The sequence below is a fragment of the Ceratotherium simum genome, chromosome 1 (assembly GCF_057802395.1).
Source record: "Ceratotherium simum simum isolate JZ-2026a chromosome 1, ASM5780239v1, whole genome shotgun sequence".
NCBI classification, from domain to species: Eukaryota; Metazoa; Chordata; class Mammalia; order Perissodactyla; family Rhinocerotidae; genus Ceratotherium; species Ceratotherium simum.
Genome location: NC_141900.1, coordinates 78,649,388 through 78,793,566, shown reverse-complemented (window position 1 = coordinate 78,793,566; position 144,179 = coordinate 78,649,388). Strand labels below are relative to the sequence as shown.

At 37.8% G+C, this 144,179-nt stretch overlaps 2 protein-coding genes across 4 annotated transcripts; one reads left to right on the top strand and one right to left on the bottom strand.

Moving 5' to 3' along the window:
* The first annotated feature begins 23,679 nt into the window (after positions 1–23,679).
* Positions 23,680–88,077, top strand: TSPAN12 (tetraspanin 12). Of its 3 annotated transcripts, none has more exons than XM_004418764.3 (8): positions 23,680–23,893; positions 24,835–24,970; positions 37,920–38,002; positions 39,046–39,181; positions 59,721–59,795; positions 63,808–63,915; positions 68,253–68,396; positions 86,470–88,077. In XM_004418764.3, exons 2-8 carry the CDS (start codon positions 24,905–24,907, stop codon positions 86,773–86,775), a joined length of 918 nt encoding a protein of 305 aa, XP_004418821.1. In that variant the 5' UTR covers positions 23,680–23,893; positions 24,835–24,904; the 3' UTR covers positions 86,776–88,077. The 3 variants fall into 3 exon arrangements, with proteins under 3 accessions (XP_004418821.1, XP_087286205.1, XP_087286198.1); XM_087430079.1 differs by lacking the exon at positions 23,680–23,893 and adding an exon at positions 24,483–24,634; XM_087430072.1 differs by lacking the exon at positions 23,680–23,893 and adding an exon at positions 24,655–24,673.
* A 34,067-nt stretch (positions 88,078–122,144) lies between these two features.
* On the bottom strand, positions 122,145–143,393 carry KCND2 (A-type voltage-gated potassium channel KCND2). Its single transcript, XM_087434178.1, has 6 exons — positions 143,261–143,393; positions 136,579–136,648; positions 133,226–133,388; positions 124,403–124,498; positions 122,614–122,706; positions 122,145–122,150 (listed from the first exon to the last, which is right to left on the bottom strand). Exons 1-6 carry the CDS (start codon positions 143,391–143,393, stop codon positions 122,145–122,147), a joined length of 561 nt encoding a protein of 186 aa, XP_087290304.1.
* Between the last annotated feature and the right edge of the window lie 786 nt (positions 143,394–144,179).

Genomic DNA, 144,179 nt, shown 5'->3' with positions numbered 1-144,179 from the left:
CCAGAAATGCCGTGTTACTCCACTCACATTTCATTGGCCAAAGCAAGTTACAGCACCATGAGTAATCTCAATGGGGAAGAGAATGCAGTTTCTTCATATGCCCCAAGGCATGAGAGCCAGAAATTCTGGTTAACAGCATTCATGTCTATCACAAAAGGGGATTTCCTACTTTGAAGATGAGGAATCTGAGATTCAGAGACATTAACAACTTAGGCAAAATACCCTGTTCCTGTATGGTGTACTGGAATGCAATATTCCTAAATCTATATTCTTTCCACTGTATCACCTCGGTTCACATATATTCACTTTCCCATTTATATTAATGTAACACACAGAACAAACATATTTTTCATCAAATCAATGTAGAAGTGAGCATTATAAGTTATTTCATAGCCAGATAAACACAGAGGGGTGTGTCAATTATTGTAAAAACTACTGACATCATAATCATGTACTTTGGAATGAGTTGTGCTTATTGGTTAATATTGAGATAAAGTATTTTCAATTTTGCAGTGTAGGTATATTTTTTATTTGCTTTGTTTTTTGTTTTCTAAAGGATTTTAGCAGTCCTGTGTCCTGAAGAAACCTGTGCTGTGCACTTACAGCATAGTAAAATCCATGGCATGCAGTTCAAAGAAAGTGCACCAATTAGGCTAAGAACATTTTCCAGATTCAAGGAAGCCTTCTTCGCATTTGAGCATGGTCTATGGATCAGTGAAGATAGTAGTTCAAAGGGACTAGTCAGTTTAGTAAAATAAGTACCTTGGTTACCCATTAAATTTGCCTCTGTAAATAAAGTACAGTGAGTTTCCCTTTGATCTTATGAAGATAGTTCAGCATGCTATACATAGCACAGAGATGAAAGGAGATGGGGCTGCTTAAAATGAAATATGCCACTGAGTGATATAAAGCTTTCAAACTCTTCTGAGCAGAAGCAGAAGTAATCTTGTAAGTAATATCCTTGCTTTGCCATAATTTCGTAGGGCATTTGGCATTAATTTCAGGTTATTTTTGATTAATATGAATAAACAATGGGCACAGCAGGGAAAATGTTATAAGACATTAGGCATAAACAGGATCAATGATTTATGATAGGCTGCGTTTCCATTTCTCGGAAATTACACCTAGCTTTCCTATTATTTCATCAAAAATCAGTTGTCAATCTCTCTGGCCAGCACATTAAATTTTTTAAATTAATAAAAATGCCTCTACAGCCTTACATTTTATCTTCCTCTGGCTGGTTGGCATGACTTGTCTTATTATTGGTAGAGGATGGTGCATTAAAAAACAGAAAATAGGAAAAGTTAGATTATTATATTTGCCATTTTAATGACACATTTCTAACTTCTGGTAGAATTCTTCTGGTGTACTTGCCTCCTCAAATGTCAGCTTTTAGCCTAGTTTTTAACAAATCCAGGCCAAGGTTTTCGCTAATATTTAGCTTATATTCTGAGAGCTGGCATTTTAATAGAGGTTTTGAACGCAAAGCAATGAATCCCTGTGGGGCAATTTTCAACACACCTAATAGATGGGGTGTAAGAAGTGGCCTGAAGAGTGTGCAACAACTGGCTCCCACTGGCATTCTTGTCACCTCTTTGGGAAGCTGACCCTGGTTGAGGGATGTACATAATATGTACAATAATTCCTACTTATGATTTATGGCAATCTGATTTTATTGTCTTTTTAAAAGTTTGTTGAAGAAAGAAACCTTATTTTTTTTAATTCCTAAACTATCTATAATGTTTAGGCTTTCAGTATTTGCATGACTGTGTTTTTCTTTGACAATTAAAAAAAGTACCTATTTTCAACTAAGTCATTATCATAATGTTTTTCAGTTTTAGTTTAGAAGTTATTTTGAATAAATTAAAATTATGTTAATATTTGACAATGTGTTTTGAATATTAAAATGTTTCTATATATTTTTTGAAAATTAGAGGAAAATTATATATAGATAAATACAGAATTATCAGAGTTATTTTCTGTATCTACAAGCCATATATGGTAGGCAGAATGATGGCCACCCAAAGATGCCCCTGGTCTAATTCCTGGAACCTGTGACCACATTACCTTACATGGATAAAGCAACTTTGAGGATATGATTACTCTTAAGGACTTTGAGATGAGAAGATTATCCTGGCTTATCCAGGTAGGCCCAACCTTCACAAGAATCCTTACAAGAACCTTTCAGACTGAGGACAGAATGAGAGGGAAAATAGTTAGAGAGATGAAAGGGGGCCATAAGCCAACCAGTAGGGATGGCCTTTAGAAACTGAAAAAGGCAAAAAAAATGGCTCATCCCCTAGAGCCTCAAGAAAAGAATACAACTCTGCCAATATCTTGATTTCAACCTAGTGAGACCCATGTTGGACTTCTGAGCTTCAGAATTGTAAGATAATAAATCTGTGCTGTTTTATGTCACTTAGTTTGAGGTAATTTGTTATAGCAGCAATAGAAAAATAACACAGATTTTGGTACCAGGAGTGAGGTTTGAACCCATGCAGCATACAATATACCAGGTATTATCTTTTCTTTAACTAAAGAAAAATAAATGTTTAGGATTACAATTTAATAATAACAAATTTGAAAAAAAAAGCTACATATACAATTCCATTTAATAACTTTTTGTGTGCAGGAGTTATGTTTCTTTTTGCTTCACAGTGAAAATAGCTTTATTGGTTTTTCTTTTTTTTTTTTTTTGTGAGGAAAATCAGCCCTGAGCTAACATCCATGCTAATCCTCTTCTTTTCGCTGAGGAAGACCGGCTCTGAGCTAACATCTATTGCCAATCCTCCTCCCTTTTTTTCCCCAAAGCCCCAGTAGATAGTTGTACATCATAGTGTACATCCTTCTGGTTGCTGTATGTGGTACACGGCCTCAGCATGGCCGGAGAAGCGGTGCGTTGGTGCGCGCCCAGGATCCCAGCCTGGGCCGCCAGTAGCAGAGCATATGCACTTAACCGCTAAGCCACGGGGCCGGCCCTGGTTTTTCTAATTATAACATAAGAACAACACAGAAAAATAAACAAACAAACACAAACAAACCAAAAACCATCTGAAATCTTACCACCCTGAGAGATTGTCCCTTAACATTTTGATGATTGTCATTTCACATAACTCTATCTTTATACATACTCACACATGCAGGAAGTTTTTCATAAATGGAATGATTACACTTGTGATTTTTATCTTGGATAAATTATTTTTTCTTCTGAAATGTATTATTCATATATAAAAATATTAAACCCTATAACTAATGTATATATAATAGTAACAAACACCTGTGTACCCAGCACTCAGATTAAGGAATATAACATTTAACAGTACTTAGAAAGTCCTCTGTGCCTCTTCCCATTGCATTTCCCCTTCTCTTCTTCTAGGAGTAACCACTGTTTGGACTTTGGAATTTTATATTAATCTTCTCTTGCTTAAAAAATAATAGATTCAGCAGCTGTATCAGTGACAATGTCAACTCATCTTATTCAATGGAGAAATATTATCAAGCGCACTTAATTGCATAGCTAAAGTTGTGCCTCTAATTTAGCCTTCGCTGGTAAGGCAGCTGACATTTTGAGCTCCATTTGTATTTGCCTTTTAGTTGGTACCAAACTTTCGGGGTAGAAAAGATACTACCTATTAGGCTCCTCAAAACCCTGGTGGATATATCAGTTGTCTTGTCCCGATGTCATTAATTATCCAAATCATATATTTAATTCCTCTTGTTCTGAGTCCATACTTACCAAGCAGCCTTCAGATAGTAACTCGCCTCTTTACGAGGCTCGTTTATAGGAAAATAATGCATGCAGCAGAAGATTTTAAGTACCTGGCTTCCAGTTCTATTTCTCCTTGTAAATTAATATGGGGGCTTTTTGTTTTGATACGGTACTTTTGCGAGGCTGGTTAAGGTGCATCAGCGCTTAAGAGACGAGCCTCTCGATAGAATGACCTTGGAAGTTGTGAGCAAAAACAGTCAAAACTCCAAGACATTTCAGTATTCAATCCAATATGGTTTTAATAGTAGGAAGAGTGGGGTGGTTTGATTAACATGAGAAAATGCAGGGTTGACTTACATTCAAATGTCATCACACCTGTATGTGAATACATTTACTGGTCTTAAGAATGAAGGAAAGCAAAATCCAATTAAGGGGTATGGCTACCTGGGTGGGAGTTATAGACTCTAACCTGACTTGAAAGCTAGATGATGATGTGATGCACTTCTAATGGATATGAGCCACATGAAGTTTTCTTCTTTAACTTTAAGTCCTTATTATAGTCTATTATAACCTACAAGGTTCAGTATGTTCCATCCCTGTCACAGACAGGATCCAATCTTACCCCAGGACTAGCCTCAGGTTATTGAGAAATTGAGAAGGCAGCTGCAAAAATTATATGAGGATATAACCCCTAAAATTTTGTGAGATGGTATATTTCCTTTGTGGAAAAGAATTTTTCATATCTGGGAAGATTTAGAATTAATTGTAGAAATGTTTAAGAGAACCAAAATGTAATATTAATATTTTTACATTAATTAATGTGTGCATACTTGCTATATTAAGTATCTGCAAGCTATAAGAGACTTTAACCTGTTAGAATAACAGGTCAACCTTGTAACACCATTTTAAAATGTCTAATTAAGAATTGATTTAGAATTGTGTGTCTAGACTGATTATAATTAACTTTTTATTTAGTATGTGAAGATTTAAGAAAACTCAAAACTATTTTTAAAGTTTCATTTATTAATTTGATAAGTATTGCTAAATACTTGAGAAAGTTTGTTAGATAACTTATGTATGGATAGAAAGAAATTGAGTATATTAAATGTATTCATGGAGTTTAAAATGTTAAAAGGAGTTTAATTAACAAAGTTTATAACTGCTTCCAGAAAATAATTAAAGGCCACCTTTAAAGTGACTGTGAAAATTTGCTAGCTTTATACATGGGATAAAAAGGTTTATAAAATGAACTGAAAACTGTAAAGAAGAACTAACCTTCTTTTACTTATAACTGTAATAAATTAAATATTTTAAAAACTAACAATCTATTAATGATTTTTTTCCCACATAAAAACCAGTCTGGAGAAACTCAAACTCTCATTTAATAGGAATCACTTTTAGTATCAGACACAAATCAAACTTCTGATATCAAAATTTGAGGCCAGTGTTTGGATTAGGCCGTAGTGTATTCATCAGAGAACGCTAACATAGGACGGCCCTTTGGGAGACAGGCAAATGACCGTTAATATACTGCATCCTGACCCTATTATTGGCAATTCCCTTCCTTTTTTTTGGAACTTTTACAGCTTTTTTAGTGCTTTATTAAAATAAGTTATTTCCTTAAAGTACTGAACATTTAAAATACAACATATCATTCAGAATAAAGCACAGACTTGGAGTAATCACAGGATCTTATGGTTCTCAAGCAAGTCAGCTCCGGTAATAATGAAGACAAGTTTGAAATTATAATAATAGAATTTACCTAACTTCCTAGATTTTTCATGAGTTTGCACTTCAAAAGAGCTTTTGCCCTTCTCTAGGTCCTATTGTGATGCATGAATAGATATCAATGGCAAGAGGGTTTGGAACCAGACAGATCTTGGTTTGAATTACAGTTCAGCTTACACTAGTTCTGAGACCTTGGGCAAGATATTTAACCTCTTAGTTTTCTCATCTGTAAATTGGGGATGATAATACCTACTTTATAAGGTTGTTGTAAAGCTTAGAGATGTTATATAAAAAGAGTTGGTACACAACTGGCCCTCAATGAATAAAATATGATTCTTACGGGTATTGTGAAAACAAGGGTATGTGTTGTTGGGTGAGAAAGGGTTAAAATCTGCAGTGGGTTGAGTATGTGTTTGTATGAAGGACCAGCTGCCTTGACAATATGCTGCTGCAGTGAATCATGGCTGGCTGCCAAACAGAGGCTCCCAAAACCCTTGTGCAATGTTAGGCGATGATCTGCATAGTGTAAATGATACCCCGCAAGAACTCTAACCTCAGACTTCATGGGGTTGAAGTTTTGGCCCCATACGGTCTCCTAGAGATCACATATCCTATAACCCATTGGAGTGAGAAAAATCCCTATGCCCAACAATTGTCCATATAGATTTAGGGCAGCCTACTTAATTCCTTAAGGTCTCCTTCATTCACTAGCCACATGCGCTGGTGTTAGTTTTGTTCATATAGCCAGTGGATACTTTTTTTCCCCCTTTGATTATTCAATGCAAAATATCAGACTTGTGGAAACTGTAAAAAAGATTTTCTTCTACACACTGTTGTGGTGAATCAAATTCTGAAAGTGACATTTTATATCAGTCTCCAACACTAAACAACATTAAAAGAATTAAATAGAATGTTCTAGAATTTAGAGAAAGAAAGAGAAAAGATGTTGACAATATGACAGTATTTGGATACAAAAAAAGTGAGGTGTTTTTTTAGAGAGCTACATAAAAGGGGAAAGATCTCCCCAATTGACAGCCTTACTGAAATTCACTATTTTTCAATGAAGTCTTTGTTACATTTGAAGACACTTTTTAAATGGAATAACAAATACAAAGATGGGATCTAATGTGTAACAGAAGAAAACTGACGACCAATTCCATGAAGTAAAGAACATGGAAATCAAATACTTTACCATCATCCCAAACACACTTTATTGATATCTTCTGTTTGGTATGCTAAAAGTTAAAATTTTCCAGTTGATGAACTGTTCCATTGAACTCTTCCCAATTTGGTCTAGAGGAAACTGAATCTTTTAGGCATTAAAATATATGTTGATTGACTAACTTTAAATTGACTTCAAGGGTTAGTTACACTATTTATCTTGGTGTAGATTTGATTGGGTAAAACTATTACTTTTTTTTTTTTTGTGAGGTAGATCAGCCCTATGCTAACATCTGCCAAGCCTCCTCTTTTTTTTTTTTTTTTTTGCTGAGGAAGACTGGCCCTGGGCTAACATCAATGCCCATCTTCTTCCACTTTATATGGGACGCCACCACAGCATGGCTTGCCAGGCGGTGCGTAGGTGCACGCCCAAGATCTGAACCGGCGAACCCCGGGCCACTGCAGTGGAGCGTGCGCACTTAACCACTTGTGCCACTGGCCGGCCCCAAACTATTACTTTTTATCATATTATTTTAGAGAAGTTAATTTTTTAATTTGAAAAATATCTTTACCGAAGCCTATAGAATGTTTTTAGACACCAAGGAGATGAATGATAGAGACTGCTCTTAAGGAGCTTACAGTCTAGTGGAGAATATAGGCTGACAAATAGTTATAATACACAATTTACGTATCAAAAGAGGTTACATGGGGTGTTTTGAGAACATCAGTGAGGGGCACTTAATTCAGCCTGGGGCTGTCAAAGAGTACAGTTAGGCCTACTGTGTTGAAAATGCCAGCGAGTCATCAGTTGAAGCTGGATGTATGGTGTTTCAGTTTTGGAGCCTTTACTAGCTGTAGATGGAACTCTAGGGACTACTCACATTTATGAAAAAATTGAATGCCTTTGAAAAGCATTTCTCACTCGTGTGTAAATGGTGTGCTATTCCTTATGGTTAATTTCAAGTGTACATGGAAATGTAGTTTAACTATAATATTACTTAGGGTGGCTTGGGAATTAACAAAAGAAGACTTCTGATGATAACTTTGGTCAGGAAAATAGAGGAAGCAAAGTCTTAGAAGATTATAATTTCTAATCTCAGTTGCAAAGAACCTTTTGGCTAATCCCTATAACACAATCTATAATTAATAAAATCAATTAAGTTATTAAAATAATGAAAGTAATGAAAATTTGGTTATAAAACTAAAATAAAAGGGTCAAATATTTCAGTTTAACTTAGTTTAATTAAATACGTATTTTAGTTATATTCAGACCAATTTAAAGCTTTATTGTGATTTTCTGATTATAACTGGTATAAGTTTTTAGTAGAAAATTTGGAAAAATGCAGAAAGAAAATTATGGAGAAGAAAATAAACTTACTCATAATTTCACCTCTCTCTTACACCCTCAACAATAATCTCTTCACATTTTGATGTTTTCTACAATATACGTGTGCATGTGTGAGTTTTCTGTTCCATTTTAATTTTGGAGAGATGAAAAATATTCCTCTGGTCACTATTCCTATAAATATAGAGTAGCAGTATAGTTGAGTAAAAAGAACTCAAAATTTGAACTAGCCAGGTCCATTTCGTAATTATATGGAGTGGGGTAAATGGTTGAACCTCTGAGCTGGTTCACCTGGCTTAAAATTCCAGCTTTCTCCTTTATTGCCATGTAAAGGACCAATTTATTTATTATCAGGAACTTTGGTTTCCTCACCTGTAATAACAGGACAATAATTCCCATTACTTTTTTATGGAGAATGGATCAAGGGGAGCAAATATCAATGTTGCAAAGGCTGAGGAAGTAGTCCAGTTGAGAGACTGCCGTTGTCTTAACTAGATTAGTGGCAAGGGAGACAGAATGAGATATGGATAAGAGGTATATTTTGCAGTAGAATTGATAGAACTTTCCATTAGAGTGAATAAAGTGTAGAGATAAGAGAAAAAGATGAATCAAGGATAAAATCTAGGTTTCTGGTTGAAAAATGAATGAATGGTGATTCCACTTACTACTTATTGAGAAGTGATGTGGTGTTCCATTGCTGAGAGTTCCATTTTGCACACATGAATCTTGAAATACCCTGTAGCTGGTTGGATACTAGAATCTGGAGTTCCCAATAGAGGGAGCCTGGGCTAGAGATGTACTTATAGGAGTCGTCAAGATATAAACGTAATTTAAAGCTTGAGAATTAACTGAGACTGTGTAAAGGAAGGGAGAGACTGTGGAGGAAAAGAAAAGGAAGAATAATAGCTAGAAGGGACAGAATGGCTCAGGAAATGCAGCTGCTCCCCATTGCATCAGCTCCCAGTGCCCTGCAGGGAGAAAGAGCTCTTGAAATTAATCCCACTGTCTCTTTCCCAGTTAATTTGGCGGAGTAGGGAGGGGACAGTAAAGACATATATGAAAGCCTTAAATAGAAGCAGCTGCTGACTCTTCTGGGTAGTAATTTGATGAGTATTTATTTGGCTTCAATGGAATAATTTTGTTGAGTAGATGAAACAGTTTAAAATATTCTTTTGCTGACTATATATACTTTTATATCTTACCAATTTTTTTTTTCAGTGGCATAGGTAGATTTACAGAACTGCATTTCCAGGTAGAATTGAGATGTTTTTAGGGTATTAAAAAACTTAGATATGTCATATGTTCAGTTTGAGTTAGTCCAATGAGCAAATATTACTGTTAAAATTTTAAAGCCCTATAAACCTGTTAATGATGAATGATCATTTCTATTTGTGCTTTCCACATTGTTATTAAATAAAATTAAATTAAATTATATTGGCAATTTACACATATTCTGTCTGTGAAGGTAAGTGATTTTTTGGTTAATATTTAATGGAAAGCAGTAATTTATAAGCCAATAAGAGTTTTAAAAAGATTATTTTATGAACTAAGAAACTTTTCTTCATTCTCCTTATTCAGCCTGTAAGTTTGGGGACTTTTTTTTTTTGCCTTTCTTTCTTTCTGTTTTTTTTCCTAAGGAATGAAAGAGATGAAAATCTAAAGCATCCCTGTTATGGTCTGCACTGAAGTTACTAAGTTAAAAAACAAGTTCAGCAAGTTTTAAAGAAAAGACCTGTTAGTTAAGTAGAAGGCAAATATTTTTATTAGTGCTGAATGGAAAAGGGAAAGTTTCACGTGACACATCAGTGTTCAATCACTTCTTACCCAAAGGCCTTTTAACTCAGAGAAGAGAGAGAAAATAAAATAACGAATTTGAGATGAGAAGAGTTCACATCAGCAAAATAGTTTTTTTTCTTATAAAATGCAGCAAGAAGAGATGGTGCTATTTTATTCAGCACCTTTGTACTTTTTCATGTAAAATAGAAACTCATACAATTATTTTGGATATGTTTTTGAGTAGGATGGAACAATTAAGGAAAAAAACTAAAAAGAAGATGCTAAATGTAGTAAGGAAGATTGGGAAAGGAGGTACGTTCTTGTAGCCCACCCCACAGTGTGCATGTGGTGGAGATCAAAAAGGCTTTTCATCTCTTGAGCATCATCTCACATCTAGATGGTGCCCTGAAGGCTTTATTTACCTCCGGGAAGAGACGTCATGTCTGCATGTGCTGGAACTGAAACAGGCTTTTGGGATGAGCCTCTGGAGCAGAGAGAGATTTCTCTTCACAGTGGTCCTAGTCCTGTGGAACTCTATCTGAAAAGGGGAGAGTAAAGGTGTTCCGTTTTAGACCCTTGAATGTAATTATTAGTGAGGAGAGTTGATTTCTGTTAATTGTGGTACCTTCAACCCAACTCCAAAGGAAGCTTGTCCCAGGAAGCTAAATCAAGAACTCACATGAAAAATTTGTACAGGAAAACATTGGGGTCTCAAAGCACTCTGATCATGAACCTATTAAAAGAACTGTTATACTCGCTGGAAGAGGACCAGCTCACCCTCCACATGCACATCCTTCCTGTTCAGCCTGGGGAGGAGCGGACAAGACCGTGGGAAGAAAGAAGCATAATGACAATGCAGTGACGCTACGATTTGCCTGCATCACCAGGAGCAACAGGCTACTGAAATGGATCAACAGTGGCAACGGAAGTTGAGTCACTGTATTGGCACTTGCGTCTATAGAACAAAGTTCTAATGATGTCCAGAGACTGGGTGAGAGAGGCCAGATCTTGTTGAAGGAAAGAAGAGTATAAAATCTTGCAGTTTAAAAACAAGCCAAAAACTATGCTTATTATATCACCCCTTCCCCCTGCAAACAAATTCTGTCATGTTGGTGAAAACTGGCAGCATGTATTCCATTCAGAGATTTACTTAAAATATTTAATATCATGAGGGTCCAGACAACAACAAATTAGAATAAATGTTCCAAAACCTTGGAAGAGGTCCTGGAGGGCACGTGTTGCCCCAACCTTAATGCTTTATTTTCTAGGTGCAAAGATTGTGGGAGAGGGGACCAGGTGGCTGGGGAGTCAAGGGCTCAGAGGAGCAGCTCTTTACCAAGTGGTTCAGAAGCACTTAATATTTTAATGACTAGTATGGCCGTATCAATGCTTGCCAGATGAATATAAACTCTGATGAAATTAGATGACAGTTCCCACTCTTTTGAAAACTTGAATCAATGGTGTGCAGCTTATTTTTTTTATGTTTTAGTTGAATCAATGAATCTAAGCATTCTTTCTTGATAATTCATCAAGTATTTATTTTACTAAACATTAATTTTGATGATAGAAAGGATTTTAGAACTACTTATTTTGAAGCTTTCTTGATACTTCAGATCTTTAATCAAAATTGAATTATTATTGGGGCCGGCCCCGTGGCTTAGCGGTTAAGTGCGCGCGCTCCGCTGCTGGGCGGCCCGGGTTCGGATCCCGGGTGCACACGGACGCACCGCTTCTCCCGCCATGCTGAGGCTGCGTCCCACATACAGCAACTAGAAGGATGTGCAGCTATGACAAACAACTATCTACTGGGGCTTTGGGGGAAAAGTAAATAAATAAATAAAATTAAAAAAAAAAATTGAATTATTATCAAACAGCTTTTATAGGTCCAAATCAAGATTTCATTCATGTATTGAAACAACATTTTACTGTATACATGCATTTGAACTGTCTCCGAACCATTACACATAAAGATTTTAAAAGAACTCATTTAGCATAGCCTTTCCAAGCATGGTTTTTAGAAAAGTAATCAGAATAGCAAATAAACCTTGCCAATCAAAATTACAAAAAATTGCTAATAGGAAAGATTGTTTTTTGTTTTGTTTTATTTTTGCCGTTGATGCAAACAGGAAAAAACTGACTTGGATACAACCCAGTTCTGCCCGCATGTCTAAATGGAGTGGATGTCCTGACCATCCAAAAGAGAGTATGCACCCTAACTTGCTTTTCAGCACCAAAGTGGTTCATTCCTACCCTCCTATGAGCCCTGTGTTGAATAAGGGCCAATTTCCACAGGACACCAAGAACTTGTGATCCTGAGAAACAGACTGACTCTTTCACTACAATGGGTGGCCCAGAGTTTCCTTGGTTATAGAAGGAAAGGAAAAAAATTATTAGGGAACTTGGAGAATTTTCTGTTTTGGAGAATTATAGGCAGAATTTAGTCCTCTATTCATGTGCTTTTTCCCAGAAAAAGAAGGATGATTTAAAAAAAAATCTGCTGCCAGGCACATAGATAGATAGGTAGACAGACAAATAGATAGATAATTTTTGTCATTGTTGTTGAGGAAGATTCGCCCTGAGCTAACATCTATGCCAGTCTTCCTCTATTTTGTTTGTGGGTCGTCACAGCATGGCTGCTGACGAGTGGTGTATGTCCTCACCTGGGAACTGAACCCGGGCCTCTGAAGTGGAGCATGCCAAACTTAACCGCTAGGCCATGGGGCTGACCCCCAGATAATTTTTTTAAATTAGGCTTAGATCACCAATGAGTGATATGAGTGCAAAACAATCTTTGTGTTCATGCTTCTCTCCAGTTCAGCCATCTCATTGACTCTTCCTTCTCTGATTCCTCCTTCCTTCTTCTGTATTTCAATCTCCTCTTCTCTCTTCCTTCTTTCCCCCCTCCTCCCCTCCTATGCCCTCCTGTCTCCTCTCCTCCCCTTCCCTCCTCTGTCCTCCCTTCTCTTCTCTTCTTTCCTCTTTCAGTATCTCTTCTTCTCCCGGCTCTCCCTCCCTTGGTCCCTTCCCTCCTTCATTACCTTTTTGCTCTAACTCCAGTCACATGATGCTTCTTTAATCCTTTCCCTCTTCTTTTAATGCTTCAGCACAAATAACCAAGCACAATTTTGGAAATTTGGGAGAGCTTTGTGGGGATAGGAGATAAGGGTGTATAAGAAAGATTTTATGATGTAGCTATTGTAAAAGGTTTAAAGTAGGAAAATATTCAGCTTTTCTATAGTTATGATCATTAGAACAAAATATATAAAAGGGGTACAGATTAAACTAAATGTGCCTTAGTGCTGCTAACTAATTAAACTAAGTGAATGCTCATGATTTGTTTTATCATTTTTACATTAAGGAAATTTCTCAAATGGAGGATAATTACAGCAAAAGCCTAATTAGATACTAACAGACCAAAGTCTTCTGTTCTGATGCATTAATGATTTCTTTTGTGTTATAATAGTTGTATTCATCAGGGCGTGTTAAGTGTTTCTTGTTCAGTATTCATGCAGAGAATGCATAGTGCAAAGTGGGGACTGTGACTTAAGAATGAGCCAGTTATTGAAATGAGTTTGATATTTCTAGTCCAATTCATTTCAGTTTTATTTTCTGCTTTGCAAAAATTTCTAAAACACTTGGCACTACTGTCAGTTTTAGCAGAAAACATATCTTTTGAAAATCACACTTTTCCCTCTTTCTATTCAACTGAGAATCTCAAATGTGCTTGTACTGAGCTATTATTGATTACTGGTATACTACTTATTTTGTGATGGCTGTCAAGTCATAAAAATCATACAATATTGTCATTTTTATCTTGTAAATGAAAGGATAATCAGTTAAATGCATCACAATTTACTGTCTTGAATCTGAATGAACAGAGGAAATTGGTAGCTACCAATTAGCACAGATTAATAAAGTACAATTATGACTTCTATGAATGTCCAATGTACAAAAATTACAAAACTAAGTGTGAATGTGAATGCATAACATAATTGCATGTTTTAATCACAGCCATCTTCAAACATGAAAGATAAAAGAAAAATAAGAAATAAAGCAAATTTAACACTTGTAATGCCTAGATACACCTGGAGGAGACCTGAGTATTTGATTTATGTAACACAAGGGCCATTTCTAAAGCTGTCTTAGAAAGAAGAGATTGTTTTTTGCTTTTTAAACCGTAGATAATCTGTAAACTAATATTGTAAACCTAACTTGGAACCTAAACAATTGAGATGTGATTTGTCATAACAATATCAAAACACAGAACAACTGCTACCAATAGAATTGAAGGACATTCCCGGTATCAGCACTTAGTGTTTAGAGTTAAGAAAAGGGTGTTAGGTCCTGAATATTTTGCCTCTAAAAAACTTACTATGGGTAGTAGTTTTTGTCAAAACTAGAAAGGACAGAATTTTAAATATTTGATCGAATTGCTCAAAACTGGAACTATAATATTAAAGTTAAAGAAGTTAATAGAATGTTAGGGATAAAAAAACCTTTTCTTGTCCCTCCAGTTGAAGAGCCATTAAACAGCTCTAGGTTTCCTGGCTCAGGAGAAATCTGGATTAGAAATTCAGATTTCTGGCTTCCCAGTTCACAGGTCATTTCACTCACTGTGTAGGCTTGAAGTAGCTCAGATACAAATTTAGAGTTGGAAATACTATGATCTGCTAAAAGTAAAATTTTCTTTAAATATTTTCTGAGTTTTTTTTTTTTTCGAAAGGTTAATTTAGTAATACTTTCATGACCAGAGGCCACTGATCTTAGAACTTCACCTAGAGCATAGATGAGTAAAAACACACACACACACACACCATCCTTACATTAAATTCTTATGCAAAAACAGACATCACAAAATCCTTACACTAAAGCTCCTGGATTTTTCTAGACTCTCATTAGAGGGTATTTCCTCTGACTTTGTGTTCCGTTCTATCATGTTGGTTCTCCTGATTTTCTGCCCAGAGTAGATGAGAAGATTTGTTCCTTTGCTTTTGACAGGAAAGAGAGCAGGGTATAGGGATGGGAGGAGCTATGTAGCTTGTTGCAAGCACACTATGAGCAAAAATACCAAACCAATAAACAAAACCAGCGGGGTTGGGGGGCTGATAATGCAGAACATCAAGAAAATTCCAAGCGACTTGTCAAATATTTTACAATTATATTACATGTCTGTAAGTCATAGGCCCAATAATACTTTTTACATATATATATATACGTGTGTATATATGTATATATATAGATGTTGTTGTTATTACATAAAATGCATTTATATATATAAATATAAAATGTCTGTTGGGTCTAGAACATATAGAAATGTTAGGTTCTTTTTTTATAATTTATATCTGTTTTTTGATATTATCTATATGATGTGATTGCCATCATACCTTCCTCTACTCCTTTAGTAATACTTCCTTTTGTGCTGTGACCATATTTATGATGGCTACTTTGAAATCTTTCTCTGTTGGATCCAACATCTGGTCACTGTCACAGGCAGTTTCTGTTGTCGGCTTTTTTTCTGGCGTATGAACCATACTTTCGTGTTTCTTTTCAGGCCTCAAAACGTTTTGTTGGAAACTAGACATTTTGGATAATATATTGTAGTAACTCCAGGTACTGGTCACCCCCTCCTCCTTTGGGGCTTGTTATTGTTATTTGCTTGTTTATTTGTTTAGTGATTGGCTGGATTATTTTAGTGAAGTCTATGTCCCCCCATGGTGTTAAGCCTCTAATGTTACTCTTCAGGAAGGCACAGCTTTGGGTATGCCACAGCCGTACTGGGGTGACAGCAGTCCTGGTAGGGCTCTCTTCTGTTCTTTCCCTGACCACAGCCAACTGGTAAACTCCACTGATTACCCGCTGATTCTTGTGTTGTTCTCAACAATGCCCTTGGGTATGTATTCCTCCACAAACTGATCCAATCAAAATGTGTCTTCTTGGAAGGAATAGTTTCTGAGGTCAGTATTTGACATTTGTTCTGATCCCAGCATGACTCTTCCCAGCTGTCTTAATCCTAGGTTCTCTTCTGAAAGCTAGTCTGTAGTCTAGGCTGTATCTTCATTAGATCCACAAATCTCTTCTCAGTTGCCTTGCACTAGGATTTCTATCAGGGAGAAAATTTTGTGAAGGCTGAGACCTCTAGGGCACAGTTTGAAAGAAGACTATAAAACAAAAAAGATAGCTATGTTGTCTGCATGAGAAGTTACCAGGAATTTGGGTTTGGAGTATAAGCAGTGAGAGAAGAAGCAAGAAGAGGGAAGTCAGTCAACATGGAAACTTTAGGGAAAGACAACCAGGAAGAAATAAGTAGGACTAGAGCAGCCACAGGAGTTCTAATACTTGTTTTTGAGTTGTGTGTGGAGCTGCTACAGAAATCCCTTCAGATTCTCTGAGGCTTCAGTCAAAGGCAGCTACGAATGTGGGCTTGTGCTGGCGATACATTGAGAGGGCAGGAATCTTTTCTTGAAGGCTATGGCCCTTCAGAGAAAAGAATAGCATACACGAGATGACAAGATGATCCACAAATTGATTCAGAACTCTGCAAGAAGTCTTTCTCCTTGTTTCTCATCCCTAGAATCCCCAGAGAGATTGCAAGGGGAAAACAAGTTTACCCAATGCTTGTGGAAAAAAGGCTCAGCCTATTCTATTTAAACCTCAAAGGACAGTGTGACCCCAGCTAAATTTAGGCCACTCGCGTATTGCATAATACTCATTACCACTTTAGGAGGTAGGCATACAGATAAGGAAACTGAGGCTTACGGAGGTGAGGTCATTTGCTCATTATCACATTACTAGTAAGTGATGAAGCCAGTATTCAAATCCAGTTCTGACTTCAAAACCCCTGCTGTTGTTTGTTATGTTATTCTTCTGCTCACGTCAAAACCCTTCAGTGGTTGCCATCGCCTCTGAATAAAGCGCAAACTCCTCAGCCCATCATTTAAGATCTTCCTTCATCTGGAAACCATAAAATTTTCTAATCTTAACATTATGACTTTTAAAACTGGGGACTAGAGGAATTTCTCTGGGGCTGTGGTTCTTGTTCTTGAAGCTTGCTTTTCTACAGACCTGCATTCGTCTCCCTGGACCAGCCTCACCAACTGGGCCTTTACAGAGAGTGACTAAATCACCTTGACATGGAGGAGGCCTCACCTTCTTTGTGAACCTTTTTATGTTTTTTGCTGCCCAACTCCTGTGCCACTGAGTTCTGTCCATCTGCCAGGGCACCTGCCTGCTACCATTTGCTGGGCCTCTCTGATGCTGCCATCTGTCTTCCTGCTGAGATTTCCACCTCGGACTTGCCAACACATTCCCCTCATTCTTGGTTCTGCTCCACTGCCTGAATTTACAGCGCCTTTTGATGGGTCTTCACTCGAGTTCCAGTCACACCCTAATTGATTGGTCTAGTTTTTAGGTTCTGGCCATCCTTGCCTGCTCCCATAACTGAATGAGGCATGTTTGTGAAACTTTGGATATGTAGCAAATGTGATAAGTTCACGGGATAGTTGGCAATACTGGCCTGAATCAAGTGAAGGTTGTGGAAGAGAGGGAAGGTGGGAAATGATTTATAATGTCATTAGTATACGTGCACGTTGGGGACAATAAAAGAAAGAAAAGATCAAGAAAGAGAGTAAACCTAAGTAACGTTAAGTTTTTTGCTGCTCAGTTTTTATGTCTGATCTCAGGAATGGCTGTTGGGATCTAGTTAGTTAAGTTAACATATGGCCAGCCTTGCACCCCAAGCTGGCTGCCGCCACATTTTAGACTACCTTCCCCCCTGACGTGAGAACCAGTTCATCTCTGCATTGGCAGACTTGGAAAGATTCCTCTCTGCAACCTATTGCTAAGGTGATGCTGACTCATAAGACACCATCGATATAAAACTCACACCAGAAAACATATTTAATTCCTACTAGTCATTTTGAAAAATATATATAAGTTTTCTAAATCAAACGTGTTACATCCCACGTCTATTCTCTAGTCAGTTACAGTGAGTGATAACACTGATAAAGCTATGAAATGTATTAAAATAACAGAAATGTTTGTAAGTTATTAAAACTAACAGTATGAGTTATATATGGATATCTTATGTCCCTGACATGATATCTCTTCCTTTATTACTGTGAATAGTAATCATTTAATACTGCTTTCTGAGAAAGAATACTAACAATACAAAGATTGTAAAATATAACGGCAATTGTTAGTTCTTTGCAATGAAAAAAATGTGAGATCATCAATAAAAGAAAACAAGGACACTAGCTTTTTTCCTTATCCATCAATCATTTATGTATTCACACTATGAAATATGAAATGAAAATTCATAACATCTCTAGTTTGCCATACATGGTTATGGCTAATACACATGCATACAAATAATAACATAGGAATAGAAAGTCTAAGTTGCAATGATAAAACTTTTGTAAAGGCTGAATTATAATTAAAAACATCGCAATTGTTTTTGCTACATAAAATGGGTGGTTTCTACCTGGTAGGATGAGGACACTTGTGAGTTTGGACTAGATAACTGAAAATAATTTTAAAATTAAATATTTTTATCTAGTGTAAATAAATAAATGTTTTATTAACGCAGTGTTGGAGTAACCTGAAAGTTTTAAAACACAGCAAGTGAATTGAGGGAGCAGCAGCAGAAGACAAATGTCTAATATTCATGGTAACCACGTGTTTATCTTTCTCCTAGTTGCTGTATTGTAAGCATGACAGGAAGCTGATGTAGTGGTATAATGGAATAATTCCTGAGGGATCTTTCTAAGAAAAGTAGAGTTTGGCAGCTGTTTGTAAATGGAGCCTGTATTCCTTCCTTTTCTTTACAGTTTGTTTCAAAGAACTGTAAAGACTTCTTACAAAGGGAAAGAGTTCTTAAGTTTTATAAGTTTCACTTTGTGAAGAGGAAGTATGCTAAGAGAGTTATAAATTCTTTGAGAGTCAAAATTATGTTAGAACTTTTGGTATCTCCCGGTACAGTTCTGAGTTTGTAGTAACAATTCAATAAATATTTATTAAATAGAATTGGATTATTTGTACCAATGTCAGCTGGTGAAACGAGTTCAAATCTCTGAACTTTGTCCAGAGGCTGGGTTTGGATAAACTTTAAGAGGAAAATCGTCTAAGGGCTTTTATGAGGCTGCTGATTTGGGCAATCCTTTAATCAATAGTACCGTGTACAAAGGCAAATGTGGGTACAGGATATAAGCTTATGTCATGGGATGGAAACGATGGGATTCGAGTTTTCTTAGCGTCTTTTGCTGTTGCCAGTAGGTTCTTACTTCAGTGGTTCTCTCAGCATAAGGGCCTTCGCTGAGTAGAGCTGCAGAAATAGCTGGCTGAAAGCTGAGTTGTTTTAGCAGTGAATAGGAGAAAGGATGGTAGCATCCATTCCTTTCTCCACCCCTCAGTTCAAATGAGATCTGACTGTGTTCAGTTATTTACCCTCCTCTGTTTGGCCATGTGTTTCAGAAAAGAGCTACCCCAGGCACAGGGAATGCATCCTGATTGTTTTACACCAGTCACAGCAGACCCATCCTCCTTGCCAATAATTGGTGCACACGTGAGAACCTGATGGGGTTCTAGCTAATTAATCATAGGGGATAACCTGCTGCAAAACTTCTCAGAGAGGTTTCCTTGATTCTAGGAGAGATCCATAGGAGGAAATAGTTTCTTCCTCCTCTAGAAGACGTTATAACTGTATGCAATGCCTGCATTTGCACAGCCATCTTGAGATCGTGAGAAGAGGTAGCCCAAGGACATTAGCTGACACATTGTGTATATCAGAAGAGTAACGTAGAAAAAGATCTGATTCCCTGATGCCATTGGATGAATTGCTATTTTTGGACTTACTGTTATGTGAAATAACATATTTACTTATATCTTTATTGCTGTGGCACTTGGAGTTGAATCTTCTAGTTTGCACAGAGTTGCCAGAATTAGCAAATAAAAATCTAGGATGTGCACTTAACATTTGAATTTCAGACAATAAATAACTTTTTAATATATGTATGTCCAATGCAATATTTGTCCCATGCTATTCGGGACATCCTTATAATACCAAAAAATTATTTGCTGTTTATCTGAAATTCAAATCTAACTGGGCATTCTGTGTTTTATTTGCCAATGCTAAGCTTGTTGTTGAGAGAAGTCTACCTAATTTGGTCATAAAAGGCTGTCTCAGGTCCTATTAGGTATACTCTTTCAGAAATGAAAGGTGGAGGCCGGCTCACTGGTGCAAGAGGTTAAGTGTGCACGCTCCGCTGCCGCGGCCCGGGGTTCACTGGTTCGGATCCCGGGCATGCACCGACGCACTGCTTGTCAAGCCATGCTGTGGCGGTGTCCCATATAAATTAGAGGAAGATGGGCACCGATGTTAGCTCAGGGCCAATCTTCCTCAGCAAAAAGAGGAGGATTGGCATCAGATGTTAGCTCAGTGCTGATCTTCCCCACAAAAAAAAAAAAAGAAAAGAAATAAAAGGTGAAAGTAGGGCCGGCCCCGTGGCTTAGCGGTTAAGTGCGTGCGCTCTGCTGCTGGCGGCCCGGGTTCGGATCCCGGGCGTGCACCAACGCACTGCTTCTCCAGCCATGCTGAGGCTGCGTCCCACATACAGCAACTAGAAGGATGTGCAACTATGACATACAACTATCTACTGGGGCTTTGGGGGAAAAATAAATAAATAAAATTATTAAAAAAAAAAAAAGGTGAAAGTAGATTTACCAGTCATAGTTTCAGTATACATATTTGAAATTCAGCTTCATATTCTCAAGAACTAACAAAAAATGCCTAGAATATTTTTCTTCCTGAGGCTTGTCAATGAATCTACACCTAGATTTGAAATATTATTGTAAGGCAGATTAACACTGGAAAGAGTCAGACAGATCTTAGAATCTCAGTTTCTTTACTTACTGCCTGTATGGTCCTGGAGAAAGCAACTATCTGAGTCTCAGTATCTTGCTGTGTAGTCATGAGGAATTAATAAGATACATTATGAGAAGGTCCTATTATGTCAGGCACATATGACTTGCTCAAAACATATTAGGTCTCTTTCCTGTATTGATCGTGAAGAACTATCTTAAGTGTATTACAAGGGTATTATACTAAGAAGAAAAAGAAACTCATTCCTCTTACCAAATACCTATGCTGCTCCTTCTCTCTGCACAACTTGAGCGGAATGAGTGGAGTAAGACATGGACAAATGAGTTGCCTTGTGGAGTGAGGAACTTGTATTACCTTACTGCAGAGCTAGCTAGGTTTTACTCCTGATTCTGGGACTGACACATACTGATTGCTTGTAAATAGTAGCTGTTACTATTTTCTAAACTGAAAAGAGTAGTTTTGCTTTTTCTTGGAGGATAGGGACCCATCTTATTCTCAGTATCTTCCACATGTGACACGATAGGTGCTACACACAAAAAGTACTTAATGAAGCCTACACGGCCATAGAATTGGGTTCCTATCTCATGGGCAGTGAATAAACCATATAACCTTCCTGACGTGTTATTATACATTCAAATTGTCATGTCCATTTTGGGATTTTTCTATCCTACCTTTGTGCACAAAAAAGTTATTCTCACAGAGAAAAATATAGAGCCCATAGAATGACAGCTGTGATGTCAAGTCTTGTAGGGCTTCTGTAATCCTGGAGAAGAGAAGAACTGGAGAGGAAGGGAGCAGCAGCTGCCCTCATGGAGTTGAAGGGCTGTCAGACGGGAGAAGGATCGCTCTGCTGTGGACTCCAAAAGGCAGAACCAGAGTTGAGGGGTAGAAATTACAGAGAGGTATGGTTAGGTGTAAGCAATCAGAACTATCTAGTACTGCAGTGCCTCAAATGTGGTAAGGTCTCTACTGAAATGCTGATTCACACACTCTGATGACCACTCATTAGGAATATTATGGCAGTAACTACAGCTCCGTTTTGGTCTTAACTTGTAAAATGGGGATACTGATCCCAATTTATCAACTCACAGATGTGGGATTTGATCCAGCTAAACCTGAAGAGACTCCTTTGCTCGTTTTCAGTCATCCATAAAATGCTGGTTGCAGTGGTTTTCAAACTTTGCTGCAGATTAGAATTACCTTGCAAACTTTGAAAAATCTGGATGCCCAGGCCATATCTGCAGAGATTCCAATTTATTTGGTGGGGTACTGCCTGAGCATTAGGATCCTTTGTACAGAAAACTCCCTAAGTGATTCTAATGTACAGCAATGTTGAGAATCACTGAACTAGAGTACTAGAGAGCATGATGCTGGATTTTAGTTTGGAATCTGATTTAACTAGATATGTAACGTTGAGCAACTCCTTTAACTTCTCTCGCTTCCATATTCCTTATTTACTAAAAAGAAAGGGGGCATACATATTTCTAAAGCACCTTCCTTTAAAATTTTATTATTCTAGAGCCCTTAAAGATTTATGATTAAAAGGCGCTTAACTGCTTGCTAGCAGTAGAAGAGGATCTCTGTTCAGAGACATGGGAATTATTTGCACTGTTTTTGTCAGTTTTAGTGGCAATCATAGACTCCCCTCAATGTGGAAAGGTCTCTTTCACTCCGAGGAATGTACCACACCACAAGCAATCAGATGGCTGGCTGTTTTGGCAGTCCTCTGCTTAGAACTGGTGTACATTGTAATTTGAGCAGAAAGTGATTGAGGATAAGTGGGTTTCTTTGCTCTTCTCCATGATTCCAGAAGGTACTTTGTTGCCAGAGTTAGAGTCATCTGATGGACGACTGGACATGTTTCTTGGTGTTTTGTGTGGATGGCTATCTTTGTGCTCTTTTGGGCTTGCTGCCTTGTGTATGGCTTAGTGACTTACTTACCAAGAATTTTCCTACTTGAACCCAGAACACTCAGGTTGTTTTTTGGTCTTCATTTTACTGCTACCCAAATGAGAGTGTGTGTCTCATTGTCACTCTGGTCATGCAGCAACTGACCCTAGACAGGTGGTGATGGACATGGACTCCCATTTTCTTTTCTCCCACAAGGAAATTTAAAGAGAACTCCCATTAGATTTTCTCAAAGATGTTGCTTGTATTTCAGGTAATTCATATTTATTAGTGAGGTTTTATCTGCCACACAGTGCGCACAAAAGTATCATAACAATGTGGACTCTCATGAGGCATAAAACATCAAAATTTTATATGGAAAATATGAGCCAGTGATTTTTAAGTGTGAAACTTCTTACTTCCAAGGGAAGGTAATTTTGGAAGGATAGTCTCCTATTATTACTTTAATACTTCCTGAATTTTTAGTTTTAAAAATATTCAAAACCCCTATGTACACAGTTCAACGTAAATCACTCAGTTAAAACTCAAATCTTATTGGGAGAAAGTTTTGGAAACTTTGGATCGCTTGTGAAAGAGTTAAAAATGTTCTTCCTATTCTGGACGTCAGATCTGGACACATCTACTCTGGTGATGACTTAAATGCTATTAGTGCATTATGGAAGTGGGTAGGAACTGTTTTTTTTAAACCAGGGAGGGCAACAAAGCAATAAGAAGGTTCATAGGGCACCATGTTAGTGACAAATCACAGGAGGTGGTTCCAGAAAGGTTTTGAAAACTAGTTTCTCATTGCAGGAATTGGGTTGGGCCACTCCTTCGCCCCCCTTCTCAAACACAAATATTTTCATATAATAAAAGCCTGTTTCCCCATGGTTATAACCCAGCCTCCCCTCCACCGACACCACCATTTTACAGGGGTTTACTGCGCGGACTTTTCCAAAGTCCCTACGCTTTATGTCTTTCTGGACCTTGTAGAGGTGAGGCGTCCCTCCGTGGGCTCAAGCCTGGCGAGGGGACAAGCAACACCCATTAGGATCCAACCCCGGCAGCCGGCGGCCCGAGCATGCGCTGAGAGTTTGTGCAGCTGGCCCTGGCTGCTGCCGCTGCCTCGTCCGGACTTGGCGAGGACTTGGGAGGGACAGCGGCGCTGGGAGGTGGCTTAGCAGAGACTTTCCAGCAACTGCTGCCCAGGGCTCTTTTTTTTTTTTTTTTTCTTTTTCCCAGGAGGCGGCGACGGCGGCGGCGGGGGGAGAGGAAGAGAAGGAAGCGTCTCCAGTTTGAGTCTATGCAGCCCTTCGGCTCTCCGGGAGGAGCGTCCCTGCCCCGATGAGCCCCCGCCGTGCGTCCCCGACTGTCCCCCGGCGGGATTGGGGCACGGAGCCCAGCGCCGACGGTGAGTGGCCGCGCGTCTCTCGTCTTTCCTGCCCGCTGTCCCGCCAGCCCGCCGGCGGCTGCCCTGGGCGCTGTGTGCTAAACTACTTAGAGGCTGGCTTTGGAGCTCCCCGCCGCCGGCGCTTCCCCCCGCGCCCTGCCGGGGGCGCGCGGCCGCGGTGGCGGGGCCGGTGACCGCGCTCGGCTTTGTGCTCCTCCGGCAGCTCGGAGCGCGAGGTCGCCGCAGCGGCGGGGGCCGGGGGAGGGGGACGTGAATGACTAACCCGGCGTCTGCACAGCTGCACCGGCCCTAATTCCCCTGCGCCCCGCCCCGCCCCCCCGCCCCAGGCTAATCCATCATTCCCGGGCCGAAACATCATTTCTCACGTTCTCCCAAAGAAACCCTAGTCGCCGGGCGGAATCCCAGCTCAGCGCTGCGCCCCCTCCAGTGCCCCGCGCTCAACTCGAGCTGCGGGATGGGGTGAGGGGTGCAGAGTTAGGGGGCCCAGGAACTGTCCTAATGAGAGCGACACTCGCACGCTCGGACTCGCCGGCGGCGCCTGTGACGTCCGAGGGGTAGTGTGGTTTCTAACCTTCAGGACAGTTCTGAGCAGAGCTGTCCCCAAGGAGAGGCATGGACTGAGGGAGGTTTTAAAGAGCGTCTCATCAGAATGCAGAGGACACCGCCGCGTGTCCCCTGAGAACCGGAATTTACTGTGTGCCTTCATTCATCCGGGGAGTCAGTCTTTTCTTTTGCCAGCAGGTGTTATCCGAAGCCGGTTTGGAACTTTTGAGAGTTTAGGTTACTGTTATAGCTTTAACCAATGATTTCGATGAAGCGATGTCTCGAATGAACTAGGCTTTGGATCAGACCCTGGATCCAGCTGAGGGCTGGCACAGGAGGGATGGGCTGGGGGTGGGGAGCGCGGTCGTAAATCCCCTGTTCTCCCCCGCCCCTTCTAGATCGCTGCTGCTTTGCCCGTGGGGGTAGGATGTGGTGAAAGGATGGGGCTTCTCCCTCCCGGGGCTCACAATGGCCAGAGAAGACTCTGTGAAGTGCCTGCGCTGCCTGCTCTACGCGCTCAATCTGCTCTTTTGGGTAAGTCAAACAGTTGCACTGCACCAACAGGTGGGGACGGCTGGACTCGGTTTCCGACAGCCACCGCATAATACGCCAAAGGGCATGGCTAAGCATTAATTAATTACATAGGATCACGTCCTCTATTTCTCAGAGAAGTAAATTTTGACCTTAAAATGCCTTTGATCTAGCTCAAGTTCCATTTGTAATTAGAAAAAAGAAATCCACCCCTGGATACTAGTGGCAGTAAAATTAGACTTGAAGTTACTCTAGGGATATAAATAAATGCACGTGCTTGTGCTTGTAGATAAGAAAATTATGACATACTACTTAGGGAACTGCTTGTTTTCAGGAATTTCAGATAACTGTGTGAGCCATAAATTGTTTCCTTACATCATCCTAGCCTATAAAATCTGATTGGGGCAAGCAGCCTCGCCATGTTTTTGTAGGAATTCATACCTAGATATCCTATCAGAAGACTGGGTACATTTTTCTAGGAGATTCCAAACAGTCTGAAAAGGTGGTTTCATGTAAGTATTTTTAAGTTGGCAAAGTTTTAAGGAATTTTGTTATGCTTTTGGAAAATCCCATAACCATTTAAGGAAATAAAATACATAAAATTTAACAAGCTCATGGAAATCTTTATGCCCTATGAGTTAGTGACTTTTTATGCTTTGCACCCAGGCATAAATTTTCATTAAGTGTTATTAATAATCACATTATTCTCATAAACTTATGAGGAAAATATAAAAATTAAAACTTTGAATTGCTTCAGGAAGCTGTCATGCTTAAGCAGACAATTTTTTTTCCAATTTTGTGTTCTATTAATAATTTATATTCAAAATGTTCTGTTAGAAAATTTAATACATAATTTATTTGGCTGACTGGCTGGCATTAACTAGCCTTTTTTATAGGCTGTTACATGTGGTCTCTGGAGGATCATACTTTGGTTGAATTACTCCTTATGGATGGCTCTATTTTAAGGTGACAAATTAAGGTTTGCTTCAGTGAGTAATCTGAAAGATATCTAAACTGGCAGCATTTTTTTCTCAACATCAAAATTAAAGTGTCGAGTAATTATAGTCACCACTTGGAAATGTAAAATCACTAGTTGATCTTATTGCAGTTTTTAATTCTAAAAATGTACATTTTTAAGTGGGTCATTAAATTACCCGCTTAGCTATAAAGTATTAAGATTTCAAACTTTGTTTCTTTAAAATGTATAATTAGCACTCCTATTTACTTAGTTTTTCACTTTTCTACTTTATGCATTTTAATTATAGAATCATCACATTTTTATAACTAAAAGGGGATTTAAAGATGACCTGGTTGAACTTCCGTACTTTGTGGATGAGAAGACTAAGTGTAGGTTAGTGACTTGCCAGACAGTAAAGAGCCCAATGATGACAGTGCCAGGAGCAGAACTCCGCTTCCTTGTCCCTAAATAGTGACTTTACATGGACGATTACTGAGTTCTGGACCTCGGAATTACTAGGATTTGTTGTTGCTGTCCAGCAAAGGATAATGCTTTGGAAAATTTCTTAATAATGTATATTATGAATTATTATAGGGGGGGAAATAACCCTAAATCATTTAACAAAAATCCTGCTCCTCTGAGTAATGAAATATGCTTAAAAACACCTGTTCCTCAAACTCTTCCAGGGCTCTTTGTGTCTCCAAAGAATGTAAAGTGTTATTTCTTTGTTGTTATCCTGTACTTCAGCATACTCACTTTCTGTGTGCGTGTTCTCATTTGTTTATTTAGTGAGATTGCTTCCCTCTTTCTCCAGCCCTCCTCTGCTCCCGCTAGCACATCCCCTCTAACAAAATAATCCATGCGAGGGGCTGGCCCAGTGGCGCAAGTGGTTAAGTGTGCGTGCTCCGCTGCGGCAGCCCAGGGTTCGCAGGTTCGGATCCCGGGCACGCACGGACGCACCGCTTGTTAAGCCATGCTGTGGCGGCGTCCCATATAAAGTAGAGGAAGATGGGCATGGATGTTAGCTCAGGGCCAGTCTTCCTCAAGGAAAAAGGGGAGGATTGGCATCAGATGTTAGCTCAGGGCTAGTCCTCCTCACAAAAAAAAAAAAAAAATCCATGTGAACCACCTAGTATGTGAACCCTCTGTATTTTTCTTTATTTCATACAAAGATATATTTACCCACACCTGTGCACATACACCCATTCATGTACATTCATAGGCACACTCAAAATATTTTTTGTTAAATTGTTTTTCTCATTGGGTTAGAGTCGCAGGAGTGGGATTGCTGCGTCAGAGGATATGTAACGACAACAGGAACAGAATAGCTAACATTTATGGAGTTCTTCTTATGTTTGCCAGGTGCATTTGGTGCCCCAGTTTCCTAGTCTGTAAAATAGGAGTGATAGTTCCTATTTTTTAGAGTTGCTGTGAGAATTAGAGTTAATGAATATAAAGCACTTGAACGGTGGCACTTAAGAAGTGCTATCTATGTAGCAGTAGCAGCAACAGTAGTACGTAGTAGTACTTGGAGCTGTTATTACTACTACTACCATAGTGATGCTCAAATAGATTACCAGGAGGTGGATTGCTGAGTCAAAGGAATCTTTGTAGTAGTAATAGTAGTAATTGTTATTGTTGTGATTGATATTGCTACTACCTCTACCACTGCTATGCTTCTTTGACCCAGCAATCTTGTCCTGGGACTCTGTCCCCTAGAAATAAAAGCACCAATACACCCCATCCTATGTACACAAATATTTGCTGCCATGTTGTTGGTTTTATGGCACTTTTTAATTTTTGCCAATCTGAAAGGTTTAAAGTATTATCTCACTGTTACTTTATTTTTTACTTCCTCCACCACCATTGGACATGAGCATCATTTTATATATTTTCAAATATATAATTTCTTTTCAGAATTCATGTTCATTAAATATTTCATATTTAGGGCCGGCCCCGTGGTTTAGCGGTTAAGTGCGCGCGCTCCGCTACTGGCAACCCGGGTTCGGATCCTGGGTGCACACCGACGCACTGCTTCTCCAGCCATGCTGAGGCCGCGTCCCACATACAGCAACTAGAAGGATGTGCAGCTATGACATACAACTATCTACTGGGGCATATTTACCATTCAGATTTGCCCTCTTCTTTGTCAATTTCATTTATCTGTTGCTATATAATATATAAACAAATTTTTATACGTTATTTTTAATAGAATTTTTTTCTAGAATTTTATATATTCTCTTATATTCTTCTGTTCTTTTAAAGCACCTACCTTTCTTGTCTTAGTTAAGGTTCCTTTTTCCATATGTGCTTTAACATTGTTTTACACAATTAAGAATATCTGTCAGGGGCCGACCCCGTGGCATAGCAAATAAAAGTTCCTGTGCTCTGCTTCGGTGACCCGGGATTTGCGGGTTTGAATCCCAGGCGCGGACCTGTGCACTGCTTACCAAGCCATGCTGTGGCGGGGTCCCATATAAAGTAGAGGAAGATGGGCACAGGTGTTAGCCCAGGACCGGTCTTCCTCAGCAAAAAGAGGAGGATTGGCATCGGATGTTAGCTCAGAGCTAATCTTCCTCACACACACAAATATATATATATATATCTGTCGGGATTTCTTTTGGAATTGCATGCAATGTACATGCTAACTTTGGGAAAATTGGCATTTTTCTTTCAATGTTGAAGCAACGTTTGCAGATCTTATATTTCCTTGCTGAGTCAGAAGCAGTTTTCAGCCTTGTGCTGTGCACATGCCTGGGCATCCTTACGCTGCCGTCTCAAATTCTCCTAAAAGCTCTTGAAAATAGTGGAGTTTTTTTAGGTAAAGAGAAGTTACTCAGAGAAGTTCAGTAACTTGCTGGTAAGTAGCAGAACAGGGCTTCAAAGTCCATTTTTTTTTTCCCCAAGTCTGGTAGAAGTTGTACTACTGGAAAGGGTGGTGAATTTATTTGTGGAGAAGTAAACATCCTCAGTAGGAAGGCATGAGCTGTCCACCTGCTCATTCCAGGTCCTCTAGAGCAGTGCTTCACGAGCCTCCACGTGTCCAGGAATCACCTGGGCGTCTTGTGCAAGTGCAGCCTCTGATTCAATATGTCTAGAGTTGGGCCTGAGAGTCTGCATTTCTGAAAAGTTCTTCTGTGATGCTGATGCTGCTGGTCTGAGTGCTGCACCGTGAGGAGCAAGGCTTTAGTCCTTCCTTTTTGTTCTCACTGGAATTAGGAGCAGAACAAACCAGTGTGGCATATGAACCTCACTTCTTAAACCAGACTTCACATCCTGAGTGTGGAGAGAGAGATTGTTCTTGTCTCTGGTTTTGCAAGATTGGGAACCTGCCCTTGTTACCTGTGAGATCAAGAGCTGTAGCCTTTGACTCTTCACTCGGCATTTTAAATGGACTTTTTCCTGTCTATTTCTACTATACCGGTACCTTCTCCCCTTCTCTACCCCACAAGGATTTTAGGGAAAAGAAAAAGAAATCTTAATTGGGAAAACATGGAGGGCTTATGCAATTTTGTTTTGCTGTTCTGGGAGTTACAAATCAAACTGAGTGATTTTTTTTTTAATTGGAAAATTACACCTTGAGTATTTTTTTTTAAATATGAGGTGTAGACGTGTAAGAGGAAGCAATCCACAGCACATTCAAGATCACAAATGCACTGCATTCTCTTCATTGCTATGGATCCGATCACCTTGATTTGCCGTCTGAGTGGTTCTTCCATGTTCTGAAGAAGCATGATCCCAGTGCAGCTGTACTGGGGTTGGTGGGCATACATTGGGCCTTCTAGGTTTGCCATGAGTGTCATGGGTTTGTAATGGGACACCGTGCATGTGAGTAAACTGCCCCAAGAACTCTTTTGAGACCATGATTCACGTTCTGGCTATGATGGAGCAAGGAAATGGGTTATTTTTACGTCAAATTTATCACACTTTTACTATTTAAATGGCATATTATTTAAATAAATGAAAGCTTCCCTCCATTCCAAAGACAGCTTCTGTAGTTTTATGATATGAGTGTTTGCCTTTCTTAGCTGGTAATTTTCTGCTATTGGAAGTGTGGATAAATACTGTTCTTTTTGGAAATTCCTGAAATTGGTGAACACTTAACATTCATCAAATATGTTTGCTTATTATTTTCTAAAAGTATAATATCTCATGTGTAGTTTTAAACACCCATTTATCACCAGTAGATAAGAGCCATTGTTTTTTACTTACCTTTACTAAAGATCAGCAATAGAGGGAAACTATGGCTGATTAAATATGAAAAGAAGCTTATAAAAGAAAGCCTTAAAAATGGACAGGAAGTCTACTTTTGGGATACATGCAAGGTAGATGAAAAAAACAGAAGGCTCAATGTTCTGTTTCTTTTTCTCTGGCCATCTGTAGTGAACTTTAGGTGTTTGACCCAGCAGACCCTGAAGGGGTTCTTGGCAAATAGACATTTGCATTCACATGGCATTTGTATAGTCATGTTAAAATACTACTTTTTAAATTGATGCCCCCAACTTTATACTATGAAAGACATTCTAGTTTTCTTTTACTCTTCCTATAGAATCATGGAGAGCTCTCCAACAAATGTCAGTGCTTTTTAAAAATACACTTTAATCTCAGGGGCAAAGCTGATACACTTTTTTTATACAGTGTGGCTCAGCTGAGCAAAGACGGGCCACTGCATGCTTTGTAAGGAATGCTTTTGGAGGCGAAAGACATGGACGGTTCTTTGGAGCACATCCCTGCTGCTGACTGGAGCAGTAGACCCCTCACTCATCTGTCCCCACTCAGAACAGTCACAAGCTGGGGCGCTGGGGATGTGGCGATGAAGTTTACTGCCGGACTGCCCAGAAACTGCAGCGTAGAATGAAGCATTTTGCCCTCCTTTTACCTGCAGTGCCTGTAGGGTGACCAGATAATTTGTCATGGAAATCAGGACCCTTTTGAGAGTGAAATGAAGGGGATGTCTTCACTAATAATTATGTCAGGTCAACACAGGCTTAAAGCGGACTCTCCTGGTCAGAGTGGGATGTATGGTCTCCCTGTCTACAGGGCAGCATGATGATCTATAAAAACTATTAATTAAAACAGCTCCAGGATGCTATTGATTTATTCAGCTCTAATTAATAGATGTTCATGCGTAAATGATGCCCACGAGTAATCTCCGGAACTCATTTCAGCCATCATTTCCGTTGCCTGTTCTTTCACAGTGTTTGCGAAGAGTGTTATCTGTCTGCTCTCTTTTCTGCTGCTCGTCCCCTGGTAGAAGGGAAGCTGGTAACGCATGAACTGACCAAAAGGCTGAGGGGAGCGGTCGTGGGAACATGAAACAGACGTATTACTGGGAAGTACTAACACTGGGCTGCCAGCCTTCAAATAATCAAGAATTGATTTACCTTTATATTTCAATAAATAACAATTTGAAGCCTTTTTTTCCCCCAAAAAAGGGAATTTTAAAAGTGTCTAGTCCAATTTCTGCATTTTCAAGATGAGCAAACCAAGGTTCTGAAAGTTTGAATTATTTGTCCGAGTTCTCTGTAGAGACAGAACTGTAACTAAGATCCCGATCTCTCTTCTGCATTCTGCTCTTTGCTAACAGATTTGACATAAAAAGGAAAGTTCAGGTACGTAGTTTTAGACATCTGTCAGCCTTGAACAGAAATGATTGTGTCACTGTCACCTTCTGTGAGACTATGTATTATGTATGGCAGAGAGCTGAAGGATTTAAAAGTCTGTTTTTCGACTGTAACTTTACTATTTGATGGAAACTATAGGTATACATTTCATAATAAATTTAGGGAATGTGCGTACACATAAAATTCTGATTCAGAAAACAACTTGATTCAATACTTATTTTTACGTAATTAGATACAAGCAAAATCAGAATGTATCTCCAATACAATGAATTTCATATTTATAAATATTTGTTGAGATCCAGCATTTTCTAAGTGTTTTGTAGGACAGAATCTGGCAAATGTCCTGCTAAGTTATATATTAAATATATTTCTATAAAGTAATACTTGTGTTATTTTCTAAATATTTCCTTGAGCTACAAATAATATTTTGCAAATTGGAGGAAATCTAAGGAGCTTGAAGCCTAGTTACATGTGATAACTACAATGTTCCTAAGAATTTAATCATCATGAGTGACAGTTGATGAATTATTTTATTTTAATTTGGAAAATTAGCAGAAAATACCATTGTTAGTAAGGAGTCCTGAATTGGCTTGCATAATTTGTCCTTCTAGATTTAATAGCATCAGGATAAGTTATTGTGGTAACCTAGTCTCATTTTAGCTTAATTTCTTGCTGTAGCTTGCACTGTGTCATTTCTGTTATTATTTTCTTAATCCCACTGAGTAAAATCGCTCTTTGAGAATCAAACTGTTCTCACACATTTAATGCGGCCAGAATTAATGTCATAATAAAAAAGCTGTTTATTCTCAGAGTTGCTTGTTTACTGTAAGATAAAGCTTTGTGCTGATATTACTTAGTTTGACTAGTGTTCTGTGCACAGCTGTGATGCTTGGGTAACTCCTGTGAAAAAAACAGTAGGGCCAAGTAGGGCAAAATTTGTAGTTTAAAGGACTTTTGAGAACACTTAAGCCAGCTTCTGACCTGATATATAAATCTTTGATCTTGTAATTCAGCAAGCATCTCTCTACTGAAAAACTTCCAGTATAGAAAACTTAGTTAAACCTGTCTCCTAATTTTTGGTAAATATCTCTAATAGTTAGCTTTTATAGCAAGTTGAAATCATCTCCCTTTAATTTAATTGTTTTCTCGTTCATTCATCTGATATATATTAGGCCTCACTACTGGGCCTGGTACTCTGCTATGTGATGGGGCTCTGAGCAGTGGTCTGTGCCCTCTAGTGGAGTGAGATGGGTGGGTAAAAATAGGAAACAATAGATAGCTGCTCTGTGAGGTCTCTACAAGGGCATTGCTGTGAATGAGCAGGGAGTTGGGAGAAAATCTTTAACTTCCAGCTGATATTTGAGCTGGTCTTTAAGGATAAGTCGATGTATTCATGACGATAGAAAGGCTGGGGCAGGATAGCCTTCGGGGCAGAGGGATCTGCATGGGCAAAGACAGAAAGACTTTGGGAGATCTCATGGTGCATTTTGGAGAAGTGCAAGCAGATTTTTTGTCATCTGAGTCTAGAATTGTGTGGGAAGGAGCTGGCAGGAAACAGGTTGAAGAGACTGGTTAAAGGGTCACTGAAGAGGGCCTCGTGTGCCCTGCTGAAGAGTTTAAACTGTTCTCTAGGAGAGAGTTGGGGGAAATGGAAGTGAGAGTTGGGGAGAAGCCGTAAGGGGCAGTTATTAGAGCTTTGTAAGCAGAAGAACTTGATCTCTGTTTTATAAAGCTAACTGAAGGGCAAATTTGAGGTGGAGTCTGTGAGCTGGAGAGTGCTATGATAAGGTGATTGTGATTATCTGGCAAGAGCCTGAGGGCCTGAACCAGTCAGAAGTGCCAGGAAAGGGGGAGGAATTCACCAGACGTGTTGCAGGAACAATCTGTAGGACTTGAAAGTAATTAGTTGTAGGACTGAGGAAGAGGGAGAGGCTCAGGCTGCCTGCCAAGTTGCCAGTTTATGTGATTGAAGCCTTGATTATACCATTTACCGAGATAGAAAAAAATAGTGCGAGGGATATGTGGGCTTCCAGAGGAGTGGAGATGAGTTCAGTTTTAGAGACGCTGAAATTGACAATGGCCGTGAAAGTCCAGTAGGTAGCCACATCACAGAGCTTCTTCTCTCGCCCATTTATTAGACCTTCAATATCTGAAGACTCCATTTCTGAACTGATTTAGGAGTTGTCTAGTCTGTTGAACTGATTGAGAAAGATTAAGAGAAAGTCCTGGGGGCAGAAGTGACTAGAGATAATATAGGTAATATAGATAAGAATCTTACTATGTATTTTTGTCATGTAAATCCTCTATGAAGTAGGACTTATTATTATAACATTTTAGATGTGAAGCAACTGTGGCTTAGGAAAGATTAAATGACGTGCCCCAAGTCATAGGGCTAAAAACGAGCAGAGCTGGAATTCAAAACAAGGCTTCTTAACCCGGTGGCTTCTCATTGTCATCATGGTCAAGACTATAAGCCTTAAAATAACCTCTAAGACTCTGTGGGATCTGGCCCCTGCCTGGCTTTCCATTCTCACCACCAGCCAATTTCCCTTCCTTGAACCTATCATGCTGCCTTCCACCCTGGGACCTTTGCTGTTCTTTCTGACTGGAATGTTCTTTTCAACTTCCCTCTCCCTAATTAATTTGATAATTATCCTTCAGATCTCAGCATTCTTAGAGAAGTCCCTTTGACCCCATGGAATAGGTCAGGTACCCAAAAGGAGTTCTTATAACAATTTGTATTATTCCTTTCCAGTACTTATTACAATTTGCAGTTATACATTTGTACCTCTGATGAGTTGATTAATGTGTGTCCCCTTAGTTAATTTCACCATAGAATAGAGATGGTGTCTGTTATTGCCCGTCAGTGTATCTCCAGCACATAGTATAGTATCTGGCAAAGAGCAGCTGATCAATACATATATTTTGAGTGAAAGAATGACTTCAAAACCTATGCTCTTAACTGTCCTACCATACTAGAAATGTCTTGGAATATGTCATTTAAAAGAAACACACATTTTTTTTCTAATAAATGGAAGAACTATGTATAATGACAACCACTGATAATATATTATACTAAATGAAGAATCTGATAATTTATTGACACCTCTCTCAGAGCTATGATATTGAAAATTGGCTAAACAGCCTGTAAGAAATTAGAGGATGGAGAAACCAAGATCAGTTATTACTTTGAAGAGTGATGAAGAGAGGAGAGAATTATTTATAACTGCAAAATAATTTGAGATAATTAAATAAAATAGCACATTAATGAACTTTCCTATCCCCCATGAAACTTACAAGGTATTTAAAGACTCACATATAGCCAAATAGAGAACACATAGCCTCAGATTTAATCAAGTAGTCCATGGTCCTCTGCTAGCCCTGTGTGTTTTAATAGCTTCTATTGTTATTTAGATATCATTATTTAGGTCAACAGAACAGGAAACAACTGCCATTGAAAAGATAGTTTATTATACTCACAGATCTCAGGAGAGGGAGTATGAGTTTCATCATGGAGGAGGGGTTGTGGGGGGCAAGAGAGGGAAGCACTGCGGTCCATCACAAGGCAGAGAGAGAGGTGGGGACTGGGCAAGTGTTTTCATTGTGGTTTCCGCCAGAAGGAATGGGCAAGGCAGGGTAAGTTGGTTTAGGATTGGCTAGTTTGAATAATTTCAGCAGGCTCTGGAGTATAGGGGCTGTCCCTAGTTGTGTGGCAACTGAACCTCGGGGTGATTAGGGCAGGTATAGAGTGGCCCGGAGTGAGAGAGCTCCATACAGAAGTTGGTTGAGGGTATGGGCTTCGGATTGGTTGGTTTGTATATGAAAATGAAAAGTGTGTCCTGTCCAGGGAGAAGGACTCCTCTCCAGGGTGGGTGGAAGGCAGACAACCAGGAAGGCAGGAGGCCAAGACAAGGTGACTCAAGCATATTATTGGTTTCTCTAGACCAAGGTTTTTCCAGCATGTGCATGTAGAACAGATGTTAAAGCCTCAAGTTTACAGAAGCTAGAAGCATGGTTAATACACTGTGGCTGACCCACTGGGTAACTTTTATTAGATTTACAGTCTGTTCTTCATTCCCAACAGAAATGAGGATAATAACTGACCTAATTCTCCTCTGTACTGTGGTTCCAGGGTTCTTAACCTGACTTAGGCCGTTGACTCCTGAATCCCCATTTGCCACGGAATATAGTTCAGATGTTCAGACCAAGCCTGACCGCTACAGACCACCTCGCCCTGCCTCCTTTTTTTAAAGGAACCCTGAATGCTACGCAGGCTAGACTCCTCACCGTCTGTGGAACTTACCATTCTTCTTTCTAAACTTGGAAGGCAGTTAGTGACTGAACCTAGCTCTCCAAAGCCCGAAGGCCTGGATTTAAATCTGCCAGTTAGGATCTGTGAGACCTTGAACAGGGTATTTCACTTTCCTGTGCTTCATAGTACTTTTTACACTTTATACTTGTCTGATTTATATATTTATTCCCTGTGTCCCTCAATAAGCTCTACAAAGGCTGGGATCTTGCTTCTCTTATTCATTGTCAAGTCTCTGAATCTTGCACAGACAATACAAGGCAGACAGTAGGCGTTGAGTAAATATTTGCAACCTAATGATGGACAAGTGAATTCACTAGGTGATTTTCCAAGCAAGTAGCCATGCTTCATGTTACATGAGGTCATAGAGCTCTACATGTGCGGCTTACTTTGGAGCCTTTATCCAGAAAGCATGTTTCATAACCACTGCTTGAGTCAGTACAGACTCATTCCTGTACATGCATTATATCAGCATTTACAGCTAAATCTGTAACACATAATGAGAATTGATGTTCACTAAGATGCCAGAAATTGTTAAAAATCAAGTTAAGTTGAATTTCACTATGTTGTGTTAAAAAGATAAGTATAAGTCACGTTTTAGAAGGATTTCCATCAAAATAGGAAAAACCTTCAGAACTTAGGTTAACCTTCAGCTTTTAGAAAAGCTTCCTAGCAAGACTCTTTTTGAACATGTTCTAGATAGTTTCTTTCTTTCTTTCTTTTTTTTTTTTTTTTTGCTGAGGAGGATTCGCCCTGAGCTAACATCTGTGCCAGTCTTCCTCTATTTTGTATGTGGGTCGCTGCCACAGCACGGCTGCCAGTGAGAGGTGATCAGCTCTCTTTTGCTGATTGCACCCTCCTGGTGGCATTTAAAAAGTTTAAATCTGTTTTCTGTATTTCCTATAACCTGATAGTTAGAGCTGGAGGCTTGATTAGATTCAGGTTTGACTTTGAAAATACTTTAAGGGTATCTCTGTGTACTTTCAATTGCATCACGTTGGGAGACACATTATATCTGATTTTTCTCTTTTTATGATACTAAAATTAATCAGTGGGTTCTGGTATTTTACGTCAGCCTGGTCTCTCCATTCTGAAAGTCCCCATCATCCTTTCACATAATGCAGTGGTTCTCAACCCCAACCACACATTAGAAAATCTGTGGAGCCTTTACACATTTCTGATGCCCAGGTCCCACTCCCAAGAATTGGTCCAGGGTGTACCTGGGCTCAGTAATTTTTGAGTCCTAGGTGATTCTGGTGTACAGATAGGACGGAGAACCACTGACCTGATAATTTTGGCAGCCACTGAGGGTCTTTGCCTAGAGGTCCATTATTTCAGAAAAGGTTCTTAAATAGTGATATTCTATCATGCTGTCTGCACACATTAGCAGAAATTCTTCTGTAAAAACTTTCATGAAGTCTTTGGTTCTCTCTTTAGTTTGTATAGGAAAGGTAGAATGAATACTGGATTCTTATCAGTTTTCTGAATAACGAGTTGACTATCCAACATCCTACAAAGGTGACCAGTGAGTTTTGTTTATGTATTATTATGAGTTCATAGATTTTAGCATATTTGATATGTTTCAAACCATTGCAATCCTTATTATTGCTACTGTTATTTTGATGTTCAAATTGTTTGAATTTTAGCCAGTGGAATACTTTTCAAGTTAGCTCCTCTGACTTTTTTTGACATCAGTACTATTAGATTGCTTCCTTGCTTTTAAGTATGACAGCATGTTTTAGGCTCATCTTGTAGGTTTGATAATTTAGTTGCTCTGTGGCCTCCTCATCTTGTGCAATTCCTGTCCTGAACCTGGAATCAGCCATTTAATAGTTTAGCTATCTGTGTTCTATTTGGTGACGTTTTATTTAGTGGCTATGACATGATTACAAAACAGAATGGCAGATATTCATAGTACCAGTAAACTTCAACGGGTGGGAAATGGTACTTGGGAAAAAGCATAATGATTATATAATGAAAATCATTAATTTTTTTATTATTAATCCTGCAGAGAATGTTGCATAAATTCTTGGTAACCAATTGGTATTTTTTTCTCCCCAGTTAATGTCCATCAGTGTGTTGGCAGTTTCTGCTTGGATGAGGGACTACCTAAATAATGTTCTGACTTTAACTGCAGAAACAAGGTAGGCATTACAATCAATGACTGATTTTTCATCAAGTTTTCTCAGACACTGGTTTCTAAGTAACTTTGCCCTCAGTGGGTTAGATGGGAGTGCTGTTCCATGATCATTTGGAAAGTTTTTCCTGCCCACGGCAGCCTCTGTTGCAGACACTTGCATTTTCTAGCGTTATCATTAAGGTATGCCACTGGTCCTAGAGAACATTTCTGGGTGTAGTAATACTAGTCGCCTGTCCTCCCGACAGTGTGTCAGCCATGTCATATTTGTGTATAAAGGACAACAGAGCCACTTTTCTCTAAGAAAATCACTGCCAGCCTTCTTACAGGTTGATCCACTAACATTGCAAGGGGCAAATTACTTAACTTCTCTCAGCCTCGATTTCTTCATCCCTAAATAGGGATTGTAATATATACCACTGTGAAATGTCGTAAGGATGAACTGAGATACATTTTTGTAAAGTCCTTAACACATTGGAGCTTAGCAATGGTAATTTTTGGTATCATTCTTCTTCTTCTTACTATTATAGTTCTAGTTAATGATTTTTTTCAGTTTTCTAGCAAAAATATCTCTCTCCCATCCTCTTTCTTTTGATATAGACCAATTTCCCATTACATGGCAGTCTTTTACATTTTAGGGAAGGATCAGTTGTCCGGGAGAAAGAAAGTTCTGTACGTGCAGTCCTAGATCACAGAAAAAGAGGGAGATTCTTCTCAGCTGGGGAATAGCAAAGGGTCCTGTGTGGTTTCCTCAGGCTAAGCCTTCAGAGCTAATAGTAGATTGACTTCTTATTGAGAACCCCTCTCTTATAATGTGTTTTAAATGGGTTGATGTAGGAATGCTACCACTTGTATAAAAAACTAAACAAAATAAAACAAGCAAGCAAATTGGTGATAGCACAGTGATTTTGAAAATAGCAATATAGTCATCAGCTTTGAGGCATGATGATTTAAAGGATTGTTACACAAATCACACTTGTGTCTTACTATGTCTTGGGTACATTTTGATTATATTTTATTTATAATATGACATTATTGTTTTTCTTTCAGGGTAGAGGAGGCTGTCATCTTGACTTACTTTCCTGTGGTTCATCCGGTCATGATCGCTGTTTGCTGTTTCCTTATCATTGTGGGGATGTTAGGATACTGCGGAACAGTGAAAAGAAATCTGTTGCTTCTTGCATGGGTACAGTGTTTATATCTTCTCTTTATTATGGTTAAAACGACCAACCAGTAATGTATTATTTTTTCATCAGTGCACAAGATTACGTGCTTAGGGAACTGTGAAAGCAGTACTCTAATCTGTGGTAATTGTTCAACATCCTGTGAGAAGGGAAGCGTTCTTTCCATGAGAGATGATTTCAATACAAGTATTTGCTGTACTCAAACTATGAGGTGGGGAAATATGTACACTATTTAATTATTTCACTTAGGCTATGTGTTGACATTTTCATTTCAAAGTAGGAGTTCTGGTGTCATGGACTTTATTACTACTCAAACAGGACCCTCAGGACAGGAACTAAGTCATAATAGAACTCTCTTTCTCTCTCTTCTTTTTTTAAACAAACCCACCATGTGGAAATTCAGTTGGTGAGGTAACAGACACACAATACAATCCTGGCAGTACCTTTACATAGGTTAGTGGATATAAGTAAGTCTCAGTTTCTGTAACTTAGTGTTTTTTTTTTTAAATTCTGAAACAGTTGTAGATTACTTCTTAAATTCCCTTCAGCACTCAAATTCTATGATTACAAAATGTATGATTAGACTTTTAATTAAAAAATTAGCAAGCTCACTTTTAACCTTAAAAATTTGAGTCAATTAAAAATACAGCTTATGTATAGATTTTTTTGGAGCACACTGAGTGTACAAAATGTTGCATGTTAGTGACACCAGCTAGTGAGGCTGCTAACATGTAATTGCAGACATATCAGATTCCTAAAAAATTAATTCATTGAGTATATTCCTTTCTTTGCAGTGGTTCTCAATGCTAGCTGTGCATTAATTTCTTGTAGGGAACTCAAAAAAAATTTTTAACGGTGTGCTGATATGCTGGATATCTGCGCACAAGAAAGCCCTGGTTTGTAGCATTTGAAGATTTCTGTGAGGTAAATACTCCCAGCACGGTCGATTTCAGGCTACCAACGTGGTATCACTGGATGCAGAGTTGGGGAGAGATGAACACTGATTGGCTCTCAGGAGCTGGCTTCTGCACACCAGTGCTTGACTGGCTCCCATCCCAAGCCAATTAAAACAGAATCTTAGGGCGAAGCTGAACTAAAGCTTTGAATTTCACAGGAACAACCTGTGTTAATGTATTACTTGGCTTCTTGGAAGATAACTTGTTAGGTCCATGATTGGAAAACAGAAAATAAACCACACTCAGAGAAGGGGAACATGCACGTTGTCTTCTCTCCACTTTGGTATACAGTGAGAAGGAGAATGGTGGAAGGAATTGGATGCTTATTTTGCAATTTAAGATATTTGGACAATAATTTAAACATAAACTGAAGAATTTACTTTATATGAAACCTATAGTTTAAAGAATGGATAAGGTATTTTAAACTTAAAGAAATCTCAGAATCCTTTTCTAAAACCACAGTCTTACAGTGATGTCCCATTTACACAACCAATTTAAGTATGACTGCCGTTCTTCCCCATCCCCCCAACTTGTATGACTCTGGATGATCCCTGGACTGTGGGATGGGGCGGTGTGGAATAGCATATTTCATGGAACCTCAAAGACTTTTAGGAACCCATTTTGCAAACCATTTATGCATTCCATTAGGCTCTTTGAATGCTAGTAAAGCAAGTTGACACAGAACAAAGTAATTTGGTCTCTAGAGGCGGGATGAATCATAGAGACTTGTACATGAGATGCTAGTTTGTGAGGCTAGAAAGAGCCTTGTGATGCAAAGGTGACATGGAGGACTGAGATTCTAAGGGTCACTAATTTGGTCATTCACTCATTCTTCAAATACTCATTGAGGACATAGGCACTACCGGTTTTTGCCATCAGACCAGTGTGTGATAGACAGATGATTCCATTACTCCCTGATAAGACCTCTAATAGGGTTTACACTGGGTGCTCTGAGGTCAGAAAGGAGGAGCTCCAAACTCAGCCCTAAGGGGTCAGCCCCTCCTCTAGGAGGATGATAAGCGTAGGTTGATACAGCTTTATTCCCGCCCCCCGCCCCCTATGCTTGTAGGATGCCGTCTTTTTCACAAAGCAGCTTTTGGTGCACTGCTGTTCAGTGTGTCCCTCTTGGTTGCTCCTTCCCATTGACTGCCTGTTGCAGTTCATTTCCCATTCTCATGAGCCTCTCTGCTCCTGGCAAGTTTCTAGGCCTTACTCTGTTTAGACCCAGCACAGCTTTTTCCCTTGCTAAAGAATGATCTGTGGTCTCAATTTCCAATTACTGGTCACTCATAACCAATCTGTATCTGATCTGCTTCTCAGGCAGTTTCTTCTCTGGCTTCCTTTCCATGGCCTTTTCCTTTCAACAGTTGCCAAGTCCTGTAAGTTCTGGTTCTACAATCTCAGGAGCCTGTCCTCTCTTTTCGACTCTTATTTGGAATGCCCAGGTTCAGGCTCTCCTGACTTCTTGCTGAAATGGTGCAGAGCTCCCTAACTAAACTTCCTGCCTTTGTTGTCTCCTTCTAATTTATCCAAAACCAATACTGCCAGGTTAGTATAATGCAATGACGATCACTTTACTTCTCTGTTCCGAAAACTTGAAAGACTCCTGGTTGGGTAATGAAGTATTTAGAGATGCCTCAGTCTTGCACCAAGCTCTTCTATAATCAAGGCTTCATCTGCCACTTTTAGCTTTCTTACCTACTTCATCATTCTCTGGTCAAACTGTATTTTTTGACCCTTGGACAAACTTTTCTTGCTCTGTTCTTCTCTGTTCTTCTTATTCTTGCTGTCCCTGTAGCTGGGACTTTCTTCTTAGTACTTTTGTTTCAATACTACCAGCCCATTAAGACTTGTCTGACATCCTGCCTCCTGAAATCATAATAATGACAAAGATGATGATAATCAGAGTAGTTAACATTTCTCAGGTGCTTATGCTGTAGAGATGTACATGAATTTTTTAATGAAGAGTTTTACATGAATTAATTAATTTTGTTCTCTCCACAATTCTAATGAGATAGATACCATTATTATTCCCACAATGTAGATGAGGAAATGAGGCACAGATTGGCTAAATGATTTGCTTAAGTTTGCATAGCTAGTAAATGGAGAATCTGGTATTCAGACCATGGCAGTCCAGTTCCAACAACATGTTTGTAACAACTTCACTCTTTTACTCTATAATTACTGCCTTTTCCTAAATGCTTATAAATGTATCTCACATTGTATAAAACATTTTCCCTGTGATCTTTCATTTTAAACCTGACAACAATCATCTGAGATAGACAATTATAAATGAGGTTGAGAGAGGTTCAGTAATATGTCCGAGGTGACTCAACAATAATGAGTAGAGCTTTAATTCAGACCTCAGCATTTTCTACTGCCAAGCCCATTCTCCTTGGGCCTTTACTGAGGTCTCTAATAGACGCTTCTCAACCATTGAAGTCCAATGAATTTCTCCTTATTATAAATTTCCCATATTTATAACCAGCCCAAACTACCAGCCAACAAGCAACCTGATAATATTCACCTTGTCTGTTGCTTTAGTCAATTTTATTAAAGTGAATAATGGGCAGGAAATTAGAACAGTGTGAGTGGTAGTGGCCAGCACATCAGATAAAGGATAGTGAGAGTTTAAAGGAGGAGCCTGGCTGTTAGATAGGTTTAGACTACAAGGGAATGGCTTGTTAAGGAGCAGCGGGAGTGGGAATAATGCAAAATGTGACGTGATGTTAGGTCTTTGGCAAATATTTGTAAGGCAAATCTCATGGTTTCTTCCTTTGTGTCCTTTAGCTTTTTATCCTAATTAAAAAATTTCTTTTAGGAAGTTCCTTACTTATGTTATGGATGTAAATATTTAAACAAGCTCAATGCATTCAGTCTAACTTCTCCATTTCCCTGGATTCAAAGCCTTGTTTCACTTTTAAGATGTGTAAACCAGATTAGCAGAAAGAAGATTTTTTTAAAGAAAACCAGTATCTTAGAGCTGCCATATCTCTTGAATGGTTACTAAAAAACGAGCTGTTAACTGGTGTATGGTGCTGCTCAAGCAAAAGTCAAAATGCCATTATTCATCAGAGAGATTAAGAAAAAGTGAGAAAGCCTCAGAACAGGTCTTTATAACCAACCTGCCCTTGCACCCACCCCCACCGCTCAGAACAGGTCTTTATAACGGACCTGCACTTCTACCCTCTCCACCCCCCTAAAAAAAACAACTCTGCAGGCTAAGAGGCCACCCACAGGAAAACATCTCTGGTGAACCTTGGTCATGAATTTGACCCTTCTATTGAATTATAGATGCAAGTTTTTAAAACATCCTAATTTAAGGTTCCCAAATACAAGACATGTAATTAAATTTGGATTTCAGATAAACAATGAATAATATTTTAGTGTAAGTATGTCCCATGCAGTATTTAGGATATGCATGTACTAAAACATTATATACATTGTTTATCTGAAACTCAAATTTAAATGAGCATTCTGTATTTCTTCTATCTGCTGAACCTGGCAACCCTACTCTAACTAGATTTGTTCTTAATAAATGTGAAACTGTCACAGAACAGAAACTTGTATATATTTATATGAGGAGATCAAGAACAATAAAGTTCTAATTATATTGGGAAAACAAGCCAAAAATGTCTAGGAAAACGAACTTGAATATGTGGTCACTTTCAAAGTAATTTCAGTAGCAGAAATTCCTTCTCTCTTTAAAAGAGACATTGAAGCTAATTGGAAATTGGTTTTAAGCCTTACATGGGCATTTCCCAAGGCTTTTAGCTGTAGACTAAATGAAATTCATTTGTTATTGCAATTCTACCTTGCTATTAACATAGGCATTAGGAAAGCAGTGCCAGCTCAGGGGGAACGTAAACAGATTGAACAGACATGTTTACAATATCGACAACAGCTGAATGTCGCCATCAGGAGATCGTCATTTGTCAGAGTGTGATGCTAATATGTGCTCAACTGCCAGCAAACCACAGCTACTCAAGTGCTGGTCAGAAATTAAGTTGGATGCCTTTCACATGTTTAAGACCAGAGCCTTGTGTTTAAAAGGGAAGTTTTCTTTTTTTTTCCAATTTTATTATTCAAGAGAATTTGCATATGGCTTGTGATTGTGCAGAAACACTTTTAAAGCTTTCTTAAAATATACGGTGATTAAACCAGATTTGAAGTGATTCTCATAATGGAAAGCAAGTAAATTTTTAATGGCCGTGAAGGAATTAACCATCCTTAGTTTTTTTGTTTAAAATCATAATGCAAAACTAGAATATCTTTAAATAGGAATTACTTTTCTACAGACTCTCTTTAAGGCCTTCTTTAAGTATTTATAAAGTTTATATAGCTAGACAGAAGCCATTAAGTTAAAATTAAACTATTAAGTTAAATATCTTTATTATTTTCTGTTTATAATTTTGGTTGATAGCCTAGCCTTGATTTCTAAATCAAGGTCCATCGTGTCATTGACGCATGTTCAGTATCTGCCCCGTATTTTACTCTGTTTTCCCAGAAAATACTTACAGCGACTTTATGCAGTTAGACTTATTTACAGACGAGGAAAAGTAGGGTGCCCAAAGATATGCAGCTGCTAGTTGCTGTCATTAGCATTCAAATACAGTCTATGCTCAAAGCCCCTGTTTCATTCCACCACACCTCTATTATAGTGCATTTAATTAATTACTGGCATTATTTCTGTAAAACTTAAATGCACTTAATTTATTTTTATTTTATTTTTTTGTGAGGAAGATCAGCCCTGAGCTAACACACCCATGCTAATCCTCCTCGTTTTGCTGAGGAAGACCGGCTCTGAGCTGACATCTATTGCCAATCCTCCTCCTTTTTCTCCCCAAAGCCCCAGTAGATAGTTGTATGTCATAGCTGCACATCCTTCTAGTTGCTGTATGTGGGACGCGGCCTCAGCATGGCTGGAGAAGCGGTGCGTTGGTGTGCCCCCGGGATCGGAACCCGGGCCGCCAGCATCGGAGCGCGCACATTTAACCGCTAAGCCACGGGGGCCGGCCCCTAAATGCACTTCATTTATAATTCCAAGGCATTCAGTAGTCATTTAGCTTTTAAAAATGTAATCTTTTAATATCCTTATTATAAAGGGAACTCTAAAAATTCTGCCATAGTTCTCTTATCCTGTCTGAGAATCAAACCTTTTCTCTTCTTCCTTCCCTTTCTCCTTTTCTTTCCTTTTTCCCTCCTTAAGCATATATCGAGTACCCAGTCTGTGATAGACACTTGAGATACAACGATGACAGGGAGAATGAAAAGAAAATAACAAAGCAAAGTGCAGTATTAAAGTTATAAATAAATTTCTGTGGAACACAGAATAAGGAGCAATTGGAGACTTCTGGCAGGCTTCATAGGGAGTCTTTCTTTGAGCTAGATATTGAAAAGGTAAGAGTTTGGTGCAGAAGGGGAGGGAAGGGCTTTAGAGCAACATGAAGGATGTGTGCAAAGACATGGAGGAGTGAAGGAACGTGGCAATTTAGGCAAAACAGAAATTCGTGTGGCTATGGTGTCGGTGGACAGTGAGAAGAGTATGAAGTATTCCAATTGTGCAAGTCTTTGTAGCCAAGTCTGATGTTATCCTTTGGGTTATCGAGAGCCAATGGATGTTTCCAGTGTGGGATGAAATGAGAACGTTTAGGGCTCGTGGCACTGGGAAGCCCAGTTAATGGTTACACTATAGTCTTCAGAGGCCATGGATTGAGTCTCAGTTAAGACTTTGGGGATTGGAGAAAGGCAGCTGAATTCAGTAGACCTTGCTGAGATAGAATTATGGATAAAGGATTGCACATGATGGTAATGTTTGTATTGCTTGACATCAGGAAATGATTTATTATTCAGCATTTATGCATTTTTTCTTATAATAGAAACATTCCCCTTCATACACACATTTTCTTTTGACATGTTAACTAGGATTTTTTAAAAGCTATAGTTTTTAAATTTAGTTGTTAGACTCACAAAAATCTGAAGCAGAGGAAACTGAAAATGATTTAGGCATTCTGGATCCAGAGGCTCCGTTTGTACATCTAGTTTTGCACAAGAGCCCAGGACAGAGTTTCAGAACCACTTCTCTTTCTTAAGTGATGTTGGTGTGACTGCCTCTAATTATTCTCCAGAAAAGCAAGTGAGCAGATGTCTTTAAAAGTAAATGTTATGTTGGAGACCAAGGATCAGGACAATTGTGTGATATTCGTGGCCTTAGTGTTGGGTCTTTGAGACAGGATTTTGAATGCTCATTGGACTTTTTGCTTACTTCAGAGTTTGAAGTATGCATGGTTCAAGTATCTGTATTTCTGTCCTTTGCATAATTGAGGTGTACTCTGTCACAGTAAGCATTTTAAGCTTTGTTGTATACTGTTTCTTAATATATACATTTGAGATAACTTTGGTTAAATATAAGCCATATAAATCTATATCCATTGATTTGGTGAATGTCCTTTGTGCAGAGTTCAAAGCCAGGTATTTCTCTGGCAGCATATGCTTAGAAAGGCTTGTTCCAGCTGTGAATACTGGTCACCAGTTACAACAAATGCTACCTTGAGGCAAATTCAGCAATTGTGCAGTGTTTTTGCTTTCTCGTCTGCTTCCACATTGTTGGTCTGTTGACTTCCTTTAGCGAGCATAAAACGGTAGACATTCATTTAAAATCATATAGCTGTCTAATTGGTAATGTTCTGTTTCTTAAGATGGATGGTGGAGAGGAGGCTGTTTATTTTATTATTCTATCTACCTTATCCTATGTGTGTGCGTGTGATTTTGTTTATATAAAATACTACATGATAAAAAATTAAAAGCAATTAAAAAAATCATATAGCTGTCTAGATGACACAGGAAACAGTGTCCCTCAAGGTACAGAAAGTTAAAATGAGAGGGCAAATAACACATGTAAATGATGACAGAATTAAGTCATATAAGCCAATGAGGAAAATTGCTTTCAGATAAACTTTTTAGAAAAATGATGTTTAATATTTACTTTATTTGCAGTGTCTAATGAAATTGATGACTAAATAATAGCTTATGAATTAAAGTTAAGCTTTTTTCATGAAATTTCATAAATTTAAAAAACTTACTTTTTCAGAATCGTCATTCATATATCTTTTCCCTTTTTCAGATAAAGGGTGATAATAGGCCCTGATTATGTGCTCAGGTTAAGATGAATCTTCTCAGCTCAGATGACAGAAACACTAATTTAAATTTTATTTAAAATATATAAAAACTGTAGTATCACTTAGTATTCCTGTTAAGCAATACATTTGAATTATTTGAAAATAAGTGATTATTCCTGAATTTCCTTTAGATTACCATTATTTTAGTTTTAAAACTTAGAAACTACACATTTCCTCAAAATGATTACAACTATGAAGATATTTTAAAAACATTGTCTTCAAGAAGATAGGAATTTTATTAGATGATATTTGCCAATGTAAGAATTGTTTCTAGTTAAGTAAAAACATGAATTTTTTCAGTGTCTCTTCTATGAAACAAGCGTTTAAGATATTTTCAAGTTTCAAGTTCTGTGCAGGGTTTGCACAGCTGAGTTGAAGGCATGGACTAATAACTTTTAATGAAGCCATGAGAGGTTTGCCTTTTATAATTAAAACATTTTAATTCTAGAAGTTCTTTCTTTGTGTTGTTAAAGATACTTTAAAAGAACTCTCAGGAACAATAGCCTTGTTCTACTGAGAATATTTCATAAAGGGACATGAGGAAGGGTTTGAGCTGAGATCTGACGCAAAGTGTGAATGGTTGGTGAATCCTGGGCAGGGGTCAGCAATGGTTTACCCACGGGCCTTGCTGGGGGAACAAGGCATTTTTGAGGAATTGAAAGGCTATGGAGGGAGCAATTATGATAAGACTCGGAAGCTCATGGTGTGTTGGAGAAGGGTCTGTGTCATTCACAGGGTAGATGTGTGCCAGACATGCATGGCTGAGAGTTGGCTGTGTGACCTGGGGCCAAATTATGGACAGTTTTGAATATCATGCCTACGTACTCTGCATTTTGAAGTTTTATGAGCTGAAAAGTGATGTGATCTGACCTATCTTGTACTGCATAACCCTGGTAGCAGTGTTTCTTCTTGCTTGCTTCCGGAGCTTGCTTGCTCCTTTACCTGGGAGAAAATAGCTACCTGGTCTTGCCACTCTGGGCTAGGGGCGCTTCACATTTAGGGAATCTTTTTCATGGTAGAAGAGAGAATGGAAGACATACTTTTATTCTAACGATGTGCCTTTACTGATGAAGGAATAAATGTATTCAGGAGGGGAAGTCTATCGAATGTTTTAGAATCTTTTTCCAGATGTACATTATAAACAAAATTCTGTTATTCTGGATATGTTTAGTTCAGGTTTAATAGCAAAATTATAGTTTTTGTTATACCAGTGCTAGGATGCCCTTAGGGAGACAAGCCAGCATCAAGGACTCTTGTGCAATGGTTAGACCAGCAGTTCGTTGGAATGTTGCAGTCATTTTCCAGCCTCCAGGGGAAAAAAGTTCCATAAACAATTGAGGAGTATCAGAGGATTGTTGTAGAACTGCTTAACTTGTTTGAGAACAAACTTCAAGCATGTTAGAAGCATTTACCTACAGATAATGGATATGCTCCTTTCAAACCATCATTGATCTGTCTATAAAAGCAGGTCTTCAACGATTTCTACTTTTCAACATTGTTATAGCTCAAATATTTGTTGTAACAAAAGTGCATTTATTTAAAATCCTTTTATAATTCATGCTATTTAATTCAAGATGTTCCTTCTACCAGTTAGACTGAATTACTGATGTTTGGGCAACTTTGGTGAAAATTGAATGATTTTATCATTATTCACACATGGTTTTCTTTCCCTGAACATTAAGCATGACTGTAAATTGGGGATTGTGTTCTTATACTTTGTTTTTTTAAGGAAGAAAATATATTTTTGGTTTAGGAAGAAAGTGTTTTTGTTTGAACATATTTATCAAATAAAGGAAAAAAGAACAAACCTCTCCACTTGTAATAAATATTTGTATAAATGGATTTGTAAAATTTAAAGGAAACATTGTCCTTTAATACTCTTAACAAATAGGTTTGTGGTTATTCTGGAGAATATATAAAAATAAGTTAAAGTGTATATCTTGTCTGAAAATAAAGGTAAAACAATTAAAAGAATGTGATTTAGAAGAAGAAACTTTCACAGACATAGATTGATCAAAAGTTGTTGGCAGATATTAAAGCATGAGTTCCCTTTCTACCTAATAAAACATCACCTTTAAAAATTTTCCATTTCCTAACTTGTCTTATAAAAGGTGTTGTCATAAAGGTGCCTGCCATAATGAACTCATGCTCCGCTTGTGTTTGGGAGTGATCTGGCCACATTTGGTTGGGTCTGAGTGAGAGGCTCAATCTGGATCAGAAGTGAGTCCAGTGTTACTTTGCCTGTGTTCCTTGGGATATTTCTAAGACTCCTTCCTATTTATACTTTCCTGTCCAGATTCTGGTGATGGGGGCTCGTGTCTCGAATTCTGAGGAATGGCCCAATGATATGTAGAGAGAGCCTCTTCAGAGACCAGTAACACCTTGTAAATCTTTTGAGCTGTGGCTGAGCATGCAGACTTTAGCTGACCTAGCTTACAAAACAACAGAAACTATATACGTGGTGACCTGTCTAGCATGTCCAGCTACTTTATTGCCTCACCCTTAATGCTTTACCTCTCGTGAGATAGATCATTGACCCTGGGAACTCGTAGCCCTTGACTAATTCCCAGATCCTGGTGTAACAAAATTCTGTCTAATAGTTGGAATAGCATGTGAAGCAAACACTTACTAATTTGAACTTCACCAACATCTTTGATAAAGAAATTAGCTCAGCAATTACCAGTGTAAATAGAATTGAAAAGGGGAGTAAATTAAGATACATTCTTAGAAATATTCTGCTATATGTATTCAAATATAAGCATGAACAAAGGACCACAGCATACCAATACTTTCTTACTTTAGCTTGGATTTCTGCACGGGCTCAGAAGTTACAAGACTTTGTTTCTTCAAAGACTGGTTTATAGTTCTAGCTTTTTCTAAATTAGACTGAACTCATTTCTTTTATGATTCTTAAAAGAAAGGATATTTAATGTTGCCTTGTCTTTGAAAAATTTGTAGACAGACATAGAACGTGGTGAATAATTGGCCTTCAGAAAGTACCAAGCCTGGGTCTGCTATGACATCGTTTTGAGACCAGGTTACAACAGAGGCTTTCTGTGGTTGTGTGTTTTCAGCAGCAAGTGCTCTTGGACTGTTAGTAGTTTAGCAGTTTAGCCCCAGTGGATTCTTAACAGAATGTCAGCTGTTCCATTATCTTGTACAAATATTTGGCACTGGAATTCTCTTATTTACTAACTATAAGTAATATAATATTTTTAAACCTCCAATCACTGGGAAAGGAAAAATAAACAACTGACATAGAGATACTTAGCACTGAAAACTTGCAGAGTTTCGTATTTGACAGGGTAGAGACTGGAGTTTATCATTTATCATTTAGTGAACACAGGCCTTTAATCAAACTTTTTGTTTATTAGAAGTGTGGGTTACGTAGCATGTAGATAGGAGTCAAAAGGAACCATGTTTTTAAAATATTAAAATGTCCAGTAAAGTAGGTTATATTTTGAAATAGTTTTTATTTGGGGGAAGGTGAGTCTCAGGTTGTATTAATTTTCCAAGATACGCAAATCTGACTTTTATGGTTTCAAATTATGTTGAGTGTTGCTTATGAAAAAACGATCTGAGTTTTTAGTTATAAAGTAAGAGAGTAGCAGGTTAAAATAACTTTTACAGTGTTTATAATTTTTACTTTTCTCTCAGTAAAATATATTCTTACTAAGGAGGTTCTGTAATGCTAGGTTGATTATCTGCTTGCTTGCACTGAGAAACTTATGTAAAAGTGTTCAAGGAAGACATTACAATTTTGTTTTAATGTAAAAATTCTTTTCCGGTTGGCATTTATGTAGAAAAACAGGTTAGAAAATAACTACTTTGTCTATTTGTGGTAGGTTGGATATAGAATTTTTTGTTTCCTTTTGATAGTATCTATCTCAGAGTCTTTTCTCTATAAAGCTGGATAGAATGAGGATAAGTTTTATATTAATAGAATATATTTTCTATAAAAGTGCTCTTGTCTTTTCCTCTATTTCTCAACTGCTTATAAATCTTAATATTCTCAATAAATGTAAGCACTCAATAAATTGACTGGCTGTGTTATGGCAGATTGTTTTTTTGTTTTTATTGCATTGATAAAAGTTAGAAATGAAACTTTAAAAATAAATTTATTTTCCCAAAAGTGAAAATTATTTGAAATATTTTCTACAAAAGCAACTATTACTTTCTTAGAAATTTTATTAATATCAGTGATTAACAGTAAAGACGTAAAGATGTAAAAACAATAAATCACTTTCATTTATTAGTGCTTTTCTAAAAGTTCAATTTAATGAACTGTTAAGGACTCATTGGCTATATGGCACTGCACTTCATTATAAAATTTGTAAAATGTGAATAAGAACAAAAATTAATTTTACTGTTTTAAAAGCAGGTGATCTGGCTGACTTAATATAAGTTCAAAACACAAAAGAGAACATGGAATTGTTGATATAATTTGTCCAGGATTTTGACATAGCAATTAAAGAAGTATTTATGCCTTTAACTAACCATATTAGGTGAAAGGAAAAAGGAATTTTTTACCATCCTTAAAATTTTGATATTATTGGCAGTCTTCTTTTTTTCTGCTGGAAAAGGTCAAAGATGGGAACATAGGGGTTTTAGATCATTCCTCCTTAGTTCAAAGACAAGAAAGGTTTTGTATATACTTGTGTGTACATGTTCTTGTGTTCATGTGTGTTCGCAAGTTGTGGGTCTATAGATGATGGATCAGAAAGTATTGCTAACACCACTAGCAACATCCTACTACAATACATACTGTGTGCCAGCCACTATTACACGTGCTTTAAGTGTATTGACTCATTAAATTCTCCCAGCTATACTATGAGGCTGGCACTATTGTTGTCCCCATTTTACAGATGAAGACACTGAGACACAGAAAGTTTAAGTGATTTGCCCAAAAATTAAGCGGTAGAGCTGGGATCTGAATCCAGAATGCTTGGCTCCAGAACGTGTGCTCAGAAACACTTAGTCCTCTGTTGCATCTCCATCATAGATGTGTGCCTAGCTCCATTTTCTATTTTTAAAGAATAGAGACAGTGATATTTTTGTAATATTTTTTGAGGAGTAAGTTATACAATGTATGTAAATCTCTGGAACCATAAATGATTTGTGCATTCACACCTGTGTGTGTATTCACTCACATATGCACATTTGCATATACACATATATGAGTATATTTGATTTTTTTACATACTTTTTGTATACTTTTAATTTTATATACTCACAATGCTTAGTTATATGTATACACACATATATATCTCTCCTGAAAATAAACTAAATCCAGGCCTCCCTCATTGAATGAAATTGCCCATAATATAGAATTCTAAGCTTCATAATTTTGTGACTAAAATGCACTATTGTGGATTTGAGCAGACTGTGTCTGTGGTTTTAATGAGCAATATTGCAGGAGAGATCCAAATTTCCAAACACGGTCTAGTGAAAGAGACCTGTAGGTGGGGTCTATAAATCATATTTATATGTATGCACTTTTTGTATTTTTTATAGCACTCCTATTTTGAGCTACTGAAGGAACATTTAAAAAAAAGATGACGGTGCCTGAGCATAAAGTTTTCAGTTGCCACCCACCCCTTTTAGTCCCAATAACCAAGAAGTATAATTAGTCTACTTAGAATTTTCAGCCTTTTTGAATAACTATTGCCATGTAAAACATATATAAAATCCTTGAGCTATCAACATTTTTCTCTTTGATATCAAGGCTTCAGGGAGGCTAGTGTTTGCTTTCATTTTGTTTTTACTTCTATCAGATTGCTTCATACACATAATTTACTGAGTTAATTTCATTCTAAAGGGTTTATTATGAAAAATAGTAGTTCTCCACTCCTACCATTTTCCACTCCTAAGAGGCAGCCCCTTTCTATTTTGTTTTAACAGATTCCCTTGGAATTTACTTCCACGTCTCTAAATCTCATATTTATGTGACTCTTCTCATTCTTTCAGTTTTTAGTTTTAAGTACTATCCGTTGACTTCTTATGGAAGATGAAGAACTGGCACCCTTTCCTACCCTCAGGCCACTCCACCCATGCATGCTTCCTATCTCATATCAACAGGGTTGTATCATAATCTCAATTAGATCAGTGTTTACATGATCGTGACTATGTAAATGCTATTGACAACTGGACCAGGTAAATGCTGGGTTTACTTTTTCTTTGTGGAAGAGTACTTTGTTTTTCTTGGAATTAATACTTTGTTTTCAATGTATGTATGTAAATTTGAACTTCAATTCTCTGTTGCCAGTACTGTACTTTATAGTCTACTGTACGAAGTGTCCCCAATCCTGAGACTCTGTTTTATTGTCTCCACAGAGTGAGCCCCCCAACTTCTATATTGGTGGGAGTGGATAGTCACCCAGCTACACAGTGTAGAGAAGGGCAGCCGAGTGCTCTGACTTCTTGCTAAACAAGTTTTCAGCAAGTCGTCCTATTTTTAGCCTTACCTTCATCTACTTCCAGAAGTATCCAGGGCTGCCAATACCTGAGCATTTTGGGGGCTCTGCAGTGAGTCAGGTTGTTCCTGGCTTTCCCCACCACTGTTAAGCCTTCAGCTTTTCGGGGACTGCTGAGAAATTTGCTACTCATCTCTTTTCTTTGCACCTTCCAAAAATATACTTACTTTTGTCTCCTTTTCCTTTTTCTTTATCTCTAGGTTAATTTATGCCTTTTAAACCATCCCTTTATTGTTGTTTTAGTGAAGTTTCAAGAGGGAGAAGGGATAAGCAAATGTGTTTAATCTGCTTTCTTTAGGGGGAATTCTTGGAGGTGGGGGTGTCGGGGAACCAGATCATTTTTATAAATAAACATTTCCTTAAGAAAGGAGCTCCTTGGGGCTGGCCTGGTGGCATAGTGGTTAAGTTTGCACCTTCTGCTTTGTCGGCCCGGGGTTCGCCAGTTCAGATCCTGGGTGCGGACTTACTCACCACTTATCAAGCCATGTTGAGGCAGCGTCCCACATAGAAGAGCTACAACTCTACAACTACGATACACAACTATGTACTGGGGCTTTGGGGAGAAAAAAGAAAAAGAGGAAGATTGGCAACAGATGTTAGCACAGGGCCAATCCTCCTCCTCAAAAAAAAAGAAAGGACCTCCTTGAGTTTGTACTATTTTGTCTGTACACATACAGTGAAATGAAATAACCTTTAATAGAGAGAATGAGCCCTTTTATTTCTGTTGAGGGATGCATTTACCTACAAGTCACCAAGGGCTTAAATAGGAAGGAGGGATTTCATGCCTTTCTCTTCCCCCTCAAATATGCCCAGTGAACAAAGGGGCTACAAATCTATGCCATTCTTGCCATTCTGTGGCCAATCTTAGTCTAAAATAACAGACGAATGGATTCCAGTATTTTTTGAAGTTAGATTCCCCACCCTCCACACCGTTCCTGCTTCAGTTTCCTAATAAAGATGTTTTGAAAAATACCAGCTATATTCTCACTGGACAGGGATTTTACTAAAGATTTTATCAAATAGCTTGTGAGATTAGATGTCCTTTACTGAGAGTGACCCTGATAGTTGTAGGAGGAGATGAACAGTTTCACTCACTGTCATCCTCCAATCTTAGTTACATCTAGTCAAGAAATATGCATTGAGTACGTGCTCTATGCCAGGCAGTATGTTAAGTGTTTAAAATTTAATGACACTTCTTGTCCTCATGGAGTTTACATTCTGATAGATACTATGGTGTGGTTAATAATGGCTACCGTTTAGGTCGCGCTTACTATGCAACAGCACTTTCCCTGATTGAATCCTTAGCACAACCCTGCAAGATAATTTTAACATTCTCATTTTATGGATGAGGAAACTGAGGCTTACTGGTTTGCCCAACGTCATCCAACTGGTATGTAAAGGAGCCAAAATCTCAAGCCTGGTCTATTTTATTCAAAGCCCATGTTCTTCCCATCTGTATAGTTTAAAAAAAAGCAGTCAACAAAGCAATTTCACATACAATGTTTTGTCTAATCTTCTTTTGTCTAACCCAGTGAGGGCACTCATTTTTGAACTGAAAGGTAATTATTCTTAGCTTGAGAGATTTGGTGAAAAAAATCACTAATTGATTACATCATTTTGGGGGTGTCTCCTATCACCAACTTGCCTTACTTGATGCAGTTTTTTCATGAACATATGTTTATGGATAAAATGTATTCGTAGAACACAAATTTTAGTTTAATTGCATTAGAGGAACTTACCTGTTTTAAGGAACTCTGTACTGAATAATTTTTAAAGCAAATAAAATAGTTTGTCATGCAAATAATTGCATTCCAATTTCCTTGTATAAACACACACTTTCCCATTCTTCATTTCTTTAAAATGTTTAGTTGTTAGTAGCTCAGAAAGATGGGGAGAGTCTGCATATTGTTCTTTTTCTTTAGCTGTGTAAATTGTCTGAAATGTCTAAAGGCACACTGGATTATCATAGAATCATCCACAAAAAAGACAGTGGTAAAACAAAGAGGCAATATTTAAAATAGAAATGTGGAAGCAGAAGTCAAGGGGAATCAAATGTTAACAAGAAACTTAGTGTTAAATTAGTCAGAGAATCTCTAGGAAACCTGAAATTGGCCTCTTTAGTTGGTAAGCTGATCATTATTTCCACTGACATTTATTGAATACCTGCTGTGGGACAGGTACTGTTCAGGAACTGGGGATAAAATACTGTTTAAGAACAAGATCCCTGCCAGCCAGAACCGATGGTCTGGCAGTTAAGTGAGCATTGTGACTTGCGGATGAGGCAGCCAACTGGTTTAAAAGCTGAAGCCTCTGAAGCCTGATGTACAGCAGAGAGGGAAGCTTTGATACACAGAGGGAAGGAGAAAAGTAAATGGGTAAAGAACCAGAGATGAAATACTGGAAAACAATGATGAGGAAGAAACTGCAGCATGTTGCAGGTAATGAAGGCTATGCCCAGGAAGAAAGGACATGTCAATGTTGGGTTGTATTTCACAAACTAGTTCAGAGTAGCATTTGTATAATGCTGTACAAACTTAAAATTTAAAGTTTTTCAAACCACTTTCACATGTATCAAATAAACCTTGACAATAACAGTAAAGAGGTCTTTATTTTTATCATCATTATACAGATGAGCAAACTGAAGCCAGGGCAATTCAATGATTTGCCAAAGATCAGAGAGTGTGTTTCAGAGCTGGGTGCGAACTTCAATCTTCCAACTCCAAATTCAGAGCTCTTTTCACCATTCTAAAAGGACAGCACTCACGGAAAAGAGAGGAGCAAGTTTCTCTGTAAACTAGATTGGTACAGGCCATCTCATCAAACCATGTGCATTGGGAAAGTCAGAGCATGAGAGATACATGCTGACACCATTAGGAAAGGTATATACATGTTCCCAGTAATGTTGAAGACAACAGGGAGTTTTGTAGTAAAATGTGATATGTATGTACACTTCATACCATAAAAAAATTCGATGGGAGCTGTTGCTTAATTGTTTGCTAGTTTTGTTCTGCTGAAACTATGGAATAACACCATGTTTTACAGATGCCTCACTCAGATCCAGCCCTTAAACTAAATAGTGGCAGACTGATTCTCTGCGCAATAATCAAAATGAGGATGACTTTATCTAGGACTCAGAGCTCACTGAAAAAGAAAATGTAGGGGTAAACAGGGTTGATCAATGTACGTTTGTATTGAAGATGGATTTGATATTTAAAGTTTTCCTTGGAATTAGAAGACTGGATGTGTGAGGTTCACACAATGACATCAAAGCCAAGACAACTGATCATAAACTACAGCATCATTTGTAAAAAAAAATTTTATTTGAATTAAATTTTAGATTTAATTTGTTCTAAGAATGTTTTATAATGCTGATGAAACTTGTATTTTCAATCTGAAGTTCAAGTAAATCTGTGCTCCTGAGTATAAGTGGAATAAAGACAGAGGAATTGTTTTATATGAGAGAACTTAGATCAAATGAGACCATTGGAAATCTGAAACATAAAATCATTTTTGAGTTTTCTGAATTAAAAGAGTGTCCAACTAAAATGGACCCCCTCCCTCCCATGATTGGTAATCTAAGCTTTGAGTTTGTATTGAGAGATTGTTTTAGCTGTATATGCTTTATATATATGCATTCCTGGGCAGGCTTAAGTTATGGTATTGCTAGCCCATTGTAAAGCTCACTTAAAAAGTCAAAGGTGATGTCATGCCTGTAGTTATTGCTCTGTTGTTTGGATCGGCAGGCCTAGCAGAGTCACTCAAGTGTTGCATGTATTGCATACATCTGGGCACTTGCCCTTGGCCCTGTGCTGGGGGCCTTTCTGCTGGTACAGCACAGACGTCTTAAACTGGTCAGTGACTCCAGGAGACAAGAAACAGGAGAGATGACTCAAGGGGGGTTTAAAAGGATATAAAATCAATCCAGAAATCTACATGGTTGTTTACCCCCAAGGCAGTCAGGGTATCTGCTATTTTCTTTCTAGCAACAGCACACATAATTCTTGTCCCTGCCCATGTGTTATCTTAAAGGTATGCCTTTTCAGGGCTGCTTTGGTTTTCATTGTAACCAGACATCAATTTTGAAAAGAATTTGGGTTAGGCATCTGAGAAAGCAAAAGTATCCCATAGTCCGTTTCTCTGGAGTCTCCTTCTCTTGTAGGGTCTTATCAAAGATAAGAAAATTGACCTAGTATATAATTACTGAACATTTGGTCTCTTTGCAACATAAGGTGAAACTATAGTATTGTTCATGTCTGGAAATCATCTTAAGTAAAGCATTAAAGAGAGTTGGAGAAACACTGACTTGGAGTCCTGTGTTCACAAAATTTCTTCTAATCGTCATTTCAAGGCTAAAATCTTTAAAGTAAGGCAACATTTGGAAATGAGATCTGAGTAGACTGAAGTTGACCAGGAGTACTACATATATTGGAAATAAAAGTGCTTGTACAATGGCATCCCTTTAACAAAATGTTACTTTATCTTTTGAACCAATTATTATTTTTATGCCATGTTATTGTCTGAGAGACTATGCAGCTATGTATTCTTTATTTTTTATATGAAAGAAACAAATCAAAACTAATAGCAGTGATTTATATTTTTAAATCATAAGGGATATATCACGGAAGTAGTGGAAAATTGCTCTATTTTCTGTATCTTTTATTCCCCCCTCCCCTTTTTTGGCAAAAATTATGAGCGAAGAAACTCAGTGTTCAAGTCTCCGTGGCTCACAATCGTAAATCAGTCCATTTTAACCCTTTCCCTGCTACACTCCTAGTTCAGCAATCTTTTATGTAGTTGCCCTGGTCATACACTTGCTTTCCTACAGGTCATTTTTCATAAAACAGCCAGAATTATGTTTTTATAATGTACTTCCAATCATGTCACTGCTAATGGATTTCGATTACACTTACAATACAATCCAAAATCCTTTCTATGGCCCACGAAGCTCTGGCTCTGTGCACCTCCAAACATCATCTGCTTGCACTCCCTGTACCCACCCCACCCCCTTCTGTGCTCTGGTTACCACTGAGTCCTTAACTAACTAGCTCACCCTGAAAGGTGGCCTTGCACTTGACATTTTCTCTTCCTGGCTTGTTTTTCCACAAGTCTTATCAGCGTTACCTTCTCCTTGTCATTACTGACTCATCTTAAAGGTCACCTTCATAAAGAGGCCTTTCCTGATCACCCAGTCCAAGGCAGCTCCCAGTTTCTTACTATCATATCGCTTTGCTTTGTTTCCATTTATTCTTTTATGTAACAAATATTTATTGAGCACCTACTTTGTAATGAGGAACACAAAGTTCCTGCCTTAATGGAGCTGTCATTCTCGTGCAAGGGAATAATCAATAATCATCACTGCCTGGTACCCCAACTCTGAGCCGGCACCATAAACATAGTGGAAGATTCATGAGAGCAGTGGTGGTGTTTTTTTCTGCTGGAATTAGTGAGGAGAACTTTCAGAGAGCCCATTCTTTCTCACATTTTTACTGTTTACTTCTGTGAAGTCTCCTCCACCACTGGAGAAGTGTCAAGGTATAGCACAAGGAATAGGGCCACAATGATCTAACCCTCTAGAATTTACCATGAACATTCTTGAGCAAGTCATATTGTCTATTTTTTGCATTAATTTTCTCATTTGTGAAATGAGGCAGTTCTATCCATTTCACAAGGTTCCTGAGTGAATTAATTATGAAAGTACTTGATAAATAGAGCACTATGGAAATGACCCACTTAGGTGAGTATTGAATGCTGTCTGCAGCTGTCTCTCAATTTGCTGAAATCCTTCCCGTCTGCTCCCAAGGGAGCTTCTTGATTATGTGCCTCTGTTTTCTTGTCCATCAGATAAACAACACTGAATAGTATTTGGCTTGTCTCTGATGCGCCTATTTTACTTTGATTCTATCCTAACAGCCTTAATTTTCTGTTCTTCTACAGTACTTTGGAAGTTTACTTGTCATTTTCTGTGTAGAGCTGGCTTGTGGTGTTTGGACATATGAGCAGGAAATTATGGTGAGTTCAAAATGGGATGTAATCACAATCTGAAACAATATCCAGTTCAGACACTTAAATCAGATACTTTGGAGTAATTTAGGCACACGATTATTAATTTGAATGTTTATACTATATGATAACAATGAATCGTTCCAATACTTCTGAAAAATAACATTTTTTTCTGTCTAAAGCATGATTACAAAGCATGATTTGTAATATTTCATTTAGTATACTACATGTCTTTAATTCCACAGATTGCTTAAACGTGGATATAATAGACTAAAAATAGTATGTTCTTTAAAATAATTTTACCAACTTCTCAGTATATAATAGGAAACCTTCGCATTTGCAGCAGGATCTGAGAAAGCTTGAGAATCAACAAGACAGCCTTATAAAGTGCTCCCTGCAGCTGTACACTGAGGACTAGGAAGCACACTTCTGTTTGCGACACGTGGAACCATCTTCCACTTTAAGAAGTGTATTTGAAGAGTTGCCGTGTGTTTACCTCAGTCTAGAAATACTCTCAGAGTCTGAGACTTGGCTACATGAAAACAGCTCTTCAGCATTTTTCTCTTTCATTTTATCAATTGAGACTGCTGGAACAGCTTTTATAGCTATGTTGGAATGAATAAGGATAAGAGTTTCTCAGTCTTTAGATTTGATCAGTCTGGTCAAATGTTTGGTTTACCACTTGCACTTCACCTCTGCTCACGTTGGGCATTATTACTCATTTATTATTTGCTCACTTCATTGGTGAAAATTGGTGCATTTATCACCGATGAGGTCGAGCACCTTTGCCTGTCTGTGACTGCTGGCTGTTTTCCTGGTGCCAGGCCAGGTTTTTCCACTGTAAGTGTCGTGGAGTAATTCTGTTTCAGGAAGATGATGTTTTTCAACATGTAGTCCTTGGACTGTCTACAGCAGGAGTCACTGAGGGTGAATCTTAAAAATGTGCATTATAGGGTTCTAGTCCAGATCTACTAAATCAGAACAGAAGGAAAGGCAGAGGGAGGGGGCAGGGACTGTGCATTTGCGCTTGTGACAGGGTTCCCAGGTGAGTCTTCAACATTTTTAAGAGCTCTTCAGAAGAGAGGGAGATGATTTTGTGCTTCTTTCAGAGAGGCATTTCGGCAGCTGTGTAAGAAAATTGAAGTCATTTTGGGCATGATGCAGTTATTTAAGATTCTGCGGTGAATTTGCCGCTGTACCGTGAGACTGTTTTGAATACTAAGTGGTATTCAGACTAGTGGGTACTCTGCTTACTCCAATTTCCATGTAAACGATGCTTTGGCACTGCCACACATCTGAACCCTTCTGAAAGCACTCATGCTTCCAATGTACGACAACTCTCAGTAAGAAGAGAGACTTTATGATTATTTTTTTTCTCTATTGAAAAATCAGGGCAGGTTCTAACCAGTTTAATATAAAGTTAAGAACTTTCTTCAAAACTAAATCTCCCATTCAAATAGAAATTCTCTTACTGTCTTTGAAAATCATATTTTCACTCCATCCTTAGAAATTTTGTTTACTTAGGGGAGTGAAAAAGTAATTAGTTCCAGGGACTCAGTTTCTGTGTTTTACTGGTAAAGAGATGGTCCCTCTTAATTTTTTCTGTTTTAAAAAAATACATGTATCGGGCCGGCCCTGTGGCTTGGTGGTTAAGTGCGTGTGCTGCGATGCTGGTGGCCCGGGTTCGGATCCCGGGTGCGCATCGAGGCACCACTTCTCCGTTCATCCTGAGGCCGAGTCCCGCATACAGCAACTAGAAGGATGTGCAGCTACGACATACAACTATCCACTGGGGCTTTGGGGGGAAAAAATAAAATAAATAAAAATCTTTAAAAAAAAAAAAAAAAAAAATACATGTATCTCCCTGACGTTCAAGCAATAGATAGTAAATTGTGTAATCAATTCTTGATCCTCTCACCTCAGCTTTTGATTGTGTTCTTTTTGATAATTAAAAGGTTTTTAGAAATGAGTTCACTTTCTGTAGATTTTTAAAATGGTTTGTATAGTGCTTATGTCATACTAACATTTGATAAATCTCCTAGGTTATAACAAGTTCAAAATGAATTAATTTAAGGTATTTGAAAGGAAATGTTTTGATTCTAATACAAGTCTAAGAAACTTGAGCAAGTGGAAAGCAATTTATACTTGTTTAGATACTTTCTTCATTTCTGTTAAGGTGGGAACTGCAAATATCTTCTCAGTGTCCCAGTGGTACTACAGGGGTGCACACTGCCGTTTCAGTAGAGGGCAGACATCACTGGTTTGCTTGTGTAAATCCTCCCCATTAAGTCACCAGGATAGAACAAGGGCTGTTTAAAAGTGAAATGTGGAAAGTAGTCCTTCAGAAAAAAAAAGTTTGTCAGAATTTTTTTTATTGCTTTTGCACTAATAGCAGTGTGAATGAAAAGTGCCATTAAAGTTTATTAGCTGCCAAATTTTGCAGAACTCAGCCTTCGCATAGAATGGGCTTTGTGCTCTTAGCTGTTCCATGCAAGGAGCCAATAAATGTGTGTTTTTCTTCATTGCCAGATCACAGTATTTTGTGCCAGAACCTCAATGATCTCCTTTCTTTCTTGCCATATTTGGTTTCAGATCGATTGTGGTCACAAGGGAGAAACAATTTATACTTATTTTGGAAAATAAAAGTAAAAATAAGACTATTCTGATAACCAAATCAAGAGTTGACATCGACAGTCTGTTTCTTTATTTTTGTTGTTTATATATGTTCACCTCCTATTTCTTATTCCTTCTCTAGATAAAAATCTGTCAATAATATTGCTTCAGATGATAAATTTCTAGAGAATTTCACTTCCATTTATTTTATGCTCAAAAGGGTTTGAGATAATAATTTGTAGTGAGTAGCTTGAACTTCAGTTAGTTCCCTAAACTTTGTTGAAATCATATGAACACAAAGCATACCCAATCAGCTCATTATTTGGAGAACAAAGTTATGTGTCCAAGTGTTGAGGTGTTTTCTATTGTGCATTTCCAAGTAACAAAAAAGAATATTAACAAAGGAAAAAAATGAAGAATTTCTGTGGTCAGGCATTTTTAAACTACTTTTATCGATATTACTATTTTTTAAAATAAGATTTCAGAATAATTCTAACCTTGAGTTAGTGTCAAGCTTGCTTAACTAAGCCTGGTCTGTATTACTTCGTAGATTGGATGTGGATGTCTGTCCAGTCTCCCAATTACATATTCCAAAGGTAATACCACACGTGTGGTGAGACTAGGGTTTGTACGCCTCAAGTTCCCCCCTTGGCAGTGTAGACAAAACACAGCATGATACGCTGCTAGGATTTCTGGCCATCTGTTGTGTTGTGTACCTGAAGCTCTGTCATGACTCAACACTCTGTTAAGGGAGATGGTGCTAGGTGACCGGAGAATAGAAGCACAAAAAACACTTTAATTCGAGAACTATTCTCTCTAAAATTCTAGCATGTCTCCAAAATCCAGTTTAGAAAAGGTATTTATGGACTTATTCTAGAGTGAGGCTTGACTTGAACACTTTGCCTTCTCAATTCTTCTCCCTTTATTTTAGTACCATAATCTGCAGTGACTTCCAAGAACAACTTTATAGCATTATGACATCAAATCAGAGGGCATTTCTCTGCAAGAGCATTTGTTACCAGGAGCTCTTCAGGTGTATCTAAGATGTGTATATATATATATAGTTTACATATATAAACTATTTTCCTTGAGCCTGTTTTGTGATTTCCTTGAGCCTGATAGTGACATTAAATGATTTTGCATTTTTTTTGCTTAGTATGAAGTACTGCCTCATTAGTATGAAAATCTACACATAGAGATTGTTCAACAAGTATTTAGTAACCCTGAGCTTAATTTAGGCCACAAATAAATACAAATTTAAAATAGTATTTGTTGATTGCAGTACATTCTAAGTATGTGTATGTGTTTGAATCTATGAGTGATTGTGTTTGTGAATATCTGAATGTATGTATGTCTCAATGTGTGTGTTTGTGTGTTACAGTTGTTGATTTTTTGTTTTTTTCTCCAGGTTCCAGTACAGTGGTCAGACATGGTCACGTTGAAAGCCAGAATGACAAATTATGGCTTACCTAGATACCGGTGGCTTACTCATGCTTGGAATTTTTTTCAGAGAGAGGTGAGTGCCACAATTTCTGAGACAGAGGGTATGGAATAAATGGCACACTTTCGAAGCAAATGTTCAAAGCTTTGGCTTTGGTCATTTTCTCTGTGCTGAAAGTTAAGCCTATGATTCAGTTACCACTGGTGTAATTCTTTATTGAGAAATACCTTAGGTAACTCCACATCCTTTTCTTTTCTTCCCGTGTCTACCATTTCCCTTTAATTTCATACGATTCACATATATTTTAGAATTTCTTAAAAGCCATTTTGCTAAACTGCTATGAAGTTTCCTTTTTATGAGAATTCCTTGATAAATATCCAAGTTCTATTTGAATAGGTCATTTTTCATAACTTTTAGAGCTATCTGTATTTTAAACATCAGTTAAAATTTTTAAATAATGGTTCTGATTTGGAAATTAGGAGTCAGTATATCAATAAACGCATGAACCTTCTGGCCAGAAAGACCCTGGTTCAAATTCTGGCTCTGCTGCTTAATATTATATGAGCTTCTATAGTTTAGTTAACTTCCTTAAGCCTCAGTCTTCTCACCTGTAAAATGGGGATAATAAAAGTACTTTCCTCCTCAGGTTGTTGAGAAGATTAAACGGGATCATCAGTTTGATCTCATTTAGCTTACGGTTATTAACAATAACCTTACAAAGTATAGGTGCTTTTAGCTTTTCTTACCTAACTTCCATATAGCACTCTATCCAATCATCTTCTTAAACAGGGATTATGTTTAGATGTTTAAAATCTGGTGACTTGAAGTTAACTGTTGATCTTGCTTCAAACCAGGCTCTTCTCCCAAGCAGTTTCCTTGTGATTGGTGTGACATTCCCAGATGACCAAGGATATCCATTTCCTTTAATTTCATTTTGAGCTGAGCAACAAAGCATTTGAGGATCAGTGTCTTTTATGATAGATATCCAGCTCTGTGCTCAGTTACTCTGTCTTGGATACACACAAGCAGAGGTTCAAGTCCAGGATAATCTCCAAATCTGGCTCTATGTGTTCCAGTTGTTGAGATGGTGAAAATTATCATTGTAACACAGGTTTCTTGTTTATTTAAGTGCTTCCTGACTTTGTTTGTTTACTGTTCATTTGTACTAAAAACAACATGAAGGGAAAATAAGCGAAGCATTAGGGAATTTATAAAAAGCTGTGTTCAGCTACTGCCCTGGGTAGAAGCTGCCTAGAGCTCTTTATTTTCCGGGATTTGTGATGTCGACCATGATAATCCAAGTTAAAAAAAAAAAGTGAGTTGTTTTCTATGGTCCAAGAGGGGCTCCACCTAGATACACTATGTACAAGCATTGCAAATGGTAGCACATGTATTTTTAGATTTGTTGCACAAGTTCCCTCCTCCACGTCATAGGTCTATTTCACCCAAAAGCAGGTGGTAAAGACCTCTGGGCACCCTGAGAGAGTTTTTTTTTTTTTTTGTGAGGAAGACCAGCCCTGAGCTAACATCCAATGCCAAGCCTCCTCTTTTTTGCTGAGGAAGACTGGCCCTGGGCTAACATCCATGCCCATCTTCCTCTACTTTATATGGGACGCCGCCACAGCATGGCCTGACAAGCGGTGCGTTGGTGCGCGCCCGGGATCCGAACCAGCGAACCCCGGGCCGCCGCAGCGGAGCGCGCGCACTTAACCGCTTGCGCCACCAGGCCGGCACCCTGAGAGAGTTTTTAAAAGCCCCTTGTATTAGTTTGCTAGGACTGTGTCTATGATAAAGTACAACAGACTGGGTGGCTTAAACAACAGAAATTTATTGTCTGACAGTTATGGAGGCTGGAAGTCTGAGATCAAGGTATCGTCAGGGTCACTTTCTTCTGGGCCTCTGTCAGGGGCTTGTAGACGGCTGTCTTCTCTCTGTGTCATCATGTCATCTTCCCTTTGTATGTGTCTGGGTTTAAATTTCCCCTTCTTATGAGGACGTCAATTACACGAGATTAGAGCCAACTCTTATGACCATATTTTAATTTAATTACCTCTGTAAAGATCCTATCTCCAAATATGGTCACTTTCTGGGGGTTAGAACTTCAGCATGAATTTTGGGAGGGGGACACAATTTAGCCCATAACACCCCTCTCTCAAAATTGTAGAGCTGAAAGTGACCTTGTCAGGCCCCAGTTTTCCTGGCTGCTCATTCAGTGCAGTTCTGTGCATCTCACTTTAGTGGACTCTTGCTTAAGTCCTAGTGACATTTATTTAATACCTTTAAAAAAAAACTTACTTTAGGAGCTGGCCCCGTGGCTTAGTGGTTAATTTTGGCATGCTCTGCTTTGGCAGCTCGGGTCCAGTTCTGGTTACAGACCTACACCACTCGTCGGTGGCTATGCTATGGCTGTGGCGGTGACTCACATGCAAAATAGAGGAAGACTGGCACAGATGTTAACTCAGGGCAAATCTTCCTCAGCAAAAAAAAAAGCCCAACTGACTTTAAAAAATATATTTATTTATTTTAACATAATGATTGGAGTATAGGCTTTGTAATAAATAAGCTCTACCACACACTTGTCTGTGACCTTGGCAAGTTACTTGACCCATTGGAGCCTCAATTTCTTCATATGTAAAATGGCAGTGGTATTTCTAGTTTGACACAGTGTTAGCAAGAGTGACCCTATCTCACAATGCTATTTTAAAGGAGGCAGGAAAACTATAAGGAGATGTAGACCACAGTCATGTGTGGCATAAGAATGGGTTTGCCTAAGGGAGTTTTCAGGAAAAATTTCAGTACCAATTCAGTATGTTCTGTTGATGAAGAAAAACAACTATGTAAAAAGAAAAAATATCTCAGTGACTTCCTAAAATAAAAAAATGTTTGGCACTGAACGCGATATGCCTAAGTTATTTGGAAAAGTCATTTCTATGGAGCACCCCATTTCCTAACAAGGCCAGATAAATGGGCTATTCTGTTGAGGAGGGAGTCAGAATGTTCCAAGAACTTTCTTGCTGTCATCGACATAGAAAAACACATGTTGTTAAGAAAAGAGAAAAGTGGGTTTTCTCTGAGTGCGAGGATTTAAAAAGATGGACTTGGAAATGTAGTAGTTCACGATTTTTAGAAAGTAGAGTCTTTTTACTACATGTTTTTTATGAATACTCAGTGACTTATGTAAAATATATGATGTCAAATTATGTTTAACTTAATTGTGATGTTTATGGTATTTGTGATGTTTATGGTATATTTTGTGATGTTTATGGTATATTCATGGCTTTTAGAACAAGTTTATAAAAGGCAAATACTACAAATATAAAAACAGTTTTTCGGGAAATTTTAGGATTACTCATAGCATCGATAATTCATCATTTATAATACCGTTAAGATGATGTTTTCTTTTTTAAAATTAGATATTTAGGCAAATGAAAATTTGAGAAGTTCAGAATTCTTCAAAGTTGATTTTAGTTGAATTTTGAAATGGTACATTGTGATATTTTATGATACAGTGTTAATCTGGACACACATTGATCTGTTGGGCTACATAATTTGCAGAGCCAGGCATTCTTGGCCAAGTTCTTCTCAGTGACTCCCCGTAGTCCTTATTTTTGACTATATGGGAGAGTAACCCCCCTTCTCCAGGGGCGGAAAATTTTCATAGTTAATTTTCTGAATCTAATCTACATATGTCCTTAAGCAGTGTTTCTAAACCTGACCAGAGAAAGATTTTGCTAATCTTTGTTGGAATGAGATTTTTTTTTAAATCCAACTTTATTCAAGCTAAAGGCACATCATTTCTTCTGAGATTATACTGATAGAATATGATAGTTTATTTCAAGACTTTCACTCAGTTGAATAAAAATTTGTTGGCCAAACCTATGTTTATATCTCAAAAATTTTTGGAAATTTACTAGTTAATGAATCCAAGTTGGGTAATCTTTGTGACGTCGGCTTTTGGTCAACAAATCTTTCTACAGAGATTACGGAAACTTTTAATATAATATTTAAATTTGTTATGCAGTTAAGTTGGTAACTAGGTGATGTACAAATAGATTGATCAACTATTCCTTAGTGGCTACAGGTTTACTGATAAACATAAAATTTCAGCTATTTGTTTTGTGAGTGTGTATATTAACTCTGTTGCTATCTGATCACTTGTAGAGGGTGTTACGGCTGGGGAGTGACACTCAGTCATGCCTGATCTGTTTTATGTGTTATGGGCATTGTTGTTCAGAATTGTTCCATTATAGAGTCTTTTACTACATTTCTGTCATCAACATAGAATCATTAGGTGATGACAGAAGTGAGTTTAGCTCTGGGTACAAAAATTTAAGAAATCTAACGTTTAATCTACTGTAAGTTAAGAAAATATTTTTGTAGTTTCTGAGCCTGACGACTCATTCTTTTTGCAGTTTAAGTGCTGTGGAGTGGTGTATTTCACCGACTGGTTGGAAATGACAGAGATGGACTGGCCCCCAGATTCCTGTTGTGTTAGGGAATTCCCAGGATGTTCCAAACAGGCCCACCAGGAAGATCTCAGTGACCTTTATCAAGAGGTAAGGCCATATGTGACTAACTTACCAGGGATAAAAATTTCTTATAATGACTTTTAAGTAAAGGATCAACAACATGCCAATGAAATTTTCCTCTTCTGTGTAAATTTAAAGGCTCCTAAAATTTTTCTCTGATACATGGAGAAACAGGATACAGCTAAAAATCAGTATAAAAATCTGAGCACTAATCACATTTTAACAAAGGAAATCGAGAAGGATTAGGTGTCAGAATTAATTGGATTTTAAACTGTGTTTTCTAGAACCAAGTTCTAGTGCCACCTCCAAGGGGTCCTTTAAAAATAGACACACGAGAGTGTATGACTAACTCTGGGTATTCGAGAAAACAAGGTTGGGAGTTCCTGAGCAGAATATGTATTTTAGGGCCTCCACATAAAGTAAAATATATGTAGGAAAAAAAATCTCACTCTTCAGAGATGATGCTGTTCTCTACTCTTCAGTTCCCCCTGCTGGCTAATGATCAGTGATAGTTTTAGTTAGGTGATTTAATGAAGTTAGATGCTCACTGAAATTAAAATCAATCCTCATGTGCCCAAGAAACTTGCATATTTGTGTTTTCTGAGAGAACTTATCAGAATCATCAGTTATTCCTTTGTTAGCAGAAGTTTTCCTATTCCTTCATTTTTAGTGATGATTTTCAAACTTTGTTAGCAGTGGAATCCTATTTTCAAATTAAAATCTAGAACTGCGTCATCCAGTACAGTAGCCAATAGCTACATGTGGCTGTTTAAATTAAAATTAAATAAAATAAAAATTTCATTTTCTCAGTTGCACCAGCCATATTTCAAGTGCTCGATAGCCGCTTGGACTAAGAGGTCCTGTATCGGACAACACAGACATAAGACATTTGCATCATTACAGGAAGTCTTATTGCAATCTTGATCTAGCAAAATGTAAATCAGATGGAAGGGGAGCTGCTCAGGCTGAGGGGCTGGGATCATTTCCCAAATACATTTCCAGTAAAGTACTTGGGTACCGCGATGCACTGTTGAAAACCTCTGGCTTAACCTAAAGTAAGAACTTATACTATTTGTAATATAACACACACACACACACACACACACACACACACACACACGTATATAGTGTGGCTATAAAGATGAAACTTTAAAACAAAAACACATCAAGATTTATAAAACATGCATTTTTATATATTTCAAGATGGTTACCTTAGGAGGTCATACATTTTCCCCTAGAAATACTATTATTGTTGAAGACATCTTTTAGGCTGTCTGCCAAAGTCAGTTGTACAGATGTGCAAATATCAGTTTTATTAATTTATAGTGTAAATTAACTAATTTGAAAAAGATACTGGATTACCTACACAAATGATCCATTGTATTCATGTCATAGATCTGAGGAACTTTCGGCTATTAAAAAATTCATCTCAGAGGACAAGACTATGTCACATTTAAGGATATCCAAAATAAAGTGCTTTGGGCTCTGAAGGCCTGCCATAAAGAAGAGTACCAAGAATTTTTTAAGAGATACAGAATTGTATTAGTTTCCTAGGGCTGCTGTAACAAAATACCACAAAGGAAGTGGCTTAAACAACAGATATTTATTGTCTCGCAGTTCTGAGGCTATAAATCTAAGATCAAGATGTCAACAAGGTTGGTTCCTTCTGAGGGGTGTGAGGAAGAATCTGTTCTGTGCCTCTCCCTCAGCTTCTGGTGGTTTGCTGGCAATCACTGGCATTCCTTGGCTTGTAGAAGCATCACCCCGATCTCTGCCTTCGTCTTCACATAGCATTCTCTCTGTTTGCGTCTATCTCCAAATTTCCCCTTTTTCGTAAGGACACCAGTCATATTGGATTAGGGACCCACCCTTCTACAGTATGACCTCATCTTAACTAACTACATCTGCAACAAATCTGTTTCCAAATAAGATCACATTCTGAGGTACTGGGGATTAGGACCTCAACATATGCATTTGGAGGGGACACAATTTGACTCATAACAAGAATTGTTGAAACAACTGAATAACTCAGGTTGTTTATTTCCAAGAATAATCAAAATACTTTTAGTTGTGCCTCACACGACTGAGAAGCATTGTATTTGGATGATAGCATTTTAAGCATATGTTTAATAACATTTTGGCTTTGAATGAAAAGGAATATACAAGGCATTGTGTATTGAATAAAGAGTTATTGGGTCAATGTCTCTGAGCTTCTCAGGGATTATTTTTTCTGGTGAAAGCTGAATATTCGCTGGTATGTGTAGTAGGGATGGTCAACTAACAAGTTCAACAGTTAACGTCCTGTTCGTTCCATAAAACAGAAAACAATGCTTAATATTTCTAAGATAATATTAAATGCAGACATAATTGTGGATATTCAAATACATTATAATTCACCACTAGGTTTAAAAAAACAGATGATTATAGTATAGACATAAGTATAAACATGTGACTTGAAACCTATCAACTTTCCTGGTATGAACTTAATCCATTTGTTAGTTTTTAAGAGTGACAAGTCAATATGGGAAATTATTGGGCTACAACACCATGTATAATAATTTTTACCTTCTTTTGTGATTAATACTAATAATATGATTATGACCAATATTGATCATGAGAATGGCAAAACATGAATCAGTTTACCAGATCTTTCCACAAAGTCTGAATATGAACAAATTCACTTCAATTCTACTTTATTTAAGTTGAAAAGCATTCAATTAAACATTTAATAAAATTTTCCTGTTGTAAAAATACAATTCATTTTTACTAGTTTGTCTTAGATTATTTCCACTAGTAGTGTTTATAATGGGATGCTTTACTTTCAGGATGTCTATAATTACTTGTTCCATGAATTCTAAGATTGAAGGAAGCCACACTATTGTGCATGTGCAAATTGATGGCCCAGATTATTTTAAAATTTTTTTCATATTTTCATCAAAAGACTTTCTATAGCAAGCTGGCATTGTCAGTTATGAGACGTTCTTTAGACAGACTTCCAACAGAGATGGAGGTTCATTAAATCAGAGTAATCTGCTTTTGCATTTTACAGTTAATAACAGATGCTGATATTGGTAATGATATAGTGCATAATTATATGCATAGTTGACTTATAAAAGTGGATCACTTAGTAGCTTTATGGCACAAATGCAATTAAATCCATCATTAAAAATAAGATTTAATTCCACTTTGCCCTGGAGAACATATGTTTCCTAATTGCAGTGTGCCGAGAGATCATCCACCTGGAAGATGAGGGTTCTAGAAGAAGGAACAAGTGAGGGACAGCAGGAGGTATTTGGGATGTTTATTCTGATGTAGAAAGTACTAAGGGGAGATATTTTAGATGTCTTCAAATATTTTAAAGTTCATCATTCAGAACAGGAACTAGACTTACTCATTGTTGCTCCAAAGGCCGGAAGTTACAGGAAGGAAATTTTGACTCAATAGAAGGAAGACCTTGCTCATCAAAATCTGTCCAATTGTAATACAGGCTCTCTTGTAAAATAGTGAGTGTTTCATTATGAAAAATATTAAAGTCAAGGTCAGATAACCATGTCATTGGTGGGCATAATGGGTTTTTAAATTGAGTGAATCTGGACTAGATGAACATCAAGGTCCCTTTTATCTTTCGTATTCTGTAAGCTCAGAGATAAGAACTGGCTTTCTTCCTGCAGTCTTTCTTCCGTAGTCTGAAATCAAGGAAATAAATCATTCTCAACCATCTGGTGGCCTGCATGGTCCCTGACCCAATAATATTTTATGACACATTTGAAACCTGTGAAAAATGACAGAAGAGAAACATAGCGCCAATTGCACATTTTAGAAACATTCTCATCAGAGGTTTTGTTGAATTTGGCACACAGCTCCTCAAATATCCGTAATGAGCTACACACTTGTATAAAAGTATAGATTTAAAAATCACAGATGCAAATATCTCTGATCATCAATTTGGTTCCATCACATTCATTTGTTCAAACCATTTTGTGAGTACCTACTGGGTTCCAGGTGCTGTTATAAATGCTAAGGATGTAGTGGAGAATGTTGCAGACAAAAATATCTCCTCTTGTATTCTAGTTAGGGATATAGACATTTAACAAGGAAAAAAAACAGCAATAAAAAATAATTTCAGGTGATGGTAAGCACTTTAAAGACTCTGAACAGGCTCATGTGCTGGGGAGTGACATTATTGGTGAGGGATCTACTTAAGATAGGATAGTTAGGAATAGGCTCTCTTAGGAGGTGACATTTGAACTGAGACCAATTGATGAGAAGGATCCAGCCATGAAAAGATCTGTTGAAGAGTTTTTGAGGTTTTTTTTGGCCTAGGGAACTGCAAATGCAAAAGCCTACCCAGAGGTGGCCTGGACCAATGATTACTGACGCTTACTACCCTGTTCTTTGGGGTGTAACCACACTCTCTAAATGCTAGGTGTGATGCTTGGCCTCAGCGAAACATCAATTGGTAAAATACAGGACTAGGGTGCATCTCTGCTTTCTCTCACCTGCTGAATTTTCTACCATATGAGTTGTTAAAGTTCTGTGTCTAGACTTGACCTTGAGAGGAAAAATAGAGAGAAAGAAGAATAAAGAAGCTGGCAGAGAAAAAGTAGTCTTTTTAGAGCAGGGACTGACAACCTCTTGCCCATGGACCTGTGCTCTTCTTGGATGGGCTTCAGGGGAAAAGTGATAGGACTGAAATTGCTTTCGATATTTTGTGTGCATTTTTTCAGTGACTAGGAGCCATAGTTTTCCTCCATTTTTCTTGGGGTTCCATACTTAAAAGTGTACAGAACCACAGTGGTAGAGAATAGTTGCAGTGTTTGCTCTCTCAGATAGGAAATGAAGGATAAACGTCTCCTCAAAGGGACTAAAATCCCATTTTCCTCTTCTGTCTGCCACCTAAAGAAAAATAAATGGAAGCAGACAGGCTCACAACAGACCTTACTTCAAATGGACCAACTCAAAATATAAAACAAAGAAGAACAGAGAGTCAAGTAAAATGTACCCCCAAAGACACATTTCTTTGTTTTGTAGTTAGGAGAAAGACCTTGTTAAAAGGTATTTACTTCTTCTTCAGAAAAGTAGTGTTCACAGAGATTTATGTAAGGGCTGGACAGAGAGATGGTTTCCACACAGCTGTGTGCCTTTGAGACACTTTTCCTTTAGACCCTTAGTCTTTATATGTTCATGTGGTGTTGGGTTTGAATATCAAATATTCTTAATAATTTTCTTTGTGGCAAATAGTTTTGCCCAAAACCATTTCTGCCTCTTTGGATGGTTGTTTATTTCTTCTGCGAATAATGGAAAACATTTACAAATAGGGACACAGGGAAGGGCACTGGGTGTGGATGTGAAGGGATGTGATCTTTCTCTCTGAGTCTTGGCTTACAGGACAAAGGACCCAGATGATGACAAATATGTATAGGTCGCTGGTGCGCTCAGAAGGTAAATGGACATGTAGGGGTGCTCCCCCAGGTTGAAGGTCGGGGCAGCTCTTGGTGAACCAAGTGGGATGGGTTGTTTGAGGTTTTTATTCTCTCAGTTGTATGTAATCTGCTCTGTGTGCTGAGAGTCGTGAATTCACACTCTTAGCCCCCACCCTGATTGAAGGTCCTGTCCCTCTCCATATCCTTTGTACCCTGCTGTCCTTGGCAAATGGCGTTTGTATTACGATCTATGTACATTTTCTTTTTTCTGGGCAGTATCTCAGCCCTCAACACATTTTGTTAACACTCTTCTTCAGTTACTATCTTTGACCAAGTAGAAAGGTGAGTCAATACCATATGTCTGTTTTGACTAATAGGAACAACTTTTATTTTATAATTTTCACACACAACATCCTAAATGCATAAGTATTTCCTCAGCTCTTCTGAGCCAGAAGTAGAGACATGACAGAGTGTTGTGGATACAAAAGGACATGGTAGGTAATGGGGGTGTGGCCTTTTGGCAAGCTCTACACAGTTATGGGATTGATTATTTTTCTCCCAAGTAACCCTGCTCTTAAGTTACTAGTGGGATTCTTCTTAGGACCAAGTAAATTACTGCACTGGAAACAAGCAAATTACAGCAAAGTGTTGAAAGAGAAGTCCAAGGCAGGAAGCAAAAAGTAACAGCTTAGGCCCCTGGCCAGCTACTGGCCAGTTGCGCTAATATCAAGTTAGTCAAATCTATATAGAAATGATCCTCACATCAGTGGCTAGACTACAAGGTAGGAATTAGATGACCTTGAATTGGGGCACAAGAAGGAGCCTGACTTAGGGCAGGCAATCCTTAATTGCCATTGTGTTTATGTTTAAGACATTCAAAGGGAGCACATAGAGGGGTTAGTAATTCCTTGGGCTTCCAATCGTAAAAGATGAGCAGGTGTTAGTCAGGTGCAGAAAATATTTGGGTGTCATGGGGCCAAGAAGGACATTCTAAGCAAAAGGGTAATGGTGCAGAGTTAGAGCTGGAAGCAAGATGGCACAGCTGGAGCATGGGGTGTGAGGAGGGCCGTGTTGACAGGGCTGGAAAGGGCAGGTGTTGGATTATGAAGAGCCCTGTATGTCCTGCTAATGCATGCATTTTATACTTATGTCTGCGAGTAGTTTTCAAAAAAAAGGCAAATGTTCACAAATTTGAGGCATTACAGTAGTCCCCCTTATCCACAGTTTCGCTTTTCGCCGTTTCAGTTACACACGGTCAACCTTGGTCTGAAAATATTAAATAGAAGATTCCAGAAATAAACAATTCATAAGTTTTAAAGTGCACACCATTCTGAGTAACGTGATGAAGTCTCCCATCATCCTGCTGTGTCCCACCGGGGACGTGAATCATCACTTTGTCTAGTGTATCCACGTTGTATACGCTACCCGCCCATTAGTCACTTAGTTGCCGTCTTGGTTATCAGTATATTGTTACAATATAATTATAATTGTTCTATTTTATTATTAGTTATTGTTCTTTATTTCTTACTGTGCCTAATTTATAAATTAAACTTTATCATAGGTTTGTATGTATAGGAAAACACGTAGTATCTAAAGGGTTTGGCACTATCTGTGGTTTCAGGCATTCGCTGGGAGTCTTGGAACGTATGCTCCGTGGATAAGGGGAGACTACTGTATTATGAAAGGAAGACGTAGGATGGAGTAATCAGGGGATTGTGATTTATTGTTAATGAAGCTCCATTCTCAGATAAAGACACATAGAATCTCCTGCCCAGATAGTAAACGATAGGCAGCTTTCAGGCTCAGTGGTTATTCAGATGGACTATCCCCAAGAAGTTCCATTCTCAGGGTTCTTTTATATAAAGTCAACGACACTCCCTCCTGGCTCTCTGCTGACTTCATTATCTCCTCAGAAGCTGCTGGCAGGGATCAGGTTGACTGACTTGGGGTGATATCTGTTTTATCATTCAAAGCCCTGCAGGACCAGTTTGGGCTTGGTGGGGGGAAAAGTCCCTTTTATCTTCAGGCTTTGCTTGAGCTAATCAGGACTTGAACTATTCTGCCAGCTTTACTTCAGGTATACAAATGCATCCTTCTTTTTTTTCACTCTCTGTCTGATATAGTTCAATGGTGAGTTTCCTGTTACCTATTCACTATTCAAACAACTTTTCCTCTTGTGCTTTATGAGTAGAGACTTGCAAATTTTGCCTTTAGAATTTACTGATATGAAATCCATTATAATATTTTGACCTGAAAAAGTACTTCACAAAGTAACAATTTTAGATACGTGCTTAAATACATTCTGTCGGCTTTGTGGAGAATGAGTTGAAGTGAGGATTAGGTCTCTAGGCAGGGAAATCAGGTAGGACATTGTTGCAGGTATTTCAGGTGAGTGATTATAAGGTCTGGAATTCAGATTGTGCTGTTGAGGATGGAGAGGAGGGAATGAATGTGAAAGATGTTGAAGAGGGAGAATGAACAGAAGGATGAATTGGCTATGGGGAGTGAGTGACAGGGAAGCTGCAAGGATGTTTGACTTTGACTTGGACTCTGGATAGATGAAGAAGCCATTTATTGAGAGGAATGGTTGGATTTGATTAGTTCCATTTTGGAAGTACTGGGTTTAAGATTCCAGTCAGGTCTGCCATGTGCAGAAACCCAGTAGGAAATATGAAGCTCAGGAGATAGAACTCAGCCAGAGATATGGATTTTGTGTGTACTAATTAGGGAAAGAGATAACTCCGGAAACAATGGCTTACATAAGGTGGGAGTCTGTTTCTCTCTCATCTACCAGTGAAGTGGTCCAGGCTGCCAGGCAGCTCTGCTGCACAAGTTCAGCCAGGAGCCCAGGATGGTGAGACAACTTCATCTCTCTCAATACCTGTCTTCCAAAGTTGCTCCTGTTTTTTTCCAGTTCCAGTCAGTGGAGAGAAGGAAAAAGTGGGAAGGAGAACATCCAATGCATTAAACTCTACACTCACCACCTCTGCTCCCATTCCATTGGTGAGGGCTCACTCACATGGCTGTGCTTAGCTGCAAGGGAGGCTGGGAAATGTGGTCTCTGGCTAGGAGGCTGTGTTCCCATAGATGGCATTAATTACCATGAAGAAGTGGAGAACAGACTGGGGCAGATGGGGGGACTAACAGTTTACAGATGTTATCAGTGTATATGAGGCACCAAATGCATGGATGGAGATAAGACCACACAAAGAGATGGTGTAACATATGCAGCAGAGGGCAGAAGTTGGGCAATGATAATAATTAAGGGCAGAGGAGGAGACACCTATTGTAGGCAGAGAAGAAATGGAAGGCAGTATCCTGGAAGTCAAGGAAGGAGAGGTTTTTAGGTATGAGTTTTCCTTAGTGAGGAAGCATGGTTCATAGATTAAGACTAGGCTCTGAAACCAGACTCTTTGGGTTAAATCTTCACACTGCTCCTCACTAGCTGTATGACCAGGGGCAAGTTTTTAACCTCCTTGTGCTTCCTTTTTCTCACTTGTAAAATGAGGATAACCAGAGTACCCATCTCTGGTTGTTTGGAGAGTGAATTGGCATATTTGAAACCCTTAGAACAGTGCTGTTTGCAGTATATACTACCAGTAATAGCTGAGAGTTACAGTAAATTAGAGACTGAAAAGTACACATTGGGTTTTTCAAATAGGATACACATTTATATAGCTCTATGAGAAAGTATTTTACATGCACTACCTCATTTAAGCCCTAAAACATTTCTATGAAGGTACAGGATTATTCTCTCCATTTTGCAGATGGGAAAAGTGAGGCACAGAGAGGCTAAGTGACCTAGCCCCGTTTCACAGAGCTAGTCAGTGACTGAGCACAGATCTCTGATTCCAAAGCCCACACTTTTAGACACAAAAATTTTGAGATGTGGAATACATGGTGAGGAGCAAGCTGAGTGTTTGTAGATTTTTTTCACTTCTAAACCTCAATTTCCCTATCTATTAAATGAGATAATAATAGTATCTACTTCATTATGGTATTACAGAGATAAATTGAGCTGCTTAATGAGAAACCCTTAGCAAACCACTTGGGACATAAACACAAATCTTCAATGCACGATGGTGGCTGTGACAATAATAACAGTAATTTATTAGCATAGTTATTAAAGTAAATAGAGAAATTAGTGGTTTATGATTAGATGTTTAACTAGCCAAATTGCCCCTGGTTTTGCCAGTAATGACGGGAAAGCATGCATTTTCTGGTTGTATATATTTGTGCTGGCCAAAGGTAGATTTTCAGGTCAAGGTTTCGGGGACTTCATGTGGTTTTCCATTTTGCTTGTTTTAACACCTTCCCATTTCTTATAGACGAACATTTAGGTGGACAGAAGGGCCCAATGAGAGACGATATTTGAATGAGCAGCTTGTAAATGTTCTTCCACTCAGTCAGGCAGGGAAGGCCGGCTGCTGGAATGGGCCTCACTGGGGAGAACAGCACCTTCTGGGTGTTCTGACTGTAGTCTCTTTATAACTGAATTTTTTTGGTAAGAATGAAAAATGTTCAGTAAATATAGTCTGTTAAACTTGATGACTCTGCCTGTCTAATGGGGATATTGTGAGGATTACATGAGATATGAGGGCCTGTCGTTATTAAGAAATAAGAAGACTTTTTCTACTGCACTTCCTAAGCTTGGGTTTGGTTAACCTTACTCTTCAGAGAACAGAAAGTCCTGTAGTGAATTTTATTACTTGCTGTTTAATTTTTTTTTAGGAAGCATTTATTTCCTTGCAGAGCTTATGATTATCAGTGGAGAACTTTCCATCTAACCTGCTTAAAGCTCATGAACTCATGAACTGCTATCATTCAGTTTTTCAATTTTAAAAGAAAGAGAGTTGAAGATTATATATTTGTACCTGATCATTAACACAGTCATTTCAAACTTGAGAATCATGTTTATTACCAAAAATCAATTACAAAAATACCAATACTGACATGTATTGGCACCTAGATTTTATTTATACTTAATCTTCATAAGCACATTAGAAGTTTGCCTAATTTTTTGATGTGATCTGTGAATATTGAGCACTGAAAAGCCATGGGGGTTCTTCCAATTTTAGAAACTCATTTTTGAGATAGATAGAGACTAATTTCAAGTGTATAATTTCCTCAGGTGAAATGAGGCATCCTGACATGCCTTCAAATAGATTCCAGGAAATGTGGGGATTAATGATTTTTCTCTGATAAAAAGGTAGTGTGATTATTTACAGTTAATAGTGGACCAGAATTTTAATATTGCAGCAAGTAAAGTAGGGTAGCCAATATGTCTTATTCATACCTTTGAATTATCTGAGCTTATTAACGTAGGGCTAAAATAGTTTCATTTATGAAGAAAACGTATTCAAGATAAATCAACTCAGGGTATTTTATTTTGAGAAAAGCAAATAAATGCAATTTACTTCTTTCCTATTCTGAATAAAACACGCATTGTGAAACGGAATGCAGTTTTGAACCCTAAAATTTCTATTTCCTCTTTTAACTCACTCAACAAAAAGGTTTGTTTATGCAACTAAACATATATGAATAGGACAATAGATTATATAGAAACACATCTATATTTTTTTCTTCTCTAGACTTAGTGTCTTGCTTTTCAACAAAAGTGTCCAGATTTACACTGAAAAGTGTAAACATTATGCGTGATTATTTGACTGGCTCAAAATAAACTCACAACTTGTGTTCAGACTGAATTACTTCAGTGAGAATGATGCAGAGCAGATTGTAAACCCTGGAGCTGTTTTGATGAAGAACTTAGTGGCTGTGGAGGACGATTATTTTATACACAGAAATCTGGAAAAATACTGACTGTCTTCTCAAGAAGAGGAATATTCTTTTGGAAAGTTAATCCTTAACTTTAAGTAACACTGATATTCAGCATGGTACCTGATATGCTCCAGGTTTCTACAATGTCTTCTGAGTCATGAGAGAAATACTAAATTGAGTACAGTATAGAGGGATTTGTGGTTTCATTTATTTATTTACGCCCTGAATCTTTTTTGTTAAATAAAAGATTTAATGCAGCATACAACAAAAACTATACAATGAATTAATAATAAGATATAAATGGAATTAGAAAGTCAGAGTTAAGGAAAGAGTAAGTAGACGTGCTTAACATGAAGGCAAAAGGGGTTGCTGTTGCTGAGTTTCGTATTTGCCTCTGAGCTTTCTGGCAGCCCAGGTGAGAGGAGACATAATCATCTGTATGACTTTAATATTAGGAGATCAAATATCCAGTGTTTCAAAGGGAGCGAAATTCTGAAGTATTTGTTTCAAGTGGGATTTCATATCTACTCCTCTAAGGTACCTAGGAAAATATCTTCAATATTATTTTTCACAAATTTTGTAGAGCAATTTCTTATGGTGTTCTTCAGTCTATGTCATTAAAATACACCTCAGTGGAGAATAATATGCAAGGGCATAGGCTCATATATTCCAACGTGGCAGATTTTGGTGTCTGGTTTGATGCTTGGACTTATTGAAAGTACCTAGAAATGTCAATTGATTTCATTTCTTTTAAAAAGTCTGTAGATAACACCTCTTTCTGAGAAGTTCTTGATAGAGAAGCATAAAAATATAATTTAACAAATTTCGATGACAAACTTAAGTACTAAAATTCTGTCTTGTTTGAGGGGTTATCTGTGTACTCTGTAAACTAAATAAGACTGACATATTGTTATAAAAATTGAGGAATCTACCTAGGACCTTTGCTTTGAATAAACCACCCTCCCCACCATGACGTGGAGATAATCTTCAGGGCCCAGTGATCCAGAAGGAGGCCAGATCCTGACTATGTGCCATATGATACAATACCATGTCCATTGACCTGAAAAACTTTTTTCATGAGATCCCAACCCATTCGTAACAGCCTTGGTTGTCTTAATAGTTTATTGCATTTTCTAGTTTTTTAAAGTTAAAAATAAGTGATATTTTCAAAGAAACATTGACAAAATCAGCACGATCCAGAAAGAGATCATTAGGATAATGAAGTCTATATATTTGCAAACCTTAAAGGAACTAGGAATGGAAAAGAGAATGGTTCAAGGGAAAGAAATGACCCTTCAGATATGACTGTCTACCTTATGGAAAAGAGCTTGTCTGAGAGCAGAGCTAGGACCAATGCACCTTATTAAGAAGACAGGTTCCAAGGAAATGCTTATTAAGATTTAGTGTTGTTTAAGTGTGGACAAAGCTGTCTAGTGAGACAAGGAGTTCCTCTCATTAGAAGTGCGTTTTCTTTGATGGCTCTTTTTGTGTATATATGAGCCATACTTTCTTGTTTCTTTGCACATCTGTTAGTTTTTGTTGTTGTTGAGAACTGGACGTTTTAAGTAATATAACTGGTGATTCTAGAAATCAGAATCTCTCCCCTCCCTTCAGTTTGTCGTTGTTTGTTCATTAGTGACTTTTCTGAACTAATTCTGCAAAGTCAGTTTTCTTTATTTGGCCACTAAAGTCTCTGCTCAGTTAGCTAATAAATGAACAGAGATTTCCTTAAATGCCTGGAACCAATAAGTCTCCCAGCCTTTGCCAAGGGTGTACAGAGCCTCAAAGTTAGCCAGAGGTGAGATCTTAGAGCCTTTTTAGGTCTTCCCTGAGCATGTGCATAGCCCTGGGCAGGAGCACAGCCCTACTTGTGTGTGTAACTTTCTAGATCTCCACAAATGCATCAGAGTTTTGCCAAACCCACTATGGACTTCACATCCTCCTGCTTTTCCTTTTAAGCTTTTTGACTAGCCCATTGTGTGCAACCGTTATACACTACTTCAGGCAGCCTCAGTTTTCAAAAGTTACCTCTGATTGCTTTTGACAAACTCCTCCAGGGGAAAATGCTGTTTCCATGGTTGAGCTTCAAGTCAGACCAAAGAAAAACAGCCTTGCAAGTGAGGTCTTCCAAGGAACCACCAAATGGGACAAATAATGACAATTCTCTGGGAATGGGGTTTTGAAGTAGCTCCAACCCTATTCTGTTGCCTCCGGTAGCTGCCAGCCTGCCGATTTTCACCATGACTGTGGGTTGTTGATTTTCAAGGCTACTGCAGAACTGGGGAGAAAGGATGGGAATAGTGTAAATGAAAATTCCACAAAGCATGGCCAGCCTGGTGGCACAAGTGTTTAAGTACACATGCTCCGCTTTGGTGGCCTGGGGTTTGCAGGTTCGGATCCCGGTGAAGCACCAATGTACTGCTTGTCAAGCCATGCTGCAGCAGCGTCCCATATAAAGTGGAGGAAGATGGGCACGGATGTTAGCCCAGGGCCAACTTTCCTTAGCAAAAAAAAAAAAAGGAGGAGGATTGGCATCAGATGTTAGCTCAGGGCTGATCTTCCTCACACACACACAAAAATTCCACAAAGCTTGCCCTTCTTACTGAGATTCAGGTGCTTTTCTTAAATACATTCTCCTCAGGTTGCTGCAAGCCTTTGGTTAATTTCCAGAGTTCTAAAAATGCTGATTCTGACAATTTTTGCTAGTGTTTCATTGTTTATATGGAGGAGAGACTATTCAGAGGTCTTATCTCTGCCAGTTTTGCTGATGTCACTCTAGAAGTGCTTTTTAGCCATATTTTTCAAAGATAAAAAGTTGAATTCATTGACTTCCAAGGTCGCCTCCCACTCTAGAACATTCAATGTTAACTAGTATATTACATTCCCAAACCATCCTAGATGATATAATTCACTGTACCTATTTTATAAATGTGATTCCAGTGCCAAAATATGAAACACAATAGACTGTAGCTTAGTTATCAATCTCTTATTCACAGATTTAAAAAAGAAATATTAACTTTCCTGCACAGTTTTTCAGCTTAGAATGAATTAGTCTAAAGGGATGGGAGATCTTATACCAATAGAAAGGACTATATAGGTAAAATTTAAGCACCAAAGACTACTAAAAAGGTAAAAATGAAATGATAATTGGCTTATAGCATTTCAGAGTGTTGAATCTTCAACATATTTCTTGAATGATTTACCATTAATTCTGAAATTTATTGCAATTATTATTACCAAAATATTGATATGCCCATGCTAATTCTTTCTTTTATTCATTAAAGATCCATCTTTGTAACAAGTACTGAAAACATAGGTAAGGAATCAACTGACATAATCCAAAGCCATTTTGTATCAATTTCTTCAAAGATAGATATGATGATCTAGTGCTGCATTACTTGGCAATGATGTTAAATGATGTCCATATAACTTAATTTTCCAAATGTCTGAAGCTAAACCTTTTTAATTTAACTATTTTTGATGTGTCTCTTCTCAAAACTATGTTGAATATTTCTCTGCTTAATGAGGAGGCTAGGGATCTAATGTCTCAGTGGCGAATAATCATTGTGGATAGTTACTTCACTGTCCTGAAAAACGGTAACGACCACCTTGGCTCTTGTGGGCAAGGGATGTTGCATCAATACTCAGTGATGGGACAATGCTGTGCTTTTGCTGTTTTCATACTCTTAAAAAGTGTTGTACCTCCTATTGTCCATTAATACCTGGTTTTCTTGGGTTTTCCATCTATTTTAATTTGAGCTTTCTAATCTTCTATGGGCTGACAGACCAGATAAGAGCTGACACCTACTGAGCTCTTACCATGTACTAGATCCCATTGTAAGTGTTTAAATGTGTTAGTTCATTTAATTCTCCCAATATCCCAAACAGGTAGGCACTGTTATTATCTATGTTTCAGACAAGAAAACTGAAGCACAGAGAGATATTAACTAACTTGCCCAAAGTCACATAGCTTATAAGTAGCAGAGTAGGGATTTGAAATTCAGAATTCTGGCTCTGTGGTTTGTGATCTTAATTAACCATTATTCTATACTGTGTCATATAAGGATGCTTGTTAGAATTACACATAAATGTAAGAGTAAATGGGCTCTGATAGACTACCTGAGTGGAACTCTTTGAAAAGTATTTGAACTTTGGTGAATTGTCTTTGTGACACCTATTTTGGTTTCCCACAGTGTGTGTGTGTGTGTGTGTGTGTGTGTGTGTGTGTGTGTGTGTGCATATTCGTGTATGTATTAAATAGGTAAGATGGCCATAGAAATGATTTTATTAAACCAATGTTAAGTAGTATTACATTATAAATATTTTAATTCACTTTTGGTGAAATCGATGAACCTAAGGTTAGCACCTTTTACTGTTAATTTGCATTACATGGTGCAAAACTACCATGAAAAGGTAGTTATTGAAATTGTCTATGGCTAGTTTTATATGATTTTTTAAATTTTTTGAGAATAATGCCTTACTAGGGTACAGTTACTGATCAATGTCTTTGTAAATCTAGGAATTATGTATTATTCATTCCTCCCCCCCAATATAATGTACAAATTAACAACTGATTCAGTCATCTTGCTTTCCTTGATTTAGTTTGAGTTCTTTGTGGAATCTGGAGAAAAAAACAAGGAGGCAGTTATTTAAGTAGTTATCAGTTTCTTTTTATTCAAATAGCTGCCTTGATAGGGCAAGGACTGAGTCAAAGCACTTCCCTCAAACTCAAAATAAAAGCTTTGAAAAGTCAAGTTCTTGTTGTTGGGAGATAATTTCCCATGGGTCTTGTGCATTTCTGTATGTCCTGCGAGCAAAGGCACTGGCTGCCTTCATTCTAGATGATATTTTCAAGAGTGTTTTCATAGAATACAGCCTTGAAGTTAGAGATAGTATCTCCCTTCAGAGAAAAGGACAGGTTTATTTACTGTCTAGTATAGTAAAGATAATATCTGTCTCCAATGCAAAACACAGGTATGCTTACTGCTCATTTTAAAAGATCAGGGTTCCCTAAACTTGGGGTTCCCCTCCCAGAATACAACCCACTGTGTGCGCAGGCATCATCTGGCCTTTTTCCTGTTGCCCTAGGGACTTGAGGAACTGGCACATACTCTGGCTATTTCTATTGCTGTGAGTAATCAAGTCCTTTGTCTCTGTCTCTGCCAGCATCCATGAAACTGTGGCAGGCTTATTGTTAGTTTCTAAGTAGAGTAAAATCTCAGAATCGTCAACATTCTTGAAATTTGTTATAGTATAAAATTCTTTCTAGGTTTTCCCCTTAATTTAGAATCAGCATCCCTTTAGAAGAATGAATTATTGTTTCTGTGCTCTGGGTTCACTAGAGACATGGCAGGTAGCCTATGCTTTGGCCACCTCAGAGATAACATGACAATTGTTAGATACTTTCTACCCCCTTTTCTCCCTCCCCCCCTCCTCCCCCCCCCCCCCCCCCCATTTTCCTTGGTCATGGCTTCTCTTTCTCTTAGTTTTTTTTCCTCCTCTTTTCTTCTTTCAGAATTCTCTTCCGTATCTGCCATAGGCACTCCTTAGCCTTTTGTGCTTAAACCTAAACATAAACAAAAACCTCGATAATTTTTTTAGATTAGATATCTCCAGCCTGTAGGGGAGCTAAAGATACCTTTCAAATCCTTACCTGGTAAACTAGAAGTTGGTGTCATGCGAACAATTCCCCCGTGTGTATTTCTGCTACAGGCAGTGGACAGAGGTGTGTGTGCATGTCGGGGGGCGGGGGTGGGGGCAGTTGGGGGAAGGGAATAGGTTGATTTCCACCCACCAGCATGTTTCAGCAGCAGACTAGGGAAACATTCCTAATCCTTGGGGAAAAGTCTCTGACCAAATGACCTATAATCCAACAGTGAATACATATAATAATATTATAATAAAACATTATTTTTGAAAATTTTGGATCAGTCTGTATCAGGGGTCAGCAATCTATAGGGCCTGTGCCCCAAATCTGGCCAACTGCCTTTTTTTTTTGTTGAGGAAGATCAGCCCTGAGCTAACATCTGATGCCAATCCTCCTCTTTTTGCTGAGGAAGATTGGCCCTGGGCTAACATCTGTGCCCACCTTCCTCTACTTTATATGGGATGCTGCCACAGCATGGCTTGACGAGCGGTGTGTGTGCACTTAACCGCTGAGCCACTGGCCCAGCCCCCCTACTGCCTTTTTTTGTACATGAAGTTTCATTGGAACATAGTCACATCCATTCATTTAACATTTTCTATGGCTGCTTTCATGTTACAGTGGCAGAGATGAGTAATTGCAATAGAGACCATATGGCTCACAAAGCCTAAAAGGTTTACTATCTGGCCCTCGACAAAAAAAGTTTGCCAACTCTTGCTCTAGATGTTGTGTTTTACTATCAGTGGTTCTCAATTCTGGGTTGTGAGAAAGACAGAAAAAGGAGTAGGCTCATCAGAATCACCTTGGGCAGGCTTTTCAAAAAGTGTATACATCTGGGGCTGGCTCTGTGGCGTAATGGATAGGTTCGCACGCTCCGCTTCCGTGGCCTGGAATTCACAGGCTTGGATCCCAGTCGTGTACCTACACACCTCTCATCAAGCCATGCTGTGGTGGCATCCCACATAGAAAACAGAGGAAGATTGTCACAGATGTTAGCTCAGCAACAATCTTCCTCAAGCAAAAAGAGCAAGATTGGCAACAGATGTTAGCTCAGGGCGAATCTTCCTCAGAAAAAAAAAGGTACATGTCTATCTCTCTTCTAGCTTCTCATGGGCATTCCCTGTTGAGAGTCACTGTCTTAAACCTTATGATTCAAGTAGTTTAGTCCCATTAACTGATACAGACCTTTGTTTTCACTATTTTAACCCTTTGTAACACATCCAAAGTAATATCGACTGTGTTATTTTTTTTACAGGGTTGCGGGAAGAAAATGTATTCCTTTTTGAGAGGAACCAAACAACTGCAAGTGCTAAGGTTTCTGGGAATCTCCATTGGAGTGACACAAATCCTGGCCATGATTCTCACCATTACTCTGCTCTGGGCTCTCTATTATGATAGAAGGGAGCCTGGGACAGACCAAATGATGTCCTTGAAGAATGATACCACTCAACACCTGTCATGTCACTCAGTAGAACTGCTGAAACCAAGCCTGTCAAGGATCTTTGAACACACCTCCATGGCAAACAGCTTTAATACACACTTTGAGATGGAGGAATTATAGAGAATGTCAAAGAGGGAAGCCACAAATTTATTTTATTGGACTTGTGAATTTTTGAGCACATAGTTATCTGTTTCAGAAACGTGTGGAAATAAAAATGTTGCCATAGAAGGATACCTAAACATATAATTTTCTATCCTTTAAAATGAAGAGGGAAAAGATCCATATTATAAGACACCAGCTAGACGATAGTTGATGCCCTTTGTAATGCTGAGGAAAGATCTAATACTCACTTTATAGCCTATGTAAGATTTTTACATACAAAGCATACACAGTTATGCTTTGAGGTTTATGCTTTTGCATAGTTTGACCAGCATTTCTGCATCCATGAAAACAAGCCGTGCTGTGGTGGGATTGGAGCTACAGTAAAGTCTGATTTACTTCCATAAGCTTGCTAGTATACAAAGTACGAATTAACTGCTAACATAGGAAGTTCGACAGTACTAATGACTTTTATTACTTGGTGATATATTCTTTTGAGGGTGGATATATTATACATAAGAAAATTCTGAAAATTGGTGACTACCTAAATGTGATTTTTGCTGGTTACTAAAATATTCTTAACTACTTACAAGAGCAAACTAACACATTGCCTTTAACTGATCAGGGATCTATGTGTATATAAGAGTCTGTGTTAAGTCTGTATAATTCAGTAGTTTTCAGTTCTTATAATGTTAAGAATAACAATTGTGAAAAGGATAAATTTATCCTGTATAGCACCATTATTTTTAACCTTTCCTGTTAATAGAGGTTTGAGATTCTGTCCTGGGTTTATATTACATATGTAACTATTAATTTAAATACTTAACCACTAATTTTGAAAAATTACCAGTGTGATACATAGGAATCATAATAATTCAGAATGTAGTCTGGTCTTTAGGAAGTATTAACAAGAAGGCTTACACATAACCTCATTCATTCAGCAAAGACTTTGATGCTGTCTTTCTCCCAAACTAAGACTCTTTTTGACACTAAACACTTTTGGAAGGAGCTTATCTTTGCCTTCTCCAAAAAATAAATGACAGTCTCCAAGCCTGAATATAATTCTACAGATAATAGTGTTCCTTTTCTCCAGCAAAACTCTGTGAGAATCATTAAAATAGGTAACAATTTAACTAGAGATTTTCTTTGCTTTGTTTCACTGATTAAGATACTGTGGTGAATTACACAGATTATTAAATTTTTTACAAGAGTAAAATATATTTATTTGAAATGGGAAAAGTGCATTTTACTGTATTTTGTGTATTATGTTTATTTCTCAGAAAATGGAAAGAAATTAAAATGTGTCAATAAATATTTTCTAGACAATAATAATTTCTCTGTGTCTGATTTTTATATATAATAAGCACTTTACCACTTGAGAAGATTAGCAAGAAAAATATGAGAAGAAATGATTGAAGAAAGTAATAATAACAATTTTCAAACTTTGGAACTGATCTATAATAGTGTGTATTTTCACTGAGAAAAGAGAAAAAAATGCCCACTTACTTTTCAAGTTTGATTTTGAGCTAAATGATAATGTATTTGATATAATATAAAAATATGCCCATTTATGTTAATTTATCTTAATGTTTTCATAGTCATTTAAAAAATAATTTTCAAAAGAAAATGAGTCTAAGGAATACAATATTTGCAATCAGCTGCCAGATTCCATCTCTTTCGTAGACTTAAATGAAAACTGCTCAATCCGAACCAAATCAATCAGAAAATCACTTGCTCAATCAGAACCAAGAGCATCCTTTTTTATAATTTCCTCAACACCCCAACTCCCCATAATTTTACCTAAAATGCCCAAGTAATTGAGATAGCTTTGAGCATTATATGAATTATTTGGGTAATGGTCAAACTTGGCTGCTTCTCTTTTGATGTGTCTTGGAGTCACAGAAAGAACAAATATATATTGTATTGAGCTCAGTAAAAAAAATCCTCAAATTATAAATTAAAGTTGATTTCCTCATTTTCAGACTTCAAATATTTTGATATATTACCTGACTTAATACTCTCTAGTATAGTCAACATAAATTTACACAATCATCTTATAAACATATACACTTAATGGGAACAAATGACATTTATAGCAATGGTCTACAAAGGCCCCTTATAGGAGCAGCGCACCTGGAATAACAAAACTGCAAGGGAGTTAAAAAAGTGTATTTAATATGGTAGAGCTGAGGGAGTTCGCTGTTTGGGTACATTGGAAACAAAATTGTTAACTGTTTCTTTGGGAATTTTTAAAAGCTTTCTTTGTAAAAATCACCATTTTTTAAAGTAAAAATTTAAGAAGATTACTTTTAGACTGGTTAATAGTCAATTCAAAGTGCTCTGGAGATTCAGAGATGGCAGTAAGTGGTGGTGTCTGTCCTTTAACACTGTAAAATCTGGTTGAGAAATACTCATGCCAACCACAGTTAAATTAAGACAGGAATACATGGTGAGTGGGGCCATGCTTAGGAATGTGAGTTGAAGGAGAGTGGAATTAAGGCAGCTACACTGAGGAGATGATCTTCGAGCTGAGTCAGGAAGGAAGAATGGAGCTTAGCTAACTCATGGAGAACATTCCATGAGCCACTACTCTGAGGTTATAATTTTATTTATTTATTTTTCCCCCCTAAGCCCCAGTAGATAGTTGTACGTCATAGCTGCACATCCTTCTAGTTGCTGTATGTGGGACTTGGCCTCAGCATGGCTGGAGAAGCAGTGCGTTGGTGCACGCCCGGGATCTGAACCCGGGCCGCCAGCAGCAGAGCGTGCACACTTAACCGCCAAGCCACGGGGCCGGCCCTACTCTGAGGTTAAAAAGTATATGTTATTTACGGGACCGGGTCTGTGCTTCAATGTGTTTAGACAGAGCATAGGATGCTTGAAGAGATGTGAAAGGAAATGGGTGAAATTAGGGTTTTTAGACTGCATTCTGTAAATTCAATGGCAAGTCATTGAAGTATTTTCAGAAAGAGCAGTGATTTGTTTTTCAGAAATTCAACTGAATTAACCAAATGAGAAACAGGGGGCGGGGAGACAGTTACACCCATTACACAACTCCCCGGGGTAGGCCATCCTTTACCTAGTCTAGGTATGGGGCATTCCGGAGTTGTGAAACGCTGGAGACTTTGGAGGGGCACTGGCTAGATTGCTGCTGCTGTTGTCCTGGAGAGAGAGAAAGATCCTCGCTAAGACAATGGAAGTCAAAAAACAGAGTGCACAAGACAGATTACAACAGGGTGAATCCACAAAAATTGGCAGTAGATTGATCTTGGGGATTGTGGGACAAGAAGCCAAAGAACTGAAATTTCTAGATTTTGTACCTGGTGAACTGGCAATGGCATTAACCTAGACAGAAGACTGGAGGGGGAACGGTGTGTGGGAGGGTAATTAATTTGGTTTGGAACACACTGAGTTGGACATGCCTGTAGGACATGCAGATGGAGATGTCTACAGGCAGCTGTAAATTCCAGGCTGGAGCTCAGGAGAGTTCACTGTTGAGCCTGAGAATTTTTATGCATTGCTTTCTGATCTCAGGAAGGCTGACAGAAAGTGGGCTGAGAACCAAATCTTCTATGAGGAGAATCTTAAGCAGGATGCTACAAGAGCTTCCTTTTGTCTAAATTCCCACTCCTGCGGATGAGTCAAGGGAGATAAAGAAAAGAGAAATGAATACACCACTGAATCTTCTTGGCAAAAGGAACCACCCTCCTTTTAAAAAATACTGCCAACTGCTATGTTGCCTCACCCACCCCCCTTCCTACCACTGTCCTGTGATTTATAAGTGGATTTGTCTTTCCTGTTAGCTGAGTTCTTATTTCCTCACATCCATCACCTCCTAGAAACATGTGTGGGAGAGTCTCTGATATGATCTTGAAAGCTCATTTATTTTCTATTATAATATGTTATTGCAATCATTCTTCATCTCATGCATTCATGAGTGCCCACTAGGTGCCAGGCACAGGGTGCTAGGTGTGTTACACGTATTTTCTCTGCTCTTCATAACTTTTTTGCAATCTGTAGGCACCATTAATCCCATTTTACAAATGAATAAGAGAGACTCAGAGAGGTTGAGGAAATTTATTTAACTAGTAAGTGGCAGCGCTCTACCTTCCTCCCTCTCCGTTTTGTGACACAGCATCTTCATCAGACTGTGGCGAAGCTTAGCTGATGCCCTACATAGAAAAGCCAGAGCCTCCTACCTATGAATCCATATCTCCAGGCCCGATTTGTCTCCAAATTCTGTTACTCTGTCCTTCAAAATGACTCTTTTGTCTATCTAATTTCATTCCTAATATTTTCCAGAACTAGTCCAAATTATCTAAAGCTTTGATTGAAGCCATAAATGTCTCTCCTCTCCCCATCTCTTGTCTCCTCCCATTGATCTTTCTTGCACACACACAGCCAAATTAATTTCTTTAATCAACTTTATTAAGGTGAATATAAATATCACCTATTTTAAGTATTCACTTTGACAAATATGTATACTTATATAACTACAACCACAATCAAGATATAGAACATTTTGTCATTTCAAAAAATTCCATCACGCCTTTCTGCTGTAAATCCCTGCAATCTCACTCTTAGCCCGAGGCAACGCTAATCTTCTATATATTACTCAAATTAATTCTTGCAAAACACAATCCCTATCATATCACTTTGTTACTCAGACACTTCCAGGGGGGTCCCTGTCTTAACCAATACAGAGCTTCCCAACTCGTTAGCGGATGTGTCATTTGCATGGCACATCAAGTTAAATGAAGGTCAGAGGTGACTGGACATCCTAGGCCTTGCCTGGCTAAACAAGCGCTACGGGAAGCAACAGCTCAGCACACAGGTTTGGCTGCAATACAGTGGCTTAAATAAAATAAAAGAGAGTTTATATTTCATAAAACATACATGTGTGAGTAGCCCAACTTATGGCTGCCTGAAGTGTCAGGGAGTCAGGCTCTTTCCTGCTAATCTGCTGTGCTAAGATGTTTCCCTTACTCACATGGTCTCAAATGCACCCTCTACTTACATATTTTAGGCAGCAGACTGGAGAGAGGGGAAAGGGAAAGGTGGGGAGTCACGCCTCTTCCCTGTAAGGGCACATCCAGAAGCACACGTAGCTTCCATTCACATCTCATGGCTCTAAGGGCAGGTGGGAAATAGTCTTTGTTCTAGGTACTCATGTGTCTGGTCAAACCATGACGTTCTGTAACAACAGAAGGAGGGGAAAATGGGTATAGGGGTCAACTAGCAATCTCTGCCACATTCCTTATACTTGCAGAATAAAATCTTTCGCTTGAACTTATTTTTGTAAAACTATCCCCTAATACTTTCCCACATGCCACTATACACCAGCCACATGGGCCAACCACAGTCTACTCATTGCCTCTAACATCCCACATATCCTGTACCTCCTTGATTTTGCTCACATCATGGTGCTTCCCTGACATACTTTCATCTCTACAGGTTCACCTTATACTCAAACTCTAAGTCTCAGCTCAGCAGCCACCTCCTGTGTGAAGCTTTCCTTGCCCATTCCAGCCCACAGCCATCCTTTCTCCCCTGAGCTCAGCATTAATTTGTGGCCATGATATCTAGTTTGATCCTTATACTTTCTATTTTATAATATTATTTTTCATTTATATTATTACTTTCTCTTTGTATGTCTAGTCTCTCTTGAGAATAAATATTATGCTATTTTGTATCCCACTCAGCATTTTGAATAGGCCTGGGTAGTGTTTCTTATGTATTAGTTGCATATCTATTCACTATGTGTATGAATTAATACATGCATGAATTATGAGTTAGTTAAATGAATCAAAAGCCATTGTCCAAAATTATTCAATGAAAAGAAATTGCTCTAAAGGAGGCCATCTGTTCTTGACTGGGATAGAGGACACTGGGTTATCATGGGCTAAGTACTCACTTAGCTATAAATGGATGTAGATTGGATCTGCAGAAGGCATTTAGAGCTAGGTCAAGTCTTATAAATGTCTGAGTGAACTATCAAACTGTACTTGTGGTCTAATAATATAATAGTGTCTTAGATTTATAAAATGTTTTATGCCTAACCCCAAATCCTTCAACTTTTAAATCTACATTTCTTTAACTGGGAGTGTACAGAGTAAAAGCTGAGTTCATATCGCTGAAGAAATCTCTGGAGAGTTGGAGATTGGAGCAGATCACCATAAGTTTGCAATTTCCATTCAATTCTAGAAAGTAACTTTAAAAAATTATGTGCATCCAAAACTTCTGTGCTGAGTGCATCAAATACACTGTTTCATTTATTCTTCTCATAATCCAAATGAGGTCGGTTTTACAATAAAGATAAGGTAACTGGATCAGTGATGTTAAGAAACATGCTCAAAATTACACAGGAAGTAAGTGATATTGCTGAGATTTTAACCAGGTTTGTTTAAATTCCGAGTCCATGCTCTTAACTACTTTTTAAGAAAGCTACTGTATTAACAGATTTCCTAAATTATTCTTAATTTCTTGGTCATGGCATATTGTTATTTTAATATATTGCTGAATTTTGATAATTAATATTTCTTTAGGAATTTTGTGTGTATATTTCAAAGCTTTATTCATTTGTTTTTTTTTGTGTGTGTGTGTGTGTGAACACATTCATCTTTGATAGATACTGTATCAAAAACAAGCTAGAGTCCTGTAAATATATTTACTTTAAATTTTATTTTAGTCTAAGAATTTGGAAAGTGTACCTCCTGTGTTTAAATCCACAAGATAAAAAATTCTTGAATATATCTATCTGTATCAACATTAAAAATGCAAAATAGGACTTCCACTTTCAGCCAAGATGGAATAAGAGGGACCAAATTTATCCTCCTGCCTGAAATAAACAACACAGTATTTGAAACAATGGTGTTTAAGAGAGTGGACATCAGGCAATAAAAGACAGTGATCTTTAAGAGACTGGTAATATATGAGGTGAGCCCTAGATTTCCCCAACTTATTGCTTTGAGAGCTTCCAGGATGTGGTGAAGGGAGGGAGAAGAATCTAAGTAGAGCCTGGAGGACTCCATAATTATAAGAGGTGGAGCTCAGAATACAGGAAGACCAGGGCAGTTAGAGTTTGGAGGACAGAGAAATGGAGGCGAGAGATACATAGATAAAGAGCCTGACAGATACGTAGAATGTCCCCTTTGAGTATTCAGAAGAGTACTTATAAGCATATTCAAAAAGATTAGAGCAAACAATGCCTGGTGCCCACAAAGGGCTGAGAATAGTGCCATTCTCACCAGACAGAGTAGGAAACCTCAAAATTCATAGGGCATTGGGCGGAGTACTCAGAAAGTCTCAACTCAGGGGCAGAGAATAATTAGCCCTAGGGTAAATATGGCTCTACTGGCACCAAACACATCATAAAAGCAAGACCCTAGATTATCATACTGTTTCCACATAATATAACTGCATCCAGAACAAAGCTTAAGATTATTTAAGAAAATATAAAAATTTCCTTGCTAGAGCACTCAACAAGGGAAAATTTACAATATCTGACATCTGATCAAAGGTTATCAATTAACAAGCAAGAAAATGTGACCCTTGATGAAGAGAAAAACCTAAACTGAAATAGATTCAGAACGTATGTTAAAGTTAGCAGACAAATACATTAAAGAGTAATTACAGTGATATGCCATGTGTTAAAAAAATTAAGTAGAGATAGGGAAGATATTTTAAAATAGACTCAAATCAAATGTTTAGAAATGAAACTATGAAGTACTGCATGAAAAATATGCTGGATATTATAACAGCAGATAAGCTATTGCAGAAGAAAAGATTAATGCATTTCAAAACATAGCAATACAAATTTTACAAAAAGGAAACCAAAGAGCAAAAAAAAAATCAGAAACAGTGAAAAGAGCATCATGAGCTGTGACAGCTTCAAGTTGTTTAATATCAATGTGATTGGAGTCCTCAAGAGAAAGGGGCAAAAGAGAGATTTGAAGAAATAATTTTAGAAAATTTTCCAAGTTTGATTTTAAAATATCCAAGAATATCAAAGACCTCAACCACAAAAACCATGAAGAAAACTACACCAAGGCAAAATATAATCAATTTGCTTAAAACCAGTGGTACATGGAAAATCTTTAAAGCAGCCAGAAGAAAAAAAGTCATCTTATGTACAGAGGAACAAGCGTCAGGATGACAGCCAATTTCTTGACAAAACAATGTGTGGAAGATGGCAATGGAACAATATCTTGTATTGAAAAAAAAAATGTCAAACTAGAATTCTCTACCAGCAAAAATATATTTACAATGAAGGTAAAATAAAGACTTTTCAGACATACAAAAGCTGAAAAAAATTCATTGCCAGCAAATGATACTATGAGAAATGTCAAAAGATAATGGAGGGCCTACTACGTGAGTAAATATATGACTTTTTTCTTATTAAGAAAAAAGAAATAAAAAGTAAGAAAAAGAAATAAAAGGCATCCAGACTTTTATTTGCAGACCACATGATCATCTGTATAGAAAATCCAACACAATCGACAGAAGCACAACTAAAACTGAGTGATTTTAGTAAGAATGCAAAATAAAAGGCAATATGAAAAAATAGTTTTCCATATACTAGCAACTAACAATCAGAAACTGAAATTAAACAGTACCATTTACAATTACATTAAAAGTACTAAAACACAAGGATATTTCTAGGGAAAAAAAGGTGTGTAAGACCTGTACATTGAAATCTGTAAAACATTGCTGAGAGAAATTAAGGAATGCTAAAGTAGATGAAGATTTATAGTATGGTCATGGATCAGAATACTTAATATTGTTAAGATGATAATTCACCCCAAATCGATCTTTTGATTCAATGTAATCTCAATCAATATCCCAGCAGGTTTTTGTAGAAATTGAGAAGCTAATTCTAAAATCCATATGAAAATGCAAAAAACCTAAAATATTTTTTAAAAGTTGAAGCATAAGAACAAACTTGGAGGGCTAATACTACTGAATTTCAAAAGTTATTATAGAGCCAGTCCTGATGACCTAGCAGTTAAAGTTCCGCACGCTCCGCTTCAGCAGCCCAGGTTTGGTTCCCAGGCATGGAACCACACCACTCATCTGTCAGTAGCCATGCTGTGTTGGTGGCTCACAGAGAAGAACCAGAAGAACTTACAACTATACACAACTATGTACTGGGGCTTTGAGGGGGAAAAGGAAGAAAAAAGGAGGAAGATTGGCAAATAATATTAGCTTAGGGCAAACCTTCCCCTGCAAAAAAAAAAAAAATCCCTTCATTTAAAAAAAAAAAAGAGAGAAAAAGAAAACTAATTATTATAATTGTATCAAGATTGTGTGGTACTGGTGTCAAGATAGACAAATAGAGCAATGAAACAGAACAGAGAGTCCAGAAATAAACCCTTACAAATATGAATAACTGATTTCTGACAAAAGTGCAAAGACAATTTAGTGGCAAAGATAATTCAGTGGTAAAGGATAGTTCTTTCGACAAAGATTAGGCAAAGTTTTCTTAGATGTAATATCAAAGCACAATCTATAAAATAACAATTGATAAACTGGACTTTATCAAAATTAAAAAGCACTTCTCATTGAAAGATACCATTAAGAGAATAAAAAGACAAACTACTGACTGGGAGAAAATATTTACAAAATGTATATCTGATAAAGATCTTATGTCCAGAATATACAAAAAATTCAATAATATGAAAACAAACTCCAATAAAAAATGAGTAAAATGTTTCAACAGACACTCCACAAAGAAGACACACAGATGGAAAATAAGCACATGAGAAAACACTAAATCCCATTATTCATTAGAGAGATATTAGTTAAAAACACGATGTGCCACTACACACCTACTAGAAAGACTAAAATTAAAAAGTTTGACAATACCAGGTGTTGACAAGGATATGGAGGTTAACTGGAACCGTCATACACTGTGGGTGCAAATGTAAAATGGAAAACACTTTAGAAAACAGTTTGACAGTTTCTTAAGTTATTAAACATACACCTAACATACGATTCAGCCATTCCACTCCTAGGTACTTATTTACTCAAGAAAAAGCAAAGCGTACTTCCATACAAAGACTTGTACATGAATGTTTACAGCAACTTTATTAGCCATAGCCCCAAACTGGAAACGACCCAAATGTCCATGAACAGGTGAATGGATAAACAAATTGCAGTATATCCATATAATGGAATATTACTCAATAACAAAAAGGAAAGGCCTATTGATACATGCAAAAATGTGGATAAATCTCAAAGTAATTATACTTAGTGAAAGAAGCTTAGTAATAAAAGGAAGGACCAAATGTTATACACAACAACATGGGTAAAAATCAAAAGAATTGTGCTGAGTGAAAGAAGCCAAAGAATAAATACTGCATTTTATTTAGGTTAGAGTTAGTGTTAAAACTCTAGAAAATTCTAGAAATTCTAAAACTCTAGAAAATTCAAATTAATCCATAGTGGCAAAAGCAGATCAGTGGTTGCCTTGGGGAAGAAAAGGAAGTAGTGAATAAAGATGGGCATGAGGAAACTGTCATGGGGATGGTAGGTAATTTAAGAGGTATCTCCAACTCTAACAGTGTTTGAACCCCATTTCCCACAGGGTAGGTCCCCACTTGCCTGTTTGGACTGTGGTTCACTTCCTATCTTGCTCCTACTTGAACTGAACGTTCTCAGTCCTGAGCTGAGCTCTGCTGACATCTCTTCTCCACAGAGCATTTGAGCTCTTCTCCATTTGAGCAAGTTACAAATTCTAGTGTCTAGCTGTTAATACTCTACTAGGACTTGACTAAACTTCTCTCGTTTTAGTGTAAGGTAATTTCGCCTGGACAGAGCTGAACTAATCAGCTGCTGAGCCTGCTCGTAAGCCTGATCCATTAGAGCCTTGCAATGATTCAGCAAGCAAGGTAATCATACAAGGCATCTCTTCCATTTCTCAGGGATTTCATTCTGCTCCAGCCCAGGGCATCTCTACTGTGCTTCCCAGGACATATTCTTTCTTATTCTTAAAAGAAGGTCTAACAAAACAGGCCTAAAAATAATGATCCTCGATTGATCTAGTAAGAAAGATAGAAAGCATCTGTTACGTACTGGGGCAGGAGAAAGTTCCCTCTGTTTTATAATTCATTGTTTAAATGCTTGTCAAAGGGCAAGATCTTGTAGCTAGAACAGTTAAAGGGGAAAAAAGTAGATGCACTTTCCAGAATTAAAAATTAAGCCTTGGGCTATTACCTTTTATTTATTATAACTAAGCACGCAAGAATTTAACTGCCCTTGTGTTGTTAAGTTCTCTACACGTGCATAGCTTAAAAATCTATTTCCCTCTGGAAAGCTGTGCTCTGGCAAAATTGGACAAGAAAATTGCTGTGGTGAAGGTATAATGTGCTATTATTCTGCTTGAGGTTCAATAGGAATCAATCTGACAATCAGATGTCTAATGATGGTCCCTAATTCCCTTCTATTCTCTCCTAGTTTTCCTTGGAATTCATCTTCTTATTTTCTCTTGCCAAGTGTGAGACCAATGCAATTCAATTTAGTAAGATCCGTTGAACATCTGCTGTGTAGAATAAGTTGGGCTGGACACTGAGAAGATCACAAAAATATCTAAACTATAATCTCTGCCTCAAGGAGCTCACAGTTTAATTGGAGAGATCAGGCAAATGGACATGGACTAGTTATCCAGCGTCTGGTACAATTTCTAGAAACTGAAGGTACTTATTAACGTGTGAGTTGAATTAACAACACTGAAAAATAGTGTAAGGATAAATGCAAAAGTGTGTGGTACAGATATGGGATTTCAGAGAAAGGAAGACATCAAAGCAGGCTGAAGTTTTGGTATATCACGGAAAAATTGTACCAGCAGTGGGGCAGATTTTAGTAAGAAAAAAATGAGAAGAATATGTCAGGTTAGGGTCGTTATAAATAAAATAGATGGGTGTTAGCATAGTGTATGACTGGAGAAGATAAAAACACAGAGGTAGGTTGGGATCAGATAACAGAGGGCCGTCTAAGAATTTTGGCCTCTTTCTGAGGACACAGAGAACCCTACATGGATTTTTATTAGCAGAGCTGTATTTTTGAAGTCTACACTTGCATAGCACACAAGATAGACTGGAAGAAAAATACTCTGAAGATAGAGAGACTTGAATGTAGAAATATAGGAACTGGGTAGTGACAACGTGAAGTATTATGTTTGCAGTATGGCTGAGAAGAAAGAAATAGGAAACAATGAGGGTCACAGATTATGAAGAAGAAATAAAATTTGACTTCCTGATTTACAGTTAGAAGATTCAGGATTATACAGTCTCAGAGACAGAAGAGAAAACTAGAAGGCATTATAGACTGTCCAATTATCTATATTTGTTCTAGGAATACCATATTCAATTAGCTACTACTAAAGATCTCTGTGGGTTAAACCATTTTGATTACTGCTCTAGTCCTGCTGCCCATTTTGGTAATCACCTCTAGCTGTCCCTTAAGATTGGGAATCAGAGAGCCCACTTCAAAGACAGCATCTCTCAACATCATGGCTGGCTTGAAGCACCCTGATCTTTCTAGGATGTTGGTCCTTTCCTACCCAGTATATTTCTCAATGAGTTGACAAAGGTAGTTTTCTGGGCACTCCCTTGGGACAGAGATATTGGAGGGGTGAGTGGGTCACACATGATCAATTCATCCCAAATTCCTGTCTGCCTCAGCCTTTGAATACCTTCATCTACAATATACCAAAGATGTTCTGGCATCTCAAGTTCATTTAATTTGCGGACATACGCACACAGAACAAGTATTAAAACATATGGTCAGTGTAACATACAAATCTCAGCGTAAAGTTTGGATATGGAAAGGGAAGAAGGGAATTGGCATCTGGAAAGCTTCACCTGTAATTGTAATGCTTGATTTCTTAGAAATAATAAAAATATCTGAAACAAACAAAGCAAAATATTAACATTTGTTGGATCCTAGTGCTGAGAACACAAGTGTTTGTTTATTCTTCCTACTTTTCAGTATTTTCAAAATATTTCATACTAAAATATTTTTAAATCTCAAACAATCGAGATGAAACCAACAGTTGCAAGCAAACGTTTTTGTAGTACAAATCACATTGCAGAATGTTTGCTGAAGTTGGGAAAAATGATTCTTAAAATAAAGGCCCTTCAAAAGAGTTGATTACAAAAAATTAATGTCTAAGAAGACATAGACAAGGGCCAGCCTGGTGGCATAGTGATTAGGTTTGTGTGCTCTGCTTCAGCAGCTGGGGGGTCACAGGTTCATATCCTGGGTGTGGACCTACACACCACTCATGAAGCCATGCTGTGGCGGCGTCCCATAAATCGTAGAGGAAGATGGGCACTGATATTAGCCCAGGGCCAATTTTCCTCAGCAAAAAGAGGAAGATTGGCAACAGACGTTGGCTCAGGGCTAATCTTCCTCACGAAAAAAAAAAATAGAAGACATGGACAAAAAGGGATGAAATTTAAATTTTTTTTTAACGAAGAGATGCTAATCCTGCATGTTCCTTTGACTAGGTAGGTGGATTAATCCTGCCATTACGATGGTTTTATTTATTCTTTCATTTCTGGAGACCAGCAGCTTCCTCTAAGAATGCCCTTTTCCTTTATGTTAAAGGTAAGGGGAGGAGGAAGCTAAAAAAAAGAAAGAAAAATTTAAGTCTGATGCCACAGTTATCTCAATAACCAACCACACACACACACATTTTGTGTATACACGTTTCATCTATAAGGAGTTTCTCAGAGTGTGGGTTTTATGTGTAAGTCACCTTTAATATGATCATCTGCTTACAACTGACTGCTATGATTAGTATGATTCTCTTTAATGATATCAACAGAGAGAAATGAGAGTAGAAACTGATGCTGAAAATGCTAGCTAATCTCATTTGGATTTTACAGCTAGTCCTTGAGATTTTCTGTGTCTTTAATTTAGATAAAATAGCTCTTACCAAGAATTATCAAAAAAGAGAAAGAACAAGCTCCTAATAATCACTTATAAAAGTAAAATAAAGGAATAGCTGAATCAGGTGTATGAGGCTATACGGAGACACTTAGGTACAAATGTGTGCTTTGGAGTAAAATGTGCTGAGCTCATGCAATGTATGAACAACTTGAAAAAGGAACATTCAGGGTCACCTGAGTAAACGTATTCTATCCTCAAACAAACCATTGACCTCTATCCAGCTATTCCCAACCACATATCAATAGCAGAGAGAGTAGATGGGGATAGCCTGTGTGATCACCCTAAAACCTTGTCATTTAAAAAGACTTTTCACATGTTCTCTTTTATTTAACCCTCCTATCTATCTTTGAGTGGGCAGAACTTCATTTTAGAGATGCAGACATTGAGGCTCAAAAGGCTGGATACATTTCCGAGGTCTCACAGTCGGTTGGTGGTAGAGCCTGGACTTCTGTGCCTTTTCTTTACATCTCACTGACTCTTCACTCTTCTTCCTCTCTATGTGTTCTCCTAGTCTTGACCTTCCAATTTCAGGGAAATTGGGGGACGGTTTAAAGTATTTCCTTTTGGGAATACTTTACAAAACCCATAGTGTATTCACACTGACCTCTAGAGGTTGTGTTTCATTACCAGAAATACTAGTCAAGGTAGGCAGCGCTTTGACCAAAATAGCTGTGGGGGGAAGAGGTTAACCACCCGTGGATCCATGCCACAGATCTCATTTCTTTCTTTTTTTTTTTTTTTTAATTTTTTTTTTTCCCCCAAAGGCCCAGTAGATAGTTGTATGTCATAGCTGCACATCCTTCTAGTTGCTGTATGTGGGACGCGGCCTCAGCATGGCTGGACAAGTGGTGCGTCGGTGCGCACCCGGGATCCAAACCCGGGCCGCCAGCAGCGGAGCGCGCGCACTTAACCGCTAAGCCACGGGGCTGGCCCCAGATCTCATTTCTGAGTGGAGAAAAGATGATATCAATTCTGGTCTCTCCAAATACGTTTAGCAGATTTGATTTTTTTCCCCATAGGAGTAGAGCCATAAGAACATTAGAGGGGAAGCTTGTTACACATAGTCACATAGCATTTTTTGTCTCTATTATGCTGATGAATTAGTTATCTATTGCTTCCTAACATATTACTCCAAAACTTTGCAGCTTAAAAGACAAACAATTATTATCTCACAGAGCCGCTTGGCTGGGTGATTCTGGCTCAGGGTCTCTAAAGAAGACATTGGATGAGGCTGTAGTGATCTGGAGGTTCGAGCACGGATGGAGAATCCACTTCCAAGCTGGTTCACTCACATGGCTGCCAAGTTGATGCTAGCTGTCGGCTGGGGCTTTCAGTTCCTCTCTATGTGGGTCCCCTTACAACACAGCAGCCAGCTTGGCTCAGAGCAAGTGATCCGAGAGAGAGTGAGAGAGAACAAGAAACAGCATCCAAGATAAAAGCTGCAGCCTTTTTATCATCTAATCTTAAAGTGATATCCCATCACTATTGCCAGATTCCATTAATTAGAAGTGATTCATTAAATGCAGCCCATACACAAGGGGAAGGAAATTGAGCTCTACTTGTGCGGGGAGGAATCTCAAAGAATTGGTGGACATATCTTTAAAACCACCACAATATCTTGCCCAGATTCTTAGCTTTTGCTGGAGAAAGCACATAAAATAGATTTATTCCTTTTCAGCTGGTTCACATGCTAGTAAACCTGATAAAAACTCTCTTGCTATTTCTCATCCTCACTGGTAGTGTCTTCTATTTTCTTTGCTGCCCTTCTTCCTCTGTTTGCCTTAAAATGTTGGAGGGTCCTCAGCTGATCAGGGCCTCGTCTTTATGTACACGTTCACCTTACTAACATCTCTGGTCCTGTGCTTTATTCACCATCTCTAGTCTCACAATTCTTATATTTCTATCTTCAGCCCTGACCCTTCCTTGCAATTCCAGTTTTATATATCCAGCTGCCCCTTGACATCTCCACACAGATCACACGAATTTAAAATGTACCATGGCTAACAGAACTCTTGATTTCCCCCGCTTCTCTCCCAACCTACTCTTTCTTAGTAAATCCACCCAGCTGTTTAAGCTCCTCTTTGTTTCATGTCTAATCCCTCAGTAAGTCCTGTCAGCACTTTCTTCAATATCTTTCCTGGGTCCACCAGACTTTCACCATCTCTACCATTACCCCTCTAGTTCAAGCTACCTCTCTTCTCATCTGGACCACTGCAGTCATCTCCCAACAGGTTTTCTTGCTTCTCTGGTCCTTGTAAGTATTCTCCATAGTACAGCCATGGTGGTATTTTGAAAATGAAATCAGTTCTTGTCACTCCTTCATTTAAAACCCTTCCTGGCTTCCTATTTCACTTAGAATAAGAAACCCAACACTCTGCTCTGACTTCGAATTTTTTACATATTCTTGTCCCTGACAAGTTTCCAGCTACACTGATCTTCACACACACACACACACACAGACACACACACACAAAATACAATTTGGTAAAAAGGAAAAAAAAGCTTAATTGGAATTTAAACCTTATTTCAATTGTAACTTAAAAATTAGAACATGTGGTTTGTGTAGTAATTATGGGAAACAATTAGACAGAAAACCTGAAGTCAGGAGTATCCCATAAAAGTGAAAGAGATTATCTATTTGTGCCATGTTATGTGACAGGAATGGGATCAATAAATTGGGTACACCGGGAGGAAGCTCTGATTTAGTGAATGATGGGCTGATAAATTTAGTGAATGCTGGACTGATAAGTAAAGATGGTAATACAAGTGCTATTAACAAAGGTGTATTCAACATAAAAAAAATACACAGTACTTAGGTATATTAGCACACACTGTGTGCACGTGTGTCTGTGTTTTGTGTGTTTGTGTGTATATGTGTGTTTATGTCATGCTGTGTGGGTGTGTATAATGTATGTGTGTCTTGACGTATTAGTGTGTATCTGAGTATACGCACGTGTGTGTGTGCCTGTGTGTGTATCTGGTGTGTCTCTGTGTATACAGGGCCATTCTGATTGATAGGCACATTGGTCAGAATACACAGCTCCCTTGAGAATACCCAGGGACCACAGATATCTTCTCTCTCAAGATTAATAATTCTCTAGAGATACGTTAAGTTTAAGTGGTCTCTTTTCAGTTGCAAATATCCTGGGAGTTCATGCTTCATCTGTATCTTTGTGTGAATTATAATTAGACTGTGTTTCTCCTAGCACTTACTGACAACAATCAGAGATAAGAATGAGTGCATGGGTCTCAGAAAAGGAAACCCAGGGACACTTGGGTGGTGGGTGGGGGGCTTGCTGGCTGAGGTGACATCTCCTGAATTATCTCCCTGGAGCACAGGGATTCTGCCTCATCCATGGGATTGGCCAAAGCTGGGGAATGAGAGGAGAAGAGAGAGAAAGAATTCAGAGGAAACCGATAAAAAGTCAGTTGTTCCCAAATTATGCTGAGAACCACACATGCCTCGTATGTTTTTCTGCTTCAGGAGTTTCCAGGTGCTTTTTAGAGTTAGGGTCATTCCTCCTTTTATTCAGAACAGTGGAAGTGCAAACTTGTTCCCAGTAGACACAGTCACCGCTTGGTGAGCACAAGCAGAGTTCAGCAAGGGAGCACATTCAGTGACTATTCCACTCTGTTACACATAGGCACCTGGGGAACCTTTCAGAGAAGTGCCTTCTGGTGCCCCAGAGGAACTGGCCCCCCTCCCACCCAGGGCCTCTTCCTTCTCTGATTCTGTACCCTCCCTTTCTTCACGCTTTATGTTTATCCTCTCTTCCCTGCAACTTCAACTTTTCCTTTTCTATCTACTAGATCTTTCTTACCAAGATTGGAATATGCCATATTATATCCCATTAAATCGAGAAAATAAAAAACCCACCTCTTGTCGCCTTATATTCCTCTTAGAAATCTCCTCATCTCCGAGCTGTACTCAGAGCCAAGCAGCTCAAGAACACTTTCTATACTTCAAGTCTCCAATGCAGTCTAGGTTTTGTGCTCACTTTGTACACTTTGTTTCATTCCCTTGGATTTAAATACCTCCTCCATGATGCCAATTCCCAAATGAAGAACTCTCCAATCCTCTTCTATGCTGAGTACTCCTCTATCTAACTACTTATTTAAATACCAAAGAGAGAGATTCCTGGGGTAGTTAAATTTTCAGGCTTTGGAGTCAGAATCAGAAACCTGGGGTTCAATCCCAATCTTGCAATTTATTTGCTGTGTGATTCTAGGTAAGATATGTGACATTTCTGTGCCTCTCCTTTTTTATCTATAAACTAGGGAAGCTAAGAGTATATACTTTTTAGGGCTTTTCTGATGATAAATGAAGTAATACATTTAAAGCACTTAAAAACTGTGCCTGGCATATATTAAGCATTTCATAAATATTTACTAACTCTTCTTCTTCTTATCGCTATTATTTGCCTCCTCCTCTTGGCTGATTCATGACATGTTCAAAGCAGAACTCCTGATCATCTCAGCAAATGACACTTTCCTCCGCTCAGCTACTTAAATCAGAAATCGACAGCTTTCCTAGAATTTTTTCATGCTGATACCAGTCATTACCATGTCTCCTTGACTTTAACTCCAACGTGTCCCTTAAGTCGTCCAGTTCTCTCAGGTACCACTCTAAATCGGTTATACCTCATCTCTCACTTGAGTTACTGAAATGGTTTCCTAAGTGGTCTCCCTGCTTCCTCTCCTGCCCTTTTTTCTAACTGATTCTTCGGCACATAGCAACTAGAGTGATCTTTAAAAAGCGTAAATTGGATCCTGTCACTCCTCTGCTCACAATTCTTCATGGTTTCTCATCGGATCAAGGACAAAGTCCAAAATCCTTAAGTGGAAGGGTCTACAAATTCATACACAGCTTTTGCCATGTCCACTTTCCAATCTGTACTCACTCCCCCCTCACTCACTGTGGCTCAACCACACAGGTTTTCAAATGTTACGAGAGCTTTTCTATCTTATAGGTTACAATTTTGCTTCTAGAGTCTGCCTGGAATGTTTTTCTCCCCTCCTTGGATAATTCCCACTTCTCCTTTGTGCCCCAATAAATGTCACTTCCTCCAAGAGAACTTTTCTGGGCCTTGAATCTTAATGAAGACCCCTCTGTTATCTCGTTTGTAGAACCCCATTATTTTCCATTATGGGGTTTATTACAATTATATATTATTGTCACCCAGGGAAGTCCCTAAAACATTTCCATATCTAATGCTTTGTTTTTAAGTTGTACTCACTTATAGGAACTGAGGGAGAACATTGCCAGATGGCCAAATGGCAGAACCAGTCCAAACCGGAAAGGTCCTAGGTGGCAATGGGGTGCCATGCACAAAAGGAAATGTGTGCAAAAGGTGCCATGTGCAAGAAGGGAAGATCTGCTCATGCCCCAGATGCCCCACCCTCTGCGAACCCTGCTCACCTTCCCTTCGGGGAGAAGGTATTTTAGAGCATGAGCTCTGCCTCCTCCATTCGTTGAGCAATGAATAAGATTTCTGCTCTGCTATGCCGAACCGGGTCTCCTTCTATTCGCATGAGCTGCACTGGGCAAAAGGACCCACTTGCGGGTCACCGGTCCCTTAGGGCTTGGTAACATTTGTGTTTATTTGCTTAATGATGGTCTTTTCAACTACATGCAAACACTGTAACCATGGGGATCATATTTGTCTTGTTCACTGTTTTATTTCAAGTGTCTAGAAGAACAGTGCTTAATCAATATTTGTTGAATTAATCAAGTGAGTGAATGACCTGTGGCTGATAAAAATAGTTACCAGTCATTTCAGTGTTGAAAACACAATAATACAGTTATAAGCAAGTCACAGATGTTCCTCAACTTGTTGCCTTTAAGTGATGAAATCCAGAATTGTGTGTTCCATGCATATTTAATACTATTTAATTTTATTGTTAACAAAATGAGAGACTCTGTTAAAGGGGGAAGTACGAGGCTTCTGCAGTCAGACCTAGGTTTGAATTCCATCTTAATCATTTACCAGTAGTGTGGCCTGGGGCAAGCTATTAACTTCCCTTGACCTCAGTTCCCTTGCTTGGAAAATGGTTATCCTAACACCAGCTGCAAAGTTGTTGCAGAGAATTGAAAGGAAGTGAATGGCTCATGTTGGTTGCTTAATGAATAAACCTTAGCTGTCATTTTCACTGAAAGACCTTTATTTTGGTACTTAACTATGAAAGGGAAAGAAGTCAGAATCAAGAATGATAAACTGTTGATTTCTTTAAAATATCCAGAAAAATTTGGCTCCCAAATCATATAATGTCCTGAAATAACAGGTAATAGAAGGGGAAAACAAAAACCCATGAATTTTACTGAAATCAAATAGATTGGTTCTTTACGTTCCCAGGGCAAATGTACGTGGACTTCCCAGGCCTGGAATGCTCTTTGTGTGGCTGGCTCTTCCTTCTGCAGCTCTCAATGTCTTTTCCCAGAGGTCTTTTCTTCAACACCATATTACACATTCCCTCCCCACCACCGTTTCATTGCTGATCTGAACACCCTGTAAGTTTTTTCCTAGAATGCATCTCACTATGAACTTAATTTGCTTAATTATATTTGTACCTGTTTTAGGTCCAAGTCAACAAGTAGACTATAAATACTGAAACGCAGTAGAACATACTACCCCAAAATGTGACTGTAGGAGTTCAGGACTTGCCTCCCCAAAATATACCGCTTTGGTATATTGATTCTTTTGAGTTGTAGGCACTTGAAAAACAGCAAATGCAAGGAGAGGCTTTCTCTGAACTCCCCTTATCTGCCTAAAGCTAAGTCCTCCAAAAGAACCTCAGTTATCATAGATGCCTTCCCTGGGGAGTTTCATCAACCAGGGAGGATGGACTTGTCACAGGAGAGGAAGACTAGAAGTCGACACCACAGCCAGACAAACTTTGTCACGAACTATCATACCTCCCATCTATTCTTCCTTCGTGAAAATTATTTACCTTCCCCTAAGAGGCCTACATCCCCTCTCTCCTTTTCCTATTAAGATGATATTTAATCCTGAATTCTAGTCCACCTTGGATGCTTGCTCAGTTTCACTGAGTTATCTCCCATGTATACATAATAATAAACTTCTGTTTATTTTTCTCTTGTTAATCTGTGTTTTATTATAGGGAGTCTCAGCCAAGAACTCAGAAGTGTAGAGGGAAAATGATTTTCCTCTCCCACGATACCAACAAGGGCAGGATCTTGTTACCGTTTCATCTCAGCACCTACAACAGTGCCTGGAATGTACAACACCCTCACAAATGAATGAGTGGAATGGCGACCTCCACAGCCTGAGTTTCGCTCTGCCTCTTGGCAGTACTATTTTCATCATAGCTGAAGTATAATGCAAAATCATTCCTTCCAAAAATAGCTTTGTTGTTAGAAAAATCTCTTGAAATTTATGTAATTTTAAGCTGCAGGCACTTTACTTTTCACTAAGGGAACTTAAAACAACTTTCCTGAGTTGTGTCTCCCACTATGTAATTTTCAGGATGCATTTAACATTCCCTTTTAGTGAGGGGACTTGCTTCCTTCCTGTTGGTGTCCCCAGTTCTCCACACAGAGTTGTATACAGTGATTACCATGGACTGGAGAATGTGGACGCATGTACACATCTGCCATCCTTATAAATTGTGAAGCCTAAAGAAACTGGCTTAGCCACTTGACAAGTAGGGAAGGTGATATGGCAGGAGCTCACAGATACATTTGGAAAAGAAAAATTTGAAGTTCTTAGCGTCCTTTTTAATTTCATGGTAACAAAATAGGATAGTTTGCTTTTCATAACCACACTATCAGATATAAGTACCTTAAAGTTCAAAACAAATTTAGCTAAGAAATGGATTAAATTTTAAGAAAACCTCTCTGTTGCTTTACTTAAAAGTAAAGTAAAAGGAACAGATTATCAATACATTTGCAAGTTAATAAACAATGGGTTTCTCTCTTTCATGTAAGCATTTAAATCACTGCTATCTTATTTCTTCCCTCTACTAGCTAATGCAGGTTTAGGCATTCTACACATTTAAGCTTTAGAAAAAAGATAATGCTGTTTGGTAATCCTAAGAATGCCACTTCTGATAGTTCTTTTCAGGAAGATTAATTTAAAAGCCTAGACACAGCTACATTATAATTTTCTACAATCAACAAAGAAAAAAAAAACACCAGAAGATGTAACGATTACCGGCAAGAAAGTTTCCTTCCACAGTTCATTAACATTCTAGTTTCATCAAGTAGTTAAATAAATGGAATTCCACATTCTGCCTGTCTCAGTGTGTGTATGTGTGTGTGTGTTTTCACTCGCTCCCTCCAACATGTTCTCTCCTGAGTTTCATCTGAGACATAAAAAAGATTTCATAACAAAACCGTTATATAAGTTATATGGTAATCTATGATTAAAAATAGAAATATACATACAAGAAATTTCCTAAGATCTTATATTTTTATAGCAATATTTTATGTTACATATTTCTATTATGAAAAATGCATTGGATGCTTAAGTTAACGTATTTGTTTGTTTCTCTTATATAGTGAAAAACCATTTCTTGAGGCTATGCTCCTTATAATACATTTTGGGCATTGAATATATTTTTCTCTGTTATGAAAAGAAATGGAGAAGGGAAGTGCAACTAATTCAAATTAAACAATAGTCATTCTAAAGTTCGTTTGTATTTAAATTTTGACTACGGTCAGGGATTATTATAGAAACATATTTAATAAGAATCAGAGATACTCAGATGCATAACCTGAGGCATCTATACCCTCACTTTTTGACTGATGGCCTTAACCTTATTCTCCTAAATAGAATATTATAATCATTTTAGCATTCGGTCTAAATTTAGGTTGAGATACTTATTATAATTTGAGGCTATAGGTGATGGGGGAAATGTCTTGAATTAATTTCAGATAATCCTACAAAATTCATAATCTATATTTAACAGTAAAAAATTGCAGCATAATCGAACTACATTCTCAAATTCTTTGCCAATGAACTGAATTCTATGTAAGATAGCCAAAGAAACAGACACGATGTTGAATTCTTCCAATCTTTCAAAGTCTGTATCTTCCAAATGATATATGGTTTCAGCTCCTTCAGCCACTCACGGCTCCATTTCTCTCTTAGTCTCTCGTTAGTGGGCTTGTGCACACTTGGATGAACAAATGCATTTTGTTTTAGACACTAAAACCATCTAAATATTATAATAGCCGTCTGGTATTTTATATATATATATATATATATATATATATATCCTTTTCAAAATATAGTGTGATTTTTATATTAGAGTTTACCTGCTATATATTTCTATGTTGGAAAAAACAGAACTGAAAATTTTTATCCTTCCATAAGACAATTTAGAGAAGCTTTTATTATTTCGCTGAGGCAAATTTTTATAATTTATCATCATCTTCAGTAGGATTTGACAATGATAAATCATATATACTATTAAATTTTCTGCGTATTTATTTTTAATCATAATTTCACCTTAATTTTTCCTGTAAAAGGAGTTTCGGACACAATGTTATTACTTATGATGAATAACACATTTACCTATTGAGAAGTAGGAAGGGGAAGATTGAGATGGAAGGTAAAGAGATATTACTAATAGGCCAATGCTATTTTGGAACATAAAACAAACAAACGATGAAATCTAAAGAAGTTTTATGACAAGTAGTTATATCACAAGTACCGTTTTAAAAGGTACATTAAATTTTCTACAGTTCTGTATAAATCAAATGTGTGTGTTTACACCTTTACTGAAGCTTTCTATTTTATTAGGAGCAAATAAAAAATATCAATGACCTACAGAAAAATTTTGGAATTCTTTGTGAGGATGGAAAAACCCAAGAATATTTTAAATTGTATCATATTAATTTGGGATACTGAATTATGCAGTTTTTTTTGCCTGTCTGAATCTCTTTATCCCTTATTTTGCATGTGGTATTAAATGCCAATAGGCACTTCACTGTCATCCTCTAGAATTTTCGCCTGCAAGAATTTGAGGAAGAAATAGAAGATAATTAAGAGTGGGAACTGTGGTTATTGACCAAAATGTTTCTGTTTTGTTATTATAAGCCTCCAGGATTTGGACTATGGGCCAATTGGATGCTTCGGATTATAACTACAGACCTGATCAACAAACCTTGAAAATTTTGGCAAGCCTTGTTCAAAAAGGGGAGCAAGTGAGAGACGATGGATGCTCTAGCACATAATTCTCTCTGTTACTGGAAAATTAACTCAATGTGTATGTCGTACCGGTACGGAGTTGTTGGAAAAATCTTTAAGACAGCAATATACTTCCTAGCTAGGTTCCATTTTTATTTTAATTCACCAGTAGTCAATCAGGAATAGTTATCAGCGGCACATTTTTCATGATAAGAAAAAAATTTAGGCCAAAGAAAATGGAAAGAAAAATTGATCGTCTTTGAGAATGACATTGTAACTGATAGAGCATGGATATAACGAGACTTCCTTCTGCCCGCATTTCCTTTAATTTTTGTTTTACTCTAAAAGAAGACATAACATCAATATTTCTACAAAATAGAACTCTATCATGGAAATATATGATTTAATTAAACATTTTATATTATCTGAATTAGGAAAATCCAGACCCATCATTTTTCATTGTTAAAGATTTTCTCAACAGAAATGTGGCTAATTCAATTGCCTAATGGATTGATACATGTAAAGTGATTAGCACAGTGCCTTGCATATATTTAGGACCAAACAAAAGTTAGCAGTCGTTATTATTGTTATCTTTTCATGGTTGATATAATCACTATTATTTAGTGTTCACTGTGAATCTATAGAAGAAAGAAACTGTATACTGGAAAGGATGCATTCAGATTTTACATCTGTGGTTTGTACATTGATTCCTTACCAGGTTGGCTGGGAATAAAAATAATGCTCATTAGGTCCAGATTAAGTCCTATATAAAATTGTGGTGTGCATGACATTTTTAGTTTTTTTGTGTGTGTGTGAAGAAGATCAGCCCTGAGCTAACATCCAATGCCAATCCTCTTCTTTTTTTGCTGAGGAAGACTGGCCCTGGGCTAACGTGCGCACCCATCTTCCTCTACTATATATGGGACGCCGCCACAGCATGACTTGACAGGCGGTGCGTTGGTGCGCGCCGGGGATCCGAACCTGCGAACGAACCCTGGGCCATGGAAGCAGAGCGCGCACACTTAACCTCTGTGCCACTGGGCTGGCCCCGACAGTTTTAGTTTTGAAACTTTTATATCCAGTGCCTCTGACTGGGAAATTTAACAGATTCATCTACCCAAGTTCAAGGTCCATGCTTTGGCTCTTTCAACTCTCTTTCCCATTTCTCAGTACCAGTTCCTTATTCTGCTCTTTTAAGGTTTTGTTCTCTGTTGTACAGGGAGCCTGCAAGATCTCTGAGCAATTTATCAGTGCTTGAATTTTAAAAACTGATAATAGGTTAAGATAAATACCTTTAGGTGTTAAAATTTGTAGCTCTAATAAAGGAATTAACTTGATCAAACTCAAAAATGCTAAATTATCAGTTGGAATCAAAGCCCAAGGATGCCTCTCTACCACCTTGTAGTCCTTGTTAACCACACCCACCACTGTCTTCTAGGGTTCCTCCAAATCTCTCTCCACATCTTTGGTACCCATGTTTCTTCAGCCAGCCCCATGCCTTGAAACTGACATCGACCACTTAGACCCACCTTTTTAGTGAGTGCTGCTGATTATAAACTTACCTTTCTTTCTAGACTTACTGCTCTGTTGTCCCATTCTCTCAGATATTTCAAAGGGATTAATCAGATGAACTAATTTGTGGTGGAGTGTTAGGGATCACAGCAGCATTATGTGGTACTCCTCCTGCAAAACTATTTTAATAGTTTTCTTCACATCCTCTGAAACTACAGTGGGAAGTGCAGAGTAGGTAACTGGGAAAGGCTAGTTTTTTGCCATGCTCAAATCATGAATGCGAAGGTCTGCCTCCTTTTCTGTTTTGTTTTGTCTTGTCTTGTTTCCTAATTTTTCTCCAAGCAGTAGGTGGAAATTCATAGGCCCTTTCCTGCATCCTCTTGCCCCATAGAAGGAGGACCATGGCCTACAGAAAGAAGATCTTAATGACGTGATGGGAAGATCTTAGAAAGCACTTTGAAGAACAATATCCTGATGTGGCCCCTGTTGAAGAGACGTCTTCAGGAGATTGAAGTAGAAAAATAGCCGTCAGTGTGGCAGAAAGGAGAATCCTTGTAGCATGAGATTATGAACAGCAGTGTGAAACAGGGAGTACTTCAAGCTATTTTCTACTGTATAACTCTTTGAGGAGGACTTGCTCTGAATTCTTAATCTCTCTTTCTGCAGCACCTATCACAACGTGACCCATTCTGTACACTCAATAATTTGAATTACATGTAGAATGAACAGTATACGTAGAAATCCACCTAGTGGATTTCCATAGCAAAACTAGAGGAAAAAATGATTAGAGAAAGCAGGAGAATAATCAATTAAAGGAATGATTTTAGTGCTTGAAGAGAAAGGAAGGAAAAGATAAGGTGGGCTGTCAAGAGCAAAGGATTAGAAGGTACAACATAGATCTAATATTTCCATCAAAAGCTTTTTGCAATAAAAATATTTTATAGTTGTCTTAAGCAAACGTGCTGTTCAAAAGTAATAATTCCTTAAAAGTAAAAAATCTTACTCTTTTGAGAACATTTTACTACCCTAAACACAACCAGCTCAGGTAGATACAGTTTAAACTCTTATTTTTTCAAAAACTACACTGTGCCTACACAATTGTGTTGAAAATTCTGGTGAATTTTACACAGCGCAGAGCAATACCCATTCTTGTACTTGTGAGTTAATAAAACAAACACCTTAATAACACTCTAGGGAAGAGGAGATGCCTTTCTCCTCTCTGAGGAGTCATCTATTTGATAACAGGAACTCTTTTTATTCTTTTGAGCAGTGTTGCTGGCAGATATTGATATAACTCCCTGGAGGCTATTTCCAAGCCAAAATTGAAACTAGGTTGAAGGAATAGGGAGGTGTGTTGAATCTTTTTGATGCAGGATTGGCATCTTAATAAATCAAGGATTGTAAAGGAAAATAATTAACAACAACAAAAAATGGAGACTATCTACCAAGAGGATCACTAGTTATGACTAGCTAAAATCACTCCCTGTACTAAATGATTTACTCTGTCTTTTTCCTTCTTCTGATAATTTCTTACCATTTCCTTGCTCTTTGTCCCCTATTGAAGGGACACCATCAGTATGTGCAGACACTATAAAAAAAATGGATAAAAATCTGTGTATGTGAATGATTAAATATATATATATAAACATACACATATAGAGACACATACATATAGGCAGACAAATAGATCACCATGTCTGTTTCCCTAGATAGAAAAGAGTCTTTGACTAAGAACCTAGTTGAGTTCTGACCAAAGTTATGACCTCAGAGCTTCTCTTTGCTTCACTCAAATAGTGGTGGTCAAGAAATATATAAGATTCAGTCACCAGCCTTACTTCTCTCTGATCCACACTGTCCAAGAGGCAAGTGGCACGTAAGGTACAGACTACTAAACTGTGGGTCACCACTGTATTTGAAAGAATCACAGATAAAAAACAACTGATTTTAACTATCCTACCTTTTTTTCTAATGACCAACAAAACTTGTCATATACTTACATTATCATAGTTAATAGCTGTGGAGTTGTAGCTGCCGAGATATTTCCAAAAATGACCATTTAAAGCAGTGGCACTCTTTTATCTTTAAATTATATTAACTTTTCTATTAAAGTCTCTGCCTAAATTCCCATTGTTGGCAGAAAGCTGCTGTCTCCACTGATTTAGACTAGATTTAAATGTGACTCACAATCGATGGGTTCTTTGAGTTTGTACATGTTACAGGGTTCTCCCAAATATGTATTAGGTGTGTGTCACATCCTAGATTTTGGAATAGAAGAAAGTCTAAGAAAAAAGGGCAACTGTCAGCCATGTTCTCCTGTTCAAGCATGCACATTTTATTTAAGTATTCTCCAAAGGTCTATTTTTTTCCAGCATAATGCAGATATTATGCTATCCTTTGAAATAAGATATATGAATTTAAACAAAATTGTCAAAAACAATGACCTTGGTTACTCCATATGGTACACAGAAATAATTACGTTTCACTTACGATACGGATGCACTTGACACAGTCATCAATAGCCATTCACCACCAACACAGTATATTTTTAAATCACCTAAAACACCAAAAAGTTTTTTTTTCTTTTCCAAAAGTCTAAAGAAATTAAGAGTTTTGGATAAATGATGAGTTGAAAGGAGGCGGAATTGTCAACTGAAATAATCTAACTGCATTTTTTAAAATGTAATATTGAGAACATGAAAATAGAACTTCTCATTGGGAATCAAAAGACCTAAGTATTCCTGATTGTGGTTTCCTTAGTCTACTTTATAAAAAGTTTTTCAACAAATGCCATCAAAGAAGTTTCACTATATATTTGCTCTAGAAGCATAAAGTGACACGAGGCAGGTGTTAATATAATTGTTAACATTCACGCTCCAGGAAGATTAGTAGTTTTTCAAAAGACATACTAGGAATAAAGCCAGTTCTTCCCAAGAGATAGCAGAGTTTATCTTACTTTCACTCAGCAAATGTTTATTAAGATTACTGTATGCACAGCATTGTTCTTGAAGCTATTCTAGAAATGGGAAGCAAGAATTTCTGGCTTTACTTGAAAATGGTTGGATTAATTCCTTTTTATGATAAATTATGATGAGTATTTTAAAAATCTCTATAGTAGAGGGATAATTATTAACTCTTTCCATGTATGGAAGCTAAAATTTATTCCTTACGGTGGTGGTTTGGAATGAACAAAAGTTTTCATTTGACATAAAACTTTTTTACACTGTCACGTGCAGACATGTCTGCTGATATATTTTAAAGGCGAAAAGGTATCAAGACTTTTCACTTAAATGTACATAGAGATAAATTTTGCATCGTCAAACTCCTGTCCTCCTGATTTAGTGGAGAAAATTGCTCCTTGCAATATATAGGAGCCTTTCTGAGATAAATTTGTGCTGCCTTCCCCAATGGCGTAGGAAGCGTGCTTTCATCAAATATTGCTACATAAAGCACTCCAGTTTATCTCTGCATTTCAATTCACATTAGTTATTCTCAAAATGTATTTGAGATCTAAAGCAAAATAAATAATACATCAAGTGAGATTCTGGGATCACTGATCCTGTGATATTAGTCCCAGCCAACTCTTTTCATGATGCATACAGTGATATATCCAGTATTCAGGTTTTTCCATAACAGCAAACAGGTTAGAGATAATTCATAGATGTCAACTCCTTTTTCTAATTTTTGACGAGGGGATTGATGATGATGATAATCTACTTACAAGATAATTTGTTGGAGAATACAAAAGTAGGAAAGTCATTTGAACTACAAAACGTTAGTCCAGTTGATGACGATAAACCCAATAGAAAGATGCTATAGAAGAAATACAGGAACAAATAATGCACTGTCACAGGAATACAGTGGACCAAAGAATATTACTGAAAAACATTTATGGCACAAGAGTTGTGGATTAAAAAGTTACCTAAAACCTGGCCAAACCAGAAGTTTTTCTATGAAGTGGCTCTTACTGTATCTATGAAGATCCGAAAAGTACAACGAAAAATCCTGATTCCTGATACAACAGGTGTACAATGAATTATTGCAGTTGTAACAGTATCTAGGTGCAAGGTAAAGTGATAATTAATACAGAACTATCTGAACACTGTAGATTTACTAATGAGCATCCCCATGAGAAATACTGCAGTTCTAAAAGGAGTTTATTTGCACAGCCCACCATGGAACATGAACAATCAGCTTGTTGTAAGTGCACAGAAATTCTCCCTTTCTACAATTATAGTTTATCATGCCTATTCTGAAGACAACATAAGGAAACTGAGATCACTGCTCCAAAGAATCTAGCATGCATTTGATGGTTTCCTTCAGTCAGTACAAATGTGTTGCGTGAGTTTTTTTTCAATATGTAATAATCTTCATCATAGCCAATGTTCATGGTTTTAACAGGAAAAATTTTTATCAAAATGTTTTCCATATTTTTCTTTGTTTTGCACTCAACTGGAACTTTATGTTCAAAGATTTATTTATTTTATTAAAAAAGAGTTCTGGTCATAAGAAGCATCAATAGGCGGCATTTCATTGTGCTCATTCACAAAGTCAAAGGGCCACAGAATTCCTCTGTATAACAGGTCAAACTCTGTCTAGAAATGCCATTTGGTGGTTTTTTTCCATCCTCAAGTTTGGAAGTTTTGGTTTTGTTTCGCTACCAACCTTCTCGCTTTGCCATTTTCATCCGCAAAAGGTTTATTGTTTCTTCTTTCTTCCACGTTGGGATTCTTTCCACATCCAGGGCTCAAATTCTTAGACCTGATTCCGATTGTCTTACAAAGCAGACACTCTGACAATATTCCCCCCTGAGTACTCAGGAGATTCTGGCCTGTCATCTCCTTCGGGAGTGGTCACTGGAGGTGTTGGGATGCTTATTATTGCTGTAGTCACATAAGGTTGTTCACAGTTTAGTTTAACACACTCTTCCATTTTGGCATTTAAACTGGATCGGCTGATGAGGAAAAAATAGATTTAAGAAATTAAGTTGTTTACTTAAAAATTTTTTTCCCCTACAACTGAGGAATATGTTTTCATGTTTATAAGTAACATTTTAAATGTCTAAGAACAATCACTGGGATTAAAAAAAAAAAGAAGCACCAAACCTTAATATATGTTAAAGTGGACATTAGTCACGTCATTAACATTAAAAATAAATGTCTAAAAGCCAGCTCAGTTTGGTTCAATCAGTGTTTCTCAATCAGTGTCTTCTACAAAAATGCAAGAAAGAAGACCAGGAAAGTTTTGGAAAGCCTGGGTTGAGAAAAGTAAAATAGTTTTCTTTAAGGCAGGATCTCTGAGAGGTTTGAGTAACCATTACGAAAGGGATATACCCTGTGGATATACCTCAGTTCTTTTGAACACAGAATCATTTTACTATCTTGGCTTTTTGGGATATATACAATGTCCTTAAAGCTCTCAACTTAGTGACGCCAAACGTTAAGAACCCAAAAAAGTTAGCTTTTGCTAATACTTCAAGGTTTTCCCAAGTGGTATTCTTGCACGAGTTTTATTTTCTATGTAGAGGGGGTAAAAGGGAAAAGATCAAGGAGGGTATACATAGGAGCTTAAAACTAATAATTTTATTTTCATGAATCTTAATTAAAATGTTTATATCCTAAGATTTTCTTTCTAAACACTTCTTCATCTTCGACTTCAGTTTGGATTGGATGTAAAACAACACAGAGATAGAATATCCTAGAGATAGAAACCTTTCATTGCTCCAAAATTTAATATTTTGGTCCCAGAGACATCTGATTGATGTAAATCAACATAGCCTGAATTCAGAATCTCATCCAGATTTTCCACAAAGATTGATGAATGCGAACAGAGAAGCAGTACTGAATTAATGGATTGTTAATATAAAAACATAGTTATTTAAAACTTGAGGAACAAAGCCAAATTATTTTGGCAGAAATTGATGTTTTTAATGACTTGTATACTTTGAATGTACTTTTTATTACAAATATATGTTTGTGTTAAAAAAAAATGTAAATAAAGAGAAGCAAAGGAAAAACACCACTAGAAAAATTTCACTGGAATTGTCCATAAGCTAACAGACGTGAACAATTTTAGCATGTCACTTATGTTTTTTTGCATTGGATTGATTTTAGTGTTTGTTGTGGCCAAAATACCTTTATGATCAAAACTGTATACTATTTCAAGAAACTGGTATAGGCATAGTTTTATTTTTCACTGTTATAATGAATATGTTGACATATTTTTAGGTGCTGTTGAGTACTGTTTTATCATACCAATGTCAATTTAATTTGTCTCATTTAATAGTGTTGACTATAGTTTCAGGCTATTTGCATTTACATAAGGGGCTCTTGAGTATAGATGTGTCTGCTCAAATAAGAAAAAGTAGTGGAGTTGAAATACATTTGTGTTTGCCTGACCATCTTATCTTCTTTATATATATATATATTTTTTTTTGTGAGGAAGATCAGCCCTGAGCTAACATCTGATGCCAATCCTCCTCTTTTTGCTGAGGAAGACTGGCCCTGGGCTAACATCCGTGCTCATCTTCCTCTACTTTATATGGGATGCCGCCACAGCATGGCTTGACAAGCGGTGCATCGGTGCGTGCCCAGGATCCGACCCTGTGAACCCTCAGGCAGACGGAGTGGAGCGTGCACACTTAACCACTGTGCCACCGGGCCGGCCTCCATTCTACTTTTTTAATACTGATACAACTACTACTTTTGACTATTAATGAATTTTACAGTAGATCCATTTTCCTACTTGTTACAGATCAGTTTTGTCTCACTCTAAACCCTAGGAGCTAGGATTTAGACACCACAGAGGTAGCAACATGACCGCAGGTGGCGATATGCTCTGGGAACTAGCATAGGTGTGTGCACACACATAGATTAATCTCAAGTACCTGTTAGATAGTGGGGTTCTCTCCACACATCTGATCTGAATCGTACTGAGTTCTTGCACACTGCCTCGGTGGCTTCCTGATATGTTGGCATTTGGGATGCGGAAAGTTTTTTTGTGTCGTCGTGAACAGCAAGTGCTGGTGACTCCTTGTGAAGAGAGAGAGGGGCTGTGACTTGAAGGACGATTAACAGTTGCAACTTCCATGCAGCTTTCTTCAAAGACTTGTTCATCCACAAACTCGTGATTCTGTTCCACCGTTGTAAGAAAATGTGAAGAAAGCACAGAAACACATATTAACTTTTAAAAAGGAAATGAAAAGCTTTATTTTTAGAACGCAAATGTGCCCACGTACATTTAGACTATCTGACAGGTAACTAATACAATTTTCATAATGATTAGAATATCAAAGCCATCTCTTGTTGTCATTTGTGTGAAAATAAAATCTCTCTAGTTAGATCTCGAGATTGATGTATGCAGGCTGATTTAGTATCCATTTATAAACTGACTTTATCTTGAAACATCATTTATTAATTTACACCTAAAATCTAAAAGTTATAAACTAAAGGAAAAAACAACCCTTGAAAATGAATATAGATAATATCCACAGGGAATTCACGTTTACTTTATGTTTTTTAAACAGATTGAAATTATGGAAAAGAGACTATTTTAATAGAATGTCCCAAGTTAGATTGTCTGTTATATATTAGCAAATATTTTCACATGGGATTGAAAACATTTTTTTAATTAGAAGATGAGATACCTTCCCATGTCTTTAGATGCTCCTACAAAATTCACAGGAGACAGAAAACTATGACATTAATAACTAAAATACATTTATCTACAGAATGTGTCACTTTATGTTTGACCCAGAAGGGATTAGCCCTGAACTTTTGAGGTCTCCTTCCTAATCTTTGTGATACATCGCTGGCTGTACTCATGATCTCAGGCTTATTCAGAGTTCTTCTAGCCCAGGAGCAAACAGTGATGGGCATCATTTCATATACCACATCTTAGAGAAACACAGTGCAAATTTTGCTTTTAAGATATTTAGTAGGGGCCAGCCCCGTGGCCGAGAGGTTCAAGTTCTGTGTGCTCTGCTTCGGGGACAGGGTTCACAGGTTCAGATCCTGGGGGCCGACCTACACCATTCATTATCCTCGCTGTGGAGGCATCCCACATACAAAATAGAGGAAGACTGGCACAGATGTTAGCTCAGGGCTAATCTTCCTCAAGTAAAAAAAGAAAAAAAAAAAAAGAGGAGCATTGGCAATGGATGTTAGCTGAGGGCAAATCTTCCTCACAAAAAAATAAATAAATAAAAAAAAATTGCCTTCTAAAATGCCTATGCAAGACTTTTTCCTCAGAAACACAGGGAAAACATTTTTGGTCTGACCAATTAGAGAATGACTTCAATTACAATTCGTGTGTGTGTGTGGGTGGCAACAGTCTTATAATGGAAGGCTTTGCACATGCTGACCTCCACACAACCATGTCTCATCCTAAAATGTTAGTAAACCAGTTGAAGCAATTCACTGGCTAATAGGAAATAGATTTTTTAGCTATTTATTTTGTCATTTCTTTGCTGAGACAAGCGTTTTGAAATAAATGCAACTTAACATTCTACTGTTTAAAAGTCCAGAGAATAATATGATCAGATAAGACAGAATTTCATGTAAAATATTAAATTTTATAGAAAAAAATATAGTTCAAAAAGGATTCACAATCCGTTTTCTTCTTTTACAATGCACATTTCACACACATAATACAAGTCATAATGCATAAGATTCTAGTTTATTTCATCAGTGATTGGAACTGAAGAAATCATTCTGTTGCTGGTAACCATATATATTTTTAGGTAGCTCAATTTAAACTGTATTAATTTGTGTTAAGTAATTTTTTATTTAAAAAAGGCCTAAGTAGTAAAATAGTGAAAAAGTGAAAACAAAAGGAAAGAAGAAGATAGGGATAAATACATTCGATTATTAATGTTATCATTTAACTTTCAAAGAGTTATCCTAATAAGTTATAGAGTTTTTCCTATAAGTTATAGATCTTTATTTAAAAATGTAAATATAATCATGTAACTACCATGTTTAAAGCCCTCAAATAATTTTCCATTTATTATAAGATAAAGATCAAAATTTTTCACACGCCTCCAAAACCTAGTGTTATCTGGCCACCGCCCTCCTCTCTGCCTCTACTACACTCTCTCCTTCCGACCACCCTCAAGTTTTTTCACTTCTTCTTAGGCCAAGTTCCAGGCTCCTCAGGTGCTTATATCACCTATAGCCCCTTCATTTCTTTGCCTAACTAGCTCATAGTCACCCTGTGGGTCTCAATTCAAGTTCCTCCAGGAAGCCTTGCCTAATCCTGTACCCTCGTGGCTCCGCCCTCTTTGCCCTGCTGCACTGTGGCCCCGTTGTTTCTTCCTCTGCCCATGAACCTTCTTCAGTAACATCCATGTGTTTTGTCCCACACATGGAGGCTCGATGTAGGCAGGGCCACACCTGACTGCATGGCATATCTTTGGTCTGGCTCACTGTCTGGCACATAGTAGGCAAGTAATACGTATTTGTGGAATGACTATACAAGTAAATGAATAAATAGCTGGGCAATATGTCGGAATTGAGAATACAAATATGCATCCCCGGTAAGTGAGTGAGCAGACTTGATTCAAATATAGTGAAAGTTTTGCTCTGCTCTGTGGTCACAGATTGTGATCCTTTTTGACAAGCTAGCTAGAGCTGGGTGCCTTTGCTAAAGAGGCAGTCCAACTGAGAGCTTATAAGTGGAGAATGCAGAGTCAGTCCTCAGCCCCACGGGGCATGCCAGTGATTAAATGTGTCATTTTTCTTAAGATAACAGATAGTTTTTATTATCTACCTCTGTTCATTATACCTGTGAATGAAAGAAATGCTTATATTCAGTTATTCTCTATTTTTTTGTTATTGTATTGATATTCCCTTTATCCAGATGTCAGGAACACTCGTACTTCATTATTTTTTTCTGCTTAATCAGAATTTTAAGAATCAGGGGAAAAATGATATTTTATAGGACTTGCAGTTGGCTCTTATATGACGACTTTCCATCTGCATTAAAATGATTTTTTAGACTAGAGTTAAAATAACCACTAAGGATAAAAACATTTTAAATAAGTCTCTAAAATACTTTCCAAGTTGAAATGTCACTACAGTCTTTCAAAGTAATTTTAAATATTGTGGGTTTTTTGGGGGTTGTTTGTTTTTAGTATATTTTCCAGTAACACGGACAGTGAAATCACGCTTGGAAGGATTAAGTATGCACAAAAGCAAATGGCATTATGGTCTGAGGACAGGGGCGGGCAGCCCTGCCGTTTCCTTACCGTGGTTTTTTCCAGGCAGTGAAGCAGGTGGTGGTGCTGGGTTTCAAAGCTGGAGCCCGATTTGCTAACAAAGGCCTGCTCATCCTCCGAGGACTGTTGGCACAGACAAGACAGAAGTGCCTTCTATTTTATTTGCAAACAATGAGAACCTCAGCTACACATTTCCACAGGGAGATCTGGCCTATTTCCTGAGATCAAAGGGCAGCATTTTATTTTTTTAACTTAAAAGGGACAAATGTGCCGTTCCTTTTAAGTTTTTGATAATCGGCATTCCCATTTTTGTGAAATTAGCCGTCTGGTCTTATAGACTTGCCTCCCTGAATTGAAAATTTAAACCTCTTTTAATCATTCAACTATCAACTACCTTTGAAAGCCTGGCAAGCCATTACTTTTGGATAATAAAATTTTATCTAGTATTTAGATAATCTTGAAACCACTATCATGCTTACCTGCATTAAAGCTATTTTGTAAGTAAAGATGATTGGAATCCTAAATATTAAAGGAAAGTTTTGACATAAAAGTAAAGTTTCTCAAATTGTATTTCATATCATGTGAACTTTATAACACTGAATGGTGTTTTTTCTCCATTAAGAAGTAAAACAAGACATCATGTAACCCACTACTCCCACCCAAATGAACTTTAAGGAACATTTAAATAATTTTGAAATAAAAAATAATTACGTATTTGAGTTACTGACAATTTTTGACCTTTCTCACATAAAAAGGGTCCTGGACCCAATTCCAACGTGGAGGGAGGTTTCCCCCACACCATCAAGCAATGCTCTGGATACCAGCTGGGTGTCCTACAATGTAACTCAATCCTGACACTCTCTACATGGTGATAGCATCATATTCCATAGGTTAACGGCTCAGTCCTAAGAGACTACTCCGCCCCCACCCCCCTGCCTCCCTCCAGGTTGTTACCTGTACTTCTGACCAACTGGCTATAATCAGAGGTTCCCACAACCCTCTCCTGGGTTTGACTGATTTGCTAGAGCCATTCACAGAACTCATAAAATCATTTTACCTATTATATTACTGGTTTATTACAAAAGGATATAACTCAGGAACAGCCATATGGAAGAGATACATAGGACAAGATGTGGGGAAGGGCATGGAGCTCCCATTCCTTCTCCAAATGAGTTACTCTCCCTGAATCTCCACCGGTTCACCAACCTGAAAGCTCTCCACACCCTTTCCTTTTTGGGTTTTTATGGAGGCTTCATTACATAGGCATGATTGATTAAATCATTGGCCATTGGTGCTAGAACTCAATCTCCAGACCCTCTCTGCTTCCAGGAGGTTGGGGGGTAGAACTGAAAGTTCTAACCCTTTAATCACATGGTTCATTCTCCTAACAACCAGTCCCCCATCCTTAGGCTTGGTCCAAAAGTCACCTCACTAACATAACAAGAGCCACCTCTATAGTTCTCATCACTTAGGAAATTCCAAGGGTTTGATGAGCTCTGTGCCTGAAACGAGGATGAAGACTAAATATATATCTCTTACTGTAAATCACAGGATCACACCATGTTTACAGGAGACAGTGCAGAAATACCGCCCAATCGTGAATGGGAAGCATGATTTACTGGCAATATTTCATAGCCCTGTTTCTAACCTGCTCCAGCCAATAAGACTGTTTAGGGCGAGGTTATTAAAAACTGACACTTTTGTTGTTTCAGCAGCCATTTTCATACTTGCCTACAATAAAAGTATATGGTTAAGTAGAACTAAATCGATATTACACCAATAAATTGGACATTAAGAAAAGTGAAGTGCGTGACCACACCTGTAGCTGGTTACTGAGTAAGCCGTTCCGTTTGCTCTGCATGTAAGCATTTGCACTTCCGCTTTTGGCTGCCCTGATCCTGGCGAGCCTGGCTTTCTACGGGAGAAGAAAAATGAATGTTCTATTAATACTTATGAATTGTTTCCTTAAAGCACTGAGTGCACCCTTGTATAATCCTAATGTCAGCACACATATTTTTTAAAGTACGTCAGCTTTTCACATGTAACTACTGAAAATTAAATTTTCACCATTTGAGGGCTTTTTTAGTTAACACTTATCAGTAAGATCAATCAACTACTTTGGAGCTGGGTTATGCATTTAAGAATCGTAATTAAGTCTTTACAGTAAGATCAAGTTATTTCATTATTGTTTCTATCAATTGTGTTAAGAGAAAAACAGCAGTATAACTTTACTTATATTTTCACTTACCCCAATCTGAGTAGTTTAATAAAACGAAGACCCAGCAAATCAGCTACCAACTCTTTTTCGTTTAAACTAATGTCCTTTTAAAAATTAGTAATAAAGTTCCAGGAACCGATTTCCTTCCTTCCTCCCTCCCTCCCTCCCTCCCTCCCTCCCTTCCCTCCTTCCTTCCTTCCCTCCTTCCTTCCCTTCCCTCCCTCCCTCCTTCCTTCCTTTTCCCTCTCTTTCTCCCTTCTTTCCTTCTTTAAAAAATCACTATTCAATTGTAACTGCACCCTCCACATCAAATTTTATTTTTGTAATTATTTTGTTAAATTGGCCATTGTAGACCCTCTGCTGAACAATATGGGCTCTCTTAAAAAATCCCTAAGTTCATCCACTTTGTACTGGCACAGGTGCACACAACAGTATGCTCATCTGATTTCTATTTCACTCTTGAATTTGTTGAAATGAAGAACACAGTGAGCCACTCCAGAGAGATTTGTAACATTATTTTTAATTTTTAAAGAATTTATGTCTAGAGAATATTCCTCAATTTAGAGGGTTTAGCATGGTCACTTCAGTTGTTCACAGTTACAGTGAGATCACCAAAGCCTATTACTGCTCAAACTGCCTGTTCAGCCAGATTTCTGGTATTCCATTCTGCTTTAGAACTGCTGGTGTCTATCTGCCGTAAACTGTCATGGAGTGAGTCTGGTTTTCACTTCCCGGAGAGCACTATTTTGGTGACCATTCTATTTGTATGATGAGTATCTAAGCAAGTGTATGTAAGGAAGCAACTGGGATGGCTTGGATAAGAACTATCTTGTAAAATTACCCTACAAAGACTTATTTCCCTTTCTAAACAAACCAGATAAATACGATCTTTAGTCTCTAGCCCTGGAATGTTCTTTGTAATAAGAATTTTTAAATTTTCTAGATGTTTAAAATGGAAAACGAATACATATAAGACAAAATTTTAATACCACAAAAGTGCATGAAAAATGAGCAAATCTCTCTAGACCCTGGAGCACCCCTACTCCTATGCTTCACTGTGAACCACTGGTAATATTTCCAGAGAATCTTGCCAGAAATTTTCTATACACATAAAAGCAAGTGTGTATATATATATATTCATACGTGTATACACATATATTTTTACTCAGTGGGGAGAATGTGCCTCACACTCTTCTCCACTTAGCTGTTTTCATTTTATACAGCTTGGGACGCCTTCCATATCTACATATTTAGATCCACCTCATTTGTTTATGGATGTATAATATACCACTGTATAAATGAACCATCATTTATTTAGCCCGACAGGCACAATTAATTTTTTAAAGCATCTTTTGCTGCTGCACGCAATGCGGCCTGCTCGTTTACTACATCAACATCATAATGAGCTTATCTTCAAGATACATTTCCAGAAGCAGAATTATTCCTGGATCAAAGGGTGTGTGTGTATGTTTGTTTGATAGGATTTACCAAGCTTCCTTCCCAAGTTGTTGTCCAAGATGCCCTTTCACCCATGGCATTTGGGAATAGCACAGAGACATCTGAAGCTCTCAAAATAGCATTAGGACATCATCTGATTTCAACTCCACCCTCCTCTCGTCCTCCGTGAATTTATTCCTCCTGTGTGCTGATTCCAGGTTAAAACAATACTTTGTACAAAGATTATATTTATAAGAGATGGGAAAAATAGACAAATTCCACTCTTTGTTGGCATTATAATGTTTAGATCACTCAAAATACTGAGACAATACAAGAGAATGAAGCTGGAAGGTAGAAAATTTTTAACTTCAAAGGTGTGCTGTGCAGCCAAGATTTCAGGCCAGACTCAATAAAACAATGACAAGTGACAAGCACATTTGCAAAGGACTTAGAATTGATGTAATAATTCAGAAATAAGTAATTTAAATATACATTTGGTTTCCAGAAAGGAGTTATTGTTGAAATTTCAGTCCTAAAGTCTCATTGGTCTCCTGGAACATTCAACGCCTTTTTTGGTTCCGATCTTCTCTCAACTTCCCTCTCCCCTCCCCCCTTCCTTCTCCCTCCCTCCCTCTCTCTTTCTTTCTTTCTTTACAACTACTGCATGTAATTATATTGCCTATATCATAGTTATTAGTCTCACCTATGTCATTCTCCAAGCATTTAACAGCAGTATCAGGAAACATTACTTTCTTTCATAAATGAGACATTTATATTAACCAAAAATACTCTCCAGCAAAGGAAAATGACGTGTATGTATTTCCCACAATGGAAGGCCTACATATGGTGGCAGCCACTACCACAGAAATAGTTCTAGGCTTAGAGAAAATGAAGCAGTTGTTTTAAAGACAGAATGGCTATTTTGCTAAGTCATGTACTGTGTTAGAAAAAGAACTTCTCATCTCAATTTCAATCACGACTTCTCTTTCATTTTACTACAATGTTGTATGAGTTAATTGGTTTAATTGGTCTTGTGGGGCACCACACCAAATGTCTGTTGAATGCTGGCCTTTATGACCTGTGATTACATCTTTGGTTCCAGTAGGTAATTGAGAGAAATTCTTTTACAAAGATGTTTTAGAAAATAAGTTTACTACTGACCCACTCAGTGTAACAATTTTTCTTGGCAACTCCGGCTGTGTAATTGGGAGGTTAAAAGAAAACCATCCACTAGTAAAAGAAAATGTATTTCTTCCAGCCCCCACCCCCAGCCCTGTAAGAAATACAACTTCTCGGCATGGCCAAGCACCAGCAAATATTATGGAAATTAGATTAAGGTTTCAGTAAATACTTTATCTTAGCCTATATGGAGAATAGGAGGTTTCCAAAATTTTAATTAAAAAATAAGGTTTATATTGCCAGTGTGAAAAATAGCTTTGCAGTTGTTTTCAAATTCTTCATCTGCCTTGAGAAATACTGATGGTGTTGGGGAAAAATTGTCTCGTAAGCACATTTTTCCTATGCATCCCAATTCTTCATAAATTCAGTTTTTTTCTTAATTCTCTAAACTCAGCAGGGTTTCTCAAAGTTGATTCCAAGGAACTAGTAATTATGAGTAAAATCCAAGCCAATCAAATGAAACCAACAACTGGCTCTGTGGCCAAGAAAAGTTTGGGAAATGCTGAACGGTTAAACAGGTTTCTGTGCTATTGGATTCCTCACAACATACCATATTGCAGATGTTCATTGTGAAGGTGAAAGAGGAAAATAGTACGCAATTTTTCTCAAACTAATTTGACATGGAACCCTTTTATTGTGGAACATTCAGAGGCTAGTATGCAGTGCTTTTTAGCAAGCAGATTGTTTTTTAATTGTACCAAATGACATTATATAAACTTTATACTGTATTCTCTGGAACAGAGGCTGAGGAGCCAATCAGAAAAAGATGTATAAGCCAAAAACCATTGAGATAGCAATTTTCTTAAGTGGGATCCATCCTCTAAATGAGGTATGAGGTAGATTGAGAGCAATTATTGGACCATCTTGTTACCAAATCACAAAATGTTTGCAATACTTTTGAAAAATAAATGTATGCTAGGCAGCCTTGAAAGTGAGGTAGAGAAGACCTCTGTCCTTTGTAGTATGAGGCAATTCCTCACTCCTCAAATATCAGCCCACATACCCCATGTGCCATTTATTCTGGAAATTTTACTTACACTTGTTTCTTTCATTTAAGGGTTAGTAAAATGCCTCATGTGGAGGTAGCATATTAAGCTTTAGCAGTTTTTAAAAATTTAAGGAATCTTTCCATTTGTTAATGAAAATAGCTCCCCTAGAAATGAGACAAGATGGTGCCCAATAATAATAAAAAGAGAGTTGAAGGTGGTCAATGGGAGACAGTGCAAGACTCGCAGCACTAGAGCTTGGTTACTCCTAGAGATGGCAGGGCTGGGCAGAAACAGTACTGGGATTTGGGTCAGTGGAAGGAACACTGGAATGAGAAGGCAACAAGAGGACTCTAAGTGGGAAGAGGTGAAAACTAAAAGAAGATGTAGGAAGTTGCCAGAGACAAAATCATGCTTCCCTATATCGTTTTCAACTGTCCTAAGAATGTCCACCCTAGTCTAGGAAAAGAGGCCACCGTCCAGGTGAACAAGATCTCATTGTTCATGCACTCATTCTTTCATTCATTACACAAACATTAAGTGTCTATTTTATGCTGGGCACTGCCCTCAGAACAATGGAGAAGAGGGACAACACAGTGTAATACATGATAATAGAGTATGCATAATATTATGGGAGAAGAGAAGAAAGAGTAACTAACAGTGTCCACACCATTCATAAAAATCTTCATAAAATGGGTGATATGCAAGTCGTGACCCCTCAGTAGGAGATTGCCAGGTGGCTACATTAGGTAGTGTGGGGATGGAATGGAGACTTGAGAGCAGAGGTAAGTAATTCAATAAGGCTGAAACACAGAGTGGATATGGAGAAATATGTAATGTCCAGATTCCTACATGTGTTGATGGTAGGGGCTTATTAAACTACAGACAAATTAAAAAACTAGGTTACCCACAGGGATCTGAGGTAGGGACTGGGTAATATTTTTTAATAGTGGATAATCTAAGAGATCATTCTCAGGCTCTAGCAAGGAGTTATTTTTTGCTTTTAATTATTCTAGAATTCTGTAAAAATTCTTTGATTTGGATATTGCTGAATGTGCTAGGGAATGGTTCTCAAAACGCGGTCCCCAAACCAGCAGCAGTGTCAGCATCACCCGAAACTTGTTAGAAATGCAAATTTTTAGGCTCCAACACAAAGCTACTGAATCAGATGCTTTGGGGATGAAATCCAGAAATCTGTATTTTAACAAGCTCTTCCGATGATTCCAATAATCTAAAGTTTGAGAACCATCATAACAGGTGTGATAAATGGCAGACAATATTGGTAACATCTTCCTGTGTCAACGTCAACATCATGTGAAAAGTAAAAAATTTACTTACGTTGTACATTGGCTGTATGTTGGCTCATTCATTCTAAACTTCTCACTGTATTTAGAATTATCTAAAGGAAAATCCCTAAAGATTCATAATTCTAATAAGGTCAGAATTTTCTTGTTTTAGACTTTAATCAATAGGTGTATGAACACGAGCAAGACATCTGTAAAATGGAAATAATAACACTTCCTTTGCAAGTTGATTGTGAAAATAAAAATAACAGATATAAAGCACCTGGGACATACTAGAAACTCGAGAGAGGTTGTTGTTGCTATCAGCATTGTTAAACTATAATTATAATTACTATGACTGTTATACATGATAATTACTCACAAGTTAGCCTTGTAAGCATGCAGCTGATTAAGTGGTGTGATTTGTATTTTAAAACAGGGTAGGCTCCCTCCTTCAAAATATCAACCCTACCACCTGTTATTGCATCAATTTAGCTTTATTCTGGCAAATACATTCTACTCAATAAATATTTATTGATTGACTGAGTGAATAAATAAATCTATTAAAATACAATTACCAGTAGTGGGGTTGGGGCAGAGATGTCACAGTTTAAGTCTATATTCACCCACATGTCAGTGTTTAGTTAAGAAATTATCAAGGATTGATAGAAATGGGGCAAATGTTGCATTCCCTTTAAAGGGTGGGGAAGCTAGTAAAAGCAAAAAGAGTGCTTGCTAGAAGGAAGAGCCTAGAAGAAAGCAAGTATCCCTGAGTGTGATAATGGGAATGTTCTCAAACACATATTGTGTATATTTCATGCGTTTGCTTGAGCTTGGAATCGGCAATGGGGCTAAACACCAAAACCTCTGGTCTAAAAAACCATTTTGTAATATTACTAATTATTTAGCTTAACTGATGTTTTTACTGAATGGACTGCTTGCTTGACTTAATTAGCTGGTTATTTTTGCATAACTTTGATATTTGTCAAACTGCCCATTTCTAGATTAATCTAAAGTATCTTAGCCTAATAAATGTTTATTGTTTTTCTTTTTAAATTTCCTGAGAAGGAAAACAGGAAATATCCTTGATAACTTTTTTAGTTTCATATCCACTGTTCTTTCTTAGATGACTATGTTCATCTAGCAACTGGGCATATCACAATAGGTAATAATATTCAACTTTATTAAGCCAATATTTCTAGTAGCCATGATGTGCAAAATTCATTGCATTACGGCAGAAACTTAGAATATAGGACATTTTTAAAGATGCCAAAAAGCATTCACGAAACATGCTTTTCAATTTAATGTACTTTAAAAAGATCACATTTATTTATTTTTGCATTCTAAATTTATTTAGGCAAAAAGGCTTCTACAATATTCGAAGATTTTCTTTATTGATTTTCTTGTTATAGATGACAAGGTTTGAAAAAATACTGATATTTTGGAGATTAGCTTTTTTGAAAATGAGATTTGTACTTCCTACAGTTTTCATAAATGTGGCTTTTTTTTTTGGCATAGAGAAAATGAATTATAGGTAGCTCCTATATTAAAGAAGGAATTTCTAGAATGGAAATGGATGGGTGCTGAGGAGCTATGCTTTTTGTAGAATTTCTATTATTTTAAAGAATGTATATGTGTGCCCAGGAGAGGGATTATAGTGTGTGGGCAGAGCCACAGTTTTGGTACATGAAAGTCCCTGGTGGAGGGATCAGTTATAGCTGAAATTCCTCTATCTCTGCTTGCAGGGCCAAATCGTGCCCTGCATGATTCTACAACTGTCAAGGGGGTGCCTTTTTCTAACCCTCCCCGTTTATTGGATTATCAGTTCTATGTATTCATGTTAACTGGACTATTTGTTACTATTCTCTACAATAATTAGTTAAAGGCTAGGTACTTGTTCAAAAAATGGGGGATTCTGTCAAGCAGGAAACTACAAGGCTGAAAGAGAGATTCTTTGCTCAAAGAAGACCTCTGACAATGGATATGAACAAGTTCTCTGGACAATGTGCTGTGTGACCATACTCTTTAACCTGAACTTTCCAAAGAGTTACTTTATGAGATTTTATACTTTAATAAAGAGACTGACATTGTTCAAAAGCATATTTAGAATCCTGTTCTGGAATTACCTACAAAGACTCTTAAGAACTGCACCAAAATCTCTCATGATATTTTATAGTTATACCACATTACCTAGATTGCACATCCACTTTAGTCATGGTTATAAATGGTTTTTGGATATTAAAAAACAATGAATCTATCCTTAAAAGACAATGACGTAGTGTCCATGAAGAATACTGGAAATTTAGCACCATAGTCCTGAGGAAACTACAAAAGAGATTGCCAAAATTATTTCTAATGAACAAGAGCCCAGACTCTCAAGGTGACAATTTTGACAAAGAATGAGGAAGGGAAGTGTGCTAATATTTAGTCAGTTTTCCTGAGAGGTAGCCTATCATGGTGTTGCAGTGTCTGCACCTGGGAGCCAGATTGGCTTAGATTGAATGTTCTCCAACTTATTAGGTATATGACCTTAGAATTTCTCAATTTCTGGGTACCTTAGCATTCTCATGTACAAAATAGGAATAATAACGGTAACTAACTTGTAGACTTGTGAAGAGCATATGAATTATTTTTTGAAAAACATTAAACCAATCCCTGGCACATAGTAAGCCATCAGTAAATGTTAAATATTGGTAATATTAAAGTATGCTTATATAGATTTATACATACATTTGTATATAATCTTAATCTTATTGTGAGGTAGGTACTGATTTCCCCATTCTGCAGATGAGCATGCACATCGCTTACATCGAGAAGGATTAATCAACTGGCTTAAAGTTCAGAGAAACAGTAAACTGCTAGGCCAGGAGTAAAACTCAGCTATAAACGATCATATTTCTTTCACTTCCTGGGTCATCTATGTAAAATATCTGAGACACATTTTGGTGCCCTTTAATAGGCCTGGTCTACTGGAACCAGCTTGACCCCTGGTGGACAGAGGCTAAATGAATCAGATCTAGAAATCTAGTTCTAATAAAATTTGCCAAGAATCTATCTTTGATGTTACTACTGTCATTAGTGCTGTTCACCCGATATTTCTTTCTTTCTGCCTCTGGTTGCATGGTAGGATTGCCTTTCCCACCCACTTTGAAGTTACACATGGCTATGGGACGTGATTAGGCTAAAGCAATAGACATGGAAGTGGCTTGCCCCCCTTCCAGGAGGAGGTTTTAGGAGTCACTGTGTGATTCATCATGTCTTTTACCCTTGCTTGAATGATTGTAGTTGGAGTCATGTCTTTTACCCCTGCATGATGGTGTTTCCATCACTGGACCAGTAATGGAGCTGCAGCATGACTGAGAAACATTCCTTGTTGTTTTAAGCCACTGAGATATCAAGGTTCTTTTTTACTGTAGTACAACCTAGCTTGTGCTGACTGATGCAGCTATTAACCAAATCAATAGCCAGTAAGGGATTTTAAACCTCACTATAAAAAGTGGGAGACGCTAAATCATGGTTGCACAATGCTGAATACACACCTTCTGTGCTCTCCGTTTGTCTGCCCTTTGATTTTGGTGGTAGATCCGACTGAAGTTGGACACAATCACTGGAACGGGTAGAGCAATGACCAAGACCCCACTCAGCGAGCAGATGGAACCAAAAATCTTCCCTGCTATGGTTTTTGGTACCATGTCACCATACCTGGGTGAGAGAAAAAAATATATTGCTTAAGTCACAAAAAGTCATTTCCACTTGCTACAAATAGCTTTTTGCTTTAAGTCAAATGATTTTTTGGACCAACCTATCTCTACTTCATGACCGCAATATACATAGCTTAAGAGTTTAATAAACCAGAAATTATGAATATCTGAATACAAAAAATTACCTTTCAACCTTGAAGAAATTGATTGTAATATTTAGAAATTTCTCTGATTGGAAAATATTTTAAGCCAGATGATGTAATGATAGCTCTTCACCTTGTCCTTTATATAATACGGCATAGTTCTTTACATTTATTTAATAATCAATATTTCCATGCTGAATTTTATAGTCCAGATAACACTCTTGTCCACTTAATTTTTTTTAACATTGGATTGATTATGAAATTTAAGCAGAAAAAGTAGTCTATCATGTGCCTTTCATCTGATATAATCACTTAAAAAATAAACTTTCCAGGGTCCCATTAACCTTCACTTGTGAAATCCAATGGCCATTTCTCCATGATAATCTTACTCAATCTCTCTCTCTCTCTTTTTTTTTAATTCATTGACTTCTTTCTCCTTGAAACATTTTCTGTTGGCTTCAGTATTAGAAAATTCCCTTAGTGGTCCTCTTACCTTATTGGCTGCTGCTTTTCTATCGTCTTTTCTGGCTTCTTTTCCCTTATCCGATTTCTAAATCTTGGAGTAATTTAGGTCTCAAGCTAGAGTCTTCTTATCTTCTCCATGTAAACCCTCTTCCTATGTGATTTCATCCAATCCCATAGCTTAAAACAATCTACATGCTGCTGAGACCCTAATTGACATTGACAGTCCCGATGGCTATCTTGAAAATCAGACTCATCTTCAGCGGTCTGGTCTGATTATTCCTACCCCTGGATGTTTAAGAGCCATTTAAGACTTAAATTAGCCAAAAAAGAACTCTTATTTCCCTAGCTTCCTCTGCACCCCTCACAGTCTATCACCATTAATTAAATGGAACCGCAAACCACCCAGTTGCTCATATCAAAACTGAAAGAGCCACCTGATTCCTCAGTCCCTCCCTCTCATTTCTCAGCTGGTCTTGTTGTCTCTGACCAAACCAAATTATACCCCATTTGGGTCTCCTTCCTCAACCCCTATTTTACCACAATATTCCAAGCCATCATCATCTCTTGCCAGAGCCAGGGATTTAGCTTCTTACCCGAACTCTTTTCCACATTTACCACTTTACAATTCATGCCAACATAGCAGCCAGAGTTATGGTTTTAAAAATGGAGATTGTAGTGTTGCTACTTTGCTTAAACCTTCTAATAGACTTGAAACTAAAATAAATCCAAACTCCTCATTTTTGTCTCCAAGGGCGTACATCATTTAGTTCCTGCCTATATTTCACAGCAACTTCCACCAAGCTCACTGTCCTTCGGTCACACTGGCCATTTGGCTTTCTGTCACAAGTGCAGCCCCAGATCATCATTATTCAGGTCGAGACTTAAATGTCTCCAATCTAGAAGTCATTTTCTGGCCACCTTATCCATAGTGGTCTTATTCTCTCCCCCAGTTATTCTTTATAACGTTTTCCCATTTGTTACCTTCACAGTACTTAGTAACACATGATATTTTCTAACTTATTAATGTATTTATTTTGTGACTTCTCACCTGCCCTTCTGACATTAGAATAAAACCTTGATCAAGCAGGAGCGGCTCTATTTATTATTATTTATTAATAGTATTAGTTTATAGTAAAAAACAAAACAAAACAAAACTCCAAGAACTGAAATGCTGTGTCCATATGAAACAAGGTCTCTCTCTGTAGTCCATTGGGGAAACTAAATCATAATCTGAAGATTATGGCAGTGAGGAAACAGTCAAAACTAAAGGAATTTATAAGGTGAGCAAAAAAAGGCTTGGGGATTTTCTTACCACAGGGATATGTCCGTGGAATTGGAAGATCAACATTTTATACAATGCTGTGTGCACATGAGCCAATTTCTCTGTTTGTCACAGTTCACACTGAGTGCCCGGCCATACTTTATGAACATCTTTCTCTTCGCACTGATTATGCAGTAGGCCCTGGAGAAGTCTAAAGCTCACCTAACCCCCCATATGCACACACATACAAGCAGCTTTTCAAAAAAGGGATTTGATTTTATTATTACATTTTTTTATTTTTTATTTTTTTAAATTTTTTGTTTATTGCAGTAACATTGGTTTATAACATTGTATAAATTTCAGGTGTACATCATTATACTTCTATTTCTGCATAGATAAAGGGATTTGATTTTAATGTCTACCAGTTAGGATCTAGAAACTGTTTCTCAAAAGGGAAAGTAAATAAAATTCGGCTATTTGTTATGGCCAGAGAAGAAAAGCATTGAGTCCATGTAATTAAAATAAACCTTTTAAAACATAAATACATAAAATAAAATAGCTAAATGAATCCATCATTTAGTTTTTCCTACCTCTTTCGGAGGTTTTTTTTTTGTTTTTTTTTTTGGTGATGAAGATCAGCCCTGAGCTAACATCTGTTGCCAATCTTCCTCTTTCTGTTGAGGAGATTGGCCGTGGGCTAACATCTGTGCCCATCTTCCTCGACTTTATATTGGATGCTGCCACAGCATGGCTTAACAGTGGTGCGTAAGTCCACACCCGGGATCCAAACCCATGAACCCCAGCCCACGCAGCAGAGCGAGTGAACGTAACCACTACACCACTGGGCCGGCCCCTAAGAGATTTTTTAAAATTAGTATTTATTAACTATTTTTTTATTCTAGGCTCACTATGTCATAGAGCAGGAAGGCCAGCATTTTGTAATTAGTAGAGAAAATTAAGGGCTAAACTGTGTGGTATAGACCCAAAGCTCAGCAAGACTTCAACAAGATGAAGACTGGTAAGTTCAGGTAGCAGGTGGTGGTAATGGGGATGGGGAGCAATTGTGCACTCAGAAGGGCCAAGCCTGAAAGAAGGAGAGAGAAAATGGATTCTGAGGGACTCAGTCAAAGGGATTCTGGGCCCATTGATAAAGCAGGTTTTCCTGGGAAAGTAATTTTTGAGGAGGTGTCTGGGATTCAATTAGAGAAAGTATCACTGCAAATCCTTTCTGAATGTAAACAGAGACTATAATACAAGCAAATAAAGCAGAAAGCACACTTGTTACTCAGAGGGGAAAAAATGGGTAAAATGAAATATCTTACTCGTTTTGTGACAAAAAAAGTAGAAAGTAAGGAAATGAAGCAGCTTGCTGAAGGGCAGCAAATTCACAGCCTAGAAGGATCCATAGGGGAAAAGTGATTACAGAACATAGGGATGGTTTAATGTCATAAGGCTATGCTAATCTGCATCAAATGCAATTATATTTATTGTTTACCTCCATTGTATTTGTTTTCTAATCTAGATTTCCTTCACAATCAACAAAGCATGGAGGAACACTTGAGATGACTGGCCAGGACTGTAATGATTTTGATGGGAAGAGTAAGGGAGGAGGAAGCACTCACAGGCAGGGGCATCATCTATCATCTTTTTACTCTTGGGTAGAAAGCCAGAGCTTTCCCACCTTAGAGAAAATTCGAGTGGTCCCCAAGTCTCTGCTGTTGTGAAGCTAAGGCAGAAGGAAGTGGTGATAGAACACAAGGGAGGAGAATGGGCAGGATGCTAAGGCTGTGCAGACTGCCCTGTGGTCATTGGTGTAAGGACAGCCTGAGCCCTTGGCTGAGTCCCAAGGAGCACCTGCTGTCTCCTTCCACACACCCCTTGGTTCTGTATACATCACCCCTTCTGCTCTTCTCTCTGTCCCCTTCTCCTTTTTAAGATTGGCCTGCTGTTGATATTTGTAATATTTTAAGCATATTTCACTAGTTTGAATATGTTGGAGAATCCTAAAAAAGATACACAGCATGATTTGCATATGTTCTTACGTTGGCCGTTTTGTATCTCTTCTGACTTAGGAATGACCTTGAGAATGGTAATGGGTAATGTGTATCTGCAAACTTGTACTTGGGCACAGAATCTGCTGGGGATGGGAAATAACTCTGGCAAAACCAGCCGCTTTCCTTTGTCTAACAAAGGATCTTTTAACTAGTATTCAAACTCTTAGTAAGAAGCAAAATAGCATTATATCCTCAGGAATCAGATCTCTCTGAAACAGCAGAAGAAAGGATTAGAAGCTTTATCATGAGAAGTGACACTTATTGTGGCTAAGCAATCATTTAAAGTTAAATATTGCCTACAATACTGCCAACTTTTAATGGTTACTTCTATTCTAGGCAACTTGTTTACCAGTTGGTATTTTCTTCTTCATAGTTCATATAAAAATATGCCTCATTTTTCCTGACTCCTTATTCTTAAATTTATGCTAAGCCCAGCAGTATTATATATTCTATCTTGTCTTTCTTCAGAGTTTAATATTATGTCTCTAGTCTTCAAAAATCCATTTCCCAAAAAGAGTTACACTACAACATTACATAGATGTGGTTTTGTTGTTATAGACACATTTTTTTCTATATTTAGATAAAACTGATTAGAAGATTGTAAGGGGCCTCTAAGGTCAAATAAGATAAAAATTGAATTATTGTTAAAAGATAGATGAAAACAGGAGAGAGAATTTCACAATATAAAAGAATAACTCACAAGAAGTTTTACATAATAAAAATGAGCAGACTTGCACTTTGCTAATTGAAAGAAAGCTTTTCCCATACTTCTTCTTCCACTTTCTTCTGCTTCTAACTTTCCCTCTTCCTCCTACATCCACATGTAGAGCCACTCCCATTTCTTTCTGCTCCTTTTTCACCCTGGACATCTGCCAAATCTTATGTTTGCTCCTTCCTGTCCTCCTCACATGAGTTAAAAAGGTGCAATATGGAGGTGTCATTCACATAAAAATGTTAATTTTAAATTTGCACACACTGCCCAAAATACTTGGTTAAAATGACATCTTTTGCCATATGTTAAAGGTTATATTGAGTGGAGGGCCAGTTCCTCAGAAGAGATTCAATTGTTGGTTCTTGAGGATTTTAATCTCAAATGTCATCCAAAAGTTTCCTGCAAGGTACTTCAATTCTGGCATGCACTTAATAGCAAAAAAGTGGCAAAATATAGTTAATTCAGATGAACTAGTAGAATTAACATATCTTCTATCTATCTATCTGTCTATCTATTTATCATCTATCCATCCATCCATCCATCCATCCATCCATCCATCCATCCATCCATCCATCCACCCATCTTCCCAATTTATCAATTAATATCAAAATAGGTTGGAAAGTATGCATAATGTTAAAACACAATACATTGTAAAGCAAATTTTATTAACATCCACTCAATTTTTCCCATTTTGGCATGTCTCCAGAAATCAATATGGTTAGAGTGTGGTGTCTTTAGATCTCAAATGGAGAAATATTTCCTCGAATTTTCTTACACTGTTAGCTTCCTAGTCCTATTCACGTAGTTTCTATTTTTTCTTCTCTTTTTATTTGAAGAGTATAAATGTAGGCTCATTTGATAAAGGAGAAATGTTATATAAGGCAAAGTTCCCCAGCTAGGGCATGACTTCCCATCTGTGAAACTATTTCCCTTGGATACTAAGCGAGAAAACAAAAACCATGTATTTTATAAACAAGCATGAAGGTAGAAAAGATCTTCATATAACAGGAAGGAAATGCTGATTTGAAAATAAACCTTGATGTTTACTGTAACTTAATCTTTCACTCTCCCTTTTTCTTTTTACAATGAAAAAATCTTAAATTGCTAGGTGTAAGTAATAGAGTGAATAGATTCTGCACAGCTGCACAGAAGTCCAGGAGCATTCTGTATGTTGTATAGGACAGGTACTAGTTCAATAAATATTGTTACATTAGTTAAAAAAAAAAACCTAACCACTTCATGTGGGACAGTAGTCAGTATTTAGGGGTGTAAGTATTTGAAAATAAGGTATCTGCTATGATATGTCTGAATGTGTCATCCCCAAATTCATATGTTGAAATCCTAATGCCCAATGTGATGGTATTTGGAGATGGGGCCTTTGGGAGGTGATTAGGTCATGAGAGTATAACCCTCATGAATGGGGTTAATGCTCTTATAAAAGAGCCCCCTCTGATCTCCCTAGCTACTTCCATCATGTAAGGACACAGTGGGAAGGGCAGTCTATGAACCAGGAAGTGGGCACTCACCAGCTACCACACCAAATCTGCTGGTGCCATCTTGGACTTCTCAGTCTCCAGAACTGTGAGAAATAAGTTTCTGCTGTTTATAAACTAGCAAGTCTGTAGTATTTTGTTATAGTAGTCCAAACGGACTAAGATGGTATCCTTAAAAAAATTACTTGAAAGTAAGTGACATAAAATCTCGGTGAAAGCTATTAGCTAATTGTGTGTGTGTGTGTATTTAACTACTGATTTTGTGTTTGAATTTTTCTCCTGGGCCTGAGTGCTATTCAGAGAAGTCTGAGAAATAATTTCTTCTGACCTGGAAGCTGGATCACTTCTCAACTAATAAGTCTACCCCTTAGGGTCTCAGTAGCTATGTTATTCCTGGATTTTCTGCCATCAGCTTGGTATTCTAGAAGGATCACCATTTGATGGATAATTTTCATAGTAGCTGCAATGTTTGCAAATAGCAAATGACTTTTTTTTCTTTTTTAAGTGTTGCTATGTAACACCTCTTGTGGTGCAGAACTTGTTTGCCAGAGGGGCCTGGTATTACTTTGACAATAAACAGATTTCTCTTTGACATTTTAAAGTCAATGTTTGCCTAAAAAGCTGCCTTGGTTTTGTCTCCACTTCTCTTGCCTGTAGGATCAATCACTACACTATTCTAGCTGTGTTTAAAGCTTAAGAATTTTTTTGGATTATATCACCTATATAGCTATTTCAAGTATTCTGTGTTCTCTCCTGTTCTTCAAATCTAAGCCAAATTTTGGGCTACTATTCTTTTACAAGTGTATTTTTCTTTTTGACTTTTTCCACTGTTCACAACATTAATAATCTTAGCATCTACTAAATGAAAGGGGCAGCTAGAGGATCCCCCCACCTTAATTAGTGGTTCTTAGCCAGGAGTCCATGGACTTGTAAGGAACTCATAGATAAAATTCAGGTGAGGCAGGAACTCCATGACAATGTATGTCTTCATAGGCATTTTCCTGAGAGTTTTCAGAGCTTTTATTAAATTATCATAATTATGGATCAAATAATGTTAAAAACTTATGGTCTGAATATTTAAGGGCCTGTCAATGTTATATATTATCAATATAAACTGTTTGAACATGCATTGCACAAGAGAAATGCTGTACAAATATCAGCACTGGGGTCAGCCCTGTGGCTTAGCAGTTAAGTGCACGCGCTCCGCTACTGGCGGCCCGGGTTCGGAACCCTGGGCGAGCACCGATGCACCACTTGTCTCGCCATGCTGAGGCGGCATCCCACATAGGGCAACTAGAAGGATATGTAACTATGACATACAACTATCTACTGGGGCTTTGGGGAAGAAAAAAAAGAGGAGGATTGGCATGGATGTTAGCTCAGGGCTGATCTTCCTCACAAAAAAAAAAAAAATCAGCACTATTTTACAGCTGCAGAAATACCAAATAACCACTAGGGGGCATAAAAACCTAAATGAAAGTTCGAAAGCAAACCAGAATCTTTTCTGGTTTCCACAAGCTAAGAGAAAAATATTTCCAGTAAATTGCCTCTACTGATTCCTTATCTTTGCCTACACACATTCAATATTTAGGATATATTTTAGGCATCTTATTCCTCTGGAAATAGTTGAACAGGACAAAACCTCACCAATTTCATACATTATCTATTTTCAAGGTGTTTCTAAAAAGATGCAAAAGAATTCTGACAGCATTTTTTTATTTGTTTCTTTTAGAAAGATAAGTAAATTTCTGTAATGCAAGATATCACTAAAGCATAATTTTAAAAAAGAAGGCCATTGACCAAGACCCTTAGTGTGAAAATTAGGGGAAATTAAAGGATTGGGTTTGTGTGCTGAAATGGGGAAAATCGGGGAAAGGACTAAGATGCTTTCAGCACATCTACTCACATTTAAACTCTAAGCTCTCAACATGAGATTTCAGTGGGGCTTACTGACTGTTCCTCTGGCTTGTGCCTTTTTCAAAAATAAATTATTTTCTGTTTCCTATTTTTTCTCTTCCTTTTAGCTTGTTACATGATAAAAAGAGACTTTAATGGTTATATATGAAACATGATTATGACATAATATCCTAATAAAATGTTTCTTCCCTAAATGAATACCACCAATAAGTCTTTATAGTCTCCTTTAAAGAACATTTTCTTATTTTCAAAGTATGCTTTTCAGAGCTGATGTTTCTAACACTTACTTTATTCTTCATTTTTTAAAAAGTTATGAAAATGTATGTACAATTGATTATTGTGAGGCACACATTAAAAAAACACTAGGGACTGGCTTTCCCAGCTGTGGGACCTCCGGATATATTTCCCCCTGCTTTGGGATCCTAGTCTTTGTTGCCTGGAGCTATCCTTTCACCCTCACATATCTTAGAGTCTGATCATGTCATTATCCAGCATCAAAGCCTCCATTGTCTCTCCATCACCTGCAGGAAAAAGCTCCAGCTCCTTGGCATGACAGACACAGCTCTTCCTGGCTTGGCCATCCCATCCCCCACTGCTTACCCACACGTACCCTATGTCCTAATTGGAACAAATAACTTTCTATTACTGGAATGTACTACGTCCTTCCATTCCTCTATGCCTTTGTATATACTGTTCTTTCTAGAATATTCCCCTTTCCACTCCCACTGCATAAATCCTTTGGGTGAACTCCTAATTTACATTGATAAAGCTCAGGCATCAGCTCTTATCTGAAGAATTCCTTGACTATTTTATTTCTGTCCAGTTAGAGTAATATTCCCCCTCTTCAATGCCTCCTACGCTGCTTGCAACTAATAAGAGTACAATTCATTTTTTCCAGGTCTATTTTCTCCCACTAAACTATGAGGCCCAGGAGGTCAAGGATCATGTCATCATTATAAACCCAAGTCTAGCACAGAGCTTGTCCAGTGCTGAGCAAATAGTTGGTACTCAATAAATGTTTATTGCTTAAATAAATCCTCCAGGGAGAGGTCTGATGGTAAACAGTAAATATGGGAGGGAGTGAAAGGGAATACACGCCTACTGCTTTTTTTCTCTTAACCAGATTTCCTTTTCTTCTCCAGGCCCAGCATCATCTCATCTCGCTTTGTCCGAATTCCTCTTTGGATGCTTAGATGATATGCCCAGAATAACCTATTTCTATACTGTCAATTAATCTTACTTTTTATATCCAGAGATATCGTTTCTAACCTACATGATTTTAAACGAACAGAGAAGCCGAGAGACCTGACACTTCCCTGGTTGCTACTTGTTTTCCATTGTCACATGCTTGACCAACATATATCCGGCCAGAATTTCAAAATACAAATCCACCTAAATTGGACAGATTTGCAATCCTCAAATGCCCCACAATTTGAATGAATACTGACTCCTGGTTCTCTGAATCTCATATATCATCCTGAGAAATGGCTGAGTCTTTCTGTACCACTCTCATCTTCTCTAACGTGCTGCTAATCTTAGCTATCGAGCACTAGTAAATCTCTGAAAATTCCATTGTTTAGGATCCATTTTTCTTAACAAGGTCATTTCTGGTTATGCCCTGGGAGTGTATGGGAGGAGGTCTGTTTTCTTCAATCAGAAGAAAGTTAATCCATCAAGCAAATCAAGGTCCCAGCGAATGCCTGGTCATTTGGGTTTGGGGCTGATGGCCCCAGCTTCCACAGGATACATGTTTTGGTTTTGCATCCCAAGGGGTTTCATCTTCAACACTGTCAGAGCTGCTCTCACACTGAGGGCTTTCTTCAGTTACCTGCTGCTGTTGCTTCTGTCTCTTCCTGTCCTTTGAAAGGTAACTGTTGGAGGAAGCTCCTCACTGTGCCTAGTTTCAAGTCAATGCTGTGGCACTGCAGGCTGTCACCCAAGGAGCCAAATCCCAATGTCATTTCGACAGTTCTTTTCTTTTTTTTTTTTTTTTTTTGTGAGGAAGATAAGCCCTGAGCTAACATCCATGCTAATCCTCCTCTTTTTGCTGAGGAAGACCGGCTCTGAGCTAACATCTATTGCCAATCCTCCTCTTTTTTTCCTTCCCCAAAGCCCCAGTAGATAGTTGTATGTCATAGCTGCACATCCTTCTAGTTGCTGTATGTGGGACGCGGCCTCAGCATGGCCGGACAAACGGTGCGTCGGTGCGCGCCCGGGATCCGAACCCGGGCCACCAGAAGCGGAGCACGCGCACTTAACCGCTAAGCCACAGGGCCGGCCCACGACAGTTCTGTTCATTAGTCTGTTTTCTTATAACCAGCCACCTCTCTCACTTGCTGATACCACCAAAATTATTCATTGTTTACCATCCATTCAAAGACTCCTAAATGCCTTTGCCATGGGAAGAGGGAGGAGATGGTCCCCAGGATTATGCTCACAGCACCCATCTTAGAGAATTCAGTTAGGCAGCATAAAAGCATGAAGTGGAGATGTTTATCATGAAAGTTTTCATTTTTTTCCACCCGGGTTTACACAGTCTAAAACCTATTAGCTATTATAGGCCTCATGATACCTTTAAGATGTCTTTAAGTATTTATCTGTTTTATTTTGGACTGTACTTTTAAAATTACTTATGGATTATCCACTAATGACCTAAGTCACCTCTTGTTTCTAATGCTGACCAGTGAGTCCTGATAATTTTGCTACCTATTGTCTACTTCTTAAGTTTTACGGAAAAGAAGGCACAC

Coding starts and splice junctions, on each gene's coding strand:
- TSPAN12 (XM_004418764.3), top strand. CDS start 24,905: ATGGCCAGAGAAGACTCTGTGAAGTGCCTGCGCTGCCTGCTCTACGCG. Junction 38,003..39,045: donor ACTTTAACTGCAGAAACAAG/GTAGGCATTACA, acceptor TTTTTCTTTCAG/GGTAGAGGAGGCTGTCATCT. Junction 59,796..63,807: donor CATATGAGCAGGAAATTATG/GTGAGTTCAAAA, acceptor TTTTTTCTCCAG/GTTCCAGTACAGTGGTCAGA.
- KCND2 (XM_087434178.1), bottom strand. CDS start 143,393: ATGACATTGGGATTTGGCTCCTTGGGTGACAGCCTGCAGTGCCACAGC. Junction 136,649..143,260: donor GACAGAAGCAACAGCAGCAG/GTAACTGAAGAA, acceptor GGATCCTTCTAG/GCTGTGAATTTGCTGCCCTT. Junction 124,499..133,225: donor ACAAACGGAGAGCACAGAAG/GTGTGTATTCAG, acceptor CTTCTCCCGTAG/AAAGCCAGGCTCGCCAGGAT.